We start from the raw sequence: 120,090 nt of genomic DNA on the forward strand, positions 1-120,090 counted from the left end.
CCAACTTGTCATATATTTTTGCACTGCCCATTTTTTTTATGTTATGAATCAGCGCTTTTTATCAGGACAAACTTTTAAGAACTTATTTAATATGGATTCAGAAAAACTATTACAAATTTTGTATTTTTGTATATTGTATTCATGATAATATGTTGTTAAACATATTATGTTTAATTTGTATTTGCCATGTAATAGCCGGTGATGCTGATATGGCAATAAACATAAATACAACGACATTGGTGGATTTGTTATAAAGTACAGAATAACTTGAAAATGCCAAAAATCCCAGTTGTTCGTTTTGATTAAACTAATTAAAGTTTAGTTAAACTAACTAAAATGGCATAGTATTACACTGTTTTTATGCATGTACCTTTGAACTACCTACCGTATTTATGTACCATAATGATACATACATATGTTAGGCATTTTTTTATCCCCCATTGACCTTCTCTGCAGGTTAAATCAATGCACCAGTAGGAGGCGTAAAGTGACGGTCTTTATGAGCGAGTTTGTTTGGAGCTATTTTCATTGGCGGAACAAAAATAGAAAAAAAAAAAAAAAAATTACTGGCAATATTGTCTAAAATGTAAGTTACCCATTAACCTCTTGTTTATTGCACTGTTGTGTAAAAGCAATTTTATACTTGCACTTGTGCTGTTATGAATAGATATTCTGAACAACTGCACTCATGCTTTTGTGATGTTGCTTAGATATAGGCCTACTCATATATATAGTGCATTTATGTTTTCCTTTGTTGTAGACGCCTCGGGTATTTTGGTCACGTGTCGCTGTCCTTGGTGCTGAAATCACGTGACCGGAAAAAGGTGTCAGTCAACGGTTCAAGTCTTACAGAAAAACATCGAAAGTCCAGCAGATCGAGACAAAGAACTTTGAGAGAGAACTTAAAAAGAGGAAGTAAATTGCATATTAATAATAATTGTAGTAGTAGTGATAATAATAATAATATCGTAATGTTGGCCGATTATTTTCTGTAGCCTTGTAACGTAGGCTACTGTTTTTCTTAGCAGAGGCTTTAATCTATAACACGCAAATCAATTTAAAATGGTTATTTCATGTATTTATATATTTGAGCAGTCATTTAATAATCAAAAACAAACAGTATTTTATTATTCATGTTACAGCCTACATTTAGATTTACAGTGTACAAATCTGAGTCAAAAGGAAAACACGCTCTGAATGAACGATTCAAGCACTGATGCGAACTGATTACGTTACGAATCAGAGAGAGAGAGAGAGAGAGAGAGAGAGAGAGAGAGAGAGAGAGAGAGAGAGAGAGAGAGAGAGATGTAGGCGACCCAGCAGAGCTCATAGGGAAGCAGGGAATTGGAGAAAGGTTCTTAACCTATTTTACAGGGATGCTGAACGTCATTTTGGTTTGTTAATCTCTTATTGGTAAGAGATTCACGACTCGGCCGATATTGATTTGGTATTTTGTTTGTAAGGGATGTCACAGAGGAATATTCAAGCTTCGCTGCTGTGAGGATGGCAGGACGGAGCGGTGGCCTTTTCGGATCGCAGCTCAAATGCCGCTTTGTTCGCCGTCCAGACGTGGATTGATATTTCATTCATGTGCATCTGAATTCAGTCCGTATAAAGACCAACAGCGTAGCTCTTCAACGCCGCACACACTCAGCACTGCACCGAGACCACGCAACGTTACAGGAGGTAAGATCCTCTGTCGGCACTAGTCCGATGGATAGATACTCATGCATCCTGTGACTTTTAAAACACTTTGTCTAATTGAATGCACAACACGTGCACTGCTGTTTCTACTCATGCTTTCACAACAGTGTCTTCCTGCCTGCAACAAACTGAAGGAAGTAGTAATGCTCTCGTGTGCTTATTGTTTTGACTTTAAATATGTCTCTCCTATTCAGCATTGCAATATGATGTGCAATACTGTAAAATCAGCATCATTAAGGCCATGCAGAACTAAATTGGACCACATGGAGACGGAGATAATAATCTGTTCTGAGCTGTCACTGTGACAGAGAGTAGGTTTGCTCAGGGTTATTATTTTTGATATGTAATTTGGCACTGATTACACATTTCAGGTTAATCTAATCCTATTTCTTCAGATATTACTCTTTTTTTTTGATGCCTCACTTAAGAGTAATCTTGTATTATTTGACAAAGATACAAAGTAGCAAAGAGCAACATATTAATTAAACCTTTATCAACAACAAAAAGAGCATTCAAGTGTTTTTAGTGTATATTTTGATGTTAATACCCAATTAGTATTATTTATGAAGGCTGGTTGATTTAGCATAGGTAATGCACATTTACTAACACACAGACAACAACAGTTCAACAACAGTTTGATTGCATGCAATGCAATATGTCAGTTGTTGTGCAACAGACGCTGAATGTCAGAGCCTGAATATGGCAAACATACAGGACATTCTTGGAATAGAACTGGAAATATGAAAATATTACAAACTGTCTCGTTTGATTCATCTGCCGAGCCAGTTCATTTTAGTAGTAGTAGATTTTTGAGATTCTGTCATCAAAAAACGGTTGAAAATGGTCATACAACTGACAGCTTTGTTAAAGCATAGAGCACATTTTATGATTTGAGATGTATTTAGTGAATTTTGAGGTAATATTGTGTAAATAAGTGGCAATATATATGAGTGAAAATATAGCAGATTTGTCTTTAAATTGTGGTTGACTAATATGGCTGATGCTGACACTGATCTGTGAGCTATGTTAAAATATACAATGTATTTGTTCTTGGCTACAGAGCAAGTATGAACTTACTACTGCTAGTAGATTAGGCCCCGTTTACACCTGGATGCGTTTTGGTCGATCGGATCACAAGTAGACGAGGGAGACACATACCCGTTTACACCTGGTGTTTTAATCCATCTCTTTTGTCCACTTTCAACCACTTCTGTCCTGATTTCTTCGAGGGAAGGGTCTTTAGGCGGGTACATGTATGGACTTTTTCAGATCTTTCAATCTAATGGACGAAATAAGCTCACGCAATTTACACAGGAACGCAACCGGAGACAACAGAAAAACACATGGAGAGCATCAGCAAGACCAGCCGAACACTGTGAGTGTGTGTTAGAAATCAGGAATGATGAGAGAACATTGGGCTTGGTGTGTTTTTCGTCTTCAAACCAAACTTGGGTCTTTAGCTGACAAGTCTTTTCCCGTCTGTCTAGCGCACATCCCATAATGTTAAGCGGTAGGTCAGTAGACGAAGAGTCTTTTGTGGCTGTTCTAACACATTCAATCTACACGATATGAAAGCAATCCGGTCAAATACATTTTCGACTACCTCTGGAAGTGGTCAAAAGTAGACAAGCTCAAAAGGTTTTACACCTGTATTTAGCGTCGTCCACTTGTGATTGACCAAAAAGCATCTTAATACCAGGTGTAAACAGGGCCGAAGACACACTGCTGTTAGCATGTAAGACATGCTGCATAAATAGACATCCATAAAACCAGTAGCAGATCTAGGCAGGTGGAGCTGGGGGAGGTGGAGGGTTTCAGAGAAACTCTGATAGCGCGCTGCAGGACTAGCTTAGAGCAAACAATGAACCAGACTATTCAATTTTGAGCAGGCAATCTCATTGGCTGCAGGATCAGCAGAGGCCAATCAGCTTGTGCCACGTGGTAATGATGTGATTGCTTTGCATACTGCATGCAAAGGACCTCTAGAGTCTCATGACTGACCTATACATTATAATAAATAAATAAATAATAATAATAAATAATATTCCATTATTATTATTATTATATTACATGGATTTAGATCAGTATCAGCAATATTGGTTAACCATAATTTTATTCGGAATCTACTGAGCAGTTGTTTTAAAAAGATGTAGTGAATCATACACTGCAAGAGAAAAATCCATATAAGTACTAGTAATTTTCTGCCTGCACATTATCTGTTAGGATAAACACCAATATGGAATATTTTCTGCATATCAACAGGGAACATTGGGTCCTATTTTTTACAAGATTTTCTTAGAATGTATAGAATCCGCTGTTATATTTTAAAAGACATATTGCATGTGGATTTGAGACTCAATTTCCTTTTTCCAATTTCCAATTCTTAATAAAGGCGCTCAGAAAGGCATGTGAATTATGGCACACAGAGCTGGAAGTTGAGCTACAGGTGATTTAGTGATGATGCTGGTTTAATTTTCCAGGCTTTATCTGACTGTATGGCTGGAAGTCCAGCGTAGAAGCACAAGAGCCCAGTGTCACACACACACAATGAGCATGCAGAGAATAATAGAGCAGCGATCGATACAAACCAGCCAGCAAGGCTCTCTGCACATGTGTGGATCCTGTAGTGTTACAACATTTGTACAGAACAATGGAGGTTTGTGTGTGATTGGCAGTCAAATGTAGTGGGTGTTTGATCAGCCATGCAAATATTTTGCTTAAAGTTATTAAATATACTTTGCTTAAATAAAATCAAGCTTATTTATTTATTTTATTTCCATTATTTTAGGACCATTACTGCATTATGATATTGTTTTCTTGACAATTAAGTTGTTAATTCTCTCTCCCAGTTATCGTTACTGTAATGTCTCATAATTGTTTTGCAATAAAGTCAAATAAAATATATAGTGATCAAATAATAATAATAACAATTAAATAAACAACAATAATAACATTATTATTATGTAAATTATGGTATTATTTTTGCACTGCCTTTAATTTGTGCTGATTTAAATAAAAACATCTGCAATTTGTGTGACACTACACAAAATACTGTATTACAGTAATGAGAATTTAATGAGAATCATTATAGAGAATAATGAGAATTTTAAAAAAAAAATACAACGTCTGGGTGCATTATGGTAATGAGAATTTCGGGGGAAATTTGCTTAATTTAATATTCATGAAAATAATACAACACTGCCATATAGATAGGCTTTATTTCCTTTATAGAAAATGTAATTTCTTATGACTTTGGGGTGAAATGCGACCTGGACGCGATATTTTTTCCCCCAGGATGGATGGGGAAGGTACCGCCTTTTTCCCCTCTGATTGGCTAGAAGGGTTCTCCTCCGATTGGTTATTTGATTTGGGTTAGTGTGTGTGTGATGGGTAGGTTTAGGGGTCGGGTTAGTGTGTGTGTGTGATGGGTAGGTTTAGGGGTCGGGTTAGTGTGTGTGTGTGATCGGTAGGTTTAGAGGTTGTGTGTGTGTAGTGTGTGTGTATACGTGTAACTTCTCATCTGAAGAGATGACGTTTCACGGCCAAATCAAATAACCATTAGGAGGAGAGCCCTTCTAGCCAATCAAAGGCGAAAAAGGCGGTACCTTCCCCTACCATCCTGGGGGGGAAAAATATCGCGACCTGGGCATGTTTTCGTGAGATTCGTTCTCAGGTTTCCCACAATATATTAATTTGCATCTTAAAGGGTTAATTCACCCAAAAATCCTTAAAGGGACACTTCACCCATTTGCATTAAGCTTTGTATTGTTAGAAACCCAGTCATATATTATAATGGTCGTGGATTTTTCCTTTATTTTTCCCTGAGATGGGAGAAATAAGGATTTAAGTGTTTTACTTCCTGCTTATTGTGACGTAAAAATCGTCATTTTGCGTCACAATAAGCAGGAAGTCACATTTCATTGAAAAGTGTAGAGACTACAAACACAAGCTCATCATTTATTCAGGGTGTGGGACCCACTCACGCTACAGACCTATTATAGATCAGTGGGTGGGACTTCACTTGCAGATACAGAAAGCAATATCAGCCATCTTGTTTGGAAGCTAAGCTAACAAGCGCTGTGGAGATAGGAAGCTACGACAATGACGGAAGAAACTAAACATGATATGGAAGAAGAGGATTTTGAAATTCTGCTGCTCGAATCCGGTGTTCGTGGCTATCTTTACGAGCCGCGATATAGTGAAGAGCAGCTGAGGAAGATGGAGGAACAGGAGGCGGACGAGGAGCCCGGACTGGCTCGAGCTGGGCGGACTGATGGTGCCTGTGCTCTTGCTGTGCGCTACGGACACAGATAGAGTCCGTCTGCTGCAGAGAATTTCAACGATCGCAATTTTTTTTTCCTGGACGAAATCTCTGAATCAGACGAGCACATGGACGTTTGTGTTGTGATGTGAACCATCCTAGTTTCGCACCGCATATGTTCTGACTGGCACATCCAGGTATTATGCTATAATTCACCATATATATAGAAAGAAATAGAAACGAGGAGTAATTCACTAATGAGTTTGCCAATGTAACGGGGTTCATTGTTGTGGGAAGAATGAGGCGGGAACCGGCAAACATTTAAACATTTTAATAGTAAAATAAACAAATACAAAACAAAAGTATAAGCCAGCAGCCCCTCACTGTTGGCCACACACAACAGAAACAAAACACAACATAAAATCAGGCCTGTTCCTCTCTCGATCTGCCCTGTCGTCGCTCCTCGTTTTATGCTTCCGCTCCTCGGTGAGAGATGCGAGAGAGACCGGGTCTCACAGGTGTCGTTCATTATAACTCGCGCCACTGGCCTCGCGCCATCCTCTCACGTCCCTCGCCCTCGTCCTGCTCGCCACAGCCAACTAACTAGAAATTTTGTGTGAAATGAATTTCTAACTCTGGTGGCAGCTAACGTTAGCCTTGTAGACAGAAGAGTGATTTCTCTGATGTTTGCGCTGTTCTGGATTAGTGGGAGTGGCTTGCGGAGCTGTGCAATGTGGTGCATTGTGGGAGTTGTTGTCTTAAATACAAATGCGCCCTAAAGTTATTTTCTGTCTTTTCTCGGTCAAGAGGGCACCAAATTCAAAATTTCTTTTACATTTCGACTACATACACTCACCTAAAGGATTATTAGGAACACCTGTTCAATTTCTCATTAATGCAATTATCTAATCAACCAATCACATGGCAGTTGCTTCAATGCATTTAGGGGTGTGGTCCTGGTCAAGACAATCTCCTGAACTCCAAACTGAATGTCAGAATGGGAAAGAAAGGTGATTTAAGCAATTTTGAGCGTGGCATGGTTGTTGGTGCCAGACGGGCCGGTCTGAGTATTTCACAATCTGCTCAGTTACTGGGATTTTCACGCACAACCATTTCTAGGGTTTACAAAGAATGGTGTGAAAAGGGAAAAACATCCAGTATGTGTCAGTCCTGTGGGCGAAAATGCCTTGTTGATGCTAGAGGTCAGAGGAGAATGGCCCGACTGATTCAAGCTGATAGAAGAGCAACTTTGACTGAAATAACCACTCGTTACAACCAAAGTATGCAGCAAAGCATTTGTGAAGCCACAACACGCACAACCTTGAGGCGGATGGGCTACAACAGCAGAAGACCCCACCGGGTACCACTCATCTCCACTACAAATAGGAAAAAGAGGCTACAATTTGCAAGAGCTCACCAAAATTGGACAGTTGAAGACTGGAAAAATGTTGCCTGGTCTGATGAGTCTCGATTTCTGTTGAGACATTCAGATGGTAGAGTCAGAATTTGGCGTAAACAGAATGAGAACATGGATCCATCATGCCTTGTTACCACTGTGCAGGCTGGTGGTGGTGGTGTAATGGTGTGGGGGATGTTTTCTTGGCACACTTTAGGCCCCTTAGTGCCAATTGGGCATCGTTTAAATGCCACGGCCAACCTGAGCATTGTTTCTGACCATGTCCATCCCTTTATGGCCACCATGTACCCATCCTCTGATGGCTACTTCCAGCAGGATAATGCACCATGTCACAAAGCTCGAATCATTTCAAATTGGTTTCTTGAACATGATAGTGAGTTCACTGTACTAAAATGGCCTCCACAGTCACCAGATCTCAACCCAATAGAGCATCTTTGGGATGTGGTGGAACGGGAGCTTCGTGCCCTGGATGTGCATCCCACAAATCTCCATCAACTGCAAGATGCTATCCTATCAATATTGGCCAACATTTCAAAAGAATACTTTCAGCACCTTTTTGAATCAATGCCACATAGAATTAAGGTAGTTCTGAAGGCGAAAGGAGGTCAAACACAGTATTAGTATGGTGTTCCTAATAATCCTTTAGGTGAGTGTATATGACCCACTTTCAATAAAGATGAATGTTGAAATGGGTGAAGTGCTCCTTTAAATACTCATACTCATGTCGTTGAGAACACAAATGATCTTTTTAAAGAAATCTGACTGATTTCTGTCCCTCTGTTGACAGCTACACAACAGTTCATTAAGAGATCAAACTAATCCATATGAATACTCCCAAGTCTTCTGAAGAGACATCGCTTTATATTTTTGGGTGTTATATTACCCCTTTAAAAGTTTTAAAATCAGTGGACAGTGTTGCTCCTCTGGCAAACACACACATATTGATCTGTGCTTAGCGACCAGAAAAATCAATCACAGCAAACCGCATCTGGACACGGTACTGCGATTAAATAACAAGCAGATGTGTCTATTCATTTGGACCATCCGAAATTCAGACTCTCTGGGTAAATTGGTGAGACGCCAGCACACGCAACAGACATCCACAGGCCTCGTATCGATTCGCCGACAGTAGGTGCAGGTTTTGGATGCTTGCTTGCATTGTGGAGTGTGTGAGAGTTTACTTTTGATGAGAAATGATAAAAGTCAACGGGGTGGAAGTGTGTTTGCATCTGATTACTACCCTCGTGTTCTGTGATTACCATGAGCTGAATGGAAGACACACATCACAGAGCAGAACAATTTATATAATCTCATCTCTTAGTTGTGCACACAAACACACGCAGATGCGTCTTACAGTTTTAAGCTAGCAGAAGATAAAAAGTGAAAAAAGTCTTAAAAGAAGTCTGGTCACGCGTATGTTGCATCGGTGAGGCTACACAAGGGTCGGGAACAGGCACTGGCACACTTAGATTGACAGCTGGTCCACCCACTCAAATGCTGAGACATCATTATTTTTTTGAGAAAGGAGAAAGAAATCACGCAGGTACAATAATAATCACTGAAATACTAAACATTAATTTAGCTGTCACTCCTGAAACTTTGCAGTTTGTATGGGGCCGCTAGCCTGGGAAAACCCAGACAACTTCCGGCAAATTTAGATTGGCTCTGAAAGTTAGTCTGGCAAAGAGCTCATTCAAGCCCATTTCCAATCAGTCGAAATCGCGGCACCAATCAGAAACGTTGGGGCGGGCTTTACACGATGACGACAGCGCTGGGATTTGGAAGCAGATTTTGTAGCCTACATTACAAAGATGGATGCCGCCGTCGAACATCACTCGTTCGAATCAGCTATCGCGTCTGTTTTAAGCGATTTGAACGTTTCCTTTTAGTTAAAAACCGAGCAAAGAACAACACTCGAAGATGTTTCTCCGCCGCTCTGCATACGTCATCTAGTATAACGCTAGTATATTGGGCATAGAGTAATGACAAATAAAAATCGCTTGTTAATACCACTAACAAGGCTCATAATAGCCCCACACTAACACGGTAGCATAATGAGGGTCCCTACCTTCAAACCGAAGCATTGAGAACTTTGTCAGTGTCCAGACAGTTTAATAAGAAGATATTTTTTACATACAGTCAACTTCGCGTATACAGGCAGAAGCCATCTTTGAAATACAGTCTCTACCAGTCGATCTACGAACGCCGATCCAAGCCTGCTGTTCGCGCTCACCTTATCACAACTTATAGCTCGTTCACATCTCACCAGCGCTCTTGGATCGGCGTTCGTAGATCAACTGGTAGAGACTGTATTTCAAAGATGGCTTCTGCCTGTATACGCGAAGTTGACTGTATGTATAAAATATCTTCTTATTAAACTGTCTGGACACTGACAAAGTTCTCAATGCTTCGGTTTGAAGGTAGGGACCCTCATTATGCTACCGTGTTAGTGTGGGGCTATTATGAGCCTTGTTAGTGGTATTAACAAGCGATTTTTATTTGTCATTACTCTATGCCCAATATACTAGCGTTATACTAGGGTTGTAGGCTAAACTGTTTTTAGAGATAAAACTATTTACATTCAATAATCATGAAAACAAATCTCAGATAACGGTTGACTAGGTAACAATGTGTAATTAGACCAAAGGTTCATTTTGCGCCGGAGTTCTCCTTTAAACACTTCTGATTGGCCATTGAGTTCAAGACATCAACAGATTGGCTACATTGCTCAACGGTGAAAGAACACGTTATAAATAGAAACATTTGACGCTCTCCAGGTGGAGAGATGAATGGATTTCGTTGTTTTCATGAAACTGTTGGCTGACTGTGCATTTAACTAATCTTAGTTGTCAAATTATTTTTTCCCATGTACGGTACAATGATGTAATTTGAGAGTAAGCATTGGTATTTCACCAGGGCCGAATGACGTTAAAATGTCTGGCCTCGCCACTGGTATGTTTGTCTTTATGGCTACTAGCATCCATACTTCGAAGACTTTTTATGTTCTGCTTGGTTAAGTCTGTAAGTCTGATCGCTTCAGAGAAGTCTCATTCTCATTCTCACACCTCGCCTCATTATTTATCATTCATGTCTGCAGCTCAAACATGCAGGGGGAATTACGTGCTAACGTTTCAAACTTCAGGTCAGGGCTTTGTTCAGTTCACTAACAAGGGCCCTATGAAATCCGTTTTATTTTTCCCCAAATACTGTATTTTTCATTTGAATGTTTTTTTTAATCATAAGAAATCATGTCTAATCAATTGAATTCCCAAAACTTTTTTTTTTTAACAATTTAGAAATGTATTACAATTTTAACAATAATGGGGCCAAAATCCTTTTTTTTTTTAGTTCGAGTTAGAAATGTATTACAATTTTAACAATAATGGGGCCAAAATCCATTTTTTTTTTAGTTCGAGTTTTATAATTAAATATTAATGTATTATCAAAAACGGTGGTAATAAAACAAATGCATACATTTAATGAATCTTTCAAAACTTAATCAAATGAAGATTTGATGAAAAAAGTGCTGCTCGACAGAGGTTTACTGTTTAAAGTAAAACATGAATGAAAATATTAATAATGATTATAATAATTATTGTATATTACGAATATTGCTGACTCTTTTACAGATTGCTTTCATTATGGATATGGATTGCTTTCGTTAGTCGTCATGGATAAAAGCATCATCTAAATGCATAAATTATTTATTATTATTATTACTTTGATAACTAAATTCTATTTCTTAACATTTTCTACATTCTACTTGTCTATTACGGTATATATTTCTTCGAGTGAAACCGAACATTTATTTTGGCGGATTGTCGTGAATACCTTTAGGTTATGACACGATATTATATTTTTTATCAAATGAATGTTTAAATTCTCCATCCATGAAATGATAGGGCCGCACTATTATTAGTGATGCTTGCAGCATACTTGACTCAAGGCGCCTGATAAGTGCTTCATTGCAAGCAATTAGTGAATGTATTTCTTTCTTTCTCCCTGTTCACATTGTTAATCTCCCTCGCCCTCTGTTTCTTTGTCTCGGTCTTATTCTTCAGTCTCTGCTTGTTGCTGAACACAGTCCTCGGTCGTAATAGTGCCTGCAGGCCTTGCCTTCAGAATCCAAGCTCTGTGCTATTGTTTCCATGACAACATGGGAGGCATGGCCGGAGGGCATCGATGTGTATTTGCACTCTCACTCACAATTTCTCTCTCTTTTATCTCTTCCTGACACAGTGAATTTGATCACTTCAAGTGTTCTTATTTAGAACCTTCATTTCGAATTAGAGATGCGCATTTGACTAGAGTCGCTGATGAATGCTCGTGTCAGATGACGCAATAGGTGAGATTTGTGTTGATGATATGGGTTAGGAGACACTCGAAGCTTTTAAGGTTGGGCCATTTGCCTCTTTGCGTCTCTGGGCATTAAGAGAGCACTCCTGGGAACACATTAGGTTTGAATGTGATGTTATATGAGGGCATCAGGTGCAAGCGCAGAGAGTTTATTCACTGAAATAATGACACACTCAACAGGCTAGATCTAAACATGACAGCGACCACAAGAGCATGATGTGTGTTCGTGGAGATAACATGAGAAAATGTCCGCTCGTTTCGTGTCTTAGGCCATCAATGTGTACTTACATTTACGAGTCATTAAATCATGTTTAATTTGGACTTCTCTGTGCATGCTCTTTGAGGTGTTGACCATAGACCTGAATTATATGACTGACAGACAAGAACGGTTTGACCTAAAAATATCAAAATATAACACCTACATCTTGGATGCCCTTGAGGTAAGCTAAAACATACCAAAAATTAATTTCAAAGTGAACTATCCCTTTAAGAGACTGAACACCAGTGGGCGGAGCCTATGATGCGATGATGTATAACTATCTGTCAATGTCTTGCTCTAGAAAAAGTCATATGCAAATGTATTTGCCCGTGTGACGTCACAAATCCCACAATATCCAAACACGCTGTTTTTAAAGCTTGATTAAATGAGAGCTTTGTTTATAATGAGAAGGCTGTTTTAAGCTCTGAAACTTGCAGGAAAGTTTTAATGGTACAAAAATGTCAAAAGATGAAGGCAAATTAGATTTCTCATGTCATGACCCCTTTAATATTCATTAAAATGAAGTATTATTGGTCCTAAAATATTTTTTTTATGCATATTTCTTTTGATTTTGTGTTGGGAATGAGATTTGACAGTGTTTTTGACATTAATTCTTATATTTCCTACAATACATTGATTTGCATCATAAAAAGTTGAAAGACATAACAGTGTCAATATCAAGCTAATCTGACTGATATGATCATTAAAGGGAAGGTTCACCCAAAAATGAAAATTACTGACATCATGGAATAATGTATTGTGCTCATATTTAGTCTCATTCCAGCAGCCGGAAGGATGAAACTAGACCAGTCCACCATGAAGGAAAAAACAAATAGGCATATACAGTTTACCTTCAAATTGTCCTCCACTGAGATCACATTTTCTTATCCAGATCAACACATAGCACATTTCAAGCACAGTTTTCCCAGTACAAGGACAGTCTGCTGTCTACACTGTCTCGCTCAGGGGCAGAATACTGAATAAAGTGGCATTTCACGAAACACCCAGTTACATACGGCACTGTAGATATCGAACCCTCCAAGCTGCTCTCAGACAAGAGCAAACAAAGCGATTCAGCCTTTACTGCATTCAGAACTGGTACAAACTATAAACAAGAGTCTATTAGCTTGTCAGAACTGAACAGCCCATATAGCTCATCCAAAGACCACAGAATTATAACCAGGCTCACGACAGCAGAAAATATCTCGGAGGCAAACTGACATTCATACTGTACATCATCTAGAAAACCCACTGAAGCTTTCCACCAGTGAAAAATTATGCTTTTTGTTTTCTTTTTTTGTATTTGTTTAAGAAACAGATGAGCTGGATTTGTTGCTAAACAGTTTGCATTGCAGATGTGCTTTTTCACTAGAACGGATTGAGTGTTTGTTCTTATTTTTTTCTGTGCGAGTTCAACATAATTGAACGTGAAAAACAGGAAAATAATTTATGAAGCAAGTATGAGACAGTTAACAGCTCACTGGAGGAAATGATTATCAGTGAATAGTGACTTAAGTTCCAGTCTGTTTCTCAAAGAATCATGAATCATATGTCTTCGGAAGACTCGGAATATAGCAGATAAATCATTTGGACTACTTTATGATACTTTTGTGGTGCTTTTGTGTCTTTTATGAAGATAGAAAGCCTCAGACCGTATTTCTCCAATTGTGTTCTACTAAAGAAATAAAGTTCGGAATGACATGAACATACAGTATGTAATGATAAAAGTCCTTTTTTTTTCCTTTTTTTTTAAGGGCTATTTATTTTCATATTATTTCTATTTATTTATAAATCCTCTACCAAAAGCAAGATTTAGTAGACAAGATACATCTCTCCATTGATGGCCGATTAATATCGCAAGCATGTTTCTTGAAAAAAAAAAAAAAAAATTGGCCAAATTAATGGAGATATTGGGTCTCATTCATGAAATACGAGCAGAACGAATTTTTGTGTAAATCGTGTGTAAAGTGGTTCTGGCGTAAATTTTCGGATTCATTAAAATGTTCGTATTTTCCAAATGTTAGTTGGTACGAAAGAAATCTACACCCGCTCCCAGCCACGCGTAAACAGTGAGTTTAACATCCGAACGTTTTGCTCATTAATAACTAAGGCTGCATTTATATCACCTTAATCGGGTACATATTTACACAGCATTTTGAAAAAATATTATATATAGTAATTACATACGGTTTTTCTTTTTACTTCTGGGACTGTTTGGTTAACAGATCAAACTCCATTAACTGCATCTGTAATATGCTGCCAAGCTTCCTTTGTTTTAGGACCTGATAGCCTACGCCACTATGTAGCTTAAGCTTGAAAATAAAATGTGGTGTTTTGAATGAACTTCTGATAATAAAACTTCGATTTCTGCACCTGAGAATTTTTTCTTTTTCATTCATTTTTGAGAAGACATGTTGAAATCCTTCGATTGGTGTCATAATATGATGCCCATATATAGTTGTCAGTCAGATTTAATGGGCGGGATTTATGGTAATTGAGAATGAGCGTGCACGCGCGTCCCATTTACGACTTATTGGAATTCATTAACACACACACACACACATTTCACTATCACATCTGACGTTTACGAAGTATTTGTGAATCAGGAGAGGAGTTTTCAGGAAGGTCTCTTTACGCGCAAATCTCTCTCATATTTACTCGTATATTTATGAATGTTTCATGAATGAGACCCATTGATTTAGAATTAGATTTTTTTTTCTATTTTCATTTTAGTGGAAGTACTTTTGTTGTGTTTTGTCATTTTTATTATAATACACAGTATATATTTTTTAAATATGCCTATATAGTTTTTTTGTTGTTGTTGTTGGTTTTTTTAGTAGTTAAACTTAACGAAATAGTGCCTTGGCAACCAGCTGAAATTAAGTTTAAGTTTTTTTAATAATGTTTTTATTTTATTTCGAGTAATGAAAGTGTTTTTTTTAATGGTTTTAGTTTTAGTTAACGATGATAACCCTGGTTTTAGCATCTACCGACAGTCAAACTTCAATGTTGCAAATTTGTTATTTCTCCAAACTCCAATTCCCACTTTTCATGATTCAATCAACATTAGATGGCTTAATGAAGTCCCGCGCTACACTTTCTTCTGATTTAATTTACTGTTTCCCTTAGACGTGTCAGTCTGTCTGTCTAATATCCATAAATCTGAGATATGACATCTGTTGAGACTTCAACATCCACCCATCACGCCTCTGTTTTCCACTCTCAACACATGCTGTTCTTGGAGGGAGAATGCAGTGAATTCCAAACACGAGGTCTCACGATGCGAAGCCGCTAAATATTAAATTCTGTAGATGTTCCTGTTGTGTTTAAAGGATCTCATCTGGCAGAACCACTTCAGAATCCAGACGCATATGTAAGGGAGCGCCATATCTCACAGAACATCGCCTTTTCAACACCTCACAGCTCCTTCTTTTGACTCGCCGATGTTTGTGAGGCGGCACACGTAGCAAAAGAAAGACGCTGAAAGCAAATTTTCCATTTTCCCCCCCTTTATTCCATCTTTGTGATTTCCATTCTCTTTCTCCAGCGACGGAGAATAGCGTTCGAGTGCAGGACAGTGGACTTGAATAGGCTGCCATTTCTCCACTGATGTTTATCGTGTCTTTCTCCTTCATGCTTTGAGCAGATAAAAAGGCTTATGTGGGTCATGTTGCATTAATCGAGCTCGCTGTCCTCTCAAATACTCTCTAAATTAAGCAACAAGCATAAAATATTCACATTTGCTCATGGTTCATCATTCAATGAAGAACAGCTCAAATGTATCACATCAACAGTGAACTAAAACTGCTCTCACAGAGACTATCTTTCTTTTGAAAAATGAGATGTTATTTTTATATTTATGGTTTTGAAGACTATTTAGGAGTTCTAGATGCATTCATTTCAGAGTTGGTATCTCAAATCTGCGCTTCCAAATCGCTTTTGATCCACGTGGCCAGGACCTCTAAATCTTTCAGCGCTGATCTTTTTCAGTCACTACCGCATGTTTCGGGCTCTGAGCTCAGAGACGGCAGACCCAGAACTGTTAAACGCATACAGAACTCTGTATTGATCCATTTTGTTAGAATTGTCAGGGCTTTGATGACGCTCTGGCTCTCAGCAAACTCTCTTTCACTCTGAATTTGATCTAGAAAAGAAAGAAAGAGTTGTAGTTTTGTAACATAACCCTGAACGTCAGCAGAAACCGTTTCTACTAGACAATCCCCTGTGAAGGATCCTCAGCAAAGACCACCAGACAAGTCCTGCGCACAGACCCTATGACCAGCTTCGGCTCCATACCGGCGTGATGAAACGGATCTTAATGCAAAAGGAACTGGATGAATATTTGAATGCTACCGATCCACAATCTGAATTCTGGCTCGTGAAGCTGCCTGAATCATAATCACACCGTGTTTGTTCGTTGGCCAGAGGAGAACTGGCCCCCGACTGGGTCTGGTTTCTCCAAAGATTTCGTTCTCCATTCATGTCACAAGATGGAGTTTGGGTTTCTTGCCACTGTCGCCTCTGGCTTGCTTAGTTAGGGACACTTAATATTCAGCAATATTATTGATCTGGCTATCACTGTACTGACGCCGTTGAATGAAAACCGAACTGGACAATTACATCATTTTTTGCAGGACTGCTTTATGAACTAATTTAATAATTGATTATATTTACAATGGAAATGAATCAACACTGAACTGACTTCTATTGAACAACAGCCACTTGTATCACTTTGAAACCATCTGTGTTGTATGAAGCGCTACAGAAATAAAGGGGACAAACACAAAAGCACAAAGGATGCTTTTGCTGGCAGGTACAGAGAGATTTAGTGTTTTTTTGTCAGGTTTTTTCTTGTTGTTCTATGAAAACACGTTTCACTGCGTCCTCATCAGGTGTCTCGAGTTTCCAGCAACAAGTAATTTAACTGTCAAATCAACCACAAAATCACAGTCAGTCAGAGCATATTTGATGTCATTCATTCATTCACTCGTTCATGTATATAAATTACAAAATAAATATGTATATATTTAATTGTTATTTCTACTTCAATTTATTTTTTATTTTCTATTCATCAAATAATCCTGAAAAAAATGTTTCCATCACGGTTTCCACAAAGTTATTTAGCTAAGAAGAATGTTTGTTGAGCAGCAAATCAGCATATTAAAATGATTTCTGAAGGGTCATGTGATACTGAAGACTGGAGTAATGATGCTGAAAATCCAGCTTTGAATCACAGAAATAAATTACATTTTAAAATAAATTTAAATAGAAAACTGTTATTCTAAATTGTAATAATATTTCACAATATTACTCTTTTTACCGTATTTCTGATCAAATAAAAGCACCCTTGGTGAACATAAAATGCTTTTTGAAAAAAAATCGTACTGACCCCAAATATTTGAACAATAGTGAAGAAGATATATTAAATATCCATGTTTTTATTTGTAATGCAATTTTATTACACTGTAAACCCAACGCTGGGTGTTATATAATCTCAGACTTATGAACAGTCATAATGTCCAGCCGTGAAGAAGATCGAGTAAGCTGTAAATCTGGGGCCGGGGGGCCGAAACGCACATGTCTTTGTTCATAACTCTTCTAATCCATGTCTTAATGAAAAGCTGGGGATTTCAGATGGATGAGGCGAGTGGAGCAGGCTGAGGGTTTGATCTGTCTCCTGGGAGAAGCGTGTAGTGTGCGCTGGGCAGTGTTTGGTGTTGTATTTCATATTCTCTCCAAACAGAAGCGAGATCCTGGAGGCAGAGCATGTGCACCTGAAGCCTCATGTTTAATTAACTACAGATTCCCCCTAAGAGACTGTTCTGTTGGGACCAGCAGGCAGGAGTGAGCGCTATCAGTCTTTCAGCTGGGGTTTTTTTTTCATCCTTATGTTGACTCTACACTTTCTTCTCTTTCTGCACTGCAGGATTCAATTTTCCGATCCACTTAGGCGGGATTCTGATGCGTTACGAATCCGATTAGTTCACACGTGCATGCACTCTTTAACAACAAACTGCGTTTTTTTGTCTCTCTCTCTCTCTCTCTCTCTCTCTTTTGGGCAATTATTCCGCTGGTTTAACTGAAATCCATCTCTCTCTTTCTTCTTTTCTCTTTTGCCCTAGTTCCGCCGCCTCTTTTCTATCATTCCGTCTCTTTCCTGTTTTTGCAGTTTTTTCTCTGAGATGAATCCTCCTCAGCTCTCTGTGGTGTTGGTGCTGATGTTGGCCCAGCTGTGCGCATCTTCTCTTGGTTGTCCTTCAGGGTGTCGCTGCTACAGTTTGACCGTGGAGTGTGGATCCACCGGACTCAAAGAGATCCCGCAAGGCATTACTCACGGGACACAGGTCAGTGATCACACCAAGCATGTGGATCTGTTGGTGGCGTCATATTTTGAGAGTGACTTGAAAAGCGATTTTAAACAGTCAAGAAACTCCAGATAAACTCTTAAAGGGATAGTTCACCCTAAAATGAAAATTAAGTCATTATTTACTCACCCTGGTGTTGTAATGCCATACGCCCTTCTTTCTCAGCCAGAAAAAGTTGTGAGAAATAAATAAACAAAAACACGACATGAAATACGACGGCTAGAAATCCCCCAAAAAGTAACTCTATTCACTGCCATTATGTGGACGAGTGCGAGCGGGCGGTCCATAAAAGAAAGAAGGGCATATTAGGCCATGAGACGGGACCCCAAATTTGGGCTACCGGTACCATTTTGAGGGATTAAATTTCTTTTTGATTTTCATGAAGGTACACATCTCTAGTGTTGGAAAATGTGTGATAGCATCCGATCCATGCTAGCTTTCAATTATAAATCAAGACTTATATCATCCTACCTCAAGGTAAGGAGTTCAGTGACTACAACAGAAAAAAAATGTATCCTTTTATAATTTTTAAAATGTATAAAAAATGTATATTATCCCTTTTCTTGACATATGTTTGAAAATCGTCCTCCGTAACCAAAAACTACCTTGAATCTAATGCTATCACACATTTTTCAAATACAGGTTCATATACCTACACAAAAATCACCATGCAGTTTAATCCCTCAAAATGGTACCAATCAACCCTCTGTCTCACAGCCTATATGGCATTAGAACAAAAACAAAAACGATAAGATACTGCCTTCTTTTGTACTTGTCTACACCTTGACCCACAATACAGCAAAGTTTAGATTGAATCCATAGTTTTTTTTTATAGACAACATTTTTAATAAATATATTCAAATCATAAGAATTTGTGTGTATGTTTGGTGTTATCAATGTTAAAAACAATATGGAGTAAATCTGGAAAAATACTTCCAACATCAAAGTTCAGTGTAACAAGAAGCTGCTCATGTGTGCTGAAAAGTTAATTTACACAGTTTGTACAATAATCATTTTTATTTTATAATAAAGTTTTCATTGAAAAAATGGTTTATTTTTAAATTAAAATAATTTAATGTTATAATTTTTGAGCAGTACACTGTAAAAAAAAGTTTGAAGTTTTAAATACAACAAAGACTGGAGTATGTTTTACAAGAAAAAAGTTTCACTCTCTCTACTTCAACATTTCATGTTTAATTCAGTGCGTTACTTGCCATTTCTTTGTAATTATTTGTGAAGTTTACTAGCAATTTCAGAGAGAAAATTGTTTCTGCACCAAATGTTTGCTCAGTGTATGATAATATTGTCAAGATGTTTATAAATCCTTTCCATTAGCTTTTACGGGAGAAAACTGAGCTGAATTACAAACAAGTGTTTTGAGAATGACCTGGGTAACGATTGATCAGACTTCATAAGATTAAAGTATACTGTAGTAAATGTTTTTGTTCTTACTGTGAATGGTTTTGCCATTGTTCTTTACAGACATTTGTGAATTAATGAAAACCAAAACATATACATTAATCACACCAGGATGCATTTGACCACAGGTCTACTCAGCATCCGGTCACAATTTTTTATTCTGGTCATCCTAAACGATAAGATACCGCCTTCTTCTGTGCGTGTCTACACCTTGACCCACAATACAGCAAAGTTGAGATTAAAACCATGGATCATAACTCCAGATAGTGCTGGGAATCATTCGTTACATCAGCGACTCCCATGGCCAACCTTATTTGCATATCTATGTGTCTGCTCCAGTCACATCACTAACATTACTGCAGCTCGTGAATATTCATGAGCCGGCTTGCATAAATTGCTTAATTGACCCGTGTAGCCTATGCTGCGCAAGAAATTTGCTTCAGCTCGGCCTGTGTTTGATTACAGACAATAGCTTGATAGAAATCAATTAGAAAATTAATTAGTGTAATATGTTGCATCATTAATAGAGTTATAGAAGTAAAGACAGGCCACTCAGCCCTACTCTTTGAAAGCCTATTAATGCCGTTCCTGACGCTGGTAATTGATTTGTTTGTGCGTTTCACTGATAGTCGACCCAGAACTGTGCAACACGCACAGAACTTTCTATTGATCCATTTTAAGTCAAAGGAAACCTTCTTCGACTCTGAATTCACCTGGAACAGAGCAAATATGAACAGCAAGAGAGAAATATTTATGCGCGAGTGTGTTTTGTCAGCAGTCTCTCGCTGCTCTCAGTGATTAGGACAGAAACTCAGGTCGACGTGGATGAGATGGATGAAGGCTAGCGTATAAAATCAATGAAGCTTATACTGCAAGCGAAACAGATTCTCATTAGAGTTTGATCAATATTGCCTTTTAATGACTGATACGATACAGACCATCTTTTATCTGAACACCGATATGCAGAGCCAATTCTAATCATTGTTGCAACAGTAAAACATGCATAATACTAATAATTCAATAATTAATATAGCCTAACTTATTATTAATATTGTTATTATTGATCACAACTATTTTAACAATAACAGTAATAATAATAATAATATGCAGGACCAATTTTAATTATTGTTTTATTTCTGTTTTCAACTAAATAATCATTAGACTATGACAATAAAACATAATAATAATAATTCTATTATTAATTTAATGTATTACTAATAATAAAATAATAATAACAAAAGTAATAACAGTTTTGATAATAACAATAATCTCATTATTAATATAATAATAATTATTCCATTATTGTAAACATTTCCATATTGTATTAATATTATTAATAATATTATTATATCCATTATTAATATAATATTGCTGTTGTTGTTATTATTATTAATATGATTATTAATAATGACAACAATAACACTTACACTAAATATATGCATAATAATAATAATCAAAATTGTATTGTTAATATAAGTTATTATTATTCCATTATTAATATAATAATATAATATTATTATAATTTCCATATTCAAATAATAGTATTAATATTATAATATCCATTAATATAATTATATTGTTGTCATTATTAATTACAACAATAATAATACTTACAATAATTATATTAATAATACCACTTTCATTATTACTATAATTTATGATTATTATTCCATTATATTAATATAACATTTTCCATATTCAGATTGTTTTATTTAGTGTCATGTCAGCATCCAAGGCTATTTTCATGGCAAAAATTCTATTACAAAAATACAAATATCATATAATTACAATAAAAACCAAACAAACAAAAACAGCAAGTCATATTATACAAGATTTTTTATATTAACATATGATAAAAAATCCAAAACCTTTTCAGGCATAATCGAACTAAATAAGTCCTTAAGTGAGGTAACTTCATAAAAAGTCCAGGACAATCTAATAAAATATGTTTAACAGAGAGGGGAATCTTACAAAACATGCATATAGTTGGGTCTTCACCTTTAACCAAAGAAGCATGGGTCAAACGTGTGTGACGGATACGACATCCGGTGAACACCACTTGTCTAGTTTTAAGAGTGATAAAAAGTCTTAATTTCCGGATGAGTTTCATATAGCTTATTATTCTTGCACATATTCCACTCTTCTTGCCACTTATTTAATATGTACCGATTAATAATCGGTCTAATATCTGAAGGAGGAATTTGACATTCATTAAGTTTCTGATTAGCAGCTGCATCAGCTCGCTCATTTCCTGAGAGTCCAACACGGCTGGAACCCAGCAGAAGATAATACTGGAGAACTGATTTACTAGATAATCCACTGTGGTTAAGATACACTCCACCAAAGGATGATCAATGAATCAAGTTTTCCATATTTAAATAGTATTAATATAATATTATAATATCCATTATTAATAGTAATTTTTAATAATGACAACGATAATACGTACAATAATTATATTAACAATAATCATCTCAATCATTTCATCATGAATACAATTTATTATTATTATGTTTTTCAGAGAACAGAATTGTGTTGAAAAAAAGCTGACAAGTGTGTATTGGTAAGAAATACTGGTCAAACTGATTATCTCTAGTTCTCACTGCTTCAGTTTTTATGGTGGTTTATAAAACAAAGCACATATCACTCACTCTCTCTTTTCTTTTAAAAGTGTGATATGTACTAATGATACTCCCATGGAATTTGTGTCCGCTTCAGACCATCTTTCTACAGGACAATGCCATTGGACAGATCCGTCAGCGGGATCTCTCTGACCTCGGCCAGCTGCACTACCTCTACCTGCAGAATAACAGCATCTCCACGCTCGAGCCCGGGGCCTTCAGGAGCCTGGGTCTGCTTCTGGAGCTCGCGCTCAATGGAAACCGCATCCACCTGATCACAGCGGACGTCTTCCGTGGCCTGGACCACCTGCGCATCCTCTACCTCGCAGGAAACCAGATCACCAGACTCGAGGACTACACTTTCCGCGGACTGCAGGTGAAACGACTGTCTGTGCCATCTGCAAATTTACATTTACAGGTTATGGGATTTGGGAACATTCATTTACAGTATAAATGTGACTAAAACATTCATTTAAAGATAAACGTTTAGCTAGGACTGTCATTTTTTGGCTTGTAAGCTCCAAAAAAACAAAAACAAAGAGAATGCAAGAGATCATGATTTGCTGACAACAATACTCAGAAACTGACTTTTTTTTTGCATTGGAAATATAATTGATTGAGTACAAGTATTCTTCTATACTATTGTGCCTATGAAAACAAGATGCTTTTTGGACTTTTTTGACAACGTTTTGGGGAAAACTGTTATTTTTTAGTATCATTGAGATTCTATTATAGTTATTAATATTTTGAATTAGATTTTCATGTTTATGTTTATTTTCCATTTTCATTTCAGTTAATATTGTGTGTTGGACACTTGTTTTTGTTTTGTTTTTAAATAGGTCTATAATTTTTATATAATTACATTTTATTAGTTTTCATTTTTGTTTTTGTAGTACATCAAGTTAAATTAAATGAAACACGGAAATTTTGCCTTGGCAACTAGCTGAAAAAGTTATATACCGGTATTATATTTTATTTTATTTCACTATAACACTGATTATAATAGTTATGAAATACTAATACCATCATGGCTGTTCAAATAACATTTTTAGAAAGCTCCACACATTTGCACAACCTTTAGAGTTTGCAAGTTTTGAAATGCTCATAAGAGTTTAGAAAGCAGAAATCACAGAAAAGCAGTACAAAACCTAAATTAATTCAGACTTTTTCAGCAGTATGGTATAAGACATTCACTGCAGTGCCATTTATGATTTTTAACAGGAATGAAAGTGAGGCTGTGAGGGATAGACATACGTAGGTACATCTCTTCAGGGGGTTGTACTGTTATTTACTGTGTTTTTGGATTGTTCTGCTGACAAAACACTGCAAGAATATCTTTCCGAGAAATTTCAGTAGACAAAAAACCTCAGACACCATGAGCTGTGGAAAACTAGAAGTGATCTAGGAGCTTTATACAGCAGGCCATTGAAAACACAGTAAGTCTATCCCTCGAAACCTCACTTTCATACCTGTCATGGCGCTGCTCTGAATAAGGTCTATTGGATGGAGGGACTGAACTGATATTAAATGACACTGCATCACTCTAGGTTGCTTTAAAAAGTGTGTTTTATAATCGTACCGATCATGCTCGTTGCAATAATCCTGATGATTGACTCATCAATGTTGATGAATGTATTCCAGCGGTTGCAGGAGCTGCATCTGCAGGAGAATGCGGTGGAGGTGCTGGGAGATCAAGCTCTGGTGGGTCTGTCCTCTCTGGCTCTTCTGGATCTGAGCAGGAACAACCTGAGGACCCTGAGTCCCGCGTCACTCAAACCCCTCGTCAGCCTGCAGGTGCTGAGAGTCACGGGTAAGAGCTTCTGCCACAATTTTAAGTCGTCTACTGTTTAGATTTTTTCTCCTTAGAAATGCAAATGTGAGATCACCTCATGAATATTGATTTAGTCATGTTTCCATTGGTAGCTCTTTTCATTTAAGTAAACTAATAAATATTCATGATCCAAGCGTTCACTCTGATCCAGTGCTGTGCTGTTGTACGAGTCGCACGACCTGCAAACGTACCACATTGACATGGCATTTAGATGTCAGCCAAGCTTTATGCTTGCTAAAGTATTTTTGCACAACATGTTGTTTGGATAAATATTTAATAATGCTGTATTCTGAGAGGCTTATATTGCGTTTGCTCTGACAGATAACCCGTGGCGCTGCGACTGCGCTCTGCACTGGCTGCGCGGCTGGATAAACGAAGAGGGTCAGAGGTTGTTGAGCTCAGCCGAGCGCCGGATGCTGTGTGCCGAACCTCCGCGGCTGTCCCACCTCAGTCTGGTGGAGGTTCCCCCTAACAGCCTTGTTTGCATCCCGCCTGTAGTGCAACTGGAGCCCAGCCACTTGACGGTGCGTTTGGGGGAGAGTCTACGCGTGTCCTGCCAGGCGTCCGGATACCCGCAGCCCCAAGTCACCTGGAGGAAAGCGTCTCACGGAAAAGCCCAGCTGTCTCCCAGAGGTCTGGTGCAGGAGGTCGGGATGGACGGAGACGCAAGGACCGGCGGGCGGTTGGTGACGGCCAGGCCTGGCGGAAAAGGAGGGCCGTCGAGTCGCGGGCCAGTCCGAGGAGGAGCCGAGGAGGGAGGCGACCGGGAAAACTTTGATCCCGATACGGGAAGCGGGATGTTGTTTCTCAGCAATGTCACGGTGGCGCACGCCGGACGCTACGAATGTGAGGCCTGGAATCCCGGCGGTGTGGCTCGTGTGACTTTTCACCTCTCTGTGAACATGTCTTCGTCCCGCTCGGAAATCTGGCCTCGGTTGCATTCCTCGTCGTACTATCATCCTTCCTCTGTGGACGTGAGCCAGGAGCCGCTGTATGAACTGGAAAGCATGGACTTCAACGCACTGGGAACCGCCACGCAGACGGCCATCGCGGTGGGAATCTCGCTGCTCGCCTTGACGGCGCTGTTGCTGCTCTGCATGATTTACAGTCGGCATCGCCAGCGGCAGAAAGAGGAAGGCGGGTACGGCGCCAGCAAAGAGGAAAGCATCCTTTACGTCAACGACTACTCCGACGGTCCCACCACGTTCGCTCAGCTCGAAGAGTACCGGGACGAACGCGGCCACGAGATGTACGTGTTAAACCGCGCCAAACCGGTGCTGCCCTCACCCCCGACATGCATCCAACAGGGGTCAGTGCTAAAGGCCAGTGAGTGTCTGACTCCAGGCCGGGCCACAGGGATCGGACCCCGCAGAGCTCCCGCAGAAGGAGGAGAAGGACCTCCGCTTGATCCCGAAGGGTTGTTCATGAACCAGAGCTTGCTGTTCGACACGCAGATCGCTTATGAGATCCACTGCTGAACTGTATCGCTGGAAAGACTTTGGGTTTTTGCCAGTGGATGTTATCCTGCTGAATTTCCTTTCGTTCTGAGAGCACAAATGTTTTTTTAAAGCATTAAGGGAATAACAGACTTTCAAGCTGCGTTGTGCAATTTCAGTGCATCAAATGTATTTGCTAAATTATTGTCTGACTGACTTCCCGTGTTAGCAGGTTGTAGCGGTTCTAAACTCACACCATTGAGTCAGTGTTGCTACACTCTTAAAAAATAAAGGTTCTTTATTGGCATCTATTGGCGCTTTTCCACTACACAGTACCAGCTCGACTCGACTCGGCTCGCCTTTGTTTGGTTTTCCACTGTGTAAAAGTTGTACCTGTACCTGCTTTCGGGTACTTTTTTTGTATCACCTCCGGCGAGGTTCTGAGCGAGCTGAGGCGATCCTAAAATGTGACGTGAAAACAATGCCGACTGCTGATTGGTCAGAGAGAATCGTCACTATTCACTGCGTCATCATTGCACGCGCCAGATGGAGTATCCAGAATAACCCCGGCATTTTTAAATAGTTTGGCCAGAGATAGTTACTAAACTTACTACTATTATTATGGCAACTCGGAAGAATACGCCGTGGTCAAACGAGGAGGTGCAGACTTTCCTTTGTATAAGATTCGTATACTCGCGTATAAGATTACGTCACGGCAGTTTCCTGCGGCGTCGATATGACGACCGGGTACTATTTGTGGCGGTACTGTCTGCACTCTGCAATGGAAAACGGAGCGAAAAGCGAGCCGAGTCGAGGCGAGTCGAGCTGGTACTGGAAAAGCGCCATATGGTTCCCAAGAAGAATCTTTAACATCCATTCCACAAAAGGTTCATTATAGTGTAAAAAGTTCTTTAGATTTTTTAAATGTTCTTAACACTAAGGAAAAAAAGGTTATTTTAAGAACTGTTGTTCACTGAAAGTTTCTTTGGGGACTAAAAATGGTTCTTCTATTGCACTGCTATGAAAACCCCCTTTGAGAACCTTTATTTTTAAGACTGTATGTTGAGCTGCTCAAACAAGCAGAGAAATGTTAAAAACATTAAAAACGTTTACTCTCATTGGGGAAATCAACCCCCAAAGGGCAACTTAAAGAAATAGTTCACCCAAAAATGAACATTTATCCCATAATTTACTCACCCTCAAGCCATCCTAAGTGTATTACTTTCTTCTTTCAGCCGAACACAATCTGAGTTATATTAAATAATATCCTGGCTCTTCCCAGCTTTGTAATGGCTTTGAATAGTGTCCAAGTTTTTGAAGCTCCAAAAAGCTCATCCATCCTTCGTACAAGTAATCCATATGACTCCAGGGGGTTAGTAAATGCCTTTTGAAGCGAAGCCATGGGTTTTTGTAAGAGAAATATCCATATTCTCTTTCCAAAACTTCTCGTTTTAGACTTCTCAATTTGTGTGGGGCGTTTTGTTTTGCTCTATCTTCTGCACTTCTATGTTCATCAATTCTCACCTAAGCTTACGCTACGCCTACATCCTACATCAGGTCAGAGGTCACTCTTCCGCCAGAACTCGACTCTCTCATGAACGCGATACGACCATAGCCGGAAGCCAGTGATTTTAGGTTATAAAGTTTTACATATGTATATTTTTCTTATAAAAACCAATCACTTTGCTTCAGAAGGCCTTTATTAACCCCCTGGAGCCGTATGGATTACTTTTATGATGGATGGATGGATGCACTTTTTGGAGCTTCAAAAACTCGGGCAATTCAATGCCCTTACAAAGCTGGGAAGAGCCAGGATATTTTTTAATATAACTCAGATTGTGTTCGGCTGAAAGAAGACAGTCATATACACCTAGGATGGCTTGAGGGCGAGTTAATTTCATTTTCGGGTGAACTATTCATTTAATTGAACGGCTACATAATCACCTCTGCACATTGAACTGGGATTGCACACAGCAGCTTTTAAGGAATAATTCATCCAAAAATGAAATCGGTTATCATTTGCATTGTTTATGCTGGGTTGATTTTTGGTAGAATCACAAATGGAAACTTACTCTGAATTGTGCATATTAAACAAGTTCCTGTTTGTGTTTCACAGATAAAAAATAACAGCATTTTGGTTTGTAAAGTGATATACATTTTTGTCTTGTGAAAATTTTTGGATAAAAAGTTTAGACCGATACACAAAAAATTAGCATTTCTCTAGGTTAGAAACTTTCCTACAGTTGCTAAATACAGTATGTATTAGAAGTGAATAAAGGGGGAGGCTACAAAAAAAAACAGGCTACACATTTAATGAAAAATAGATGAAAAAAGAAAATGCAGGTGAATATTTGGGGAGAGAAAAGAGTTTACAAGTGTAGTCCATTTGGTATAATTCATTTTTAAAGAAATTCATACTTTTATTCAGCAAGGATGCATTAAATTGATGAAAATTGACGATAAAGACATTTATAATGTTACAAAAGATTTCTATTTCAAATAAATGCGGCTATTTTGACCTTTATATTCATGAAAGAATCCTGAAAAACTTTTTTTTTAAACAAAATATTAAGCAGCATAACTGATTTCAACACTGATGATAATAATCAGAAATGTTTCTTGAGCATCAAATCATCATATTATAATGATTTCTGAAGAATCATGTGACACTGAAGACTGGAGTAATGATGCTGAAAATTCAGCTTTGATCACAGGGATAAATTACATTTTAAAATACATTCATATAGAAAACAGTTATTTTAAAATGTAATAATATTTCAAATATTACTGTTTTTTCTGTTATGATCATAAAATAAATGCAGCCTTAGTGAGCATAACATTAAAAATCATCGCTCAAACTTTTTAACGGTAGTGTAGTTAATCAAATCTGGCGTGTTTTTCACTTGGCGAGGACAAAAAAAAAAAAAAAAGGCCAAACTGCGACAGCACCTGATAAAACTAAAAGTGCTCTTATTATCACAGATGTTTCTGTCATTTTAATGTCATTTAAAAAAAACTGTTAAAAATGTTTTAGCAACGCAGTATCCCAACTCACTATGACAGATAATGATCATTTATATCGCAGCATCTTCAAAATGACATGAAGGTGAATAAATGAATACATTTTCACTTTTGGATGAACTATTCCTTCAAGAGGACAGTGCTGGTTTTGTTAAAAGCAAGTTCTTGTAGAATGAGAGCCGCTACCAACCTTTAAAATAAGAGGTTACATAAAATTACCAAAAAACTGGATATTTTTTGTCGTGTTACTGTGAAATGAAGTGATCCAGGCTGAGGTCAGTCACAGGGTCTTGGACAGGGACTGTGAGGACAACAGCAGAGGACATCTGTGCCGTGACGTCCCTGTGCCAGGCAGTGTGAAAAGCTTAATGTCCTTCTTCTTGCAAACGCTGTCTACTAATTTCAAGTATTCTTTCTTTTCACATGCATTCCTGTGTGTATTTATTTGTGAACGGCAGACAGCAGAAGAGAAAGAAACCAAGACTCAAATGCGGGTGGTGTGTTAGTGTTTACTACAGGCGGGACACAAAGGAAGTAGTCGCATCTATTTTCTGTCTGAGGCTCGTTTGCTCTCATACTCTTGACCTCTGTTGGAATAACACTGTGAATTAACAAACAGGACTCTACATTCACAGCTAGCTTTTGTAAGTTATTAGATATGCCAGTTTCTTTCATATATAACAGTATTGTTTTTGAGAGTGTGGGTATTTTTTCCTCTTTGCCATTTTCTTCTCCAGCATTATATGGACAATTTAGTGATGATCACATCAGGGTAAACTGTATAAAAGCATTCATTACAGCTTGTGGGAACATCTCAAGGTGTTAAGCTTCTGCTCAACAATACGATAGTTTGTGTATTTCTGTCAAATGTCTAACAAATATCAACCTATTTTATCCTAATAAATTATGCATTTATTTGAGATTTGCTACTGTGTGTCAAAGGCAAATATTGAAAGTTTGACAGTCATCGGGACTCAAAGGTAAGCTGCTTTACATTCACTATGAACTTGTTGGAAGCAGTTTGATTTAAAAATAAAAATTAATACAAATAGCGGAACCTGATGACATTCTGAATCAGAAACATTACATTCTTTATGGTTCTCAAACTTTAGTACGGTTAATTAAGTAAACAAATTCTTAACATTAAATTATACTTCATTACACAACTCATTATGCAGATTTGTACTACGGCTGTACAACTAATTTTGTAAATGATTATTATTTTTTCCTATGGGACTACAGCCTATATTAAAATCAGATATGATATGATATATCTATATTTTACATATTTTAAATGTAGACTGTAACTTTTGGCCTTCTATCGGTTAAAAACGGTATGCATTTAGCGGAAGAACATTGTTTTGGTTGTGCTTCGGCTCTGACACTGCGTATGAATATGATACTAAATACCATCACAGCACTACAACAACTCATGATGAAACGAAACGACCCTTCACTTCACAATAATGCATTACAATAAAATAGAGAGCTACATATGGCAATTTATCTGTTCAATAAACACATTACTCACCTCCTGTTAATAAACACGGCATCTCCGCGTCGCTTTTACAACAACATTTCAAACTCCTCAGTTCTCACCATCTCCAAAAAGCCAAGCCAATGCTGATTCTTGTTTTATTTTGAGCTCTATGGCGTTCTCTTTTTGTCAGCAGACTCTCCATTGTTTGTTTAAAACAGGTAATTTTGCCCTGAGATCGGATGTTTAGATGCTCCATGTCAAACTTTGTCGCTATTTGTGACAACTTACTAAGCTATGTTAGCCTGGTAATACCAGACTCTGCTACTTCACTTTGCTTCGTACACAGAGTCTGGGATAGCATAATAGAGAAGTGTTTTCTCTCTCGCTAGGGGGCGCGTACTGAAGTTTAAAATCATTGGTTACCCGTAAGCCAATCAGATAAGTTTGTTTATGACGTATGTTATGCGCCGACACAGCCATCGAACCACAGACATCATGCATCGAACTCAAATCAAGGGGGTAATCCATCGACCGGAAGTTGAAGCCGGCCGGGTGCCGCCATGTTGGAGCAGAACTTCACTTGCGTTAGCATTTCCATTGACTCCCATTCATTTTTGCGTCACTTTGACAGCGAATAACTTTACATCTGAGGCGTTTAAAGACTCAATTTGTCCATTATTTATTTCTAAAGAAACACGACAATGTATAAAGGGCTCCATTACCTTCTATGTTACACTATGGCCCCGTAGAAACAGATTTAGTAAAAATAGGCTAACGATTGCGTCATAACCACTCGACTCTCTGTCGCGCTGTACAGAAGTTGACTTTTTGTATCAACTGTATATAGATATGTGTATTCTAATTTGTGTGTGTGTGTGTGTGTGCGAAAAATCCAATAGCATTACATTGAATGAGAGCCATAACAGCATATTTATTTTTTATGTATTAACATTTATGATAGGCCTACATACATGATTTCGTAATCAAAATATTTGTTGATGTACAGATTGAAAAACTCCCCATGCATTTCACATAAAGTTTTGAGGAAATCAAACTACAAATGGTTTACAGCAAATATTAATCTGGAATAGGAGAAAATGTTTTAACATGTCTTTACACCATTAACAATAATAATGCTAAAATATATAGCAGCACAAAAATTAATTGCAAAGCTAAATATTGAAATTAGATTTCAAATGGGTGTATTTTCAGGTTTTTCTGAAGTGGTGTAACAAATGTTAAGTTGACCCGAAACTGATTGTGTTGCTCTCTGATGTGGTCATGAAGTGTTTAAGTTTTACTTCTCACATTGATTAAGAATAAAAGTAGAAAAGCAGAAGAAACCTACATGCTAATAAACAGGTAACACTTTCACACTTGCATTTTGCAGTTGTGGCAAAACTCTTTAATAGTAAAATGATAATCTGACACAACCATGACCTCTCAATCTGCCAACAACACATTAAAACCTGTGCTGGAAATTCCTCTTTTTCTTTCTCACCTCCTTTGTGGCTTTAAAGGAAACTTTACATGACGTAAAACAGACGAATATGCCATTACTTCAGATTGTAATATGATTAATATGAATTGCCAGTGTGTCAGAGATCATCTGTTATTAGTGAAGTTTCACAGCGCTGTAAATCACTTCTTCTTGGTCAGGAGGACGGCTCTGAGAATCATTTAATAAAACACAAGACAGAGTGAGATGAATTTCAATGAGCCAGTGATTAAAAGCATTTAGATCATGGTACATTATGCATTTCCACAAAAAAATAAAAATAAATGAATGAGATCACCTATTTCATAAATAAATAGATTATATTATCGCATTGCATACAGTAGCCTATATTACAGTATATGCATTAATGGTACCAGCAATGTACTAATGCTTACAATTGAGACCTGGTTTTGTTCATTGTTCTTTCCTTTCTTGAAGACCACTGTGTCATACATCACAAGACCTTCTGTCTGTATAAGAAGAGAGCAAACAAAACGTTTTTCAAAAGATTATTCAGATCTAAAGTCATGCTGTATGTCTGATGTGTAGATATTTCAAGGCCTAAACACATACCTCAGAACAGATGTCTCGTCCTTGTGTGGGCAAATCTTTAAACAGGAAGAATCACATCATAAAACCATATGCAAATTTAAAAAAAAAACGTGTGGGCAAAATACTATACAAATGAAAAAAGAAACGTGTTATTCAAGGAGACTAAAATGTGAGTTTTCACCAAGGTAATGTGGCAGTGCAATAAATCCTGTGAAATTGGATTTGAGGCATTAGCAGTGCAATATTGCTTTGAGTTAAATATATAAAGCTGTGTTTGAACTGACTGTATTTTTGTATAATCCTCCAGATCACCAAAACCAGCGTCAGAAGCGGCAAAGCTGCCGAGAGCAGCAGAAAAATCCTGTTCCTGTGGTCAGACCAGGCGTCCGCTGTGTCGTTTCTTGCTATTTTGCTGTTACTACAAATAGAATCATTTTATGGGTCTAAAATGTCAATGACATTAAATAAGAGAATTCAATTTTAAATCAGTAGGCAGGAAAATCTTCCTCTACAGTGAGATCATTTTCCGATATTCGTGACTTGAGTCAAGTTTCAGGGATTTACTTACGAAGACGGACCATCTTCATCACTTTCAGCTGATTTTGGAGGACAAAAAGCATAGGATTACATGGAATACTGTAAAAACTAATGCTAAAAATGTAATGTTTGATTCTAGTTTATTGCAATTATGTTTTGTTATATCAACATAAAATAATATTTATAAATATGAATTTGCATTCTATAATTAGAGAATTATGTAAGGAATAATTGCAGACATGCCATAATTATTCTGGATTCAATTATTCGGCTTATACACCTCAAAACATTGTTCAGATGTTGTAATTCAAGACGTTTGTCAGGTTTTTGTCCTTAAAACGCTCTTGTAGGACTGATTTCTTACACATTTAATTCCAAGCCTCATTTGCTATAATTCCAAAACGTCATTTTAGAGCTAGTAACGGAGGCTTGAGCCATTGATAGCAGACAAATACAGTTATAATGCAGTTACAGAGAGAGCGTATACCTGAGAATTAGCCTACCTGAGTCTGTGTGAAACTGTAAGTGTATCTGCTTCAAGAACAGCGGGGTTATTACCTCACTAGTGAGTAATGTCATGTAGCTTTTAAGTTGTTAAACTATTTAACTGTCTGTTTCCACAAGATAACTGAAATAAATTGACTTACATGTATTTTTATATTTTTCATTGTCCCTCTGAACCAAGAGTTGAACAGGAGCCTGCAGATCTCCAGCAGAGCAGAAGTACCATCCAGAATCACTGAGTCTCAGTCCAGTCATCAACACAGTGAAGGAGCTTCTCCCGTCATCACTGATCTGGACTGATGCATTCTGGGATGTGTCATTCCTCCCCACTGTGTAACAGCTCTGATCTTTAATTCTGCACCACTGTTTGTGTTTATTCTGATATCCAGAAGTGTAGAAACACTGGACACTGACATTATCACCTTCATGTCCAGATACACTGCTGTTCATCACAGACACATCAGGAGCTGAACACACAGACACAAGTCATTAAGATTAATTAGGAATAGGATCAGAATTATTCATCTGAATGTGAAACTCATCTCAAACCTGATTGAACTGTGAGATGAAGCTGCTCTGTTTCATCTTTTTGAAATATTCCTCCAATCTCCTCAACACACCAGTAAGATCCAGTGTCTTCACGCTGCAGGTTTCTCATAGTCACAGTAAAGAAACTCTGATCTGGATGATCCATTACTGACACTTTTCCTTTGGTTTCATTAGCATATGCCAGAATAGAGCAGTAATTATATGCCGGTTTTGCATGAAAGCACCAGTATTTCTTGTGCTCTGTGTATTTCCTGTCATAATAACATGGAATAACGACAGATCCTCCAGTCTGAACCGTTAACTCTCTGCTTGCTGATCCTGTTGTGCATTCAGGACCTGAACGAAGGAAAGATCAACTTTAGTTGGACTTCGATGTATCAGTAAATGTATAAAAGAATTAGCAAAATGCATGTCATACAGCAAGATATGTAAACTCGTGTAAAATTAATTGTAAGCAAACAGAGAACACTTGCCTGTTATGAGCCAAAGGGAAAATACAATGAACTTCTTCAAACTGACTGTCGGTCTGTCGAAAAGTTGCAATGTTTCTTCTTTCTCTATCTTCATCATTTCCATGCAAGTTTAGATTTTTAGGTTAATACTATAGACACAGCTTCTCACTCAAGGAGACGAGCATAAAGTCTAAAGTCATCATAGATTTCTACAGTCTTTCTCACTTCCTGCATTCGTTCTTTCTTGTTGCTTGTCAAAAAGCCTCCCTGTGAATGTTGCATCGGAAGTTACAAATGTGTCACCTGGTGAAATGAGAAGTATTAATGTGCAATACAGTGAATGTCAAAGCTGTTCCGCTCCTGTATTCACATGCTTCCTTCTCTAGTTCTCATTTTGCAATTATAGGTACAGTATGTCACCTCAGAAACGGGTTGTTTTTGGTCTGTTTTGTGGTTGGGTCAACACATTTAAGCAAAGAAATATATGACCAAGAAAAACATATCTACAGAATTAAATATGACTTGAAAACAAGATGTGAAAGTATAGAAATGGAGCACTTTTCTGTATAGAAGTCAATAGAGAAAAAGCTTCTATTGTTTTTTGTATGCTGATCAAATGCAAGACGTAACAGCCTCAGATATGGTAAAAGGAGAAACAAGGGTATTCTCAGTGCTTCTGTTATTGTAAACATTCACACATATTTCACACATCGTCTGCAGTGTTAGTTGAGAATAACTGAGTGGGAACACATCCAACAAGGCTTGCATAGGCAGATGACATGATATGTGGCATACAAATATTCAGTATTAGCTGAGGAAATTGGGCACTTCATTTTTTTGGGTGAATATGTTTGACTTAAGGTTATTTTTAAGTATGTTCAAAACAATTCACATTTGGAAGATTTATGCATTTAAAAGTTATAGTTTCTCTCTACAACCAACAATTCTAATGACATCATTCTGCACTTCAGCTTCTCCTCAGATTGTCTGTCCAATCAAATGCTGATTTTTAACATTATTCTCTCAACAGACATTTACATCGATAGTCTGGCGTTATAATTGATCTGCTTTTGGTGTACTGTGGACTGGGTAAAACTGTTTTTAATGGCAGGCTAGCAGTTACCGTTGACTCGCGCTAGCCTAGCACCGGCGAACTATGCAACTGGAACGACTGGATGACATTTTTTGAAAACTGTCTCCACTGATAAATAACACTAAGGCTAACTTGGAAATGAGGCCCGATGCCCAAAATTCTGAACCACCCCTTTAACATGATGACATATGCAAATACTGTCACTGGCTAAAATTACATTACTGCATGCGGTCAGTACTATATCATATTTATAAAAAAAATGGCTAAATGGAAAACATTTATTTTTATTTTATAGTCGTATTTGGTATGTTCCTCATTTATAGTTTGCTTTTGATAAAAGAAAAAAAATACATTTGGAGAAAAATAGTGAATAAAAATACATTGCAGACAGGCATTTAGCAAATGTAGACGTCTAATACATTCAAGAAAATTCACAGTTCTAATGAGAAGACGAGCACTGGACTGCTGCAGATTAGTGGGGAAATATATTTATTTACCATCGAATGCTTGGAAAGAAAATGTATTTATAGGAACATTTCAGCAGGTTCAAGATAATTCATGTTAACGCATGCGCTGAATGCTGTTACCGGAAACTTCTGAGTTCTAATAATAAGTAAAGTAGTTGTCAAAGTCTTCTGATCTCTGCTCGAAAATTCTAATACATTCACAGATCTTTAATCTGATCTGAATGTGTAAAGCAAAAGCAGTTTTCTTTCAGCTCAATGTGGAGAAAACTCTAGTTTTGTGACAGACAGAAACGCCATCTGAAAAGATAAAGGACAATAGCACACTATCAAGAGATAGCTGAATATGTTTCTCTGTCACATTAACTTGGACACATTTAAGCCCTCACTTTACAGAAAATATTTTTATTCACAAATATTTTTTCAGAAGGAAGACTGGAAATTGATTATGTAAAGTTATAGACATGTGAAGTATAGATATTGCAAAAGAATAAGCCACAATAATGAGAATTTGTTTCTTACTTGTCCTTCTCAGTGCCGGTGTCTGTGGTCAAAACAAAAGTTTTTTTTTCTCTAACAGCAAAAACTTTATTGTAATAATTATGGATTGAGTTTTAACTTTTCAGTTTTTAAATACAGTATGAAATAGGTTTTACCTGGTTCTGCCTCGGTTACAGTGAGTTGAACAGGATTCAGTGCCTCTCCAGCAGAGCAGAAGTACCATCCAGAATCACTGAGTCTCAGTCCAGTCATCAACACAGTGAAGCTTCTCCCATCATCACTGATCTGGACTGATGAATTCTGGGATGTGTCATTCCTCCCCACTGTGTAACAGCTCTGATCTTTATATCTGCACCACTGTTTGAGTTTATTCTGATATCCAGAAGTGTAGAAACACTGGACACTGACATTATCACCTTCATGTCCAGATACACTGCTGTTCATCACAGACACATCAGGAGCTGAACACAGCAGGGGAAAAAAATGTTAAATATAAATAGGTATCTACTGAAGCATAAAACCCCATATCACACAGAAGAAAAGTAAAAAATAAAATAAAAAGCACTACTAAAACAGTCTTTACCTGGTTGAACAGTTAAATACAAATGTTTTCTGTCATCTGGTTTTGCATGGATCTTCACCGCACACCAGTAATTCCCAGAGTCTGAAGATGTTGCATAGTCGAGTTTCACAGTAAAAATATTGTGGGCTGGATAATCAGTTATTGTCCATTTCCCTGTATCATTTGCACGGGCTGAGATTTGGCAAGAAAACCAATAAAACCCTCTACACCAGAGTTTTGAGTTTAGTTTATACTGATTGTCATACAGACACGGGATTGTAACAGTTCCTCCTTCTCTCACAGTTACACGATCTAGTGTATTCATGCTCAAAGTTTCTGTAGAAAACAAACACACACAAACACTTAGCTTTAATGATAATACTGGTACGAAATTAGCTAAAACAATTTTCTAATTAAATAAAAAATATTTGCATCAAATAATTATTTTAGATTAATTTGTTGTGTTCAGTGGTTTTTATTTGGTTTGACCTCCTGCCTCCATACTTATGAATGTGTTTGATGTTGTTGAATTTACAGCAGGTGAAATATGGAAAGGGGGACTTATAATATAATATAACAATATAAAAGTGTTAGGTCATGGTTCGAGGAAGGTGATTTTATAAATAGTGGGATATAGACATCAAATTAATTCGTACACTTGTGTGTGTTAAGAACATTCTAGTGATAATCTTATTCATTTTCTCATTTATTTTAATGCTGTCATTTTCAAAAAAATCCAAATCTCAACAATCAGTGTTGCAACCTTGTGGTTATGTGGTTTGATTATGCAATGTTCAAGTCTTACACAGCTGGAGACACATAGCATATTAAATATACACACTTATATTCAAATATACATGCAGTACTATTTGCTCACCCTGCAGTCTTTAAGAAGTGAAATCAATCAGAGTATACAAATAAACAACAGAAGAAAAGGGTAGGTGCATAAAGCATGTTTTGAGGGTAGAATGTAATTTCTATCTTACCTGCAGTGCAAAGTAAAACACCAAGGAGAATCGGAGGAAGAGCCATGTGACCGTCAGGATGAGTAAAAGCAAGACAGAACCTGAAATGAAAATCTGACTTCCTGTCTCTGATAATGAGCCGTTCCTGTTTCTGTACTCATCGATGTAATGAAAACTGAAGTCAGCAGAGACATCATCAATCCTACACACACACACACACACACACACACACTGCTATAGGAGAGGTTTGACACAGAGTATTTTAAACATGCACTTGAAAAGGTTTGGATCAAAGCAAAGAGCTGAAGTAGCCTTATAGTTCTACACCGAAAGAATATGCACAAATATAATGTCCAAAACACTGCAGCTGAAGGCCTTATACTATATCATATTGTGGATGGTGTGCTTCATGCATCATATGAACCAGACAGAAGAACAGAACATACACAAGCATCTTATTTCATCCTCCAAACTAAAATTACAATTCCATTCGTGTTTGGGTAACAAGCCCAACTAAACAACACTGACACACATTCAGACAAGAGTCAGGCATGTAATGTAAAAAGCAGACTTTGTTTATTTTCATACATTGTCAATTTCAGGGTGTTGCGAACTGCTCCGAGACTGGTGAAGAGCCAAATGCAGCTTTATTGAGACAATCCAGAATCATAATCCATACAGGCAAAAGGTCAAACACACGGGCAAAGAATCCAAATGAGCAACCGGGCAAAAAACAAACAAACACAGGAAACCAGGATAATGCTCAGAACTAGCTACAGTGCAACAACATACAATACTTCACAAAGTATGAGTGAATACACAGGGTTTAAATAGACTAAAGTAAACAACATAATAACACAAGTGGACGTAATCAGAACACGATATCCAGGCAATGGAAATGTAGTTCATATAGAAAGCAGAATGATGGAGTGCCCTCTGGTGGCGATCACGGGCACACCAACTGGTGGTGGTGACACAGGGAAAGTTATCACGTGTTAAAATAATGTCAAATAAATTATATCAAATAAATAAAAAAAATTATAACATTGGCTGGCCAAAATAATTACATTTTTGTTACGTTCTTTGACGTTTCACCATTTAAATTTTGCTTTGAAATGGCAAAATTTCAAAGCAAAATTTGCTTTGAAAAAAAGCAAATAAAGTTACTTAAAACCATAAAAACATGTCCAAAGTTCAAATCCAAAATAATTCAACAAGCAAAATAAATAATGACAAATGCAAATAAGACTCATTTGTATAACCGACTATAAACGGTCCATAAGAGACTGATCAAACACGGTTTATTTAACTAGTCAGGTTCATGGGCAAGCATTTGTTAGTGCATTAAACAGATTCTTAACGGGTACAACCTTTTTATGTTGAAAGACAAACTGAAATTTTGTTTCCAGACTTAAAAAGATTCAAAAGACAAGTAACTCTAAATAGCCCGCCATCACTGACTATATAACGCCCCAAATAAACTAAATAAAGCCCAAAAGAGCAAAGGGAAGCATTTTTATCGTTGTGTTTCCATCATCCCACTCTTTCAATAAAACACAGTCATTCCTTCATCAGCCACACAAAGCACAAGTTGACTAAACACAGCAAATATCTTCTCCTCCAGGAACGCCACAATCTGAGTGTTTTTAAGACGTCATTAACCTGAAACTCCAGCCTCCACTGATCATCTCAACACACATCATTACACATTACAGGACTGTAGATCCCAAACAAACCAGAGGAGGGAGACAGAGACTCTACAGACTACATTTTGCACATATAGAATACAGGACAGTAGAACAAAACACTCAAATAATGCCTGAATTAAACCCATTAAAAATTATCATTAAACTGCTAAACTATGCTGGTCTTTACCAATTTAAATACCTCATATGATAGACATAAGACTGAACAGATTAGACCATTTAATGTATATATAATTGCAGAAAATTACAGAGAACCGGCGCTGCATGGTATTTATAGCATCTAAAGGCAGATATTAAAGGGTTAGTTCTGAGGTTATTCTAAGAGCTTTCTGTCCCTCCATTGACAGCCAACGCAACTTCCACTTTCAATAAAATTGAGGTTAAACCACTGGAGTCACATGGATTACTTTAATGATGTCTTTACTACCTTTCTGAACCTTGAAAGGGGTAGTTGCGTTGGCAGTCAATGGAGGGACAGAAAGCTCTCAGATTTCCTCAAAAAGAGCTTCATTTGTGTTCGAAGATGAACGAAAGTCTAACGGGTTTGGAACACATGATGAGGGTGAGAAATTAATGACAGAATTTTCATTTTTAGGTGAACTATAAAGTCCCTTTAAAAATTTCAGGAAGTTTCACAAAACGTAAAAAACGTAAACATCACTGATGTTAAAAAGTTACATTGAGAACATCGCACATGATATGATTGTTGAACAGGCCAAGGCATAACACATGATACATTACTTGGTTTAAAAAAGCTTGTATAGCCTACAATGTGTAGTCATAAAAAAATAAGCCTATAATATGAACGCAACTGCGAAATTTCATGGTAAGCTTTTTCTTTTTAACAGGCTCAGGAAAGAAAATGCCATTAACGTGAAACGTTGCGCGTCGCGTTCATATAGGCTCTGTAGGCTATAGTTTTCCTCCCATAGAGCCTATTATTACGAAAAAGCATAACGTCAATGCAGTAAGACGGCGATATTAAAACTCAGTAGCGGATACACCTTATTGAACATGCAATGCGCTATTGCACGTGAAGCATTTTATAATGGTGTTCTATGGGTGTTGTTCATAATCGGATTGCCTCTATAAAGTATGCTTTATTAATAAGGTAGGCCTATATTGTGTACTAAATTTGGCGCTTCAATATCACTCACATTAAAGGGACTATAAGTAACTTTTTAGGTAATTTATAATCTAAAATCAATATTTTTATTCATAAATATGTCCTCAATGGTGTACAAATACCTCTGCCAATTATCTGATTTATCCTCGTAAACGAAGAATTTATTATATTTATATACATGGGACGGGTAAGTCCACGGAGGCTTCCATGTAGTTCCACCATCTTGAAAAACTATAATAGCAGAGAGGGACAAAAATTACGCCAACCCGTTTCCACAACGTGTTTTCGTTCCTAGCCAGCGTCACAACTGAAAGCAGCAGAAACGGAGGAGCAGAGCAGTGAGAGGCGCTTGTCACTGCCCCGGCAAGTTTCACAGTCAGTAATTCATACTGTAACATTCGTTTGTTCGTTGTGTCAATTTGAAGTTTGTTTGAAATAACAAACCTGTTCACCCGAAGGAAAACTCGACAAAGTGCTATTAGAAGACATCCTGTCATAGCTTTTTGCGGCTACCGTAGATGCAACACGCATTTGAAAACGTGAAGCGCTGGAGAGCACAATTCGTTTGAATGCAAAATACAATTTCACCGCTAGATGGGAGTAATTCTTACTCAATGTCCCTTTAAGCGTCTTAAGGGCCCTTACATAGTCAACGCATCGGTACGCATATGCGTGCGCAAGGCTACACATCGCTACGCTTCGGCCGCCATTATGCGTCGGCCGCCATTATGCGTCGATGCGTAGCCAAATGTGTCATCCTAGTTTTTGATACGCGACGCGCCGATGCACGCAATACTATGCGTTGTCGGTTGGGGCGACATTGCAAGTAATGTACATAAAAAGGTATATTATTATGTTTACAGAAGAAGAAGATTTGAATACAATGGCGGGCGAAGAGGAAAAGTTATGCGAGCTTGTTCGTATACATCCTTTGTTGCCGCCGATGTAAAATCAGCAATATGCACTCCTCTTCAGTTGCCATTTTGATCTGAATATTACGTGACCCGACTCTAGACTCTACTACCCCCTGCTGCGCGATCGGTGTATTGTATTTCACGCATCGCCGGTGACGCTTGTGTACTATGAAAAGGAGCGCGTAGCTCGCGTCGCTCGCGTTGCTCGCGTTGACTATGTAACGGCCCTAAATGTGAATTACGCGGCCGTTGTCTGTTTTAGCAGATTACTGCCATCTAGTGGTAGCAGCTTTTCTCAGACAGTGTTTGTGGATCTTGCACAATATTGCAGCTTCATATTACTCATCTTGCAAGGCGAAACCCGCGAAATGAAAGTCTCAAAATCCAAATGAATCAAAAAGGATTGACTCAGAAACGAGTCAATGAATGCACACACACGTGTCACCTGATCCACAAATGCACATCTTACTTGTTGCATGCACAAATTCTGGCCTACATTAATGCAAAATTGAGGTTTTGTATTAACAACTATGTCTCTATTTGTACAAAATGCTGCACATTCATGCGATTCTGGATTTTGCACACACAAGTTGTATTGTATTAGTTTAAATGTAGCGACGCACATTTGTGAATTTGTCAAATAGATGGGTAGTTGTGCACACATTAATAATTAGCACCAGGCCTATATTCATTTGTAGTTGTTTGTGTGTGGGTTGTGAAATGCTTAAAAACAGCGAAAAGAAAGTCTCAAAATCCAAATGAATCAAATGAGATTGACTCAGAAAATAATTCAATGCATGCACGGGCGTCACCTGATCCACACATGCACATTGTTGCATGCACAAATTATGATACACTAATACAAAAGAAAACATTTGTATTCACAAAAAATTCTCTATTTGAACAAATCGCTACACATTCATTCAATTTTGAATTTTGCACACGCAAGTTGAAAGGCATGGATAAAACATTTCTGCAACATGTATCAAGTTCATTGATAATTGTGCTTGCACGTGTTAATCATGTTGATACTATATTCATCCCATAGATGTATCCCCTGTCAGGGACGTGCACAGGGGGGTTGCTCAGGTTGCCCGGGCAACTGCCCATATGCCCTTCTCACTCAAGTTGCCCTTCTCACTCAAGTTGCCCTTCCAAGAAAAAAATTAAATCGTACAATGGATGCAGAATTTCACGTAGGCCTAGATTAAAAAAAAAAATCGCAAAGCCTCATTCACTTCCATTCGGGCACCGAAAGTGAAAGTCAGTATGAAGGGCAAACGCTGCACGCGACCATAGACTGCACGCGACCGGCGTAGGGCCACGCAAATTACTTAAGCGCCTCCATCTCGTGTCATAGTCATAGCGCGCCGTCAAATGTGTAGCTACAACATCCACGACAAAATGAAGCGAAACTATCCTTCTGGTCATGAAAAGTGGAAGAAGAAAAAAACCATGAGAGTGAATTCCGGGAACAACAATCAGGTAAACTTGTGTTTTCTCCTCTCTAAGTTTGATGTCAGCAAAGTTTGATGTTTTTCGGTCTTGCTAACCTAGCTGGGCAGGCAGTGCATCTCTTGCATCACTTTGTGGCTGACAAAAGTGAGAGTAAAATACAATTATTTATTACGTTTGATTTTGATAAACGACAAAGTGCAACGGTGTTTGTTTACTGCAGCTCGGAAAACATAACCGCGTCGCGTGTGTTATCGTGCGTTCATATGCGCGTTGCCGAAATGAAACTCGCATTTTTCAAGCAGAAATATGTGGAGACCAGACATACTGTACAATACATGCACGTGAATGATGGCACTCCCAATCAAAGTAGCCTACACATTATACTTTTAAAACAAGACACTGATTATCTAGTCTCAGTGTAGTTAAAAACTCTAAACAACTGCACTAATTATGCAAGATAGAAAGCAATGTATTGACAATTTGACATTGATTGACTATTGATTTATAATTAAAAATGTTGATTAGCTGGACATACTGGTCAAAATGGATGCACATCCCTCTTGATTAACCATAAATCAAGAATTGCTTCAACATGCATAATAAAAAATTAAAAAATCATACTGATGCCGAAAATGCCCAGGCTGTAGAAAGAACCAAAGTTAATCCCAAAAGCCAAAGCTCAGGGTTATAATTTATTATTTTCTTCTTATTTATGTTTACGTTAATATTCACTTACTTAATAATATTCACTTATTATCTTAACATTCTATAGAAAATACTCTATTCAATAAATATTGTGTGTTTGAACCTCATTCTGTTCTATATTGTTGTACTTATTCTTTGACTGTTTTGTTTAAAGGAGGGAGGATTGTATGGGAGCGCTGAAGTGTCAGGTGTGACTGTGGCAATGGCAAATGGTTTACATAGCTCACGACATCACGGGTCAGGTAGAGGGCCCCTTAGCAGAATTTTGCTTAGGGCCCCAGGGAGGTCAGGATCGGCACTGGGTGTAGCAGTCGATTCTGTTCCTTACCGGAATTCCTGTTCCCTTTACGCAATCATACTACAAATCATGCGTAGTTGCCCAGATGAGCAAAAAGCACAATTGAATGTACGGGAAGCCAAAAGGTTAAAAAAGGATTGTATTTTTTCCGAAATCTAAGGTTTTTTTTATTTTTATTAGAAGCGAGTTTTTCCCCATCTGTCAATTCAATCCAGATTATTTATTTAAAAAAAATAAAAAAAATAATAATTAAAAAACAATAAACAATAATATGAGGAACTCTTTTTCTCATGTGTATTTTGGTGACATTTAACATATTGTTAATACATTTTGTATACTGTTTACAAAGTTGTATATCATAAATCTGTCATCTTTGACGTTTGCAATCTTTATAAATAATAATAAGACCATAATATGAGGCATTGCGTTTGGACATAAACACGATCAGATAAGGCAATTTGTATGGGCAAAATTCAACTGAATATATTCCTTCATATAGCCCGTGAGTTTTGGGGGTAGTGCCCTTTTTTCAGGTCAGAGCAACTGCCCCACAAAATTCCTGTGCACGTCCCTGTCCCCTGTGACTTTTTGTTCAATAAAAAAAAAAAAAAAAAAAAAAAATCTCCAGGACCCACTCGCTCGCGGAGCAGCAGCTGTGACGTCACAGGCAGCGCGAGTTCCAAATTGCGTCATAGACTGACTCAACCATAAACTGACTGCATGGCACAACACATCTAACGTTACACAGCTCGTTGAGATTAACAATCTGACTGAATACGGTGTCATTTATATTAATATAATACAATTGACGGAATCTTCAGCTCGGGTGATCATAACAGGAGTTCAGCACAACTGAGGCGACTGGACCCGAGACTAAACTCCACAACAGGTACTGAGGTAAACGGTAATAGGCCTACACATCAGAACTAAAGTTATACTAGACGGAAAATGTATGAAATTGAACATGTTTGAAATTATTGGTTGGCAAATATCTTTTAAAACAAGAAAATTAAGTTGATTTAAAAGAATCAGGGCCAATTTCTTTGGCAGTTTATGTTGTTTGATTTCGTACGGGGGTTTGTTATTAGGGATATGCAATTTTGCCATAATATCATTAGGGATATGTCATTTTATTTTAAATACATTTTAATTTTAAAGCGAACTACTCATTTTAGGCCTTTTATTAAGAGAACATTAAGGCATTTCAAGATAAGGACCCGCGGCCAGCTGTCATCATAACATCCTAATATAACGTTACATCATATACATAATAGGGGTGGAACGGTACATGTATTCGTATTGAACCGAAACGGTATGGTACGGGCGTCACGGTTCCAGGGCTGCCAACTTTTGAGTTCAGCTTAGAGTGAGATTTTGGGGGGCGGGGCTTGGGTTATGGGGGAGGGGATTATTGAGGGGCGTGGCTTGGTGTGGGGAAAAATACAAACACAAAATCCTTGCATTAGCAGAAGTGTATTAAGTACAGGGGCGTCATGCAAGCCAAAATTCTGGGGGGGCACAATCTGAGACGTTGCAATTGTTTTCTGACGGGTGATATGGATCATGTTAGGAGGGGTCAGGGGGTTTCTCCCCCTGAAATTTTTTTAATTCTGGCTGCGAAACATACTATTTCAATGCAGTTTGGGAGGGACAGAAATACCTTAACGGAGCTAGCAGCAACACTCCTCTATCTGATTCTGAGGACTAAGTTAAAGTATCTATTTTGTAAGTTTATGTAAAAGACAGGTTGATGAAAGAACTGTAAGCTCAAATTCAAAAGCTTTTGAAGTCTACTTCATTAAAGCATGTTTACACACACACTTACTGTACACTTAGGCCTACTACACATGATTTTAAAAACAGTACCATTGCAGTTTTTATGTTATGATTTTAAATTGGTATGTGACCTAAGAATGATCTTACATTAAAGGTAGCCTGCATAAAGGTGCTGAGGTCTGACTTTGTGGTGCTCGGAAATTAAGTTATTTTAATATTAATATGTGATGAAGGACTTTGAAAGAAGTTTGACAGATTTCAGTGCTTAATAAGGTTAACACTACCCCGTTTATTTGAAAATGGTTAATATTTGACAGAAATGTAAAAAAGTAATCAAATCAAATGCAATATGTAGGCCTATAGCGATCTGTATAACAACTGCTGTAGGGATTTGGGGGGTAGTCCTACTATGATATTAGTCAAGTCAAGTCATCTTCATTTATATAGCGCTTTTAACAATGGATTGTTTCAAAGCAGCTTTACAGAGATAAACATATCATTTAAGGTAACAGATTGTTTTGGCGTTATAGCGGTTCTTGAATAATGTTACTTCCAGCTAAAGTTAACTTTGATTGATTCACCTCCGTCGAAATGATCAGACTTTAAACGCGAACCTGTGATTAACGCTGACGGCGTTCACATGCTCATTCAGAATTCTATAGTTATGTGCTTTTTAAAATATGTGCGCAGGTTTGTAATTCATACAACCCAGCCTAAACAAACTACTTTTCTTGCCTATAAATTTTGATACAGAATTTTGTTTTATTTTATCACTTCGGGGTACGCGAGCCGGAATTCACAACGCTTTATCTGTAGAGTGGGAAAGGGATCCTCCATTTCTTTTAATATTATCTTTTAACATTTCTTTTAATATTATCTTTTAACATTATCTTTTAATATTAGACTACATTAAAAGATAATGAATTTCAAACCTGAACCAAACATATTTTTTAATTCAAAGATCAAAGTCTGTCATTAGTCTTTAGTCTGCCAAAAAAAAAAAACCATTAAAATCATGAACTCAAATGTCATTGTGAAAAAAAAATGTGTTACTGTTGTAACAGTGTGTAGGCTAAATCAGACCTTTCAGGCTATAGCCTAACGCTAATCAGCCTTATGGCAAAATTATTATTACAACTAAATTGTCGGTCATTAAATAGGAAAACTAAATAATTTTGTAGATGATTTGCTTTGTGTAGGCCTAACGCGACATCAGACATTATAAGGCCCGGACGAAGTTTTTTTTTGCACACAGTGACGCGACCAATCAATCACTCCTTTAATGCTGCGTTCCAGCGAATAGCGCGTCAAATTCGCGCCTACCGCGTCTAGTTATAGCCTACGCGTGAACACTTTGAATCCATTCGCGCGTCAAGAGCAAATGACGCGCGTAAAAAAACTAAAGTTTAGACTGGCTGCCTGCACATTCACTGTCCTCGCGGCTGCGGCTGCTGCAATTGGAAGGGGCTGGCTGCAGGACGACTCAACTTCCACGGACAGTTTTTAATATTTTATATCAAGATTTTGCTTTAGTATAATTTTCGGGACAATTAAGGCCGGTTTCGGGATTCGGGACAACAGCTTAGATTTCGGGACTGTCCCGAATTTTTCGGGACTTCTGGTCACCCTAGGGAGGAAAAATCTGAGGGGGCACGTGCCCCCTCACTTTGAATGGGCATGACGCCACTGATTAAGTATATATTGATTGTCAAAGTATTTGGTATCTGTACATAATTTCTTGGGAGATTTACATTACATTTAATTTTACATTTAACATTTTAATTGACATTCTGTTCTTAGAAAACAATAATTAACATTAACTACTAGCATGTCCAGATATTTGTCATCTGGAAATGCTTTTGTACTGTTTTTATGATAAAGTTATGTAAAATAACTGCTCAGTGCTGCAAAACAAACAACTCTGCTATTGCTAACTTAATTCTATATAAACTATATAACAGGCCTATTAGTTACCAGCCTAAACTGGATGGAGACAAGGAGCGCCCTGTAACTCACTGACCTGCCTGCGTTCACAATTCACACAGTGCAGATGGGAGGGAGAACGGCTGATTACACAGTTTATGGGAATAAATTGTGTATTTCCCTCACAATTGTCACAAAAAACTCACACTGTCTGTCTGGTCTCCAGAGCCGGTCCGAGCCTTTTGGGGGCCCTAAGCAGAATTTGATTTGGGGGCCCCTCCCACTACGCAAAGTCCCCTGTGCTTGACGATTATTGACACAAATGTCACGCAATAATGATACATTATGAATGAATACAGTAAGGTTATGTATTAATACAAAATAAATAGGCCTACTTAATAAAAAATAGATGCCTACTTAAATAAAAAAGTTTTAACTTTTACTTTACTCTTTTACTAACTCTTTAAAACTTCTTCAAACAAACTGTCTCAAAACATATAAAATAAATTGTTTGCTAAAATAATGACAAAACTGAGAAATCAGAAATATAATAAGAGCAAGGGTTCAACAATGACAATTATTGATGAAAACTGTAAAAATATTATTATTTCTCAACTGTACCAATACAGTGTAACTGTCCACTGGGTTGTGTTGCGAAAGGCACGCAAGCTCGTTTACCTCTCTGCCGTCGTGCGCGTGCGCGGTTAGGAGCGCGCCGTTAGGAGCTCAACACATCTGTCTGGCATGCACGCTCGCTCGCTATAGATTACAGGATATTTAAACTAATTTGCGGTAAACTAGTCGATCACGAATGGCTCAACTGGTAGATCTATAGATAAACTTATCTTTCAGGCATTTGACCGACTGGGTTGACACTTCAGCGTGAGAAATCGGGGGTGTGGCGTGAGAGCGTGAGAATTGGCTCAATTGCGTGAGTCTCACGGTGAATGCGTGAGAGTTGGCAGCCCTGCCGGTTCGGTGCACGAATTTGCACGGAGAATACACGGTACTAATAAAAAAACCCCCTCTTAAATAGCGATAAATTTCGCTCTATTCGCTTTTGGTGTGACTGTGAACGCAGCAATGAACAGGCTGCGATCAAGATTGCAATGCTGGAGTGTGTGTGTGTGTGTGTGTGCGAGAGAGAGAGAGAGAGAGAGGGGGGCGCGATGAGCAGTGTGTGTGTGTGTGCGAGAGAGAGAGAGAAAGGCGCGGGCGCGAATCGCGCGATCGAACAGTGTTTGTGTGTGTGTCAGAGGCACGGGCGATCGAACAGTGGAAACATAAAAACATACTCCGTCATTTTTTTCCTACAGGACATCATTAAACAGGGCTCCAGACTAATTTTTTGCCTTGGTTGCACTGGTGCGCCTAACTTTTTTATTTAGGTGCACCAGCACAAAATTTAGGTGCACCCAAATGTTTCCTCGGCTCGCGTCGCCTTTAACGCCACAATTTCAAGCTCAGCTTTTTATCATGCTCCATATACATGCATATATATTATGTAAATGATTTTAAACAAGAACAAGGTGTAGGTAAATACTTTTTTTTAATTTGAAGCACAATTATATTGTATACAAAAAAAAAAATGTGTGCTTCACTGAGCTGCCAAACTAACTATTTTGAGTCTCTAGCTCAGGCTCGGTAGGCTCACCGAGGAAGGACCAGGGCTTGGCATCTTACAGGGACTGGGGAGACGGGTGGCTGAAGTAGCTCCATGTCTGGGCTGTTGTCGGAGCATTGACCGGGGAGTAGGGATGGGTATCCATAAGGTTTTAACGGTATTACTACTCTTACCGATACTCCTTAGCGATCCGGTACTTTAACAGTATTCTTATCGGTTCTTTTTGTTTTATAAACAAAGATAAACAATTAAACAAAGATGCACATTATATAGGCCTACACAGTGCTTTAATTTCAGGAAGGTCTACTAACATTAGCTACTGTTCAAGTATGGTCTAAAAAGAAATCTAATAAAGTAATCAAATGTAAAATAACACTGCATATTTTATCATAGATAGATAATGCTTATTAAAGCTGAAGTTATTAATTCAAGAGCTGTGAATACAAGCCGGTCATTTTGACATTTTTGTGTACATTTGATAGTTTAGACACGCACATGAAACCCAAAGTATAATTTGCTTGTCTCGTTAAGTTCTGTTTTTAGAGCGCGCGTCGCCTTGGGAACAGCATCTCTTGTGCAGACTTTTGTGCTTTTAATAGCTCTTTTTATTATTAAATGCGTCCCGCAATTTAGCAACAGTAGCTGGACTGCATTTTACAACAATCACGAGCTGATTCTGTCGTTAAGTTTGAGTTTTAGGGAGAAGTGACAGCGCACTGCTGCGAATGGAAGGAAGCTGCGCCAGACCGAATGTGTCAGTAGTTTTTAATGGTTTTACCTCAATATATTTTTTTTATAATCTTTGGAAGCCGAAATCTAAAACAAAATCAGACTAATATCACAGACCTAAAGTGTAACCAGGCTACGTTTGAATATTTAGTTCTGCCGTCGTCACTCATTAAGCAGAGCTGTCGTGTTTTGCGCGCTGTGGCTCCGCGTGAGAGATCTCTCTCTCTCTCTCTCTCTCTTGGACTGCGAATAGCAAAAATGGTGTAATATTATTATACACAGAAAAGGCTCGCAAGATAAATTCTTTTTTTAAATAACGTCTTTATAGTAATAATAAATAGTATGTGTATTTTCTTAATTTCTCCAGTAAGTTACCGACATCAGAACCGATCACGTCCGAGCTGATCGACACAGCGGTCTTTCAGAAGTTGAATACCGGGTTTCGGTACCCATCCGTACCGGACAGAGTGTTGGGGGAAACAGGCCTACTTTTCTAAAAGAAAAAACTCTATGGGTCTATTTCTTTTCATTGTTCGTCGTCTGTTTTCTTGCGTTTCTTTTGCTGATGCTGATTGCCGTAACTGATACTCTGGTGCTCAGGTCGCAATTTCAGTCACACAGCACGGAGCAGTGTAGGCCTACCACAGCCAATCAGAGGCAAAGACCCGCCCTATCTCTGTCTCTGATTGGTTTAGACCACGATATGATCCAACCATGAGTGTGCTGTGAGTTCCGACAAAGGAGAACAAGCGCTTCGCTCGTGGAAACTTGGCAGCGGACGCGAGGACGTTAGGTGCACCGGTGCGACCTTGGAAAAAATTTAGTCGCACCCTTACAAATTTTGGTCGCATATGCGACCAAATTGGTCGCACTCTAGAGCCCTGTTAAACCTGCAAAGTGTGTTTACTTATATTTGTGTACACTCGCAATAAAACATAACTGTGCTTTTGTCACACTCTAAACTCTTGTCAAACTGTAACCTACAACTGTTAACAAAAGTTTTTAATGGTAGTATTATTTTATACGGAAATCAATTATTTATAATTCAGATGAGAATAAAGTTAGGGTTAATTAAAATGAAGGAAAACAAATATATTGATCTGAAATAGCAAATTAATTTTAAATTCATTCAGGTACAATTACCAAACATATCTCAAGGTCTTTTCGTCTTTTTAATCATTTAATTAATAAACTAATTATATAAAACTACTGTCAGTGCACTACAAATAAACTGGTTCTATGCCTTTATTAATAAAACTTATTTAAAAAATACAAGGCTTAAGACATTTATAAAAAAGCCTTCTGCATTTTTGTTTTGCTATTCACTCCATTGTACCGAAATCGTACCGAACCGTGACGTCTGAACCGAGGTATGAACCGAACCGTGACTTCTGTGTACCGTTCCACCCCTATTACATAATTCACCTGTTGTATTGCTAACAGTACCCAATTTTTCATATCAACTTAAAAATAGTTTGGACTGCAAATGTCACGTACTATAAGACTATGATATAGGCTAAGACGTACTATGTCATTAAAATATTATAAAGTTGTTGTAATAAAAACCGCATGAGGGCTATATTTAATTTGAGTTGTTATTGTTGACCTTTAATTATACCAGCTGACAGGGCTCTCTCTACCCGAAGGAATGGGGAACAGCAGCAGCAATGTGTTCGTGGACACTTATGAGGATTTACCCGAGGGAATGGAGAACAGCAGTGCTCAACCATTGACCAGCGCTGCTGTTTCATCGCAGGAGTGTCCTCAAACTCACGAACAGGAGCCGACTCCAGCCACAGATGCGCTTGAGACCGAGCCAATGGTGGAGTACGCTCAACCATCGACCAGCGCCGCTGTGTCATCTGGGAGAGAACCCAGCAGCAGCCCAACAGATGGACCTGTGAAGATTAAACCAACAGGTAACTGAGGATCTAAATTCAAATCAAAACTGACATGTAGTGGTCGGCCGATATTTTGTGAAGTGTGCATTTGTAGCCGGCATAAACGTGTTTCTGCGAGTGACGGTCGGACTGTGTGAAGTGAGTGAATGCGAACAGAAGATCAGCTTCACACGAGACGCCATTGAAAAACTTTATATCCAGTTGCCCACTGTGTCAGATTCATATCGGTTTCACTGTGTGATGGACAGTGTTGGGGAAGTTACTTTTAAAAAGTAGTGTAACTCGTTACTCGTTACTTCTTTAAAAAAGTAATCCGTTACTTTACTTAGTTACCCCATATAGAAAGTAACTTTTTACGTTACTCATTACTTTTACGTTACTTTTATGTTGCTTGACTTTGGGCAGAACCCAATATCTGTTCCTAAATGTGTAGGCCTACATAAAGTTCTACTATGCATAATGCCATATATAATGCCATAAATGCATAATGCATTTATCAAAAAATTTAATATTTATGAAGAAATGCCGGTTAATGGATAGGCATATGCATGGGCGGCGCTAGGGAGGGGCTAGAAAGAAAGCCCCCAAGAAAGACCAAAGCACCCCGTTAGCACCCCCAAAAATAATTTCTGGAAGTAATTATATTCAGGCTGTATTCTATGGAAGTCCTGAACCGCATGGTGAAGAAAAAAAAAAGAAAACTTATCTTGTTATTTAGACATAATAAGGGGACATTCTAATCTGCATTAAGCCAAATTAAGCGTAATATAATGGTTTTCTATGGGAGGAAAATGCTTAACGTGTAAGTAAACACGTTGCGTTCATATTCTGGGCTCATCTGATTTTTTGTACATAGTATAGCCTACTTTATTATGATTTTAGTATCATAATGATTAATAAATGCACGCACAATTATCCGTGAACTTGATAAATGTTGCAGATATGTTTTACTATGCACGTAAACAAATGCCTTTCAACTTATGTGTGCAAAATTCAGAATTAAATGAATGTGCAGCAATATACAAATAGAGAGTCTGTAGGCCTACTATAGCCTACGTGTTGTAGCTAAATAAGCGCATTTAGTTTCATATTTGTTAAAATATTATAATGTTATCTTTTTTCCATCTATGCTGATTATGAAAAGTGAACAGCGCGAGTAAGATGGATGCGCAATATATCGGGAGACATTGAGTCAATCAGACATGATTTTGACCACTTCATTAAGTTTTGTTTTGAAGAAAGCCTTTCTTTAAAGCGAATTTCGTTTTCTATAAATTGTATCTTAATTTTAATCAATTTTTTATCAACCAAATGCCTGCAAGTAAGAAGCAAATATAGGAGACAATATAATCATGGAAGCGCCGGCGTGGTCACTTGCATTGCACGTGAACTGGAGCATCTCATTATAAATTAACCGAAACTCAACGTATAGAATTTAAGCTTGAAATGTCTTTAAACGAAACAATTCAAAATGAAAAGAAATAGGCTACTCTCTGATTATGTAATCCATTATGTGCATTTCTCTCTGGGGCGTTCACTACGGAGATGGCGATCGCGGTCAAATCTATCAAATGACGGAGATCGCTGTCAAATCCCAGGGACAGATAATCTGTCCCTGGGGAAAGTAACGTAACTTGCGCCGAATTGAAAAAGGAACTGCGTTTCGTTACCAAATTTTCAGTAGTAGCGCGTTACACTACTTTTTACACGAAAAAGTAGTTACGTTACACACAACACTGGTGATGGATGTAAAATTAGCATTACCTTGTCTTTATTTGAAAAAAATATGACTACCAGTGCGCACGAAATTACAAGAATACTGAGTGTCCTGTTACAGTGTTTACTTCCTTTTTATTCATATATTTTTAAACAATTACTTTATTTGTGAAAAATACTGTAATAGGATTGCAGATTCACGAAGTTGCCATCTAAAGCAGCCTTTCTCAAACTTTTTTCAGTCGGGGCACCTTTCAAAAGTGCATAAAATCTCAAGGCACCCCAGTGTAAAATATAAATTAAAAACACTGCATAACCCAAATGTAAATGCAAATGTCCTGTTTATTTAGACAGAACAGTAATGAACAGAGCATAATACGAACTGTAAATAACAATAATAATAACAACTTTACAGGGCTATCACTTTTGTGAAAAAATCCTGATCGATTTTTGAGACATAAACGTTCATTGAATCGATTGTAAAATCGATTTTCCATGTCTAAAGACGTTTCCATTTTCAGCGCCAAATATAGGCAAATCCACGGACAATAACAGGCATTAGCACGATCGTAAAGAGTGCGCTTGAGACGCGCACAAGTCAGCAATATTTCTGATGATTTATTGGCATGAAGTTTCGTGCACAATGACAAACAGGAGTGCAAGATTCTCGAAAAACAATAAGCAGAGTGGACTGCCATAACATCAATGAAAAACATTACTGCAGGCTTCAACATGGCTGTGTTTACGATTAGAAATGTCAAACAAATTTCGCCTACGTAGGCGATTGTAGGCCGGATCTGTATCTGTATGCATGGGACGGTCTGAATACCGGCAGAATTCACATTTTTGTTGTAAAAAGAGACACGTTATGCAGAAGTATAGTATAGTTTGTATGTGTGTTTGTCAGAGCCTGCAGTTGCTGTGTGACGCGTTGTTGCTATAACGCGGTGCTATGGGTTGCGTCACTTGCGTCAAGTTGTGTGTGTGTCTTGCTTCGGTCTTGTGAGACGGATTTCTATGGTTAATTTTATATATATATATATTTATCTAAAATGAATTTACAATTTTATTAATACGTTCATATGTTTAAAAAGAAGAAGAATGTATTTATGTAAATTCAAATATATATATATATATATATTTAGCCTACGTAATTTTTTGGCGGCACCCCTGACAAAGTCAGGGGGCACCCCAGTGTGCCGCGGCACCCACTTTGAGAAAGGCTGATCTAAAGTATAAGGAACATGAACTTAAATGCAAAACCTGCTGATTATTCACGTGTCAATTTCAGCCTGTTTACTGATTTTATTTGTAATCTCCACACCGGTTGGTTCCTCGCCTGATCTGCACAGGTGTGTTTAGTCACAAGCAGTTCAGTCTCATGCTGTTGTGTGTGTTTTCAGGATCCTTTGACTCTCTTTATGAAGTGGGAAGGAAACTGGCGTCGGGATCCCATGGCATTGTCCATGAAGGAATCCGAAAATCAGACGACAAACCAGTATGTTGCTCTTTCTGGATACACCAAACTTTCTGCCTCTTGTTTCCTTCTGTCTTTCGAGTCCTGACATACACATCAGGGTTTACAGTTTTCATCAAAACATGTTTTAAAAAAGATTGAAGATTATCATGTAAACAACAAAGATGGATCAGTTCACTTACACTTGCAAATATTTTCTTTATCTTTTAGGTGATCATCAAATTTGTTAAGAAGCGCCTGTTTGATTTCCACGTAAGTTGACACCATTTTATTCTTCATGAAAAGTTCTCTTAAGAATTATTTATTAAATTCTTATTCAGTAATTGATAATTCTGCATGTAGACAGCATAAGATAAAACTGAAATAGACAATCAAAGCCTTGAAGCATCAGTTGTAAAATACATGTACAGTTTGTTGTTTTTTTCTTGAATTTCCCTCACTCTTTAGTAAGGAGGTTTGAGGTTAGGAGTCAAATAACCTTTTGTCAATCTCTTCTTTTAGATTGGCCATTCCGAACCTTTGTGTCGAGAGGCAGCTATAATGCGGATCATGAAGCATAGCGACCATGTCGTGAAGTTATATGACTGGTTTGACATGGAAGATCGCAACATCTTAACTATGGAACATCCAGGTACCAGCATAACCTTGTGTGATTTCATCAAAGAAAACGGAGGTCGTCTGACTGAAGCAGAAGCAAAAGACATCATGCAGAAACTCATCGCTGCGTTACGGCACTGCAGTGAACAGGGTGTTAATTATAAAGACATAAGCCTGAGAAAAGTACTCATCAACAAAGACACCATGCAGATCAAGTTAACCGGCTTTTACAGAGCACTGACCATCAGCGAAAGACGTGAGTTTGCTTTTTAAGCACAAGTCACTGGTTTTTTATGCACAGGATATGGAAATAAGGGCGTTTAAAAAAAAAAATGTAACACTGAAAACGTATTGCTTACAGAAACAGCCGAATTTAAGTCAGTAGCAGAGAGGAGAATTCACGCTTTAATGGCGACAAATGCAGGCTTATACAGAGTGCTGAAGAGGATGGTCGAAGGAAAATGTCTTTTGGATTTGAAACTTTGGTTTGGTAGGAAAAATACACGCTTGTCCAAAGGTGAGACCAAAAATAAGAACGAAATGGAAATAGCATTGCTTGAAAACACAAGTGACAGTAAAGTTACCTTGATGACAAATAAGCAAAGTGTAAAACACAGCGGATTGACAGTGAAGTTTAGCAATGAATAAATGTGCAGCCAGAGAATGCCTTAGTAACAGCAACAAATGCAGTGTATTTCATAGTAACTTACTTATCTCAAAATCAAACAGGACTAATCATTTCTCTTCTGAAAACCTTTACAGAATGCCAGGATCTACTTCGGAAACTTCGTGACAGAGAGTCAGACATCACCTTACAGGATATTTCAGATCATGACTGGTTTAACAACACACCAGGCACAGATGCACTCGAGTCAAACGGTGAGTCTCTAGTTATTACCTCTCTGATTCATGTCCGCTTCAGCCTGATGTTTCTGACGTTAGTTTGAATTTTTCGCGGCAAAGTCACCGCAGCAAAACTAAACCAGTCGCATTTTAAAGTCGTTCGTGAAATGACCGCCAGGTGGCGCTGAGGGACACTTTGCAAAACAGCAGCAATAGATTGTTTCTGCGTTGCCATGGCGCGAAATACAAATGGAGGGCAGGAAGTGATTTGCTGTATTTAGAAAGCACTATAACAAACTCATTAACATTCACAAAAGTTCATTATTCGCATGTGATTGAAAGGCTTGCCGGCTAAACATTTCATTCACATACACCCGAAGCTCACAGGCACTCAAAGCCTGTCAAACAGCGCCTGGTTACTGGACTAAGTTATCTTTCTAACATGAACTTCAATGCTAAACCTGCTAATTATTCACATGAACATCTGGACAGTTTTACGTTAATCATTCACCTGTAATCTGTGCTAATAAATGGTTTTCTTTCAGAAAAACACACTAAAGGGAGGGAAGGCCGTCCTCGTTCGGCTGCTGTAAAGCTTGGCATCCGAACGCCTTTTAGCAAACTGTGTCCTGGTGTGGCTGACCGAGAGCCTTCGCAGGAGCGTCCACACACCGCCGCTGATGCGCCTGAGACCGAGCCAATGTTCGATTCCGCTCAACCCTCGACCAGCGCCGCTGTGTCATCTGAGAGAAAACCCAGAATCTCCCCAACAGATAGTCTATGTAATATTACTTTGATTTATTTCAGTTCTAGTCTGTTTCTGGTTTTAGTTTTAATTCTCACCTCTTCTGCACAGATGTGTTCAGGCGCAAGCAGCTGCTGCTGGAGTTCAGCCTCATGCTCTATATTAAAATGATCTTGCTGTGTGTTTTTCTTTTTAGATACTCATTATAAAATAACAAGGAAACTTAAATCAGGAAAACAGATCTCTATCTATGAAGGAATTCGAAAATGGGACGGCCAGAAAGTATGTTGCTCTTTCTCCATAACCAAACGTTTTGTCTCTTGTTTCCTGTGAACTTTAAATCTTGCCATAAACATCCGTGTTGACAGTTTTGATAAAAAAATGTAAAGACTGTAGATGATCATGTACAAGTTGAACTTGCGTTTACAAAATGTGTCTATTTTTTAGGTTGTCATCAAATTTCTTAAGTGGACTGCATCTTGGAAAACATCAAAATTGGTAAATTGACAAGATTTTATTCTTCATGAAATTCTCTTGTTAGAATTGGTTTGTTAAATTCTGTATAGATAGTAGGCTTTGAGATATAACTGAATTAGATAAGCAAATTGTTTTCATCTTCAATTTCCCTCACTCTTTAGTTAGGCAATTTGAAATGAGTTTGGAGTCAGCTAACCTTTTGTAAATCTCTTTTCTTTAGCATACATGTCCCTTGCGTCTACAGCTAGGCTTAATGAGGACAGTTCAAACCATCCCACCATGCCAACATGTAGTAATGTTACATGACTGGTTCTACGATGATATGGATGTCTTCATAGTTATGGAGTGCCTAACTGACAGCGTGTTGTTGCAAGATTTTATTAAACTCAGCAAAGGACCCATAACCGAAGGAGTAGCAAAACAGATTTTGCTGAGGCTCGCCGTTGCATTACAACACTGCCACGATTGTGATGTTTCTTTTGATCCCGAGAATCTCCGAGACATCTTCATAAACCCAGACACCCTGCAACTGAAGTTATTGGACTTTGGAGAGTCACGGCACATTGTAGAAACACGTGAGTTGGCTATTTGAACACAGATTACTGACTTGTTTACAGTTCACTGATGATATTTTACTAAACACTGGAAATGTATTGGTTACAGATAGTGAAGTAGTTTGTAAACTGTCAGTCACCAGAGAGATGGCAATGGACACAGCATTGCAATGCTTCAGGTTCGTGCTGGATGCTTTCATCCGACAAATCCCGTTTTGGAAACGCCTGTCCGGAGGTAAGATCGATAACAAGAACGAAGTGGAAATAACATTGCTTGAAAAACATATAAAGCTCTGACACATAAATTGACAGTAAAATGATAAGTGTCAAACCTTGATGACGAAAACACAGGGGACTGATAATGAATGTTTAGTGATTAAATGTCCATGTCATTGTTACAGCAACAAATGCTTTGTATTTCATGCTAACATTCACCTTACATGAACTACAGAAGGGTCAAACGTGATTAATCCGCTCTCTTCTGAAAACTTTCACAGAATGTCGGCAGCTTCAAAAGCAGCTTCATCTGAGTAGAACTAAGAAGAGGCTCATTTACAACTTGGAGGACATTTTATGTCATCCCTGGTTTGCAGATATACGCAGAGAATGAAGAGGAAAGAAGCCAAAAAAGTAAGAAAAATATATTTTCTTTGTTTAATCAATTCCGGCCTTGTAAATCAAATAAACATTATTTGAGATAGAACAGACTCGGACCTGCCAACTTGTACGCATTTTGAATTCAAAGTACGCTGGTGCGATTTGTCACTTTAAACTACGCAAACGCCTGGTGCACGTGCTGTAACTAATTTTCTTTCATGTTTCTATCAATCTTTCTTTCGTTTTTCTTTCTTTCTAACTAATTTTCTTTCTTTCTTTCTTTTATTCTTTCTTACTAATCTTTCTTTCATTCATTTTTCTATCAATCTTTCTTTCTTTCTAACTAATTTTTCTTTCTCTTTTTTCTTTCATTCTTCCTATCTAATCTTTCTTTCTTTTATTCTTTCTTACTAATCTTTCTTTCATTTTCTATCAATCTTTCTTTCATTTTTCTTTCTTTCTTACTAATTTTTATTTCTTTGTTTCTCTTTCTTTCATTCTTTCTTTCTAATCTTTCTCTCTTTCTTACTAATCTTTCTTTCTTTCATTTTTCTATCAATCTTTCTTTCATTTTTCTTTCTTTCTTACTCATTTTTCTTTCTTTGTTTCTCTTTCTTTCATTCTTTCTAATCTTTTTTTCTTACTAATCTTTTTTTCTTTCATTTTTCTATCAATCTTTCTTTCATTTTACTTTCTTTCTTTCTTACTCATTTTTCTTTCTTTGTTTCTCTTTCTTTCTTTCCTTCTTTCTTACTAATCTTTCTTTCCTGCTAATTTTATATTAGTAAGAATATAAAATTATAAGTAGGCTGGAACCACCCCAGAGACTGCCATATGTTGTACTACCCTGCTCGGCAAGTTCCGAGTTCCGCATTTGATGCAAGGCTGCTCTTCAGTTTCCGGTTGGGGAGATTTAAAGCGGAGGAAAACCGAGGAAAACGGGATTAGGGCAGAGTCTTCAAAATTTACTGTCCTCCCGTCTTTGAAACGAAACTTTAATACGTTTAGATGTCATTTTTTATATAGTTATGTTTATTTAATATATTAAACAAAGAAGCATAAACAAAATGAGGGGTGTCTGTTTTTGTGACTAATGTTTCTTTAGTATAGCCATAGAGTATAAAACCAATATAAATTCTCGGTATAGCATTGGACTCTACGATCGGCGGGAGTAATCCAGCATCCTTAGACCTTCACCGGAAATACCGCCGTTTATAGAGCCCATTAGGCTAAAAAAGTAATGATTAAAAAAACCTCAAATGCTTGATCAAGGGCCCAGCCCGTCCCGAAGATATGCCGGAAAATATCGTTTCGACCCGGCCCGTGGGAGTCTCTGTGTTTCCCAGGTCCCTCCAGGATCAAGCAAACGCTGGACGCAGATCCTGCTGAACCTGAGTTGGTGTGTCTGCCAGGCCAGGTTTGTGAAGATCTGGAGTCTCTGCGTGTCCCAGGTTCCTCCAGGTTCAAGAGTTGCCGCCTGTGCCAGATCTCTCCAGTTTTGATGACAGTGAGTCATTATTACTTTGGTTCATGTTATTTCTGCCATCTGTTATTTTCTATGTTCTATTCTTTTTGTTATTACTTACAGTTATAAATCTGATTTGACATTTATTGATTAAAAATCTAAAAATGTTATTTGTTGTACTATTTTTATCTTTAATTGTATTGATTAGTAGGTGCTGCTCTAATAGTCATTCACAGAGATGTTTCTAATAATTTGCTATTCATTTTTCTTCATTTTAGAAAAAGCTAAAAAAGGAAGAATATAAATGGACATAAATACAGATATTAAATAGAAGATAATAACTCTGTGACTTCTATGTAGCGCAGCATATCAGGACTGTGCTTGTAATCTCTCTAGTGTTCTTGGAGATTGGCTGAGCAGGAACATGAACTTAAATGCAAAACCTGCTAATTGTTCATATGTCAATTTCAGCCTGTTTACTGATTTTATTTGTAATCTTCAAAACATTTTTTAAAAAAGATTGAAGATTATCATGTAAACAAACAAAAATGGATCAGTTCACTTACGTTTACAAATATTTTCTTTATTTTTTTAAGTGGTCATCAAATTTGTTATGAAGTGCTTGTCTGAGGACCTCATTGAACTGGTAAGTTGACACAATTTTATTCTTCATGAAATTTCTGTTAAGAATAGTTTCATTAAACTCTAATTTGGTAATTGATAATTCTGTATGTAGACACTTAAGATAAAACTGAAATACACAATCAAAGCCTTGAAGCATTGTTTTCTCGTGTGATGCACGCACGTTTGTGTTTAACTCTGTTTATGAAATTTAATGTATTAACTAGCATTTATGACCGATGATGAGCAATGCATTTGTTACAGTATATTTCAATCTTTGATAACAGTAGGTAATAAAAATACAACGGATCATGTTAGCTCTGGACCAATGAAAAAAAATATTAACAGATAGAATTTATATAGAGGCCTACTGCAGTGAAGCTTGGAGGGATCCCTTGTCACGGTGAGTTGTGGAGAATTGAAGGGAGGATTCAAGCGCAGAGTGAGTGATGAGATTTTTAATAAAGAAAACATGAAATAAACAAACCAACAAAAGAATCCAATGAAACTAAATCCAACACAGACATGGCAAAACAGGACCGGAACCGAACTCCACTCGACTAACACTGAAACAATAAACAACGTACGAGCACAGGACAGCAAACACAGGTAGATTAAATAGGAAGGCAAATGAAGAGGGTAACGAGGATAACAGGTGGGACAAATAAACCGATGATCAGATAACAAGGGGGAGGGACCAAACAATGACTAGAGCACATGGCCCACATTACCAAACACTCATGTGCAACACAAAGACAGGACAGACACGTGACACTACCCCCTCCCTACGGAGCGGCTACCAGACGCTCCATAAGTCCCCTTGGTGAAGACCCCTCGGGCGGCCAGGGCGGTGAAGACCCCTCGGGCGGCCAGGGCGGTGAAGACCCCTCGGGCGGCCAGGGCGGTGAAGACCCCTCGGGCGGCCAGGGTGGCGGCCAGGGCGGTGAAGACCCCTGGGGCGGCCAGGGCGGTGAAGACCCCTCGGGCGGCCAGGACGGTGAAGACCCCTCGGGCGGCCAGGGCGGTGAAGACCCCTCGGGCGGCCAGGGCGGCGGCCAGGGCGGTGAAGACCCCTCGGGCGGCCAGGGCGGTGAAGACCCCTCGGGCGGCCATAGCAGAGGCTCTGGAACAGACGGCACTGGCTCCGGCTCTCGAACAGCAGGCACTGGCTCCGGCTCTCGAACAGAAGGCACTGGCTCCGGCTCCCGAACAGCAGGCACTGGCTCCGGCTCTCGAACAGCAGGCCCTGGCTCCGGCTCTCGAACAGCAGGCACTGGCTCCGGCTCTCGAACAGCAGGCACTGGCTCTGGCTCTCGAACAGCAGGCACTGGCTCCGGCTCTCGAACAGCAGGCACTGGCTCCGGCTCTCGAACAGCAGGCACTGGCTCCGGCTCTCGAACAGCAGGCACTGGCTCCGGCTCTCGAACAGCAGGCACTGGCTCCGGCTCTCGAACAGCAGGCACTGGCTCCGGCTCTCGAACAGCAGGCACTGGCTCCAGCTCTCGAACAGCAGGCACTAGCTCCGGCTCTCGAACAGCAGGCACTGGCTTCGGCTCTCGAACAGCAGGCACTGGCTCCGGCTCTCGAACAGCAGGCACTGGCTCCGGCTCTGGAACAGCAGACACTGGCTCCGGCTCTGGAACAGCAGACACCAGCTTGTCCAGGCTCCGAGCCAGACGCTCCAAATAGGCCCTCATTGCTTTGGTGGTCCCAAAAATGGGCATCTCTAAATCTGTCTCAGACTGGCCCGATGGGACATGAACCGTGTCTGGCTGGCCAGACGGAACATGAACAAACACTGGCTCCGACTCATGAACAGCCACTGGCTCCGGCTCCAGCTCCGGAACGAGTATTGACACTGGCTCTGGTTCGGGAACAGCAGACACTGGCTCCGGCTCTGGAACAGCGGACCCTGGCTCCGGCTCTGGAGCAGCAGACACAGGCATGTCCGGGATTCGAGTCAATTGCTCCAAAAAGTCCAGTATACCCTTGGCGGCCACACAAATGGGCATCACATGAACAGTCTCTGACTGAGCAGACGTGACAAGAACAGTCTCTGACTGGGCAGACGGGATGTGAATAGTCTCAGGCTGGGCAGACGTGACCTGAACAGTATCTGACTGGGCAGACGTGACGTGAACACTCTCTGGCTGGGCAGACGTGACCTGAACAGTCTCTGACTGGGCAGACGTGACGTGAACACTCTCTGGCTGGGCAGACGTGACGTGAACAGTCTCTGGCTGGGCAGACGTGACGTGAACAGTCTCTGACTGGGCAGACGTGACGTGAACACTCTCTGGCTGGGCAGACGTGACCTGAACAGTCTCTGACTGGGCAGACGTGACGTGAACACTCTCTGGCTGGGCAGACGTGACGTGAACAGTCTCTGGCTGGGCAGACGTGACCTGAACAGTCTCTGACTGGGCAGACGTGACGTGAACACTCTCTGGCTGGGCAGACGTGAGCTGAACAGTCTCTGACTGGGCAGACGTGACGTGAACACTCTCTGACAGGACAGGCGCAGATATCCTTCTCCTCCTCCGTCTTTTCTGACGGATATCTACAGACTCTAGGCTGGTTAAAACCATTGATGAAGTCCCCACGCTCGACAGATCCAGAGATGAGGATTTTATTCCTGATGAAACCCGTGAGGAAGACTCTGCTGCCTTCCTTTCCTCATTCCTTTGAACACACATGGAGAGGTATTTGAACAAAGGAATCCCATTCTCTCTCTCCTCAGGAGAGAGTTCGCTCCGCTGAATCCACATTGGCTCGTACGTTCTGTCACGGTGAGTTGTGGAGAATTGAAGGGAGGATTCAAGCGCAGAGTGAGTGATGAGATTTTTAATAAAGAAAACATGAAATAAACAAACCAACAAAAGAATCCAATGAAACTAAATCCAACACAGACATGGCAAAACAGGACCGGAACCGAACTCCACTCGACTAACACTGAAACAATAAACAACGTACGAGCACAGGACAGCAAACACAGGTAGATTAAATAGGAAGGCAAATGAAGAGGGTAACGAGGATAACAGGTGGGACAAATAAACCGATGATCAGATAACAAGGGGGAGGGACCAAACAATGACTAGAGCACATGGCCCACATTACCAAACACTCATGTGCAACACAAAGACAGGACAGACACGTGACATCCCTAACCATTTTTGGGAGGTACTTATTGATCTTCCCCTCCATTCCTTCAACGCATGTCATCGGGAACTCTTACACAGTCAACAGCCACATGAGTCTTGGCAACAGTCTGTGCTGATAGAGCCAAGCTTTAAACTTCCCAGTGAGCCCTGAGTTTTCAATCCTCAGCCATTCCTCCATCTGCTTTTCCGTACTGGCATTGTTGTTCCTGTAAGTACGTGTGTCATCAAACCACTTTCCGAGCTGGATTCCACCAAAGTAGCTGGTGATCATTCTCTTGATGTGGTAGTGGTTTAATGCTGCATGAATGAGGGCGTGAGGGATTTATCCATAAGCATTGGCTAAGTCCAGCCAGACAGCAGTCAGATTGCCCTTGCTGGCTTTAGCCTCACAGATCATCTGACTGAGAACTCTGGTGTGTTCCAGGCATCTAGAGAAGCCTGGACCTCCACCTTTCTGGATAGCAGTGTTGATGTATCCATTCTCTGTCATGTACGAGGTAGTCCTCTTGGCCAGTACCGAAAAGAAGATCTTGCCTTCTACACTTAGCAGTGAGATTGTTCTGAATTGGTCAATGGTTGGTGAGTTCTCTTCCTTTGGCACGAAACAGCCCTCCGCCTTCTTACAGCCTGACGGAATGGCACCCTTTCTCCAGATCCTCCGGAAAAGCTTCCACAGCCTCCAGAGGAGCATTGGGCATTTCTTATATACCCTGTTAGGTATACAGCTTTGGCCAGGGGCAGACCCTGTTATGGCCTTCTTCACCACCTCTTGGATTTCATTCCAGGATGGTTCACTGATGTAGAGCTCTTTTTCCGGGGTCTTTATACCGTTGATGCTTCGGTTGACGTCCAGGGTCTGGTTTCTCGAGGTGTCATAGTGGGTCTCCCTCAATAACTCCTCAACATCTCCTCTGGGGCTGGTCAGCCTTCCAGATTTTGCTTCACACAGCAGTGTTCTGGAGAATCGGAAGGGGTCTTTGGCACCGTTTTCTACAGCATGATTGTGTGTTTTGCAGGTCACGACCCCATCATGCCAAGGGGAAATGACGACAAGGTTCAGCGAGCTAACTCCGCTTGCGGCATTGTGCTTCCGGTTTGCCCATCTCAGTAAAAACTGTGAGTGATGTCACATAGCACAACAGGCTTTATAAGTGTACAAATGCACCGTTTCATACAGCATTTTTGTGTGTTTTGCAGGTCACGACCCCATCATGCCAAGGGGAAATGGCGACAAGGTTCAGCGAGCTAACTCCGCTTGCGGCATTGAGCCTTCCGGTTTGCCCATCTCAGTAAAAACTGTGAGTGATGTCACATAGCACAACAGGCTTTATAAGTGTACAAATGCACCGTTTCATACAGCATTTTTGTGTGTTTTGCAGGTCACGACCCCATCATGCCAAGGGGAAATGATGACAAGGTTCAGCGAGCTAACTCCGCTTGCGGCGTTGTGCCTTCCGGTTTGCCCATCTCAGTAAAAACTGTGTGATGTCACATAGCACAACAGGCTTTATAAGTGTACAAATGCACCGTTTCATACAGCAATTTTGTGTGTTTTGCAGGTCCCGACCCCATCATGCCAAGGGGAAATGGCGACAAGGTTCAGCGAGCTAACTCCGCTTGCGGCGTTGTGCCTTCCGGTTTGCCCATCTCAGTAAAAACTGTGAGTGATGTCACATAGCACAACAGGCTTTATAAGTGTACAAATGCACCGTTTCATACAGCATTTTTGTGTGTTTTGCAGGTCACGACCCCATCATGTAGGGGTGGAACGGTACATGTATTCGTATTGAACCGAAACGGTACGTGCACGGTTCGGTGCACGAATTTGCACGGAGAATACACGGTACAAATAAATAAAAAACTCTTAAATAGCGATAAATTTCGCTCTATTCGCTTTTGGTGTGACTGTGAACGCAGCAATGAACTGGCTGCGATCAAGATTGCAATGCTGGAGTGTGTGTGTGTGTATGTGTGTGTGCGAGAGAGAGACAGAGAGAGGCGCGGGTGCGAATCGCGCGATCGAACAGTGTGTGTGTGTGCGAGAGAGAGAGAGGCGCGGGCGCGAATCGCGCGATCGAACAGAGTGTGTGTGTGTGTGTGTGTGCGTGTGCGTGCGCGTGCGAGAGAGAGGCGCGGGCGCGAATCGCGCGATCGAACAGTGTGTGTGTGTGTGTGTGTGTGAGAGAGAGGCACGGGCGATCGAACAGTGGAAACATAAAAACATACTCCGTCATTTTTTTCATACAGGACATCATTAAAACTGCAAATTGTTTACTTATATTTGTGTACACTCGCAATAAAACACAACATTGTGCTTTTGTCACACTCTTAAACTCATGTCAAACTGTAACCTACAACTGTCAACAAAAGTTTTTAATGGTAGGCTAGTATTATTTTATACGGAAATCAATTATTTATAATTCAGATGAGAATAAAGTTAGGGTTAGGCCTAATTAAAATGAAGGAAAACAAATATATTGATCTTAAATAGCAAATTAATTTTAAATTCATTCAGGTACAATTACCAAACATATCTCATGGTCTTTTCGTCTTTTTAATAATTTAATTAATAAACTAATTATATAAAACTACTGTCAGTGCACTACAAATAAACTGGTTCTATGCCTTTTATTAATAAAACTTATATAAAAAATACAAGGCTTGACATTTATAAAAAAGCCTTCTGCATTTTTGTTTTGCTATTCACTCCATTGTACCGAAATCGTACCGAACCGTGATGTCTGAACCGAGGTATGAACCGAACCGTGACTTCTGTGTACCGTTCATGCCAAGGGGAAATGGCGACAAGGTTCAGCGAGCTAACTCCGCTTGCGGCATTGAGCCTTCCGGTTTGCCCGTCTCAGTAAAAACTGTGTGATGTCACATAGCACAACAGGCTTTATGAGTGTACAAATGCACCGTTTCATACAGCATGTTTGTGTGTTTTGCAGGTCACTACCCCATCATGCCAAGGGGAAATGGTGTCTCGGCACATCTCCGCTGACTGCAACATCTAGGCCTTAGGATGGTTCCACAAAAGAATTGACTGCACATACAACAAGACATACTTCAAACTAAAGATTTGACTTTACATACAGCAAAAGACACTGCATCTATGACTATTTGTGTGTCATTAGTTAATCCAGGATGGACTTAAACAAATCTTTAACCTTACAGTTCACCAGAGGTGGAAAGTAACGAATTACATTTACTCGCGTTACGTAATTGAGTAGTTTTTTTGTGTACTTCTACTTTTTTAAGTAGTTTTTAAAATCTGTACTTTTACTTTTACTTAAGTTTGTTTTCTTTGAAGTATTGTACTTCGCTACATTTGAAATCGTATCCGTTACTGAGTTAAAAAAAAAAAAAACACACACCCCGGAAACTACTGCATTGATTGAAGGGCGGGAGAACAAACTCGCAAAAAAAGGTGACGCAGACCCAGCTGAAGCTGAAACCGAAGCGCCAAGCGAATTATGGCCAGTATGAAAATACTTTGTAGAAAAAAAGCGTGGTTGTCCTCGAGGATAGATATCCAATTTGCAAAAAATGTGGACGCAAAGTGGCTGCAAAAGGAGGATAGGACACCATCCCTCCTGCAGATAAAGGTATGTCCCGATGTACGTGATGCAGAGGGAACCCCGGAATCCAGTCATGAAAATGAAATTTACATAACGCAGATGTCACGTAAAACACGCAAAATAATGGATGGATGAATACATGGAAAGTAGAACTGTGCAATAAATCCAATCGCGACATGGTCTGTGAATATTTAAGTTTAGCACAAAAATACTGCATGTAAATATAACCCTATTTGTTCTGCTGAGCTGCGCCGCTTTGTCTACTAACTACTACATACTCAAGTACGCGTGACATTCAGAGTCTCACAAACAATTTGAGGATATGAATACATGAACATTTCCAGAGCTGCTCTGAGAGAACGCCTAATGAGCATTTTCATAATTTTATTTGAGATAAACCATTGTCAAATACACTTTGAAACACTTTTTTACACTTTTGGTCTTCACTACAACCCGTCAAAATAAAAGTTTGGTTTATAGGAGAAATTAGGACAGAAATATATTACTATTATAGGCATACAATAGAACATAGCCTACTTCTCTAAATAATAATAATAACAACAATAATAATACATTTTATTTAAACATTATTTAAAGGAATATATTTTTTTGTCCAATGGTTTAATTTAGTAAATCTGTTTTTGCAGAGCTTCCCCAAAAAATAAAAGGACACAATTTTAAATTTACATTTGATTACAACCGTTTTTGATAATATATTTGGATTAAATCATAAAAAGAAACATTCATTTTCTGAATAAAATACATTTCATAGGACAATATTTTTTTTAAACATTTTTAATAAATTAGGACTATTAATGTTAAAAATAAGTTGTTAATCTAATTCATTATCAATTATCAAATTTAATTGATTAGACATGTTTTATTGAAATTTTAATAAACAAAACAAACAAATGGTTTCAAGTTTGTTATAATAAAAGCATTTGTTCAACCAAAAAAAAAAATCCTGTTTTCATTTAAGGGGCACTTCACCTCTGGGAAGATGAATGTGTATTTAAAATGGGTCATTTATGTAGAAGAAATGTGAAATTATTTTTGAATTTGGAGCTTTCTAGACTTAGATAAGCCAGAAAATGTATTTTTGGCTTATGTGGATGAAAGACAACAACTCCCAGAATGCAATTGCTTCGCTGCCCTAGGAGGCCACGCCTACCGGTAACAGAGCGCAGTAGTTAAACAACAAGCCTAGGCTAGTGAGTCTCCGTGATGAGTCTGTCCGGGTTTTTTGAGATCGTCCATAATGTCCAGGATTCGGCTTTTGCGTTCTACAGTCGCCATTCATCATGTTTACTGTGGCGAGCAGGATGACGCTAGGGCCGCGGGAGAACGGCGCGAGGCCGGTGGCGTGATTACCGATGAGCGACACCTGTGAGACACAAGTGACCCTTTAATTGAATCCTGAAGTGACCCTTTAATTTAACTGTCATTTTAACTGATGATAATAATAATAATAATACCCATAATTTAATAATACAGTTTATTTATTTAATAATTGATTACTGCAAATCGTGATATTTTCTGAGACGTTATCATACTGTGAAAATCTCATACCATTACAAGCCTACACGGGAGAGTCCCCCACCCCCGCTGTTAAAAAAGTTACTCAGTAACTTTTACTCTGAGTAAATTTTAAATGAGCTACTTTTTACTTTTACTTGAGTAGATTTTTAGACCAGTAGGCCTACTTTTACTTGTACTTAAGTAAAATTTATTTGAAGTAGTAGTACTTTTACTTGAGTAGAATATTTTATTACTCTTTCCACCTCGGCAGTTCACACAGTTGCACTTCACATAGCCGAAACTGTCTCCTGCTGCAACTATTTCTGAGAACCGGTCCCAAACATTAGATTTAACAGCCTGACCTTTTTTATTATTTTTTTTTTATTATGCAAACTCCCGACCTCAATTTCTCCCGCACCTCGTCTTCCATCTTCACTTTTATTTCTCCGTTCTTGTTGTCGTGGCTAATGGTGCGTTCACACCGGACGCGAATAGCGCGTCAGGCGCGAGTGATTTCAATGTTAAGTCAATGCAAAGACGCGTTACGCGCGTAAAAAATTCCTGCGGCGCGAATGAGGCGTAGAGCGCGGCGCGGTAGACGCGAATACGCCTCATTCGCGCGTCAAGTTCGCGCGAATGGCGCGAATTGAGCGTCTGGCGCGTTAAGCGCGTTACGCGCGAATGATTTAGTTAGTGCTATTTGTGCATTCACGCGTTTGACGCGAATTCGCGTCTGCCGCCCGAGTTGAAAAATCTGAACTTCTGCGTCAATTCGCGCCGCGTTAACCAATCAGGAGCCTAGCTGCTTGCTGCTGTCACGTGGTGAAGTATCTGGATGCTTCAATAAATTATTTTGTAATATATGACTGTGGTTCTAATGCACAACAAAGCAAATATTTTATCACATAAAACTTGATTTCAATATATGAGACATATTCATTTTGCATTGAATGCTATTTATTCCATATCTAGATTATATGAAATATTATTATAATGTAAAGACAACCAACATATAAGTTCGTGTCTGGACAGTGATGTGTGAGAGAGAGAGAAAAATCACAGGACAGATTAATCACTTTTGGAGGCTGGCTTCATTTATTATCAAAACAAAAATAAATGACAGATTAGGTGGATGCGGGCGAGGGTGAACCTCGCGCCGGGCTGTAGAGCGCGGGCTCGACAGGCATAGCTAGACCACTCGAGGCCGAGGGCTTATACGGCCTACGCTGTCCTCATCAGCGTCCTCACCATTAGGTCCACCAAACCTAGCTCCTGGAGCAAATTGTGAAACTCCTGAAACCCTCCGGAGGTTCTGGTGGACCCGAGTACAGCGACGATGTCCCCTACGGAGCTGCTTCTGCTCTCCAGAGCATATACGAGCGGTGACTCTCTCGAATAATGCTAATGCTAATGCTCGATAAACATCTAAAAAGATGGCCGCCAACGGGTTTCGAAACTTTCGCCTCCGGATTTCGCCTCTGACGCGCGTAAATTTCGCTTCAAACTTTTGTTTTTACGCGCGTCAATTTCGCCATTGACACGCGAATTAACACAAAGTGGTCAAGCGTCAAACTAGACGCGGTAGACGCGAATTTGACGCGCTATTCGCGTCCGGTGTGAACGCACAGTAAGGCGGGAGCTGCTTGGAGCGCCGCTTTCGTGACGTGTCACTGTCGTGTGATGTGTCACTGTCGCGTGACGTCAAAGGTTTGGGGAAATCCAGGGCTTAAAGTATTCCGGCACCATGCCGGATCTCCGGCGCGCGGCCGTGAGGAAAAAAATAATTATTTTTGCATGCAATTCATCTTTGTCCAGCTTTAACGTGTTAAAATATTTAACGCAATTAACGCAGCATCTGTTCTTTCTGTCATCCTTTATCTTATTCACGCAAATGCTTTAAAGTTTAAACCACTCATGCGCGACAAGACAAGAGAACGCGCTGTCAGTGAATGTCCTCCTGATTCGCGCGCGCACACACAACGCACAGAATGATGCGCGCCAGTATCGAGTTCTCTTTGGCGCTTGAACGAACAATAACACACATTTATGCCAAAATGTCAGTTTTTCAGAGTATCCTCCCAAGAACAGTCTTAAATTAGTTAAGCAAATCTTAAATGGAAGTAAATAGTAGTGAGAGAATGAGATGCATGAGATCCTGTCAGCAGCGACAGATCTTAAAGTGACAGGAGCCATTAATTCTGTCTGTCAGTAAAGTAAACCTAAAGAACAGAGGGAACGGAGAAAATTACTCCCTGCTCTTGACTAAAGAACGCTTGTAGCTTTGATAAGGATTAATCTATATTTCATTTATAATTAATGCAGTGAGGACTGTTTTATAAACTTATTCAATTTCTGAATGGTACAGGTATAGGCTAAATGTCATTTATTATGGGTTTAAGTGAGGATTGTTTTAAGTTCACTGAAATTAAAAGTTTTTATTTTTTTTAAAGCCTAATATTTCAAATTTGGGGAAAATCATTTTCATCGAGACATCAGTAGCTATAATATTAGTGATACTGGCTTTCATTCATAAAAAGATGGCATTAAGATACAGCTGTAATACTTGAAAATAAATACCAGATAAGTACGTCTGCCCCACCAAAAAAGTTCAGGCTCAGGAATTTTTTTCACTTTAACCCCTAGAAATCACAAAAATTACGTTGCTACGGCATTCGTATTGTAACCTTATCAAAGAACAAATAAAATATGAAAATAAATACTCCCAAATATTTAGTATCAAGTATCCGATTCCTGCCCTTAAAGGTTCTCTAAGCGATCCTGGGTGACATCACTTCTTGTTGACGTTCGAACTATTGTCAAACAAAACGGAGGCTAGCTAGACCCTCCCTCCTCCTCATCCGCACACTAACCCCCCAAACCCTTCTTGTCGGTCATTGGCTGGAACAGTTTGTTATGTTTCGGGGAGCGGGTCGCCGCAGTTTGCTTTTGTTGCTGTTTGTTGAGCCTGGGCTGTCTACAGAGATCGCGTTTCTTTACAGTGTGTTCAGGGGACAGGCAGCCAGTGGATAGTGAGGAGATGTTTGCTGTATGTGACAAAAAATGTTTTGGCCTAAAAAACGCGTGACATCGCTTAGAGCACCTTTAAGTATCCAAATCCAGAATTGGAATCGATGTTCGATTCCCAACCCTAGTTGTGAGTCCTGAAAATGTATGGTAATATTATTGAATGGTAATCAAATGTATTTCATTAAAATACGCGTTTTATTTTAAGACAACAAGTAGCCTACTATTTTATTTGTTTTTTAAATTGACATGACAAATAAAACGTATATAGTTTGTGCTATACTAGCTGTGAATTTGAACTCAAATAGATCAGATTATTTTGGTCCACTACATTAGTCCATTTGAACTACTAACAACTTCATTTCTATGAATAACTTTATGCTACAAATTCAGTTCCCTATAACTCAATGTAGTCTGTTGGTTGAACATAATTTCATTAGAATATAATTCCATTATCATTCCATAGATAATTTCATTATCAGTGCTGGTACTACTCGACCTCAGTGCTGCATTTGACACTGTCGATCACGACATACTTCTTGACAGGCTGGAAAACTGGGTGGGGCTTTCTGGGACAGTCCTAAAATGGTTCAGGTCATACTTAGAAGGGAGAGGTTATTATGTGAGTATAGGAGACCATAAGTCTGAGTGGACATCCATGACACAGACTGATCTCATGAAATGGCGTATGTATGACACGCCAATTCGTATTTCCATTTTTGGCGTGCTATCAACACGCATAATCGCTTTTCAGCGTGTTTATCAACGCCTTTGACTTAACGTTATATTACTGTATTATGCATATATAAATATATGACCTACCCCAACCCCGTCCCTAAACCTACCCGTCACTGGGGTTAATACCATTTATGAGTCTTCTCCTACCATCCTAGGAAAAGAAATATCGCTCCACAGATGTAGATATAGATTTTGCTTCGTTTCGCTCGGACATTTAACGGCGTACACATACACGCGGAATCACTCGGACATTTAATGGCGTAGACATACACGCAAAAGATTTCGGCGTGGACATACACGCGGATATTTCAAAATGCGTATAGATAACACGCCACTTGAATTGAAAGTGGCGTGTATGTTTACGCAAAGTCATGATGTCATGTTGCAGGACATGCGGAGTCCCTCAAGGCTCAATTCTTGCACCACTCCTATTCAACCTGTACATGCTCCCAATGAGCCAAATAATGAGAAAGAACCGAATCTCTTACCACAGCGATCCAGACGACACACAGCTCTACTTAGCCCTATCGCCTAACGACTACAGCCCCATTGACTCCCTGTGCCAATGCATTGATGAAGTCAACGGTTGGATATGCCAAAACTTTCTTCAGTTAAACAAAGACAAAACTGAAGTCATTGCGTTTGGAAACAAAGATGAAGTTCTCAAGGTGAATGCATACCTTGACGCTAGGGGTCTAACAACTAAAAATCAAGTTAGGAATCTTGGTGTGTCTCTAGAGTCAGACCTTAGTTTCAGTAGTCATGTCAAAGCAATAACTAAATCAGCATACTATCATCTGAAAAATATTGCAAGAATTAGATGCTTTGTTTCCAATCAAGACTTAGAGAAACTTGTGCATGCTTTTATCACCAGCAGGGTGGATTATTGTAATGGACTCCTCACTGGCCATCCTAAAAAGACCATAAGACAGTTGCAGCTCATACAGAACGCTGCTGCCAGGATCCTGAGCAGAACCAGAAAACATGAACACATCACACCAGTCCTCAGATCTCTACACTGGCTCCCAGTTACATTTAAGATTGACTTTAAAGTGTTATTACTGGTATATAAATCTTTGAATGGGCTAGGACCTCAATATATTGCAGATATGCTCACTGAATATAAACCTAACAGATCACTCAGATCATTAGGATCACATCAGAAATACCAAGGGTTCACTCTAAGCATGGAGAGTCTGCTTTTAGCTATTATGCCAGCCGCAGCTGGAACCAGCTTCCAGAAGAGATCAGATGTGCTCCTACAGTAGTTACATTCAAAGCCAGACTCAAAACACTTCTGTTTAGCTGTGCATTTACTGAATGAGCACTGTGCCACTGTTCGTCCGACTGTTTTTACTGTACTTTATTTTATTTTTTATTCTAAACTGTTTTTACTGTACTGGTTTTGTCTTTGTTTGTTTTCTAATTTATTTATTTTTATAATCTCTGGAAGAGATTTTGAAGGAGAGCGGGAGAGTCTTCACTCCGATGAGGCGAGTGAAGGAGTAAGTTATACTGCTGTATAAGAAGTCGCTGAGAGCGTCGTTAAGTGTAACGGCAGCAGACAGCGCACACGAAGCGTGCTCTGTGGGGGCCCCGCTGGGCATTACTGGTGTAGCACCACCCCAGCAGAGTACGTCCCTGGGCTAGAGGCCCAGTGGCACCGTAAACCGGCTCAATCTCTTCCATCTCAGATGGGGGTGGACCAGTACTACTTTATTTGATTTTTTATTCTAAACTGTTTTAATTATTCTTATTTGTTTTGATTACTTTAATTTCTTCTATGTAAAGCACTTTGAATTGCCATTGTGTATGAAATGTGCTATATAAATAAACTTGCCTTGCCTTGCCTTGCCTAGAAGTTGTCATAACTCAAAAAGATTGATGCAGACTTCTTGCGCCAAATTTATTGAGCCAAAACATGTCATTCCAAAGAACCTGAAGGGGTTTCTTTGTTCTTATGAACACAAAGGAAGATATTTTGAAGAATGTTTGTAACCAAAAAGTTGATGGGTCCCATTGACTTCCCAGACAGCAACTTAGTGTCGGCCCAGACCCGGGCCATATCCGGTACATGTGGATTCAACTCGTACCAGGGCCCCGTTCTTTGTACGTCGCTAACTCATTTAGCTGGATTTGATTGTTGACGATTTGCCATGATCTTGGATTGTTTGGTTCTTCGACGCTCATCCTGGACTTGCTGTCATAGCAACAGGTCCGTAAGCTTGAACCTGCTCGCGAGCAGGCTTATTTCATGTAAACAGGATTAGATTGCGGCTTTATAAGCGGAGCTGATACGGTAAGTCCTTTAGCGCAACGCGATAGTGTAACTTAATTTCTGAGATTTTTTTTTCTCTCGTGAAACGATCATCGTGAGGGTGTCGTTTATACGTTATTATTTTGTTGGAAATGCACATTAATGTTCGATTCAATGTCGGGCTTAAACAACAACACAACATATTTGCATTGCCCTAAAAAGGTCTAAATGAAAACTTTGTAATATACTTTTATTAAAAACTCTCATTAGTATTGTAAGAAAACACTTTTTTTACCTGGTCAAAAACAGCTCTGTTTTCAGCACGCCGTTTCAGTGCATATGACTTTAAATGATAATGAGCTTTGCTGACTCCGCCCCTCTGTTCTGCTGGCATTTTGACAACGCATGTGGAGTGTTGCCTTGACAACAGTTGAGAGTATATTTTGGAGAAAGAATGGCAGCGGGAGTCTCTGAGGACACATCTGTGCAACTGTATCAATTTGAACCGGAGTTGGACCCGGAACAAGATGTCGGCCGCAAAGAAGTTCGACAATTAAGGCTCGAACAGGACGTTTCTGAATGGTTGGTTAACATAATGTCACTTTGATCTATTTTTGTATGTACTGGCAGGGTTGAGTAGTGAGATATGAACGCTATGTGTTTACTGATGTACAGTATAAGTTAGTTCATTGACAGATTGACGTTACAACTAATGGTCATGGGAAAAAAAAATCTGCGATTTGCAAAGATTAATATAAAGGTTAATAAAACTTTACGCTCACTTCTTCTGGACGTGCAGAGGGAACATAAATAGTTGGTACCAATTTTTTTTTTCAGGAGCAGCTTCTTAGCAAAACCAGCTTTATACTGACCCTCGTCTATAAAGCAGTCTGGTGAGAAATGATTCGCGCAAATATGAAAGCATTGACGTTGCTCGTGGGGAATATTCCCTTCGAAAACAAACTCAGCCACTGCGTCTTCAGCGGTTCGGATTTAGGAACATCAAAATGACTGTGTTCGTTATTACACCCAAGAACAGAACACCACAATCGCTTAGACGCCATTCTGCTCCAGTGTATCAACAATGACGGACTATGATGACAGCTCGCTCAGGGCGGGTCTGTGTTGAAACGCTGCTGTCAATCAACAATCGTGGGAGAGGCGTCCGTCCGAGCGTGTGACGTCTCGATTTAAGGCAGGGGAAAACATATAAGGAGATTAAAACAAAAACACTGAATGGATTTTTATCATTATATGATGGTTGTGTACAGGAACTGCCAACACACATTTCAGTACAATCAACTTGTAAAAGTGCATGTACCATTATATGACCCCTTTAAAAAACTTCACAAAGTGAATGCACAGGGTGTAAGTGGCCACTGGAGGCCGCTAGAAGTAATGCATTCACAGTCAGGTCATTCATGAGGCTGGGATGTGAGTCCAGGAACTTGTATAGCTGATCAACAGTTTGCTCTCGCCTGATTTCTCTCATCTCAAAAGGTCAGGGATATATTTCAGAGACCTTCAAGCTAGCAGTAATTCAGGAAAGCAGCAAGTCTAAAGTTTGCACCCTTGGTGAGCGGAGCGAGGTATTATTTGGCTCCATGTATAAGAGACGGAAAGGCTTTAAGGATGTAAAATATATATATTGACTGTTGCTGGAAATGGTTTTGTTGTGTATCTTGTACCAGGGAAGTGCAGGTGTTAAGTGAGCAAATGATTGTTTTATGTGTTGTTATTCTTAAATAACTTTAAAGGTCATTTGATTTGCATTGCACATGTACACAAATGCATGACGATGATGCACTGTAAAAGAGGTGAGGATTGAAGATTTGTAAATTTGTGTCATGCCAAAGGTTCATTAACCAGCTATTTGTGTGTTTACTTCGTTTTCACTCTCTGCCATTATTAAGGAGCCAAGGGCTGATACACAGGGCTTAAAGAGACAGAAGTAAACAAGATAATAACACAAGTGGACATAATCAGAACATGATAATGCAGGCAATGGGTTTTGGGAAATGAAGTTCATGGTGAGAAAAAGCAGAATGATAGAGTTCCCTCTGGTGGTGGTGGTTGTGACACAGGGAAAGTTATCCAAGTTAAATTTGTATGTCAAATAAATGGATACATTTATAACATTGGCTGGCACGTTCATTGACATTTCATAATCGTTTTACCATTTCAATTTTGCTTTGAAATGGCAGGTTCCACTGTGACAACGTGCTATATTGGTCATTGTACAATGATTCTGTACCTTTTATCTTGGGTAATAATCGTAGGCATTTTCTACAGCTTTTTTGTCTTAATTCGAATGATTTTCAAAAAATAATTACAAATGTTCACTGATAAAGTCAAAATCTATAAAAACATGTCCAAAGTTCAAATCCAAAATAATTCAAAAAGCAAAATAAATAATGACGAATGCAAATAAGACTCATTTGTATAACCAACTATAAACGGTCCATAAATGACTGATCAAACACGGTTTACTTCAGGTTCATGGGCAAGCATTTGTTAGTGCATTAAACAGATTCTTAATGGGTACAACCTTTTTATGACTCTACAGACTACATTCCACCACCTTTTTCTGCCAAAATGAGTTCAGTTTCCTTCATTTAATTTCTTGTGTAAACATATCCATTTTTTATTCACATCCAACTTTCCTGTGCAGAAATCCTGAACGAAGGTCGAAAAGGCTGAGATGAAGGAAACCAAACGTCTACACATTCCTCCAAGACTGCTGAAGTTCCTCTGTGAACAACTTCAAAAATCCATGTAAAGTTTAAGCTTTTGTCAAATCTCAAAATGGACCTTTAACTGAACATACCAAAGAAGGAAAGTTTTTCAAACAAGTTGTTCACCCCAAAATGAAAATAATGCCATTAATTACTCACCCTCCTGATGTTCCAAACCTGCAAGACTTTTGATCATCTTCAGAACACAAATGAAGATCTTTTAATGAATTCTGAGAGCTTTCTCTTCCCTCCATTGACAGCTTACGCAACTACCACTTTCAAGCTCCAGAAAGGTAGTAAAGACAAGTAACACTGTGTTCTAACCAAATGCGATGCGATAAGATTCTAGTAACAAGCAGTTTTTCTGTCCACACCAAATGCCAACATGTGACCATGTAATGTGACAAAATCAATCAAAAACAACACAGCCAATCAGAACAGTGTGTGGGCGGGTTCTCTTGGCAAGTGCACTGCAGTCACAATCAAATTGATCAGTACATTATCAAATTCATAAATATTACACCATTTAAACATCATTGAAGGTACAAACCTAGTGACTGAAATTTTTGACTGAAACTGAATCTTGTCATAGAATACACTGGTTTGTTCACAATGAGTTGACAGTTTTAGTAAAAATAGAAATTCTAAAATACAATCGTCACATGTCACCGGTAAGGATAAACTCTGATTGACATGGAAAATATACCTTTTATCGTGTGTTACGTGTAGTTAGAACACGGTGTAATCTATGTCTCTTCATTGGTTTAATACGGTGGCCGAGAGAGCTCAACGCGCTGTAACTGAAGAAAACACTTGCAAATAGAAAAAAGAACACCCGCAAATAAAGAAAACATCTTCATCAGTTTCACAAATACAGAAACGTGCTGCAAATAACAAAGACCACAACGGAAATGTTTCCAGGGGAACCAAATAAGTGACGAACCCGGCTGGTACGTGCTGGTGCTTACAGCTTAAAATTCTACTTTATTATTTTTTTTATTTTTTTATGTGTTCTCACCAATGCGTTCTCATTCTGCTTCTGGGTCAACAGCACGCATGCATTGTGGCGCTCTTCTGATCGTGCCTCAGCGATCTTTTTTTTTGTGAGAAAAGATTAATTTGTGCAATTGTGCAACTTCATAAATTTGAGGATAAACCACTGGTGTCACATGGATTACATTTATGTCTGTGTACCTTTCTGAACCTTGAAAGTGGTAGTTGCATAAGCTGTCAATGGAGGGACAGAAAGTTTTTAGATTTCCTCGAAAAGATCTTCATTTGTGTTCGAAGATGAACGAAAATCTACCGGGTTTTGAACGACATGAGGGTGAGAAAATAATGATAGAATTTTAGGTGAACTATCCCTTTAAAAATTTCAGGAAGTTTCACACCAGAATTAAAACAAAAAATGAAAACATCACTGAAATGTTAAAAAGTTACAATGAGAACATCACACACAACAGGTCAAGGAATCACGAATGATACATTACTTGGTATTAAAAATTGTTGATATAAATTTGAGCAGATGAAGAGGTAAATGGTAAAACTGTAGATCATATTCACCATCAGATGGCGTCACATACAAATGTGTATTAGGCTATATGAACAATTTAACGCAGAGCTTTTAATGTCCTTATTTATCGAGCAATTCAAATTCATTCAAAACAAAAAATAAACAAAAACAAAAAAAAAGAATTAGTTTTTTTAATGAACTAATTTAATAACTACTAACAAAATGGCATTTCAATTTATGTAGGCCTAATTTGGACTTGCATGAAAAGAAAAATGAAGGTTTTAGCTCTTTGGTGTCGCTTTTGTCCTCCATTTGGTCAAGAATCCATTCTGGAATGAACCTGTGATGTAAGATAGTGAAATGAAATGCACTTCTATGCAAGACTGGAATTATTCATTTTGTTTCAACTATAAAAGGCAACTATATTTAAACACACGCGCACGCACACATACACACAACGCTGACACATTTACAGTTTTAGCTGCAAAACCTGTTAACTGTCAGTGTCCCACCAATGGGATGCTTAGTGCTCTTTTTTATTGCCTTTTTTTCCTGTAGCATATTTTATTATTCATCTTAAATTAGGTATCATTCGAAAGCTATACGGTGGCCGAGAGAGCTCAACGTGCTTCAACTAAAGAAAACGCATGCAAATAGAAAAAAACACCAGTAATTTAAGAAAACATCATCAGATTGACAACACATGTGCTGCAAAAACTCAACACGCACTCACAACGCTAAATACGTGTCTTTATTAGCAGCACATGTTATCAAACTGAAGATGTTTTCTTAATTTGCTGGTGTTTTTTTCTATTTGCTTGTGTTTTCTTCAGTTGCACTTGCAGCACATTGAGTGACCTCAGTATTCATCTTGTTCAACTCAGACATTGCACCTCAGGATCTGTGTGCACCTCAGGATCTCTAGGGCTGAATCCGAAATCACCCCCTAAACACTCATTCACTGTTCCCTACATTAGTCCACTAACACTGTTCACTTGAAGAAGTGAATGAAAAGGAGTGAGCGACTTCAGACAGCCGCTGAGCGTACATCGGTTTTACACTTTTTATTGCAGTAATTGCTATAAATTGATTTTATAGCAATTTCAGAGTCCAAATTGTTTTGTAAAATATATATTTTTGCATAAAATAAGTTTAGTACAGAACATTTTCTTTGCAGTAAGTAACTTTTTTAAAAGTGTTAATCCTATTCCAAAGTGGCAGTTAACAGGTTTACACTAACTAAAAACTAAAATGGTACAAATAGAGTTATTATTAATTTACATTGAATTACTTTCATTCGCTCATAACGTCATTAAGAAGGAGCAGGGTGTGTGTGGATATAAACTCACAGCCTTTCTAGGTTTTTTCACAGAGCTGTAGATCACGTCGCCCTCTGGATCCACTGACGATAAAGCCTGTGAATAAACATGATCAGCTTAAGAATAAGAATTCTGGGGATTTCCATTCATTTCCTTTTAACATTTAGTAATTAATTTGTAATAAACACTTTAAAGGGATAGTTCACTTTGAAATTAATTTTTGATATGTTTTAGCTTACCTCAAGGGCATCCAAGATGTAGGTGTCTTTGTTTCCGCAGTAGTTTCAATTTTGATATTTTTAGGTCAAACCGTTCTTGTCTGTCAGTCATATAATGCAGGTCTATGGTCACCACCTCAAAGAGCATGCACAGAGAAGTCCAAATTAAACATGATTTAATGACTCGTAAATGTAAGTACACATTGATGGCCTAAGACACGAAACGAGCAGTTTGTGTGAGAAAACGAACAGTATTTATATCGTTTTTACCTCTTGTAAACACAGCCACGTCCAAGTGATCTGAGGGCGCGGGCGCTTCGGTCTGTGCGTTACAAGAGGTAAAAACGATATAAATACTGTTCGTTTTCTCACACAAACCGCTCGTTTCGTGTCTTAGGCCATCAATGTGTACTTACATTTACGAGTCATTAAATCATGTTTATCTGGACTTCTCTGTGCATGCTCTTTGAGGTGGTGACCATAGACCTCCATTATATGACTGACAGACAAGAACGGTTTGACCTAAAAATATCAAAATTGGAAACAAAGACACCTACATCTTGGATGCCCTTGAGGTAAGCTAAAACATATCAAAAATGTATTTCAAAGTGAACTATCCCTTTAAATATAAATCGTAAGTGGGTAATAAACCTAGTTCTTTCTAACTAGAATTAATTTGGCATGTGATGTTTTCTCTCTCGATGGATAAGCCCAATCCTTCCTCTTGTGTCAGACATGAGCTGTAAATGATGTGAAGGAACTGTATCTCAAAAACTGAGGCTTTCCTGTAACAATTGCAAGCAGTATCGATGATATCAAAATTTGTATTTGTGCAGTCAAATATCCCTGTGTGTAATTTGTACCGGTGTGTATTTTTGTAACAAGTGTTCTTCTCACCAATACGCTTTTTGTGCGTCATGGAGTTAGATGTGTTTTATAGACAAGATAGTGTTTCTTAATACAATGTGTTGACCCCCTCCCCCAGCACCCCATCCTTCAAGTTTCCCTTTTGATTTGGACAAACAGGACGTCCCAGCCCAAACTGCAGTGTGACTCAGTCATTCAGAGCATTCAAAGACGACACTTACTGCCTTTTTAAAGATCATCACAGAACTGTAAATCACCGAACAGTCGTCCACTGAGGCAGAAGACTGTGAAGAAACACAACTGATGATCATTAATTTTCAATCATCATCTCAGTAAATGTCTACAGAGAGGACTGCTGATGACTTACAGTAGCAGCTGCTGGACTGATGGATGTCATCTGGTTTTCAGAGGCCGTCTGCATCAAACACAAACACAGATTTAGATTCTTTTCTGAAGATTTCTGAATTCCATCAGTATGTAAACTACTTACCGTATTACTGGTGGGGTTAAAATGTTCTTCTTCTCTAATGTGACCCCTCTCTGTCAGAGTGAGATATGAAGATTATATATCACAATATTTTCCATAGACACTGTTAAAAAAACCTTGATGTAATCTTTCCATTGCACAAAAGTTTCTTTATAACGGAAAAAAGTTCTTTAGTTTTTTTTTAAATGCTCTTCACAATAAGAACAAAATGATTATTTTAAGAACTGTTCACTAAAAGGTTCTTTGGGGAACTGTTACATTTGCATGTATTTGTTCTGTGTACTAATTTGTCTGTCCTGTCGACAATGTTCAAGTTTGTGTCTTTGTCTTGTTAGGAACTGATTGCCTGCACCTGTGGTTTGGGATAAGAAGTCTAAATGGCCAAATCTGCTCGGCGGGGGTTCTGTGTGCTCTCTTGTTGTTTGTGTTTACCCCGATTCATTTTCCTTCGACTAAAATCTTTTTGTAATAAATCCCCTGTGGAACAAGCTGTGTTGTGATGTCCTCAATTGTGTTATGGCTGCGGTTGTAACAGGAACCAAAAATATTCTTCTATGGTATTGTTGTGAAAACCAGCTTTTGAAACCTTTATTTTTAAGATTATGCAATTAAAGTTGAAAGACATGAAGAAAAATGACATATACAAAATATATAAAATACTTGATTCTGATTGGTCAGTCATATCGTTTTGTTGTCAAATGTGTGTATCATGATGCAAAACTACATCTGACCCTTTTTTGTCCCTGTTTTTGTAATTGTGCTAGTTTGATGCCTCTCGAGTCACTTTACAGTCTCTTTCTTCTCACACTGTAATGAAATAATTTAAACTCAAATCTATATACACTCACCTAAAGGATTATTAGGAACACCATACTAATACTGTATTTGACCCCCTTTCGCCTTCATAACTGCCTTAATTCTACGTGGCATTGATTCAACAAGGTGCTGAAAGCATTCTTTAGAAATGTTGATAGGATGTGGGATGCACATCCAGGGCACGAAGCTCCCGTTCCGCAACGCATTCTCACCCCAAGGCGTCACTAAAATGACAATTTTGACCATGCTTCAATATTCGACGCTTTAGGCACCCTTTAGCGTCAGTTACATGACGCGATCCTAGGGCGTCATCTTACTGACGCTTTACCTAAGCGTCAGTTAGATGACGCGGGTAGGTTTAGGTCTGGGGTAGGAAGCGTCAGTTACATGACGCTAAAGGTAAAGCGTCAGTAAGATGACGCCCTAGGATCGCGTCATGTAACTGACGCTAAAGGGTGCCTAAAGCGTCGAATATTGAAGCATGGTCAAAATAATTCCCAAGGCGTCAGTTTGATGACGCCTTGGGATGAGAATGGGCTGCGTTCCACCACATCCCAAAGATGCTCTATTGGGTTGAGATCTGGTGACTGTGGGGGCCATTTTAGTACAGTGAACTAGAAACCAATTTGAAATGATTCGAGCTTTGTGACATGGTGCATTATCCTGCTGTAAGTGACATCAGAGGATGGGTACATGGTGGCCATAAAAGGATGGACATGGTCAGAAACAATGCTCAGGTAGGCCGTGGTATTTAAACGATGCCCAATTGGCACTAAGGGGCCTAAAGTGTGCCAAGAAAACATCCCCCACACCATTACACCACCACCACCAGCCTGCACAGTGGTAACAAGGCATGATGGATCCATGTTCTCATTCTGTTTACGCCAAATTCTGACTCTACCATCTGAATGTCTCAACAGAAATCGAGACTCATCAGACCAGGCAACATTTTTCCAGTCTTCAACTGTCCAATTTTGGTGAGCTCTTGCAAATTGTAGCCTCTTTTTCCTATTTGTAGTGGAGATGAGTGGTACCCGGTGGAGTCTTCTGCTGTTGTAGCCCATCCGCCTCAAGGTTGTGCGTGTTGTGGCTTCACAAATGCTTTGCTGCATACCTCGGTTGTAACGAGTGGTTATTTCAGTCAAAGTTGCTCTTCTATCAGCTTGAATCAGTCGGGCCATTCTCCTCTGACCTCTAGCATCTACAAGGCATTTTCGCCCATAGGACTGCCGCATACTGGATGTTTTTCCCTTTTCACATCATTCTTTGTAAACCCTAGAAATGGTTGTGAGTGAACATCCCAGTAACTGAGCAGATTGTGAAATACTCAGACCGGCCCGTCTGGCACCAACAACCATGCCACGCTCAAAATTGCTTAAATCACCTTTCTTTCCCATTCTGACATTCAGTTTGGAGTTCAGGAGATTGTCTTGACCAGGACCACACCCCTAAATGCATTGAAGCAACTGCCATGTGATTGGTTGATTAGATAATTGCATTAATGAGAAATTGAACAGGTGTTCCTAATAATCCTTTAGGTGAATGTGTATATATATATATATATATATATATACAGTATATTATGTCCATATAAGTAGCTGTAAATGAAGCACAATAATATACTGTCAGTCCTCCAGAAGTAAGAGAAAACTCACCCAACTTCTTTCTCAGCATCCAGGTTATTATTACAACGAGAGAAACAAGCAGGGACAGCACAAGCGTCGCTATAAGACTCATGAGCAGAATCACATCACGCCTGTAGTGATGGAGAGACATATTTGTGTTTATCATACAGAACCATTCTCACATTTAATGTGCAGTAAGTTCATCTGTTAAAGCTTTTTCTAATTTAGAGATGCAATAAAAGCAAATGCATTAATTTACATGCATACTTGTTTTGCTTATCCTGGCCATGTATTTCTCTATTAATAGTCGCTGAGGCTGTTGTTAGAGATGGATGGGCTTCATCTCTGCAATTAAAATTAACATAACATTACTATGTTAACATGTAATAGTTTGGTATAATTTGCTATGAATGACTGAATAACAATGTTTACACTTACATGTGTGTTTCACATCTTAAATCAGTAACGATAACTGCTGCCAAAAACAGAAACAGAGAAACAAGTTTCTTAGTTTGATCAAAGTGTTATCATTAATGAAAGAAGCTGTTTGTTATGAGAGCCCGTTTCCACCACATAAGGAAAAAAGGAATGCTTTGTTAAATCATAATTATGCATAAAAAGTTGACTTTGTCATAATTGTGACTTTTAAGGTCATACAGTCGTGCTCAGAATTAATGGCACTCCTGGTAAATATGATCAAAATTGGCAGTAAAAAATAAATCTGCATCGGTCATCCTTTTGATCTTTCATTAAAAAATCGAACCTTTCATTTAAGTAAAAGAATTGAAAGTGGGGGGAGAAATCACATTATGAAATAAATCAATATGTTGGCCACAATTATTGGAACCCCTAGAATTTTTTACGAGTAAAATATCTCTGAAGTATATTCCCATTAATGTTTACCTTTTTTAGCACACCAGGGTGACTAGGAACATGAAATTGTCCAGCCATGACTTCTTGTTTCCCAGGAGTTTAAATATGAGGAAACACAAAGGCCAAATTCCCTTAATCATCCATCACAATGAGTAAAACCAAAGAATATAGTTCTGATGTGCAGCAAAAGATTGTTGAGCATCACAAAACAGAAAGGTAAATAATTGAAAATCCCCATTTTGACCATCAGGGCAATAATTAAGAAGTTCCAATCAACTAAAGATGTCACGAATCTGCCAGGAAGAGGACGTGTTTCTATATTGTCTTAATGGACGGTGGCCAAAGACTCTCCAAGGATCACAGATGGAGAATTGCAGAGATTAGTTGAGTTTTGGGGGTCAGAAAGCCTATTAAAAAGAAATCAAACAACCCCTACATCACCACATGTTGTTTGGGAGGGTTACAAGAAAAATCCTCCTCGCTCATCCAAAAACAAATTCCAGCAAATCCAGTTGTCAGACATGACTGGAACTTCAAACGGCACAGGCTTCTGTGGGTCAGATCATCAGATGAAACTAAAAAAAGAGCTTTTTGGCAGCAAACATGCTAGATGGGTTTGGTGGACACAAGGATAAAAAATACCCCATGTGTACAATTTAATGTTGTGGGCATATTTTTCTGCTGGAGGTCCTGGACTTCTTGTTCAAATACATGGCATCGTGGATTCTGTCAAATATCAACAGATAAAAAATCAAAACCTGACGCCTTCTGCTAGAAATCTTATAATGGGCCGTGGTTGGATTTTCCATCAGGACAATGATCCAAAACAAACATCAAAATCAACACAAACACTTCTGCCATGACCGTCCCAGTTCCCTGACCTGATGAGTGGAGTGAACTGAAGAGAAGAAGCACAAACATGGATCTGGTAATCTGAAGGATATGGAGAGATTCTGAATGGAGGAATGGACTCTGATCTCAGGTCAGGTGTTCTCCAAACTCATCAGGCATTATAGGAGAAAACTCAGAGCTGTTATCTTGGAAAAAGGAGGTTGCAAACATTCATTTCATAATATGATTTCCCCCCTACTTTCAATTCTTTTACTTCAATGAAAGGTTAGATTTTTGGCAATTCTTTGAATGAAAGATCAAAAGGATAAATGATGCAGATTTATTTTTTACAGCCAGTCTTGATCATATTTACCAGGGGTGCCATTAATTCTGAGCACGACTGTAATTATGACTTTTTTCTTATAATTTAGACTTATGTCATAATGTTCTATGTAATAATTATGAATTACTATAAAGCATGATTTTATACTTTTTTCATACTTTTTTATTATAACTTTTTGTTATAATTTTGACTTATGTCACAGTCTCAGCATTTTATGTCATAATCATGACTTCTATCTTTAGACATTTGTCATAATTCTGATATTTTATGTTAGAATTTCAGCTTTTTGTGTCACAAATATGACTTTTATGTCATATATTCTACTTTTATGTCATAATTATGATTTACTAAAGCATGATTGTTTTTCATATGTGGCTGAAATGGGCTCCCATTGTATGCAGTGCATCTAAACAACATATTTGATCTGATTAACCCAGTTCAGCTGCTCCTTACTGTTTACTATTTCATTCATGCTTGTAGGATTTCTGTTTGCAGATGTCTGGGTTGTGTACCTACAAAACAATGTAAAAAGAGAAAGAAAAATAAGTTCAATCAAAAATGAAAGTACAATCGAATCATATCATTCCAAACCTGTATGACTTTCTTTCTTCTGTGGAACATAAAAGAAAAGAACAATGTACTTGTATGCTCTTCTCCTGCACTTCTTTCCTCAAAAAATACCTAATCATTCCAAATTGTGAACAAATCATTTAGACCAGTTTTGGGAACAAGATCAACAGGTTTTCGGGCTACAAAAGTATTTAGATGCATTTGATTCTTTTAAATAGTCAGAAATTACACCTACTTGTCTGTCTCAGGGTCAGATGGTGTTGCTGTTGGAATATGTGTCACTGAAAGGAGAAAAACATGAAGATATTTATAGGCCATTAAGAGTGTCACCATTATAGCTGAACTGATTTGTGATCTTACCAGGTTTGGGTTTGACAGTGAGTTTAACAGGAACCTGCAGATCTCCTACTGAGCAGAAGTACCATCCAGAATCACTGAGTCTCAGTCCAGTCATCAACACAGTGAAGGAGCTTCTCCCATCATCACTGATCTGGACTGATGGATTCCCCACTTTGTAACAGTCCTTATCTTTATATCTGCACCACTGTTTGAGATTATTCTGATATCCAGAAGTGTAGAAACACTGGACACTGACATTATCACCTTCATGTCCAGATACACTGCTGCTCTTCACAGACACACCAGGAGCTGAAATCAGTCATAAAAACATTTGTCCATCAATTGTCTTATTGGCTATACAATGTAAATAGGCCTATCTAAATTCCCTTGATATTGATTTATTTGATATTTTTAAGTGTTTACTATACGGTTGGTAACACACTTTATTCAAAACTGCAAAAGTTCACAACACAACCAAATAGAAACGCGCTACAAATAGCACAGAAACAGAAATGTTTCCAGGGGACCCAAATAAGTCTCGAACCTGGCTGGGATATGCTTATTGCTCGTGAGCATCCCAATGCCCTACTCCCTTTCATATTTATATTATATTCTATTTTAATAAATAGCATTGTCAGAAAAAAAACGTAATTTGGAAAAAAAAATGTTTTACCTGATTGCACCGTCAGATACAAATAATAACCGGCGTCTACGATGTTATAGTCACCAATCTCCACAGCGCACCAGTATTGTCCAGAGTCTGACGTCTGCAGATTGTCCCACCGCACTGTAAAAATACTCTGGTCTGGATAATCAGTGATGGAATATTTTCCTGTCTGTCCTGCATATGCCAATATTCTGCAAGAGCTCCAAGGTGTCCCCCAACACAAATATTTGCGGTTTTCTTTGTGTTGTTTATCATACACACATGGAAGAATGCCAGATGATCCAGATTTCACTGCTATATTAAGTTCCAGTGCATTAACTCCAGCACCACCTGTAGTCAAGAATAAATGGAGAAAACATAAAACACTCATGATGTAAATGTATATAGTAGAATTATAACTTAAAGCATTCAAGTTAAACCATTTTAACAATTTAACAACAGACTGTCCAATGGTTTAGCAATGCTTTTGAAACAGAATTATATTTGTTTTGTTTTTACCTGAGATGTAAAGTAAAATCCCAGAGAGAACCAGAAGGTAAATCATGTCTTTAGCGGAGTGTGTGTGCGTGAGAGGAGCTGGTCACTTCTTGAACTGTCTCTGTTTCCTCCTGTTTCAGAGCAGAAATGTCACCTAAAACCATAAGCGTCAGCAAGTGCTAAAAGTAGCAGCAGCCTCAAACTATAGCCACAACACATCAACATTTACTAATGGCTAATTTGATTTGTGAACTGGTTAAAGCCTGTTAAAATATAGCAGTGCTATAATCTAAATCAGCAGATTCTCTTGTTTAATTTGATATAAAACATTTACTCAAAAATAAAACACTTTCTTCACCCATAACTGAACAACATGTTACATTGTTCAAGCCACCATTTCACAAAACTGTGAAAGTGATAACGCAAACTGTAAGCTTTTTATATATTTTAATCATGTGTTCAATCAATTTGCGGTTTTACAATAAAATGTTTTTAAACGGCTTGAGTTGGTGGAAGGGGTTCATTAGGGGTTGGTTTAAAATAAGTTTGAACAAGCACATTTGATTGACAAAATAAATGCATGCACAAAATCTAAACTGTCCATGTTGTAAAATATTACAACTCAAAATATTTAAAAACACAATTCAAGAATATGGGAAATTATATCAAAGTTTGAGATCAATGATTGCAATTAATTGCAACCATCCACAGTGTCTCATATTTCCTTAAAATAATTCCCAAGTATGTTTTAAAAATGTATTTAAGTATCATTTTAAAAAGTGTTGTGGCTGCATTGGTTCCTGTAGAGAGGGCTGAACCTCTGAGCAAGTAAAATAATAATGTGTGAATCTGTACTGTGACTGGAAGAAACCAACCACAAAAACACACGAGGACGTAAAGATGCAACACTTAAACATTCAAGCAGAGACTGAAACTCCACTGACACTGTTCACCACATGGACATCAGCTACAGTGTGATACATACAGTATATGGGCAGACAAAAAAAAAAAACCCAAAAAAAACAGAGGTCTCTGTTGACGGCCATTCAAACGTAAAAAAGTAGTGTATAACCTGAATATATCAACATCCTATATGCACCAACCGAGAGTGAATTTTTTTCACATCTCTGTCTATATCGTTTTTTTAAGCCAGTGCGTTCAAAATGTGTTTCAAGAACTAGTTACAAGTGTCAGCTGTTAAATGACATGGCTGTTATCTTTGCAGCACAAACAGAAAAATGTGTGGCTTAGTTTCAAACACGAGGAGTGAAATGTTACAATACACCGCATAGTCCGGGGGAGTTGAAACATACCCTGGGGTGAGATGTAACATTATGATATCCGCCGGGGGGATATGTAACATTAGGACATTTATATATATATATATATATAAAAAATGAAAGTTTATTATCCAACACAAGCTTATAACATAATTGGTTTGTGTGTGTGTGTGTGTGTGTGTGTGTGTGTGTGTATGTGTGTGTGTGTGTAACAAAACTGAATAAAATGAGCAAATGTGCAGCAGCTTCAACAATTGAACACTATTTGTGTGTTTGTGTGTGTTGTTCCTGGTTAGATAAATTGGAAGCGTTACAATTAACATGTGTTACAATCACATCCGGTCTCCCCTACACATTAGAAAACGAGCGTCACGTGACCAAACCGGAAAACAGGTCTCATTGCATCCGCTTGTCAGAGAAAGTGTTAACGGCCGTAAGAACTAACTACGATATCTATGGATTTTTAAGGTAATCAGCTAACCTACTGAGTTCACTTTGTTATTGGTGTTTTATGCTGTTTAAATATCTAAACGTTAGTGTGAAGAAGAAAAATTAAAAAACTTTTAAATATCAATCTGCACATGCGAGGGACATTGGTTGTGCTCATTTTTGCGTGCTCCTTTTAAGTTATCTTGAGTAAAACCGGAAAAATTTTCATGAAGCACATACAAAAGACCTGAATCGGAAGCGATGTGACCTGTTTTCCGGCTTGGTCACGTGACGCTCGGCATAAAGCCTATAGAACATGAAGCAACAAAACAAAAAACACACACGTTAGGTTTCAGTATCTTTGGCCCTGTTTACACCTGGTATTAAGATGTGTTTTGGTCGATAGATATGTTATATATAGATATATATATAGATCTTATATATATCTATATATGTTATATATAGATCTTAAAAACATATAGATATGTTTTTAAGATGAAATAGTAATTGTTGTAGTGTAAAGGCCCAACCATGGACTGTAGTTGAAAATTAGCAATAGCTTTAAACTCTTTTTGCATAGCATCAGTCACAGACTTGTTTTGTACTATGTTTAATTGCAATGTCCATGTCAAATAAATGAATAAATAAATAAATAGGATCACAAGTAGACGAGGGAGACACATACACACGTTTACACCTTTTGTCCACTTTCAATCACTTCTGTCCTGACTTCTTCGAGAAGAGGGTCTATGGGCGGGTAAATGTATGGACTTTTTCAGATCTTTCAATCTAAAGGATGAAATAAGCTCACAAAATTTACATATGAACATGACCGGAGAAAACAGAAAAACACACAGAGAGCAGTAGCTTTTGTTTCTGCTCTGACAGCCACAAGACCAGCCGAAAGTGTTGAGCAGAAATCAAGAATTGGGAGCGAATATTGAGTTTGGTACGTTTTTTGTCTTCAAACCAAACTTGGGTCTCCAGCCAAACTTTAAATCCCCTCTGGCTAGCGCACTTCCCATAATATTTGTATATTATGTCAGTATAGGTGGAGAGTAGACGGTCAGTTGAACAAGCGTCTGGATGCAGTCTCCGGATAAAGACTTGATGCTTCTGTGAGTCAATGCTGTTAAAGTTGCAATTAATTTGATGATGAGGAACTTGAAATGATAGTTTGACTCTGTTATGGTTGAGGAAGTAACATGTCTTAATGTGTTTAGGCCTGTGTCTTGATGTGCTGATGTGAGATCACACTCGAACAGCAACCAGAAGACACAGAGAAGAGAGAACAAGAGAGGTCACTCCGACAGTGGCCTTTAACTCCTCGGTGAGCCAATAACTCATCACAGAAAACTTTCTGCATTTTTGCATTATCAATATCAATATTGTACACAATTTTCTATCTTAGTGGGGACATTTGGTCCTCTTGCTGTAGGTTTAACAAGAACGAAAACACACACACATGAGTTTCCATGTTTTATGGGGAGTTTCCATAGACATAATAATTTTTATACTTGTATATTCTATCCCCAAACCCAAAACAATCCTACACATCTAAGAAAACTTTCAGCATTTTTACATATTCAAAAAACATAATTTAGTGTGATTTATAAGCTTTTACTCATGGGGTTCAAAAAATTTAATTCTGGTATTTTCTGGTACACTTTGTCCCCATGCATAACATATATAAACCACACACACACACACACACACACACACACTGAAAAGTCCACAGAGGAAAGGAGTCAAATGATTTTTTGAACTACAAAATACTTTTATTTAATTATAAATTTTAAATGTGCATGTTTGTAAAAATGCAAATGGAAAAAGAAAGAGAATACTGTACAAGTAAATCAAGTATTTTTTTAAAGTGGAGAAATGATACGCACACAAATATATACAAAATATAAATACTAATACTCTAATTCATTTACAGTCCGTATAACGCTGTTCATAGGGTCCTTTTAAAAAATGGGGGGAGGAGGGGGATCAAGCAAACGTAAAATTAACTTAATGTGTTTGTATCTGTGGATCTGTAGATGTTCATGTAAAGCAAGCTTAAAAAAACGACAAAAAATGTGTCTTGTGATAGTTAGTTCTCTTCTGTTCCTGTGTTATTCTCACTGTTGTTGTTCACGAGTTCACACTTATTAGATGGAATAAAGCTTTCTGCACATTTGGCTTACTAAAAGTGCGGAGAAGGGGTGGTGGAGGGATGCTGATAAACTGTAATGAACAGAGGAAAGTCTACTGTATGTATACCTCTTATTGCAAATTAACTGAATGCTCTCCACTCGTTAACTATGTTAATTATCTAAACATGCTCCCCCCGAAATGTGTTAGTAAAACATAATTTAGTGATTAATGACACCTCTCTATGTGGTTCTTGTCATTTGTTAACCATGTGTAAGAGGGAATCAACGAGAGTCTTGTATGCCTGTCAATCGCTTTGGTTTAATTCTCAAATAAAAGATTTCTCAAAACAATAAGTTCAGATCTCAGAAACAATTACTGTCTTGTTCATGACAGATTTTAAATTGTTATTCATTTAGGCAAATTGAACACGTTTTGACGTGTGAAAAAGTACAAAATATATAATACTGTTAAAAGACGATCCCATTTTAAGAGACAAAGAAGGCTAGTTATTAACTAGATTCATTTACGGCCCGTATAACGCTTTTTTAGTTAACTTTAATGCGTTTGTATCTGTGGATCTGTTAGATGTTCATGTAAAGCAAGCCAAAAAAACTTCAAAAATAATATAAATAGTCCACAAATAGGACAAAATCGTCCTCTTCATTCCTGTGTTATCCTCACTGTTGCTGTTAGTGTGGAGCCACAGTGCTGTATATTGTTCCACCGGCTGGAGGCTTCTGGAAGTGCGAGATCTTTTTCAATTATCTGCCAGCATGTACAATAAATACATTAAATAATATATTTCTGTAAAACTTACTGCTTCACTCCCAGGAGCATCACCAATAGTAGAGTAGGTTACGTCCTTGTTGGGATCCTGTGGAGAAAGGGATCGTAATTGAAAATTATATATGAAATCTTACTCTTAAAGTCCCTGTAAAGTTAAAATTAAGTATGTGTTCTGAGGTTGTCACACCACAGAAAAATTTGTTATTAGCCACCCAGCCAAATTTGAATAATAAAAAAAGCCGGCAAGTACATAAAATAAGCTATCAAAATCTTGAAAAAATGAGCAGGAGGCTATGGGCTATATGCACGCATAACTTCCGCGTTTGACGCAAGGATGCTCTTGTGTTTCCGGTTGGGGAGATTTAAAGCGGAGGAAAACCGAGGGAAACGGGATTATGGCAGAGTCTTCAAAATGTAGGCTACTGTCCTCTCGTCTTTGAAACGAAACTTTAATACGTTTAGATGTAATTTTATATATAGTTATGTTTATTTAATATAATAAACACAGAAGCAAACAAAATGAGGAGTGTCTGTTTTGTCTGTTTTTGTGACTAACGTTTCTTTAGTATAGCAATATTGAATAGAGTATAAAAACCAATATAAATTCTCGGTATAGCATTGGACTCTACGATCGGCGGAAGTAATCCAGCATCCTTAGACCTTCACCGGTAATACCGCCGTGCATAGAGCCCATTCTCTGCTCTCAAACGCTGGGGGCGTGTCCGCTGGCTGCGCTGAAACCACGCCCACTCGCGGGAAAGCTGCCGACGCTGATATTCGGTGATACTGCTTTCGGGACGGGGAGATGAAGCCCGAGGCGGGAGATTGGTTCGGCCCCATTCACCAGTAACAGCGGATTATCAGTGAATCCCAGTTGTCTCAGATGAAAGATTATAAAACTATCCTGTGTAAAATGATCACTACAGAGGCGGGTGTTGGCGGTGATCAGCTCTCCATCAAGGTTGGCTCTTCACAAAATTAATCCACCTCTTCTTGATGTGATCGTTTTTAGGAAATTTAAATAAAGACACCGATCTGTTTTGTACATGATCGCATCCAGGTAGTAGCCTAGCCTACGCATTTCCGTGTAGAAGGCATAGCTAGCTAGCAAACTGTAGGCTGTAGTAACTAATAGTAGGCCTACTGACAGTAACTCGCGATTGAGCAGTGAACTGATGCGAATGTGCTCTATTGTTAGGGGAGGAGCCAGCCTCAGTGGCCTCAGTGCGTCATCAAGTAGGGGCGTGTCCAGGAGCTCAGGGGCTCCAGTGCGTCATCGAGCCCCGTTTTAGCCCCGCCCAAAAAATCCAGAAAATAGCAATGGTGAATACCTGTTTAACGGTCTAACTCCACAATTCAGTATTTCACAGTTCACAGTCTTTGTAATATGTTTTAGCAATACATTTCTAACATTTATAATGGGTTTAGATTTTTTTTTTAGAATTACCTTTACAGGGACTTTAAAATGTCATATTTCTGAGGTATGTCTGGTTTACTTACTCCTGGGCGTTCATCATCTATAGTGTTGTATATCACAGGATCTTCTTCAGGTTTAGAGTAGATCTGCATTTCACACAAACACATAGAAAACAATAAGGAAAAAGAAATATCAAGAAATCAACACGTGACTTAACAGGTTCCATGGCCAACCTAATGTAATGATATGAGGCGTATGGGGCTAGAAATTTAATATGTTTTCCTTTCTCATATTTCTCTCTAAAAAGTTTTTGACTGGTCTGGAGATTAATGTGTTATGTGGATCGTATCATAAACCAGAAGAGGGAAACAAAGAGAGTCTCGTATCAATTGCTTTGGCTCAATTCTCAAATGAGATTTTTTTTTTCTTTAAGAATACGTTCAGATCTCTGAACAATTACTTGTTCATAGCAAATTTTAAATTCTTATTCATTTAAGCAAATTGAACACGTTTTATCGTGTGGAAAACTAGGCCTACAATTGTTTACAAGTTGCACAATAATAAAACATTTTTCTCCATTCTGTCACCGGATGGAGTTTGGGTTTCTTGCCACTGTCGCCTCTGGCTTGCTTACTTGGGGAATCTTGATATTCAGCAATATTATTGATCTGACTGTATGACGCTGCATGAGAACTGAACTGTGCTGGACGATGACTTTTTTAGTTTTTGTAGATGCTTTATAGATGAAATGAACTAATTTAGTAACTAATGATCTTTACAACGGAACTGAATCAACACTGAACAGCCGAAAGGCAATATTTTCCTGTTATCACTGCAAAGCTGTATTGTATAAAGTGCTATATAAACAAAGGTGACTTGACAATAACTAAATGCATATGGCTTGCTAGCAGGGGCGTAGCCATCATTTCAAAAGTGAGGGGGACAGAAAGTCAAGTTTTTTTCTTCAGACTTTTGTTGACAGGTTTTTTGCTTAATTGGTTTAATATGCAATTTATTTTTAAAGCAATAAAACAGAAAGAAAGAAATGCAGATGTTCAGTAGCCTACTTTATATTGCACATGCAGGGTTTTTGGTCGAAAACGAGGCGGAGGTGGTAAAATCCCGCCCCTGTATTTTAATTAGATAATATAATTTTTATTTTTCGTAGATCACCATATAGCCTACTGTGTTACCCACATTATTTTTGTAGGTGGATCTCGGTACTTCTAGGGGGGTCTGGGGGCATGCCCCCCCCGGAGAAAATTTTGTAATTTTTAAAGATAAATTCATAAATCTGGTGCACTTTGAGTCCCCCGAATCCACTGTTAAAAATAAATAATCCACCCGTCAACCGCCCAAACATATGATATTCTCTGATTTATATTTGATCATCGCATTACAATTATTAAAATTATCAGTGTTAAACATGATAATATGGTTAAATATCACACTGAAGTAGACTGATTTAAAAATAACATTTAGGTTACTTAGAATAAAAGTTCTTCTTTTGGCTAAATTAAATGTCCTTAAAAGCCTAAACAATGTCTGTCTTACTAAACTTTCCAATTGAAAACCTTCAAACTTCAAGCTTTTAAAACTAATTAATACTTTCTAGTTAGGCTTTTTCAAGAGAACTTAAAGTTTGTCTATACCTTTTTTATCTAAATGTAAAGTGTTACCGAATTATGGTAAACATCATGTAAATGTTACAACGCTGCCTGATTCAAGCAGATCGTGGCTGTTATTAGCCTGGATGCCAGCCCGAACCCCGCCCACAACATTTTTTGATCGGGAAGTTCGGTCTGGACTCGCTCCATTGAGGAGTAATTATGATCGGTTCAGAAATCGTCGGGCCAATCAAATTGCCCGGGCGGGCTTTATACGATGATGGACAGATTATCTGCAGGGACGTAATCCTCACGTTATCAAAGAGCGCTTGGGTTGAACTGGTTTCCCTCACAGATGACTGCCGCTGGAGAACTGAGATGTATAGATCCCGCTATCGCGTCCGTTGTAAAAGAAATCGACAGCGCATTCATTTTAAAAGACGAACATAGAACTGCAATCAAGGCATTTGTCGATCGGAAAGATGTGTTTGCCGTCCTTCCTATGGGATTCGGCAAAAGTTTAATTTATCAGCTGGCTCCGATGGTAACTAAGAAGATGGGACGCAATGAAAACCCTGTGGTCGTTGTGGTTTCTCCTTTGGTCGCAGAGGGCCAAGTAAAAGAAGCAACACTCGTTATTTTACTTCTTCCAGCGTGCGTGCATTTGAGTTCTGTAGTTGACAACTGTGCTATGCAAAGTAGTTGACTTACTGCGTTGCTCTCATTGGTTGTAGGTCTATCCAATTGAGTGCAGAGTTTTTATTTTTCCCTGGTTCGGTTAAGACACGCCTCATAATCAAAGCCCTATGAAGCAGTATCAGACTCACATTCTGACTAGAATATGAGTACAACGAAGTCAGGCTAGGCTGTTAGTGCATAAAAATACAAATTCAGCATTAACAATCACGATGTTTATTCTAATTTGAAGGGCTTTGATAACATATCTGTGAAAATAAAAGACATTACGAATAAAAAAAGATTGAAAATAGTATTAGTGCAAGTTTTTGCGGGTAGTGAATATTTTCAATTTACAACAAAACTTCTTAATTCAACAAGAGAAATAGGCAGAGTTATTCATCATTGTGCAACACAATTCGGATACCACATGACAACTTACTTACAGTGCTTGACGTTTTCGTGAAAAACGAGTGAAGAGTTTTTGCCGTTTTGAACTGATACTGATGGATTCGGCGCGGGTGCGAGCATGGGCGTGTCGTAGGCTAATGCACGAGTGAATGATTACCATGGAAACGTGAAAGTCACGTATGTAGATAGACTATCCTTGACTCTTTGGATTTTAAATCTCGATGTAGGCTACACACACCCGCGAAAACCTCAGCTTGTTGTATACACACTTGCCCTATGAAAAAGTGCGGGGGACGAATTTAGATTTTATAAAAAAGTGGGGGGGACACGTCCCCCCCGTCCCCCGCGTAATCTACGCCCATGCTTGCTAGATTTTCAATGATATTGTGCTCTTCACAACTTCTAAACATTCTAAACAACAGTAATGAAATGAGAATCACAGTCTTACACCATGTCTACACCAGAAAGAAACTGCGCTACACAACATGAATAAAGCAAGAACACATATTATCTATACTGGATGTGGCACTACACAACATGACAAATTCCTGACATTAAACTAATGCCAGGCTCTATATAGACATTCCCGTCCAGTAAGGACAGCTTCTAGCGGTGTAGACACAAGGTGTTACCAATCAAACAGTGAAGAATGGAAGCATACACTCACCGGACACTTTATTAGGTACGCCTGTCCAACTGCTCGTTAACACTTAATTTCTAAGCAGCCAATCACATGGCGGCAACTCAGTGCATTTAGGCATGTAGACATGGTCAAGACAATCTCCTGCAGTTCAAACCGAGCATCAGTATGGGGAAGAAAGTTGATTTGAGTGACTTTGAACGTGGCATGATTGTTGGTGCCAGAAGGGCTGGTCTGAGTATTTCAGAAACTGCTAATCTACTGGGATTTTCACGCACAACCATCTCTAGGGTTTACAGAGAATGGTCCGAAAAAGAAAAAACATCCAGTGAGCGGAAGTTCTGTGGGCGGAAATGCCTTGTTGATGCCAGAGGTCAGAGGAGAATGGCCAGACTGGTTCGAGCTGATAGAAGGGCAACAGTGACTGAAATAACCACTCGTTACAACCGAGGTATGCAGCAAAGCATTTGTGAAGCCACAACACGCACAACCTTGAGGCGGATGGGCTACAACAGCAGAAGACTCCACCGGGTACCACTCATCTCCACTACAAATAGGAAAAAGAGGCTACAATTTGCAAGAGCTCACCAAAATTGAACAGTTGAAGACTGGAAAAATGTTGCCTGGTCTGATGAGTCTCGATTTCTGTTGAGACATTCAGATGTTAGAGTCAGAATTTGGCGTAAACAGAATGAGAACATGGAACCATCATGCCTTGTTACCACTGTGCAGGCTGGTGGTGGTGGTGTAATGGTGTGGGGGATGTTTTCCCGGCAAACTTTAGGCCCCTTAGTGCCAATTGGGCATCGTTTAAATGCCACGGCCTACCTGAGCATTGTTTCTGACCATGTCCATCCCTTTATGGCCACCATGTACCCATCCTCTGATGGCTACTTCCACCATGTCACAAAGCTCTAATCATTTCAAATTGGTTTCTTGAACATGACAATGAGTTCACTGTACTAAAATGGCCTCCACAGTCACCAGATCTCAACCCAATAGAGCATCTTTGGGATGTGGTGGAACGGGAGATTCGCATCATGGATGTGCAGCCGACAAATCTGCGGCAACTGTGTGATGCCATCATGTCAATATGGACCAAACTCCCTGAGGAATGCTTCCAGCACCTTGTTGAATCTATGCCACGAAGAATTGAGGCAGTTCTGAAGGCAAAAGGGGGTCCAACCCGTTACTAGCATGGGGTACCTAATAAAGTGGCCGGTGAGTGTATATGGAGCTGTCCTGAATGTCATTTTGTGGCAATTTTCTGATCACCATAAGAACTTCACATGTAAGAAATGTGTAAAGAGCTCGTACTTGCAGCTTGTAATATGTGAATTGTCTGAGAGCTACTACCCATATCACCTGACCACTGCAGATTAATTTAGGGTGAATTCCAAACCTAGTCCACATGCTGTATGAATTCCAAACTGCTTTTTTGCACCCTTGAAGGGCACTTCGGGAAGGGGACACCATTTGGAGCAGCGGCCCAAACGAAAGTGAACAACTGAATCCCTTCATGAAGGGCCCTTCCGCAAGTCTGTTAGCAAAGGGTAGGGAACTGTTGTGATGATCACTTCAGGGAAGTATATGGTTTATGGTCATGTGACCCAGGGTGACAAGTCCTTGTGCGTGATTCATTTTAAATCTAGAAATGGCGTAGCCTGACTGCGTCAGACTTCGTACTTCCGCTTTATTTCAGTTCGCTTCTCTACTCAGTCTGAGACATCGACATGTCTCTCAGTTTTCCTCCGGCCTGAAAACAGCCGGCCAATCAACGAACAGAGGGCGGGCTGAGAGCCGTGACGTAGACGCTAAGCACCGAGTTTAAGATTGTATTTTAGGTCAGGGAAATCGAAAACGACCTCGGATGTGGAGATACGGGATGCAATTCGCTCTGTTGTGGAGAATATTCCCGACATTTGCAAACTGAAGCCCGAACAAGAAGAGTGTTTGTTAAACATTTTGAATGGAGGTGATGTCGTGGCCCTACTCCCGACAGGTTTTGGGAGAAAGTTTAATCTATCAACTATTACCGATCGTCAGCGAGAAACTGGGCAGGCCAAAGGCCGGCAAGGCGATAATTGTGATTGTGTCCCCCTTGGTTGCACTCATGGAGGATCAGGTTAAGGAGGCAGCAAAACTCGGTCAGCCATGTTCACTCCAGTATTTCGCTCGATGGTTTCGTTTTCGCATCATACATGTGTTTACAGTGGGAGTTCGATGCGGCTGAGCTGGCGAAACACACGTCATAACCAAACATTATGTGATTGGCTTACGGGTATAACCAATGATTTTATACTTCAGAAGAGTGCCCCCTTGTTCCTTGTTAGTTGGGATATTTTTTCGGTGTTCAAGTTTGACTTTTTTCCCAGTAAACGTTTAACTATACTGTTTACTATCTGTATCTATTCAGCTCAGTGTGATACACAATAGCACCCAGCTAGACAAAAATGACATTCTTGCACAGTATAGAAAGAAGTCAGAAGTGTCAACAGCATAAAAAGTTGAACAAAAATGAAAAACTGAATACACTGATATTGTCATATGATCATTTTCATAACTAGATGCTTGTAAATTAAAGGACTTACTGTGTCAACGGTTCTGCTTTCGTTTCTCTCTCTGTTTTGGTGTTTATCTTGCTCTTTATTTTAAAAAGGGGGAACAATAATATGACATTAACATAATTTCTGTATATGTTCTGTTGAAATAAATGATAACATGGCATGAAATGAACTTTAAAAAGAATTAAGAAAGGAGTGCAGGTCGAACTGACTGGGTCTCCGTCTCCATCTCCAGGTGAAAACAGCGAGCAGAATCAACAGCAGCAGAAGTGCAGCTGAAACTGGAAGCCACACAGTCAGAAGACCTTTATCTCTGTGGGAAATAAGAAAACACGTTTAAATCTGTCCATTCAAAAAGCTCAGAAAGAGTTCTGGAACTAATTCAGCTGAATAAAAGCACCAGAAAACAAGGCATCTGAACTAAATTTCCACCAGGCCATTAAACTTTAATGCATTTCAGGCTAATAGTCTTAGAATTAGTTTAAGCTTCTATTATTTTTATTTTTTTTTACAATACAGATGTATTACTTTTTTTCTTCAATGCCTTTATTCAGCTTTATTATTATTCTTGTTTCCTGTTTCTCTTCTGCAAAGATAGAAAAAAAAAGAGGGAAATGAGGAAATGATTATGTAAGCAATACAAACAAAGAAATTGAGGAAATAAAGTATTGATGACAAAACAGCCAAATATAGAATAATTCTATGAAGATTTTAATGAGAAACCTTTCAATACTAACGAGTCTCTCGGATTGTCTCTGGTCTTGTTTACTGTCAAAAGTAGAAAGCAAAGCAATTTTAGTTGTGTTTTATTTAAAATATAGTAGAAAAATATTTATTAATGAAAAATTGTACCTTCTGCCTCGGTTACAGTGAGTTGAACAGGATTCAGTGCCTCTCCAGCAGAGCAGAAGTACCATCCAGAATCACTGAGTCTCAGTCCAGTCATCAACACAGTGAAGCTTCTCCCATCATCACTGATCTGGACTGATGCATTCTGGGATGTGTCAGTCCTCCCCACTGTGTAACAGCTCTGATCTTTATATCTGCACCACTGTTTGTGTTTATTCTGATATCCAGAAGTGTAGAAACACTGGACACTGACATTATCACCTTCATGTCCAGATACACTGCTGTTCATCACAGACACATCAGGAGCTGAAATCAGAGTCGTTTGAGATAATTAAATACATACAGTACTGTATGTTTGAAGTCAGATAATTTGAGATTAGAATGTGATTAATATAATTACAAAATCTCTTACCAGACTGAACCTTGAGATGAAGCTCATATGTGACAGTCGGTTTTCTTTCAGTCTCCACAGCACAGGAATAACCCCCATCATGTGTTGTGTTCTGCAGGTTTCTCATAGTCACAGTAAAGAGACTCTGATCAGGATGATCAATTACTGAAAGATTCTTCTCTATTGTGTTTGTGTATATTTTAGATTGACCAATTTCTGAGTACCAGTATTTCTTCTGCGGTGGGTTTTTCTCATCATAATGACATGGGATGGTGACAGATCCTCCAGTCTTAATAGTTACAATATGATTTGACCCACCGCTAAAGCATTCAACACCTAAACAACACACAAACCGTTTTTTCGTCCAGGATTAACAATAATTCACTCCTTAATTTGTTCTATCTTCACATAAAACACATTAAAGGCATCATGAACAGCTGAGCATTAAATCTGTCATTGCAAAATGATAAACAGGATCCATTAGAAACAAAGACAGCACAACATTTAATACTCACCTAAAATGAGCCAAAACCCGACTGAAATGTAGATCATTTTTTCCTTTGCGTATGTGGCCATTTTCTAAGTTTCTCTTCCTGTATCTTGAGTTGTCTAACTGTGTTTGTAGAGACTGCTGCACTTCCCTGATTGGCTCCGTAGTCTTTCATAGGCGTATGTGACAGAACATTGTGTTCGTAGTTGGTGTAGGAAGGAGTATGTCATTTAAAAAACAGGAAAAGCTGAGCAGTTTCACAGAGCCTTCCTTATTTATTTATTTATGAACATTTATTAGAGGATCAGCCCCATGAGATGCAACATCTCGTTTTCATGGGGGTCCTCAAGATCATGTCCAAACAACATTAAACAGCAAACAACAGAGTAGATACAAAATACAAAATATATAAAAAAAGAAAAACCTTAACCACACACTCACACTCATTCACACACACCACGCGGACGCCACACACACCCAAGCTCTCTCTATCCCCCCCATCACAGATAAAGTAAAGTAAGTCATAGTGGTATGTATACCACTAACCACAATTTATTTTATACCACTATTAAAATAAAACTTTTTTTATCTAAGACTCAGCATAAAGTTATTTTGGGAGTCAAGCATTTTAAGAGGGGTATTTTGTGTACGAAGTATGAGAACAACTGTTGTAACATATAGTATAAAACAGTGCACACAGAGGCGAACCAACACTGAGTGGGGGCCCCAGGCAAAATATTATAAATATATATATATATATATATATATATATATATATATATATATATATATATATATATATATATATATATATATATATACACTCACCGGCCACTTTATTAGGTACACCTGTCCAACTGCTCGTTAACACTTAATTTCTAAGCAGCCAATCACATGGCGGCAACTCAGTGCATGTAGACATGGTCAAGACAATCTCCTGCAGTTCAAACCGAGCATCAGTATGGGGAAGAAAGTTGATTTGAGTGACTTTGAACGTGGCATGATTGTTGGTGCCAGAAGGGCTGGTCTGAGTATTTCAGAAACTGCTAATCTACTGGGATTTTCACGCACAACCATCTCTAGGGTTTACAGAGAATGGTCCGAAAAAGAAAAAACATCCAGTGAGCGGCAGTTCTGTGGGCGGAAATGCCTTGTTGATGCCAGAGGTCAGAGGAGAATGGCCAGACTGGTTCGAGCTGATAGAAGGGCAACAGTGACTGAAATAACCACTCGTTACAACCGAGGTATGCAGCAAAGCATTTGTGAAGCCACAACACGCACAACCTTGAGGCGGATGGGCTACAACAGCAGAAGACTCCACCGGGTACCACTCATCTCCACTACAAATAGGAAAAAGAGGCTACAATTTGCAAGAGCTCACCAAAATTGAACAGTTGAAGACTGGAAAAATGTTGCCTGGTCTGATGAGTCTCGATTTCTGTTGAGACATTCAGATGTTAGAGTCAGAATTTGGCATAAACAGAATGAGAACATGGAACCATCATGCCTTGTTACCACTGTGCAGGCTGGTGGTGGTGGTGTAATGGTGTGGGGGATGTTTTCCTGGCACACTTTAGGCCCCTTAGTGCCAATTGGGCATCGTTTAAATGCCACGGCCTACCTGAGCATTGTTTCTGACCATGTCCATCCCTTTATGGCCACCATGTACCCATCCTCTGATGGCTACTTCCACCATGTCACAAAGCTCTAATCATTTCAAATTGGTTTCTTGAACATGACAATGAGTTCACTGTACTAAAATGGCCTCCACAGTCACCAGATCTCAACCCAATAGAGCATCTTTGGGATGTGGTGGAACAGGAGATTCGCATCATGGATGTGCAGGCGACAAATCTGCGGCAACTGTGTGATGCCATCATGTCAATATGGACCAAACTCCCTGAGGAATGCTTCCAGCACCTTGTTGAATCTATGCCACGAAGAATTGAGGCAGTTCTTTAGGCAAAAGGGGGTCCAACCCGTTACTAGCATGGGGTACCTAATAAAGTGGCCGGTGAGTGTATATATATATATATATATATATATATATATATATATATATATATATATATATATATATATATACAGTATATGACACTTTTCTTTCAGATGAATACAATCTGAGTTCTTTTAACCCTTTTGCGGTCTTCATACAAATTTCTAAATTTTAATTTATGGGGATAACATGGATAATTTGACATGGTTTAGTGTAAAATATTTGCCCATCTTTTGAAAAAATTAGTTTTAAAAGTAAAAAAATATATAATTTTAGCCACTAGATGGCTATAGCTCCACTATATGCTATTTGACTAACTGAAAGATATTTTTTCACAAGTTTTTCCAGTTGGATTCATATCTAAATATTATGAAATCACAATTATAACAATACAAATTACTTTTTGTCAAAGTTTCGCATTTTTTGTTTTGAATGTTTTTTTTTAATCATATTACATTATAAGACTGAAAAAGATGTTACAAAGAGAAAAGTTGGCGTTTTTAGAGTTTATCATTTATTTCAATTTTCTTTTTTCATTTTTTTCAAAAATGTTATCTACACTTGAGTTACTAACTGTAACAGAACAGATATGAACAGTTATATTACATATTGAGTACAAATACATGACATGAACATCAAAATGCAATGAACTGAACAGCAATTACAAATGAGCAAATAAAGCAGTTGCTTTTGTCTCTTTCTCTCCCCCTCCCTCCCTCTCTCTCTCTCTCTCTCTGTGTGTGTGTGTGTGTTTTCACAATGTCGATGTGTCAGTGTCAGCAAATTTTTTTGTGGTGGTTCAGTATTTTGGACCATTTTATTTGACAAATTATAATAGAGCAGTTTTTATAGTCTCACAAATGTATTACCCTGTGTGTGTGTGTGTGTGTGTGTGTGTGTGTGTGTGTGTGTGTGTGTGTGTGTGTGTGTGTGTGTGTGTGTGTGTGTGTGTGTGTGTGTGTGTGTGTGTGAGCATGATAATTTGCATTCTGAATGTTTTCAGCATTGTTAGAAGTGTGCCACTTCATTTCTGTCTATGTGTGTTCTGCGTTGTTTTATGATTTTGATGATGATTTTTTGTCCATTTTCTATGCGGGGGCTCCAGAGACCCCAAAAATCATGAGTGTGACTTTTTTTTTCTCACCCTAACATAAAAACAGATATCATTACAATTGATTATTTTTTTTATTTTTTTTGTAGATCTAGAAAGTGTTGAGAGCCGTACAAAGTTTCGTGTCATTTGGACGAAGATAAATTTTTTTTTTAAATTCAGCAAAAGTCATTTGCAGGTCAAAAAGACCCCGAAGAACCTTCAACACCCTGGCGTTTCCGAGCTTGATAATGGCAGTGGATTGCAACCATCAGTTCAAAGCTCAAAAATTTGCATCTATCATCAATCTATCCATCATAAACACACAGCTCCAGGGGTTAATAAAGGCCTTCTGAAAGGGTTACTTCACCCAAAAATGAAAATTACCCCATGGTTTACTCAGCCATCCTAGGTGTATATGACATTCTTCTTTCAGACGAATACAACCGGAGTTATATTAAAAAATGTCCTGGCTCTTCCAAGCTTTGAAGTCCATCAAAGTGCATCCATCCATGATAACAGTGCTCAACACGGCTCTGACGGGTTAATAAAGGCCTTCTGAAGCGAAGCCATGTGTTCGTGTAAGAGAAATATCCATATTTAAAACTTTATCAACTAAAATAAATAGCTTCCGGCAGACTGAATAGTGCATTTTAGTGTCCATTCTCAAAAAGAAAATGACAGTTAAGGGGTTAAAACTTTATAAAATAAAATAACTAGCTTCCGGCCAAACAAACATACGGATTCGTCTTAAGTGTAAAGCGCAACTTATGCGAGTAATGAGACGCACTGACTGAAACGCCATGACGCACTACGCTACTTTTGACGCCATAAGTTGCATACGTTATGCTTTAGACGCAAGTACACTTTTATGTTCGTTTGGCCGGAAGCTAGAATTTTACTCAGTAACATTAAATATGAAATTTTTTCCTACACAAACTCATCGCTTTGCTTCAGAAGGCCTTTATTAACCCCCGGAGCCGTGTGGAGTTTTTTTCTTACGGATGGATGTACTTTTTTGAGCTTCAAACTGATGGTTGCAATCCACTGCCATTATAAAGCTTGGAAGCGTCAGCGTGTTTTTTAATATAACTCCGATCGTATTCGTCTGAAAGAAGAGTGTCATATACACCCAGGATGGCTTGAGGGTGAGTAAATCATGGGGTAATTTTCATTTTAAAGTGAACTACTCTTTTAAGTATTGGTAAACGATTGTGCAGGGAGGAAGCAGGATCCAAATGCATGCACGTTTATTTAAATACACTCAAACTATACAAAGACTCAGGCAAGCGAACAAGACTAGGGAACAGAACAAGACAAGAACTCACAAGGACTGAACTAAAACACAGGGTTTAAAGGTCCCGTTCTTCGTGATCCCATGTTTCAAACTTTAGTTAGTGTGTAATGTTGTTGTTAGAGTCTAAATAATATCTGTAAAATTATAAAGCTCAAAGTTCAATGCCAAGCGAGATATTTTATTTAACAGAAGTCGCCTACATCGAACGGCCCGTTTGGACTACATCCCTCTACTTCCTTCTTTAATGACGTCAGTAAAACAGTTTTTTGACTAACGTCCGCCCACAGGAATGCTCCCTCAACTCGCGCACTTCTTATAAACTCAGCTCTTACGGTGATTTTCTGAAGTAAAACTGACGCTTCATCTTTTGTGTGATGTACAATAAACTTTATTAAACTCATCAGTATATGTTTGATCATCATTCGGACCTGGTCCGAAACAGCAGACTTGTAGGCTATTAATAAATAATGGATACATACAAGCAGATGAAAAATACGTTATAATAACCGTAATTAAACTACTAAACTGTACCTGTTCCATCTCTATACAGCACTCTGACTCTGTAGGCATTATTGTCCGACTCGAAATGAACACCGTTACTGAGAGTTTCTGATATTACCATCATTCTGTGAGATGAAATTGTCCTAAGAGACTGAGCGCGAGCTCATGAAGCTCCGCCCCCTGTGCCGGCAGCAGCAGCTTATTTGCATTTAAAGGGCACACACTAAAACAGCGCGTTTTTCTGAGCCCCAAAAAATGACAATTAAAACATGCTGTAAAAAATGATCTGTTGGGTATTTTGAGCTGAAACTTCACATACACACTCTGGGGACATCAGAGACTTATTTTACATCTTGTGAAAAGGGGCATAATACGGGACCTTTAAATACATGGGCAAACAAGCTAAACAAGATAACAAGGGGGCGTGGCTAATCAGAAACACCTGGGGAGACTAATAGACATAACAGGAAACATCTGACAATAAACGAGACAGGGGAACACCGACGTGAATCATAACAGATGGTTAGCAATTGTAGATACAGATTCAGACAGTAGGTAAAATCAATAATGTAGTACATTAAAAGACAATGAACCTTTCTATTTATACAGTAAATTTTGTAGAAATGTGTCATATATGTAAACTGAAAATATATAGTTGCATTTTTACACACTCGTTGAGTTGAACAGGGTTCAGTTCCTCTCCAGCAGAGCTGGTCCAGTCATGCTCACTGTCGCTGTTAGTGTGGAGCCACAGTGCTGTATATCCCTCCTCCTGCTGGAGGCTTCTGGAAGTGCGAGATCTTTGTCTCAATATACTGTCAGCAGTACAATAAACACATTAAATAATATATTTCGGTAAAACTTACTGCTTTTCTCCCAGGAGCTTCACCAATAGTAGAGTAGGTTATGTCTTTGTTGGGATCCTGTGGAGAAATGGATTGTAATTAAACATGATTTTGAAATCTTACTCTTAATATGCAACGCGTTAGTGGTGTCTGGTTTACTTACATGTGAGCGATTTACATTGCTGTATATCACAGGTTCTTTAGGTTCACAGTAGATCTGCATTTTACACAGAAAAACACAGAAAACAATAAGGAAAAAGATATCAACATGGCTAACCCAATGTATGAGAAGTAAGGTTGGAAAAAAACTAAAACGCTTTCAATTTTTTTTGATTGGTCTGGAGATTAATGACCCCTGTGGGTGGATTGTATCATTTGTTAACCCGTGTAAACCAGAAGACGGAAACAAAGACTTTGGCAATTCTATTCTATTCTAATTCAACTTTACCCATTAAGTTATAAAAAATGTTATTTCTAAAGGTTTTCTGAAGTCTTTTAAGGGAGTACATTGCATTTTGTCATTATGTACATTATTGGAACGTTAATTTTGAAAACAAATAGTACCATTTAAGAACAGTTTTATAAATAAAGCTTTCAATGAACGATGTATAAATAATGGTTTTGTGCTAACATTTTGAAAACGTTATTAACTCTGAACGAATGTTCTATTAACATTATTGTAAGAATGTTTGTTTATAACTGAGAGAAGCTTGCCAGAATGTTAGCCACAGTTCTGAGAACGTTCCTTGTTAGCAGGGATATTTTTAGTGCGCTACATTGATAAATAACCGTTTACTGTTGAAATCTGCATCTAAAATGCTCAGTGTGAATACAATTCAGCTGAACAGAACTGATATCATTGCATAGTGTAGGCTAGTAAGAAGTCAGTGTCAACGAAAAAAAAGCAGGTTAAAAAGGAAATTTGTATATTACAAACATTCCAGTGTTGACTGACATGGTGAAAAAACATCTAAATGTTTTGACTGTTACGGCTCACACAATGGGAAATAATTTCTTAATTTTGGTGGCACTGGCCAATTTACTGACACAATAGTTTTGAAGAATGAATTGAATGTTTTGGGCAAGTTACAACATTTTGCAGACATGCAGGTTGTGGTTTCCCACAAAAACATAATGGTAAGACTAAATTTGAGCCATAGCTATTGGGAAAACTGTATAAATACACAGATATTGTCATACTGTCACGGGTTGTGAGGGAGAGACTAAACACACAACGAAGATTAATGATGAAATCAAATCAGTGACCAAGATGACAAACAAGGCAGGGAGAAAACAGAGTCTTTGATGGTGTGACACATACAGTATAACATTTTCATAACATTTTCATAACCCATAATTTAAAGGACTTACTGTGTCAACGGTTCTGCTGTCGTTTCTCTCTCTGTTTTGGTGTTTATCTTGCTCTTTATTTTAAAAAGTGGGAACAATAAAATGATATTAACATAATTTATGTATATGTTCTGTTGAAATAAATGATAACATGGTATGAAATGAACTTTAAAAAGAATTAAGAAAAGAGTGCAGGTCAAACTGACTGGGTCTCCGTCTCCGTCTCCAGGTGAAAACAGCGAGCAGAATCAACAGCAGCAGAAGTGCAGCTGAAACTGGAAGCCACACAGTCAGAAGACCTTTATCTCTGTGGGAAATAAGAAAACACGTTTAAATCTGTCCATTCAAAAAGCTCAAAAGAAAAGGTGTGTGATTAAGTCACCTGCGTTTATTCAGCTGACTTAATCACACACCTTTTCTTCTGAGCTTTTTGAATGAACAGATTCAAAATAATTCAGATAAGGCGTATCTGAATTAAAACTTTCATCAGATCTTTATTAAACGTTGTTAATGCACTTCAGCATAGAATTAGCCAGTTTAAAGCTTTATTTCATTTTTAAACAATACAGGAGAAGTACATATTTGGTTCTTCTGTGGCATTATTATTGTTGTTTTTCTGTTTCGCTTCTGCAAAGATAGAAAAAAGCAAGAAAAAACAGGGCAATAAGGAAATGATTACAAGAAAGACAAATGAATTGGGGAAATAGTGAAAATGTGTTACTTGTCCTTCTCAGTGCAGGTGTCTGTGGTCACAAATGTCAAAATAACAAAATAACAATTATGGATTGAGTTTTACCTTTTCAGTTTTTAAATACAGTATTAATATGTTTTACCAGATTCTGCCTCGGTTACAGTGAGTTGAACAGGATTCAGTGCCTCTCCAGCAGAGCAGAAGTACCATCCAGAATCACTGAGTCTCAGTCCAGTCATCAACACAGTGAAGGAGCTTCTCCCATCATCACTGATCTGGACTGATGGATTCTGGGATGTGTCAGTCCTCTTCTCAGTGTAACACCTCTGATCTTTAATTCTGCACCACTGTTTGAGATTATTCTGATATCCAGAAGTGTAGAAACACTGGACACTGACATTATCACCTTCATGTCCAGATACACTGCTGCTCTTCACAGACACATCAGGAGCTGAACACACAGACACAAGTCATCTGATTACAAAAGATTATAAAATACATGTGTGTGAAGTCAGAGAATTATTGATTAGCATGTGATTAAAACCATTATAAAAATCTCATACCAGACTGAACCTGGATATAAAGTTCAAATCTAGCACTCGACTGTCCATCAGTCTCCACTAAACAATAATAGAGTCCAGTGTGTTTGTGCTGTAGGTTTCTCATAGTCACAGTAAAGAGACTCTGATCAGGATGATCAATTACAGACAGATTCTCCTCTGTTGTGTTTGTGTATATATTAGATTGATCGATATCTGAGTGCCAGTATTTCTTCCGCGGTGGGTTTTTCTCATCATAATGACATGGGATGGTGACAGATCCTCCAGTCTTAATAGTTACGATATGATTTGACCCACTGAAGCATTCAACACCTAAACAACACACAAACCATTATAATATCCAGGATTTACAATAATCAACTCCTTAATTTGTTTTATCTTCAGATAGAACACATTAAAAGCATGAACAGCTGAGCATAAAATCTGTCATTCCAAAATGATAAACAGGATCCATTAGAAACAAAGACAGCACAACATTTAATACTCACCTAAAATGAGCCAAAACCCGACTGAAATGTAGATCATGTTTTCCTTTGCGTATGATGTGGCCATTGTGAAAGTCTCTATTCCTGTATCTTGAGTTGTCTAACTGTGTGACTGCTGCACTTCCCTTGTCTCCCTTCATAACACTCAAACGTCTTGCGCCATCTGACTAAATGCAATAAGGATAGACTCTAGATTTCAAGTTTTTTCTCGTCACACATTCATTTGTTCTGCATCTGTTTCAATAGGGTGTCTGGGCCTGGGGGGCAATCGTAACACAATACATTTCAATCACAAATAATCTATGATGACACTCCCAGCTAACAAAAATATGTTCTAACGTCATTCTGCTAATGTTCCCATTAAGTAATGAAAATGTTATTCCTGAATGTTCTCTAAACTTTCACAACTTTAAGTGTTAAGGGAGCATTCAATTTAACCATTTTGCAACCATAATTTTGTAATATTCTCTGAACATTCTGAAACGAGTAGTAACTGATTTTGAGATACAAATTTTGCATATATCCAACATTCTTCTCATGCTGTCAGCAGTTCTTCTTTGCAATAAACAGTTTGTTTGAATGTCATGCTACTAGTTATAGCTACAGCTATGCATCTCCTTAGTCATTGGTTAACTCCCGCCTATGCTTGCCTGCTATGAGCCAAAGAAAGAAAAAATAGAATGCATGATGGTTTGGTCGTGATAGTGCGTCATCTGCACAATAATCTGATGTCAACTTCCTCTTGTCTTCTGTGAATTATGACATCCCACACAAAGGTCTTAAAGAAATATCAGTCTATTACAGGCCTATTTGCATTACTGCTTTGAAGTAAAGGCTGGCCACCACAGAGACTATGTATGCCATAAAATATGTACTTTCAATATTTTCATGTTGTTAAAATATGTGTGTGTGTGTGTGTGTGGGGGGGGTATATATATTATGGGGTATATTTTATACCCCATAAAATATTTGAATTCCTCACCATCATCTTCATCTGGACATATTCGTGACAGAGCACCAGACCTCAAAAGAATGGAGATTGCCTCTGGCCCTCAGGGGCTACAACTTTTATTTTTCGAAACGGCAGAGACATGGAGGAATACGTGGAGGAGTTTCTGAGCGTCTGCCATTGTGCCACCTGATCTTCTTTTACAGTGGGCGAGGTAGAAGAGGATCATGCCGCCAGTGTCTAGCCCCACTTTACATCAATCACCACCCCAAAACCAGACCCAGTGCCCACGCCCACTAAGGAGAAAGAGCCAGATCCCACCGCACACCAAGAGACCCAGCCAATGCCCGTTACGGAGCCTGAGCCAGAAGCCTTGTCCATTTGGGAAGAGAAGCCTGAGGTCCCAGCTGACCAGGTGTGTGAGCCGGCCATCGCATCCGAGCCAGTGGGAGTGTAAATGAAGCTAAAGGGGAATGATTGGCTTTTAGACTGGAGTGCAGAGGTAACGCTTCCCACCCTAATACCAGCCCACTTTCTCTTCTGCCATTTAAAATTCTACCCATTAATGAATGAATTTTCATAGCTGGAATCCCTATCTAGCACATTATTGTCTTTGCCGCTGCCATCCCTGCCTCTGCCTCCGCTCCCAACCTTTCTCTCCAATATGTTTCAACGCCAGCCATTCCTTCGACCCCGCCTCCGCTGGCTCCCCTCAGCCCTTCGGCTCATCCAGTGGCTCCACCATTCAACTGAATCCACCTTGGGACTTCGGGTCACCAGCTCCGCTGTGGCATGGGGATTTCCTGACTCTGCTTCGTCCCTCTGAGCCCTCAGCTCCACCTCGGACCTTTGACCAATCTGCTTTTTCCATCATCTTCATCTGAACCAGATCGTGACAGGTAGCTGATTTTAAGATTCATTTTATGGAGATTGTGCTCACAAACAAATGTTGGGTCAATTATTTTAGACCAGAGCATAAATAGAAACATTTATATTATATTTATTAAGTCAAGGCACCTTCATTTATATAGCGCTTTTAACAATATAGATTGTTTCAAAGCAGCTTTACAGTGATAATAGGAAATTAAAGTAACAGAGATTGTTTTGGCTTTACAGCAGCTCTAGAATAAAGTCATTGTCCAGCTAAAGTTAGTTTTGATTGATTCATTTCCGTTGCAAAGATCATTAGTTATTACTGTAACTTAATGCTAACACGACACCGTTCTCACAGAAAACCCTTAACGCGGTCCGGCTGCTCATTCACACAACAACATTGCCTGGTGGCTCGAGAATGCAAACCTTGAAATAGGTTCCTAAACTTCAAAAACGTGAATCTGTTAAAACGCTGACAATGTGCACATGCATATTACGTGTTTAGTCTACAGGTATGCGCGTTTGAATATATGTGCACAGTAGGGCTGGGTATCGATTCAGATGTTCAAATTCGATTCGATTTCGATTCACAAGCTCACAGTTCGATTCGATTTCGATTCGATTTCGATTCTCGATTCGACTATAATGAATATAGATGTAATACAAATCTCAGTCTAAATATCAGTTATCATTTTTTAGACAATTTTCTTTTACATTGATCTCACAATGTTTGTTTTTACAATGGGGTAATTTTTTTGTTAAGAGTTTATGCAACACATGGAAGCTTGATTTCAATCTTTGAATTAAATTGAAAAAAGTAGCACAAATAAATACAATAGAATAGGCCTAAAGACACAAATAAAGAGACATAAAAAGAAAAGTTTTTGGGTAGGTCAGAAATACTACAGAAACTGAATAAAGTAATCCAATGTAAAATAACACTGGATAGTCTTTTAGTCCTGACTGAATTAAATACATAGGCTATTAATTCTGATTCCTTACAATTAATGCTATATTTTGTTGTTTTGACAACAAAATGAACGACAGACACATATGGCTGCGTTCACTTAAAGTAACACTATGTAGTTTTTCAACCTTCATAATATATTTCCAAGACCCTTGTGATGGTACATCGACTTAAAATAAGTTAAATGACACGTCTGCCATAGCCTGACGTGGTCTGTATCGCTTTTACTGGCACTATGTAACTTCGGGTTTCGGGTAGGAACCCGTGCACAAAAAGAACTACAAAATTCGACTGCTTTACGGCATACGTCACTTCCCCCACCACTTCCTCAAATTGTCTGTGGCCATTGCAGACATCCCAAGTCTCTCGGGAGTCTCCTGCGTCTCCCTGATGCCCGCAAATTAGTTCAGATCTGCCGGAATCTAGAGCGCGCATGCGAGACAGAACATACTGCGCGCATAACATACATAGCGCGAGCACGGCTGAGAGAGAGAGAGCGAGAGACCTTGCGAGTGTGCCTCACGAAAGCTAGTCAACCCGCCACCAGCCACATTTTAAAAAACGATTAATCGAAAAATCTATTTTTTTTTGCCCAGCCCTAGTGCACAGGCGTGTAGTCTTTCTTTACAAATTGACCTCAACCAATTACTTGTCTGGCCTTAAAAATTCATAATACAGAATATTTTGTTGCTTCCGCATATCCATGTGAACTGGAATCATTTTCACAACATTTTATCTCTACAGAGATTAAGGGAAGCAAACGTTCACAGGGGAGAGACAAAGTATAGAAATTGCTTTATATTTCCAGGTAAATTGCATCTTAATCTATTTTTAAGATCTTGGGCTTTACTATAGTCCAGAAGACTCAGCAACCCCCACTGCTCTCTCTAGGAAGTTCTCTTTCTCTCACACCCCTCATCAGTCAGTTGCTTTTATCATAACCACTTGATTTACAATGGTGCTGTGGTATTTGATTGCAAATGTTGCATAGGCCTACATAGGAAGTGACAAATTTGCCATTTGGTTGAAGTCTAAAATTTACATTTTGAATGAGCGTTATTTGTGATGTAGTCAATGTCAAACCGGTTCCTTCTGGTGTTTGTGGTATTGTCATGTTCCCTTTTGTAGTTTTGCAATATAAGCTAGGACTACTGCAATTAGTTATTTTGGGTCTGTTTTACACATGTAAGGAAAGAAATAGCCTACAGGCTTAAAGGCACACTATGCAAGACTTGTACCTTAATATAACAGCTTCAAAGTCATTTCGGTAAACAAACTCATAGTAGGGCGAATCATCCTGGTAGTAAAGTTTGGGGGGGACGCCGATGGAAAAACCAGCAATGCAAGTTTGAGAGGAGCGCCCACGACAAATCTCGCGAGAATCACAACATGCTTTACGGCAACGACGTCACACACATCAACAACAAAATATGAAGCATGAAGACACTTTTTTCTTCGCTATTGTCTCCTTTATTGTTTTGGTTGATATTATGTGATGTACGTATGCTTTCTCTTTTGTATGTTCCCATTCTCAGCATTAATAAAAACAAACAAAAAATAAATAAAAAAAAGCATGAAAACACTTGCGCGCATTTCAGACGTGATACTCGACGATGGAAAAAGCAAAGAAAATGCGGTCGGAAGAGACTAGGAAAAGGAAAAGATAATCTGACCGCGTGAGGAACCAGACAAGAGTCCCACTCGGTTTTGAAAAAAAGGTTTGAAATTCATTATCTTTTATTATAGGCTATGTAGTCTAATATCATAGGCCTACCCATAAACACCCCCTAGATCTCTTATTTAAAGGCACACTATGCAAGATTTGTACTTTAATATAACAGCTTCAAAGGGGCATCAGGCCGTCAGTGCAGAGACGCTCTGCGTGAGTGGTATTTACGACAGTAACATTAAATACAAGTACTCCACAGCGACTCTAGGGGTCGCTGTTTGACAAAAACGGAATTCCTGCAGTGTGAAAAAAAAAAAAAACGTATCTACAGATTTTATTATGAAATCTCTATAGCCCTCATTTGCAGAATCTGTTATTTACTGTATTGAGACACCATGGAGGTATGCCGGTCATTATGGTGGCCTGATTTTTGCTATATCTTGTATCAGGGTATGTAAATATTGCAAGCCAGCGCAGGAAAAACGTTTTTTGACAAACTTTGAAATAGGTTCCTAAACTTCCAAAAACGCGAACGCTGACAACGTACACGTGCATATTACGTGTTTAGTCTGCAGGTATGTGCGTTTGAATATGTGCACAGGCGTGAAGTCTTTCTTTACAAATTGACTTCAACCAATTACTAGTTTGACCTTAAAAATTCATAATACAGAATATTTTGTTGCTTCCGCATATCCATGTGAACTGGAATCATTTTCACAATGTTTTATCTGCAGAGGTAAAGGAAAGGGAAGGGAAGGGAAGGGAAGGAAGCGTATTTTTAAGATCTTGGGCTTTACTAGTCCAGAAGACTCAGCAACCCCCACTGCTCTCTCTAGGAAGTTCTCTTTCTCTCACACCCCTCATCAGTCAGTTGCTTTTATCATAACCACTTGATTTACAATGGTGCTGTGGTATTTGATTGTAAATGTTGCATAGGCCTACATAGGAAGTGACAAATGTGCCATTTGGTTGAGAAGTCTAAAATAATTATTAATTTACATTTTGAATGAGAATTATTTGTGATGTAGTCAATGTCAAACCGGTTCCTTCTGGTGTGGTATTGTCATGTTCCCCTTTGTAGTTTTGCAATATAGGACTACTACAGAAATTAGTTATTTTGGGTCTGTTTTACACATGCAAGCAAAGAAATAATTGGCAAAAAAACCAACCTTATCTACAGATTTTATTACAAAATCTCTATAGCCCTCTATCGCAGAATCTGTTATTTACTGTATTGAGACACCATGGAGGTATGCCGGTCATTATGATGGCCTGATTTTTGCTATATCTTGTATCAGGGTATGTGAATATTGCTAGCCAGCACAGGAAAAACTAAAGTTTTTTGACAAGTTAGAGTGACAAATAAACATGCATAAAAACGAATTAAAGTCCGGGACGTGCTTTAGGCTAAAAGGAGTTATAGAGCGCAACAAGCCTCGAAAAATAATGCAATGTGGTACTTTTGTCATCCTGACTCAAACCTGAAGTGAACGCTGCCAAGAAAGCACAGAAAGCCGCCGAGCTCTTTCAGACAGCATGCGATCCCAACATCAGTTCTCTTGCGCTTAAACGGTCAAATGCCAGTGCAACTTTTCTATTTATCTGACATATTTCTGGAGTTTGGCCAAAGTTTTCAAGTGCACATGAAGACCGCATATGTTTTAAGATTTTTATTTTCTCAATGGGACACACTTAATCGCACCATGATTGTGCTGCTTCAGTTTCAAACGTTTTTCAAAATGATATAATTACAATCTCTGCAGTCTCTGCACCAATAAAATGTCCAACACTTTGCGTTTTACAACCAAATTGTATGTAACATAATTAATTTAACTTACGCTGGAATGTTTTCTTAGGCATGACGCGATTGGGGCATGTAAGTTCCTCAATGTAATGAATGACGGGACACGCTTAAAGGGTTAGTTCACCCAAAAATGTCGTTCCAAACCCGTAAGACCTTCATTCATCTTCAGAACACAAATTAAGATATTTTTGATGAATCCCTGCATAGACGTCTCAACGTTACAACCACTTTCAAGACCCAGAAAGGTAGTAAAGACATCGTTAAAATAGTCCTTGTGACTACAGTGGTTCAACCTTAATGTTATGAAGTGATGAGAATACTTTTTGCGCGCAAAAAGCTAAATAAAAATAACGCCTTTATTCAACTATTTCTTCTCTTCCGTGTCAGTCTCTGACACTGTTCATGTGAGCACCATGAGTCATGTGTGTGATGCTGATGCAGGAGTCGGCCAATAATGAGCCGGTGTTCAGATGTAGAACCCGGAAGCGCTGCACTAGGTTTACGTTAACAGCACAGGAGAATAAAGCGGAAAAGAATAAATGGTTTAGTAAAGTCGTTATTTTTTTATTTTATTTTTTTTCACAAAAACGAAACTTTTTCATCCAAAAATGAAAATTCTGTCAGTAATTACTCACCCTCATGTTGTTCCAACCTCGTAAGACTTTCGTTCATCTTCGGAACACAAATTAAGATATTTTTGATTAAATCTGAGAGTTGGATCACTCCTCCATAGGCTTCTAAGGGATCGAAACTTGCCGGCCCAGAAAAGTTAGTAAAGACATCGTTAAAATAGTCCGAGTGACTACAGTGGCTCAATCTTAAGTTTATCATTATTTATTATTTTGTGCGCAAAAAATAAACAACAATTACGACTTTATTCAACTATTCATTTTCTTCTGCGTGGGCCTGAGTGAGTTTGCGTAGTGTAACAGCGCAGCGCTTCTGTGTTGTACGTCACCATCAGTGGTGGCCAGTAACGAAGTAAATGTAATTCGTTACTGTACTTTAGCAGTTTTTTTGCGTATCTGTAGCCTACTTTACTCAAGTATTTAAATTTTGGGAGACTTTTACTTTAACTCCACTACATTTCAAAGTCAAATATCTTACTTTTTTTGCGGAGAGTTTGGGTTACGGAGAGTTGTGAGATTATGGTTTTCTAACACCTACTCCCGTGTAATGGAAATCATTATGAACATCAGCTATGCTAATTATTTCCCATCTGCCTTTCTGCTGTTATCTCGGGACGCTTGTCCCGAGAAAAATGGCGTTCGTAGGCTCCAGTTTGGTATCCTGCCTCTCACGGGGATTTCGGATGCCTCAACGCCTGTGATGAGAAGACCAACGCCTGTGAAGAGACGACTCAACGCCTGCGAAGAGACGACTCAACGCCGGCGATATGTTATCCCCTAAATATTACATGATTAACTAAATGTATTTTTTCCAGGTACTCTCTGATATGGACTTACTGTAAAGCTATGATTGTTAGCCAGAGGAGAACTGGCCCCTGACTAGCCTGGGTTCTCCCAAGGTTTTTTTCTCCATCCAATCTGATGGAGTTTTGGTTCCTTGCCACTGTCGCCTTGCTTTTGGCTTGCTTAGTTGGGGATATTTAATATTCAACAATATTATTGAACTGTGTTGTACTACTTTCATGTTATCACTGTGAAGCTGCTTTGATGCAATCTGTATTGTGAAAAGCGCTATATAAATAAATGTGACTTGACTTGACTTGACTTGACTTTTTACTCTACTACATTTTCAAAATCAGTCGTTCCTTTTTATTTATGAGTGGATAAAAGCGTAACTGGTCGAACGAGCCACCAATCACAGTACAGCGCGTGCGCTTTGTTTTGAACTTGCCTTGGCGGTATCTACTAAGCGCGAACCAGAGCCGTTAAATATGAGAGTTGCAAACAGATGGTTGTGACAGTGATCTCGCCGCCGTGCGGTCACGTTATTCGTGTAGTTCTCAATAGTTCCAAACAAATTGCGTTGACAATGATTTTAAGCGGGACAGAGAGAGCAGCAGCTATTATTGCAGCAATTATTGGTAAGTATTGACGCATAATGTACATTGCTTACGTTGCCACTAAAATTACTTGCATGTAATAGCTTTTTTTTTTGGGGGGGGGGGGAGTAGCCAAGCAGAAACACTGCATTAATAGGTTTTTGTGTTTAATTTTGGTGGGAAATTGGCTGCTCCCATAACATAGATTATATGTGTGTGTGTGTGTGTATTTGCGTGTGTGTGTGCGCGCGCGCGCGTGTGAATATATA

General features: G+C 38.7%; 5 protein-coding genes and 2 long non-coding RNA genes across 11 annotated transcripts; 1 reads left to right on the forward strand and 6 right to left on the reverse strand.

Annotated features, from left to right (window-relative positions):
- The first annotated feature begins 1,272 nt into the window (after positions 1–1,272).
- On the forward strand, positions 1,273–25,871 carry lrrc24 (leucine rich repeat containing 24). 2 transcript variants are annotated; one of them, XM_056271592.1, is made up of 5 exons: positions 1,273–1,686; positions 18,120–18,341; positions 22,500–22,778; positions 24,044–24,212; positions 24,555–25,871. In XM_056271592.1, the coding sequence occupies exons 2-5, from the start codon at positions 18,180–18,182 to the stop codon at positions 25,709–25,711; spliced, it is 1,767 nt and encodes a 588-aa protein (XP_056127567.1). In that variant the 5' UTR covers positions 1,273–1,686; positions 18,120–18,179; the 3' UTR covers positions 25,712–25,871. The 2 variants fall into 2 exon arrangements, with proteins under 2 accessions (XP_056127567.1, XP_056127568.1); XM_056271593.1 differs by having other exon boundaries at positions 18,167–18,341.
- A 5,479-nt stretch (positions 25,872–31,350) lies between these two features.
- LOC130105564 (uncharacterized) lies at positions 31,351–32,723 on the reverse strand. Its single transcript, XR_008809635.1, has 4 exons — positions 32,505–32,723; positions 32,242–32,276; positions 32,064–32,138; positions 31,351–31,839 (listed from the first exon to the last, which is right to left on the reverse strand). It is a non-coding gene; the product is annotated as an uncharacterized LOC130105564 (long non-coding RNA).
- A 609-nt stretch (positions 32,724–33,332) lies between these two features.
- LOC130105630 (polymeric immunoglobulin receptor-like) lies at positions 33,333–34,150 on the reverse strand (the record flags this gene model as incomplete). The annotated part of the gene is made up of 2 exons (XM_056271708.1): positions 33,333–33,728; positions 33,811–34,150. Coding segments are annotated over 2 exons (708 nt in total), but the record flags the coding sequence as incomplete, so codon positions are not given.
- A 1,876-nt stretch (positions 34,151–36,026) lies between these two features.
- Positions 36,027–89,187, reverse strand: LOC130105558 (CMRF35-like molecule 3). Of its 2 annotated transcripts, none has more exons than XM_056271612.1 (5): positions 89,080–89,187; positions 88,588–88,911; positions 36,476–36,781; positions 36,342–36,363; positions 36,027–36,119 (listed from the first exon to the last, which is right to left on the reverse strand). In XM_056271612.1, the coding sequence occupies exons 1-5, from the start codon at positions 89,123–89,125 to the stop codon at positions 36,092–36,094; spliced, it is 726 nt and encodes a 241-aa protein (XP_056127587.1). In that variant the 5' UTR covers positions 89,126–89,187; the 3' UTR covers positions 36,027–36,091. The 2 variants fall into 2 exon arrangements, with proteins under 2 accessions (XP_056127587.1, XP_056127588.1); XM_056271613.1 differs by lacking the exons at positions 88,588–88,911; positions 89,080–89,187 and adding exons at positions 36,904–37,218; positions 37,869–37,991.
- LOC130105563 (uncharacterized) lies at positions 82,268–85,378 on the reverse strand. The gene is made up of 5 exons (XR_008809634.1): positions 85,226–85,378; positions 84,989–85,089; positions 82,521–82,570; positions 82,398–82,445; positions 82,268–82,314 (listed from the first exon to the last, which is right to left on the reverse strand). It is a non-coding gene; the product is annotated as an uncharacterized LOC130105563 (long non-coding RNA).
- On the reverse strand, positions 87,543–111,669 carry LOC130105554 (polymeric immunoglobulin receptor-like). Of its 3 annotated transcripts, XM_056271609.1 has the most exons (9): positions 111,555–111,669; positions 111,070–111,378; positions 110,649–110,957; positions 101,744–101,774; positions 101,219–101,319; positions 101,034–101,086; positions 95,193–95,255; positions 93,724–93,780; positions 93,460–93,643 (listed from the first exon to the last, which is right to left on the reverse strand). In XM_056271609.1, the coding sequence occupies exons 1-9, from the start codon at positions 111,616–111,618 to the stop codon at positions 93,596–93,598; spliced, it is 1,035 nt and encodes a 344-aa protein (XP_056127584.1). In that variant the 5' UTR covers positions 111,619–111,669; the 3' UTR covers positions 93,460–93,595. The 3 variants fall into 3 exon arrangements, 2 of the variants coding, with proteins under 2 accessions (XP_056127583.1, XP_056127584.1); XM_056271608.1 differs by lacking the exons at positions 93,460–93,643; positions 93,724–93,780; positions 95,193–95,255; ... (1 more) ...; positions 101,219–101,319; positions 101,744–101,774 and adding exons at positions 87,543–87,856; positions 87,936–88,223; positions 102,268–102,582; XR_008809631.1 differs by lacking the exons at positions 93,460–93,643; positions 101,034–101,086; positions 101,219–101,319; ... (2 more) ...; positions 111,070–111,378; positions 111,555–111,669 and adding exons at positions 109,837–109,889; positions 110,022–110,194 and having other exon boundaries at positions 93,736–93,780.
- On the reverse strand, positions 101,811–102,941 carry LOC130105561 (CMRF35-like molecule 1). Its single transcript, XM_056271616.1, has 2 exons — positions 102,762–102,941; positions 101,811–102,161 (listed from the first exon to the last, which is right to left on the reverse strand). Exons 1-2 carry the CDS (start codon positions 102,820–102,822, stop codon positions 101,842–101,844), a joined length of 381 nt encoding a protein of 126 aa, XP_056127591.1. The 5' UTR covers positions 102,823–102,941; the 3' UTR covers positions 101,811–101,841.
- Positions 111,670–120,090: the final 8,421 nt, after the last annotated feature.

Source organism: Rhinichthys klamathensis, unplaced genomic scaffold (assembly GCF_029890125.1).
Source record: "Rhinichthys klamathensis goyatoka isolate OS25496 unplaced genomic scaffold, OSU_Roscu_1.1 h1tg000323l_1, whole genome shotgun sequence".
Taxonomy (NCBI): domain Eukaryota; kingdom Metazoa; phylum Chordata; class Actinopteri; order Cypriniformes; family Leuciscidae; genus Rhinichthys; species Rhinichthys klamathensis.

What these genes read in the sequence shown, in the direction of transcription:
- LOC130105561 (XM_056271616.1), bottom strand. Translation starts at nt 102,822, where the DNA reads ATGGCCACATACGCAAAGGAAAAAATGATCTACATTTCAGTCGGGTTT. An exon ending in CGGGTTTTGGCTCATTTTAG is followed by an intron (nt 102,162 to 102,761) that starts GTGAGTATTAAA and finishes CTCTGATTTCAG; the next exon opens with CTCCTGATGTGTCTGTGATG.
- LOC130105554 (XM_056271608.1), bottom strand. Translation starts at nt 111,618, where the DNA reads ATGGCCACATCATACGCAAAGGAAAACATGATCTACATTTCAGTCGGG. An exon ending in TCATCTCAAGGTTCAGTCTG is followed by an intron (nt 88,224 to 102,267) that starts GTAAGAGATTTT and finishes GACTGATTTCAG; the next exon opens with CTCCTGGTGTGTCTGTGAAG. An exon ending in CACTGTCAAACCCAAACCTG is followed by an intron (nt 87,857 to 87,935) that starts GTAAGATCACAA and finishes TTCTCCTTTCAG; the next exon opens with TGACACATATTCCAACAGCA.
- lrrc24 (XM_056271592.1), top strand. Translation starts at nt 18,180, where the DNA reads ATGAATCCTCCTCAGCTCTCTGTGGTGTTGGTGCTGATGTTGGCCCAG. An exon ending in GCATTACTCACGGGACACAG is followed by an intron (nt 18,342 to 22,499) that starts GTCAGTGATCAC and finishes TGTCCGCTTCAG; the next exon opens with ACCATCTTTCTACAGGACAA. An exon ending in GCAGGTGCTGAGAGTCACGG is followed by an intron (nt 24,213 to 24,554) that starts GTAAGAGCTTCT and finishes TTGCTCTGACAG; the next exon opens with ATAACCCGTGGCGCTGCGAC.
- LOC130105558 (XM_056271612.1), bottom strand. Translation starts at nt 89,125, where the DNA reads ATGATTTACCTTCTGGTTCTCTCTGGGATTTTACTTTACATCTCAG. An exon ending in TGTAACCGAGGCAGAACCAG is followed by an intron (nt 36,364 to 36,475) that starts GTAAAACCTATT and finishes TTTTGACCACAG; the next exon opens with ACACCGGCACTGAGAAGGAC. An exon ending in ACCGGCACTGAGAAGGACAA is followed by an intron (nt 36,120 to 36,341) that starts GTAAGAAACAAA and finishes TTATCTTTTCAG; the next exon opens with ATGGCGTTTCTGTCTGTCAC.